Source organism: Arachis stenosperma, chromosome 6 (genome assembly GCF_014773155.1).
Source record: "Arachis stenosperma cultivar V10309 chromosome 6, arast.V10309.gnm1.PFL2, whole genome shotgun sequence".
NCBI classification, from domain to species: domain Eukaryota; kingdom Viridiplantae; phylum Streptophyta; class Magnoliopsida; order Fabales; family Fabaceae; genus Arachis; species Arachis stenosperma.
Window position 1 is genome coordinate 51663099 of NC_080382.1, and position 128019 is coordinate 51791117.

Here is a 128019-nt window from a genome sequence, read left to right on the forward strand (position 1 = left end):
CATCTCCTTGGTTTCTTGTGTTCCTTCCATTTTTGCAAGCTTCCTTTCCATTCTCTAAGCCATTCCAGCCCTATAAAGCCTGATAACACTTAACACACATATCATGGCATTGAATGGTATAAGGAAGAATTTAAAATATGCAATTTAAAGGCTTAGGAAGCAGGTTTTCAACCATAGAACTAAACTAGAAAGGAATTGTAAAATCATGCAAATCATATGAATAAGTGGGTAAGAATTTGATAAAAACCAGTCAATTAAACATGATATAAACCATAAAATAATGGTTTATCAGTGCGATCATACAAGCACTAATGTACTGGATCCCATCAGAACTCTGCAATTAAGCATGCTTGGACGAGAGTAGTACTAGGATGGGTGACCTCCTGGGAAGTCCTCGTGTTGCACCTCTTTTTTTTATGTCGTACTGACCCTCTTTCTTTAAACGATTCTATCCCGAGAAGGATACTTTAAAGCGATCCTCAATGGCCTTATCTTCCGCAGGCTCCTGCGGTCCCCGCAAGGCTTCGCGGCTCGAGTTACTATATGTCGCATGATGGGCTGAATTCACTACCCTTCCCCAATAATATTGATGAAACCGCTCATGGCAAGCGCACAAAAAATATCGTCAAGTATTAACCCACAGTGGAGTGGGACCGTATCCACAGAGATTGGTAGATTTGAGCAATTTTAATCAATTAGTGAATTAGTCAATCTCAACAGAATAAGTTGTGTTTGCAGAATTATAAATGGCAGAAACATAAATGGCAAAGGAAATAAAAGAAAGCAATAAAATATCGAAATGGAAATAACAAGAATGTAAAGAGGAATGGGATTTTGTAGAATGTAAGTAAAGCTATAAAAGAATGGGAAAGATAAGAATGGGGGAATTTATTGATATCAGGAGATATTGTCTCTTTGGATTAATTTCAGCTCATATCCTCTTCAATCATGCAACTCATTGACCTCTTGGCAATCATGATTGATTGAGCCCCAATCCCTTGGTGACTCAATCTCTCAGATCTTGATCAATAGCCAATTCCTTAGTCTAATTGCTCATGAAGAGAGATATGCTTAGTCCCTGATTATACCACACATCATCATAGGTCCAGGTAGAGGGAGGATTATATGTCACCATATCCAAACACCAAAACCTAGATTCTACTCCAGTGTGAGAAGGGATTTCTAGCATGGTTTCATGTTTCCTTTTCCAAGGTTCCCATGAAACCCATTTTGCATTCAATCTCTTTTCCAAGTTAATTGAACACTAAGCATTAAAATCGAAATTCCTTCTAGCAAATCAAAGAGAAGATGAAGAGAAGAAGAAATTCACTATCATCAATCCATCAAGTACAATAGAGCTCCCTCTCTCAATGAGAGGGAATTTAGCTACTCAAAGCTCAGAGAGAAAGTACAAAAGATGGAAGAGATGAAGTGTGAAAAGTAAAAAATAAAATCAAAACTAAACTCTGTGACTTGCTTACCCCTTTTCCAATACTTCCAAGGGTATTTATACTACTCCTAGATCTAGAAAATAAAAGAAAATTACAAAAGTGAAAAGAAAATTACATTTTGGAGGGAAAAGAAACTCAGCAAATGTGATCTTCTAGCTGGCGTGTGACTGGCGCTTCTCTGGCGTGTCACGCTCCTTCTGTTTCTGACTTGGCGTTCCACGCCTCTTCATTCAAGTGGCACGCCGTCCTCTGTTTCACCCCTGGCGTGCCACGCCTTCGAACCTAAGTGGCACCCCCATGACATTTTAAAGGGCAAGGTAGCCTGGCGTGCCACACCTTCGAACCAAAGTGGCATGCCCAAGGCATTTCGAAGGGCAAAGCAACTTGGCGTGCCACGCCTTCGAACCAAAGTGGCACGCCCAAGGTCACTTCCCTTATCTCTATGTTTCTGGAGATTTGTACCAGCGTGGCACACCTAGGGTCTGGCGTGCCACGCCCTTCTTAAAGTTTTGCCCCCTTTCCGGTGTGCCATGCCTCGTCATCCAAGTGGCACGCTTGAGTTCATTGGCTCCTCTTCTTCCTCTCTGGCATGCCACGCCATGAGATTGGCATGTCACACCCTTCATTTGCTTCATCTTCTTGCTGGCGTGCCACGCCTCATCTCCCAAGTGGCATGCCTGAGTTCACTGGCCCTTTAGCTCATCCTCTGCAAAACACTACCAGCGTGCCACGCCATGAGATTGGTGTGTCAGGCCCTTCATTTGCCATGGTCCCAGAGGTTGGCGTGCCACGCCTGGATGTTCAAGTGGCACGCCAAAGTGAGATAATTAAGCTGGCGTGCCACGCCTTCGACACCAAGTGGCACGCCTAGCTTTATTTGGCCTCCTTAGGTGCTGGTGTGCCACGCCTTGTTGCTCAAGTGGCACGCCTTAGTGGGACTTCTTGAGCTGGCATGCCACGCCTTCGATACCAAGTGGCACGCCCAGCTTTTGCATTCTCCCCTTGTTCACTGCATGCTACGCCTTGTTGCTCAAGTGGCATGCCCATTCAATTGTGGGTCTTATAGGCTCGACGTGCCACGCCTTGGTCCTCAAGTGGCACGCCCAAGTGAACTATGGGGCTGGCGTGCCACGCCTTTGACACAAAGTGGCACGCCATAGTGATGGCTCTTCTAGTAACGAGTTTGCATGCCGCGCCTTGCTCCTGGCGTGCCACGCCCCTTTGATGGTCTTCAATTTTGCTCTCTGGAATGTTGTACCAGCGTGCCACGCCTAGCTTCTGGCGTGCCACGGCAACACATTTTTGTGGCGTTTGTTCCAAGTGGCACGCCTGCTTCACACGCCCCACTTGTTCTGTTGTTTTTTTTCCCATTTTTTATGTCTTCTCCACCTGAAATCCAGCACAAACTCATTTCAAAGCAATGTACTATGATATTCATCAATTAAGGCATGAATTGCAATGATCAAATGAGATTATGCCTCTTTTATGGTCCTTTTTATGCAAGAAAAAGGGTAGATGATGTAAGTCATCACAACACCAAACTTAAGCTTTGCTTGTCCCAAGCAAATCAATGTGAGTGGTCCTTTTGGTGAATTGAGACTTGACCTTGAATGTATGCACTATAACTAGGAATTGGACTAAGTGCTCAACACATGCATGAGTGCTTTGAATATCACAAAGAGCTCCTAGATCCTTAAAGGTTTTTTTTTTCAAAGTATGTGTCTTAGGGGTCCTTTTCATTGATTGTCACCTTGAAGTAGTAAGGGTTAACTCTTTCTCGCTCTTTTGTGCTTCTTTTCTGTATATTAACCACAACTCTAAGTGTTTTGTCTCAAGCATCTACTAGGAGTTCTAACTCGTTTTGATTTTTTCAATATTTCTTTTCCCTCCTTAGTAGTTGATGCTCAGAGCCTTGGGTCTTTGTTGCTTACTACTTCTTGGTTCTATAGATATTCAAGGAACACACCTCAACTTCTACTTGTCATGCCTTCTAGGACTAGTTACTTCTCATGACTCATTTTTTCCTTTCACTTCATTCAAGGTTTTTCACTTCGTCTTTTGTTCCTTAGTTCTTTTGAATAAGCTTTCTTGGTCTTAGTCTCATTTACTCTTGTTCACACTCACAACAACTCTTATGGAAACAAACTCTACTTTATTGATGAAGATGAAGACTACTGTTATCATTGCATCTTCTTTCTTGCATATCAAAGGACTCACAAAAGACTTCAATAGAATAAAACATAAACTATCCTAACATTATTGATGAGCGGATAATTTATACGCTTTTTGGCATTGTTTTTAGGTAGTTTTTAGTAGGATCTAGCTACTTTTAGGGATTTTTTATTAGTTTTTATGCTAAATTCACATTTCTGGGCTTTACTATGAGTTTGTGTGTTTTTCTGTGATTTCAGGTACTTTCTGGCTGAAATTGAGGGACCTGAGCAAAACTCTGATAAAAGGCTGACAAAGGACTGCTGATGCTGTTAGATTCTGACCTCCTTGCACTCGAAATAGATTTTTTGGAGCTTCAGAAAACCAAATGGCGCGGTCTCAACAGCGTTGGAAAGTAGACATCTAGAGCTTTCCAGCAATATATAATAGTATATACTTTATTCGTGATTAGATGATGTAAACTGGCGCTCAACGCCAGTTCTATGCTGCATTCTGGAGTCAAACGCCAGAAACACGTCACGAACCAGAGTTGAACGCCAGAAACACGTTACAACTTGGCGTTCAACTCCAAAAGAAGCCTCTACACATGTAAAGCTCAAGCTCAGCCCAAGCACACACCAAGTGGGTCCCGGAAGTGGATTTCTACATCAATTACTTACTTCTGTAAACCCTAGAAGCTAGTCTAGTATAAATAGGACATTTTACTATTGTATTAGACATCTTTGGTCTCGGTTTTATTCTATTATTCATCTTAGGAGACTATTGATCATTCATGGGGGCTGGCCATTCGGCCATGCCTGGACCACCATCACTTATGTATTTTCAACGGTGGAGTTTCTACACACTATAGATTAAGGGTATGGAGCCCTGCTGTACCTCAAGTTTTAATGCAATTACTACTATTTTCTATTCAATTCAGTTTATTCCTGTTCTAAGATATTCGTTTCACTTCAACATGATGAATGTGATGATCCGTGACACTCATCATCATTCTCACCTATGAACGCGTGACTGACAACCACTTCCGTTCTACCTTAGACCGGGAGCATATCTCTTGGATTCCTTAATCAGAATCTTTGTGTTATAAGCTAGAATTGATGGTGGCATTCATGAGAATCCGAAAAGTCTAAACCTTGTCTATGGTATTCCGAGTAGGATTCAAGGATTGAATGACTGTGATGAGCTTCAAACTCGCGATTGTTGGGCGTGATGACAAACGCAAAAGAATCAATGGATTCTATTCCGGCATGATCGAGAACCGACAGATGATTAGCCGTGCTGTGACAGAGCATTTGGACCATTTTCACTGAGAGGATGGGATGTAGCCATTGACAACAGTGATGCCCTACATACAGCTTGCCATGGAAAGGAGTAGGAAGGATTGGATGAAGGTAGTAGGAAAGCAGAGATTCAGAAGGAACACAGCATCTTCATACGCCTATCTGAAATTCCCATCAATGATTTGCATAAGTATTTCTATCTTTATTTTCTGTTTATTTATTATTATTATTCAAATACTCCATAACCAATTATTATTCGCCTAACTGAGATTTCCAAGATGACCATAGCTTGCTTCATACCAACAATCTCCGTGGGATCGACCCTTACTCACGTAAGGTTTATTACTTGGACGACCCAGTACACTTGCTGGTTAGTTGTGCGAGGTTGTGAAGAAAGTGCTGAGTTATAAACGCGCATACCAAGTTGAATGCCATTATTAGAGATCACAATTTCGTGCACCAAGTTTTTAGCGTCGTTGCCAGGGATTGTTCGAGTTTGGACAACTGACTGTTCATCTTGTTGCTCAGATTAGGTAATTTTCTTTTTGTTTTATTTTCGAAAAATTTTTTTTTTCAAAAATATTTCAAAAATTTTACTTCTGTTTTTGAAAATCTTTCAAAATTTTTACGACTGGATTCTAGAGTTTCATGTAACATGTTGAAGTCTGGCTGGCTGTAAAGCCATATCCTAATCCTTTTGGAATGAGACTTCAATTAATCACCTCAATGCATGTAATGCCATCCTAAAGCTGGCTGGCTATTAAGCCATGTCCAACCCTTGGATTGGAGCTTTAGGCTAACATTGAAAGATTCCTGGAATTCTTCTTAAAAATTTTGAATTTCTTATTTTCTTTTTCCTATATGTTTTTCGAAAAATATAAAATAAAATCCAAAAAATTTATAAAATCATAAAAACAGAAAAATCAAAAATATTTTTTGTGTTCTTGTTTGAGTCCTTAGTCAAATTTTAAGTTTGGTGTCATTTGCATATTCATCTTGTTCTTGCATTTTTCAAAAATTCATGCATTCATAGTGTTCTTCATGATCTTCAAGTTGTTCTTGGTAAGTCTTCTTGTTTGATCTTGATGTTTTCTTGTTTTGTGTCTTTTATGGTTTTTCATGTGCATTTTTGCATTCATAGTGTCTAAGCATTAAAGATTTCTAAGTTTTGTGTCTTACATGTTTTCTTTGCATAAAATTTTTTTCAAAAATATGTTCTTGATGTTCATCATGATCTTCAAAGTGTTCTTGGTGTTCATCTTGACATTCATAGTGTTCTTGCATGCATAATGTGTTTTGATCCAAAATTTTCATGTTTTGGGTCATAATTGTGTTTTTCTCACTCATCATTAAAAATTTAAAAAAATCAAAAAATATCTTTTCCTTAATTTGCTCAAAAATTTCAAAATTTTGGGTTGACTTAGTCAAAAAAATTTTAAAATTAGTTATTTCTTGTTAGTCAAGTCAAAATTTCAATTTTAAAAATCTTATCTTTTCAAAAATCAAATATTTTTCATTTTTTTATTATTTTCGAAATTTTTTATTATTTATTTTCAAAATCTTTTTCCTATCTTTATCTCAAAATTAAAACTTTACTAACAATTAATGTGATTGATTCAAAAATTTGAAGTTTGTTACTTTCTTATTAAGAAAGGTTCAATCTTTAAATTCTAGAATCATATCTTTTAGTTTCTTGTTGGTCAAGTAATCAATTTTAATTTTAAAAATTAAATCCTTTTCAAAATATCTTTTTCTTAAAAATCATATCTTTTTATCATATCTTTTAAAATCATATCTTTTTCAAAAATTTGATTTCAAAATATCCTTTTCAAATCTTTTTCAACTATCCAATTAACTTTTGTTTTTCTTTTTATCTTTTTCAAAACCACCTAACTAATTTTAGCTCTTTAATTTTCGAAAATTATCTCCCTCTTTTTCAAAATTCTTTTAATTAACTAATTGTTTTAAATTTTAATTTTAATTTTAATTCTTCCTTTAATTTTTGAAAATCACTAACTCTTTTTCAAAATTTATTTTCGAAAACTTCTTTCTCTCATCTTATTCTATTTATTTATTCATTTACTAACACTTCTCTTCATCTCAAATCTCTGCTCATATCCTCACCCTTGTGTTTGGATTATTCATTCTCCTTCTTCTATTCCTTTCTTCTTCTACTAACAGAAAGGAATCTCTATACTGTGACATAGAGGATTCCTCTTCCTTTTCTGTTCTCTTCTTTCTCATATGAGCAGAAACAAGGAAAAAGGCATTCTTGTTGAAGCTGATCCTGAACCTGAAAGGACTCTGAAGAAAAAACTAAGAGAAGCTAAATTACAACAATCCAGAGACAACCTTACTGAAATTTTCGAACAAGAAAAGGATATGGCAGCCAAACCCAACAACAATAATGCAAGGAGGATGCTTGGTGATTATACTACACCTACTTTCAAGTTTGATGGAAGAAGCATCTCAATTCCTGCCATTGGAGCAAACAATTTTGAGCTGAAACCTTAACTAGTTGCTCTAAAGCAACAAAACTGCAAGTTTCATGGACTTCCATCAGAAGATCCCTACCAGTTTTTAACTGAGTTCTTACAGATCTGTGAGACTATTAAGACTAATGGAGTAGATCCTGAAGTCTATAGGCTCATACTTTTCCCTTTTGCTGTAAGAGACAGAGCTAGAACATGGTTGGACTCACAACCTAAGGATAGCCTGGACTCTTGGGATAAGCTGGTCACGGCCTTCTTGGTTAAATTCTTTCCTCCTCAAAAGCTGAGCAAGCTTAGAGTGGATATTCAGACCTTCAAGTAAAAAGATGGTGAATCCCTATATAAAGCTTGGGAAAGATACAAGAAAATGACCAAAAAGTGTTCTTCTAACATGTTTTCAGAGTGGACCATGATAGATATATTCTTTTATGGTCTATCTGAGTTCTCTAAGATGTCACTGGACCATTCTGTAGGTGGATCCATTCACCTAAAGAAAACGCCTGCAAAAGCTCAAGAACTTATTGACATGGTTGCAAATAACCAGTTCATGTACACTTCTGAGAGAAATTCTGTGAATAATGGGACACCTCAGAGAAAAGGAGTTCTTGAAATTGATACTCTGAATGCCATATTGGCTCAGAACAAAATGCTGACTCAGCAAGTCAACATGATTTCTCAAAGTCTGAATGGATGGCAAAATGCATCCAACAGTACTAGAGAGGCATCTTCTGAAGAAGAAGCTTATGATCCTGAGAACCCTGCAATAGCAGAGGTAAATTACATGGGTGAACCTTATGGAAACACCTATAATTCATCATGGAGAAATCATCGAAATTTCTCATGGAAGGATCAACAAAAGCCTCAATAAGGCTTTAATAATGGTGGAAGAAACAGGTTTAGCAATAGCAAATCTTTTCCATCATCTTCTCAACAACAGACAGAGACTTCTGAGCAGAGCACCTCTAATTTAGCAAACATAGTCTCTGATCTGTCTAAGGCCACTTTAAGTTTCATGAGTGAAACAAGGTCCTCCATCAGAAATTTGGAGGCACAAGTGGGCCAGTTGAGTAAGAAAGTCACTGAAACTCCTCCTAGTACTCTCCCAAGCAATACTGAAGAGAATCCAAAAAGAGAGTGCAAGGCCATTGACATAATCAACATGGCCGAACCTAGAGAGGAAGGAGAGGACGTGAATCCCAATGAGGAAGACCTCAGGGGACGTCTCTCAAGCAAGAAAGAGTTCCTTATTGAGGACTTAAAGGAATCTGAAGGTCATATAGAGACCATAGAGATCCCATTAAACCTCCTTCTGCCATTCATGAGCTCTGAAAACTATTCTTCCTCTGAAAATTATGAAGATGTAACTGGAGAGCAAGTTGCTCAATATCTAGGAGCTATCATGAAGCTGAATGCCAAATTGTTTGGTAATGAGACTTGGGAAGGTGAACCTCCCTTGCTCATTGGTAAACTAGATACATGGGTTCAGCAAACTTTACCTCAAAAGAAATGAGATCCTGGTAAATTCTTAATACCCTGTACCATAGGCACCATGACCTTTGAAAAGGCTTTATGTGACCTAGGGTTAGGCATAAATCTTATACCACTCTCTGTAATGGAGAAGCTGGGGATCATTGAGGTACAGCCTGCCATATTCTCATTGTAAATGGTAGACAAGTTAGTAAGACAAGCTTATGGATTGGTAGAGGATGTGTTGGTAAAGGTTGAAGGCCATTACATCCCTGCTGATTTCATAATCTTAGACACTAGGAAGGAGGAGGATGAATGCATCATCCTTGGAAGACCTTTTCTACAGAATGGTGTTCTTCTGTAACAATGGAGAGGAAGCATGAAAAACTTCTTTCAATATAGAGTCAAACAGAGCCCCCACAATCAAAATTTAAGTTTGCTGTTGGGAGGCCACAGCCAAACTCTAAGTTTGGTGTTGAATCCCTACATCCAAACTCTAAGTTTGGTGTTGGGAGTCTACAACATTGACCTGATCACCTGTGAGGCTCCATGAGAGCCTACTGTCAAGCTATTGACATTAAAGAAGCGCTTATTGGGAGGCAACCCAATTTTTATTTATCTAATTCTATTTTTATTTTTATTTTTCTTTTATGTTTTATTAGGTTCATGATCATGTGGAGTAACAAAATAAATACTAAAATTAATAACAGAATCAAAAACAGCAGAAGAAAAAGCACACCCTGGAGGAAGGTCTTACTGGCATTTAAACGCCAGTAAGGAGCATCTAGCTGGCGTTCAATGCCAGATAAGAGCATGGATCTAGCGTTGAACGCCAGAAACAAGCAACATCCTGGCGTTTAAACGCCAGGAGAACACCCTGAGGAGAGCTGGCGCTGAATGCCAGAAACAAGCATGGAACTGGCGTTCAACGCCAGAAACATGCTGCGAATGGGCGTTGAATGCCCAAAACAAGCATGAAGCTGGCGTTCAACACCAGAAACAAGCATCAATCTGGTGCTGAATGCCAGGATTGCATGAAAAGGGCATTTTACACGCCTCATTGGTGCAGGGATGTAAATCCTTGACACCTCAAGATCTGTGGACCCCACAGAATTATCTCAGGATCTGTGGACCCCACAGGATCCCCACTATCTCAACTCACCTTCTCTCCTCTTCACACAATCCAATAACACTCTTTCCCAAAACCCTTCACCAATCACCTCAATCTCTCTTCCCCATCACCTCTTCACCACTCACATCCTTCCACTCTTCCCCATAAACCCAACCTACCTTCAAAATTCAAAATCTCTTTCCCACCCAAACGCACCCTAAATAGCCGAACCTACTCCCTCTCCCTCCACTATATAAACCCCTCCATTCTCCTTCATTTTCACACAACACAACCCTCTCTTCTCCTCCTTGGCCTAACCACAACCCTCTCTCCCTCTCCTGCATATTTTCTTCTTCTTCTTCTATCCTTTCTTCTCTTGCTCGAGGACGAGCAATATTCTAAGTTTGGTGTGGTAAAAGCATAGCTTTTTTGTTTTTCCATAACCATTGATGGCACCTAAGGCCGGAGAAACCTCTAGAAAAGGGAAAGGGAAGACAAAAGCTTCCACCTCCGAGTCATGGGAGATGGAAAGATTCATCTCAAAAGCCCATTAAGACCACTTCTATGAAGTTGTGGCCAAGAAGAAGGTGATCCCTGAGGTCCCTTTCAAACTCAAGAAAAATGAGTATCCGGAGATCCAACATGAAATCCAAAGAAGAGGTTGGGAAATTCTTAATGGTTCAAGAGTTCTATGCCAATGCATGGATCACTAGGAACCATGATCAAAGTATGAACCTGAACCCAAAGAATTATCTTACAATGGTTCGGGGGAAATACTTAGATTTCAGTCCGGAAAATGTAAGGTTGACGTTTAACTTGCCCATGATGCAAGGAGATGCATGCCCTACACAAGAAGGGTCAACTTTGATCAAAGGTTGGACCAAGTCCTTATGGACATATGTATGGAAGGAGCTCAATGGAAAAGAGACTCCAAAGGCAAGCCGGTTCAATTAAGAAGACTGGACCTCAAGCCTGTGGCTAGAGGATGGTTGGAGTTCATCCAACGCTCTATCATCCCCACTAGTAACCAATCCGAAATTACTGTGGATCGGGCCATCATGATTCATAGCATCATGAATGGAGAGGAAGTAGAAGTTCATGAAGTCATCTCCCTTGAATTCTATAAAATAGCCGAAAAGTCCTCCACCATGGCAAGGCTAGCTTTTCCTTATCTTATTTGCCATCTATGTTACTCAACTGGAGTTATCATAGAAGGAGATATCCCCATTGAGGAGGATAAGCCCATCACTAAGAAGAGGATGGAGCAAACAAGAGAGCCCACTCATAGAGCCCAAGAGACGCATGAGGAAGATCATCACCAAGAAATCCCGGAGATGCCTCAAGGGATGCACTTTCCTCCCAACAATTATTGGGAACAACTCAACACTTCTCTAGAAGACTTGAGTTACAATATGGATCAATTAAGGGTGGAACATCAAGAGCACTCCATCATTCTCCATGAAATTAGAGAAGATCAAAGAGCAATGAGGGAGGAGCAACAAAGGCAAGGAAGAGACATAGAAGAGCTCAAGGACATCATTGGTTCTTCAAGAAGAAAGCGCCACCATCACTAAGGTGGACTCATTCCTTGTTCTTATTTCTCTGTTTTTCGATTTTTAAGCTTTATGTTATCTATGTTTGTGGCTTTATTACATGATCATTAGTATGTAGTAACTATGTCTTAAGGCTATGAATAATTCCATAAATCCTTCACCTTTCTTAAATGAAACATGTTTTTAATACAAAAGAACAAGAAGTACATGAGTTTCGAATTTATCCTTGAAATTAGTTTAATTATATTGATGTGGTGACAATACTTTGTTTTCTGAATGAATGCTTGAACAGTGCATATTTTTTATCTTGTTGTTTATGAATGTTAAAATTGTTGGCTCTTGAAAGAATGATGAACAAAGAGAAATGCTATTGATAATCTGAAAAATCATGAAATTGATTCTTGAAGTAAGAAAAAGCAGTGAATAGCAAAAGCTTGCGAAAAAAATAATAATAGAAAGAAAAAGAAAAAGCAAGCAGAAAAAGCCAATAGCCCTTAAAACCAAAAGGCAAGGGTAAAAAGGATCCAAGGCTTTGAGCATCAATGGATAGGAGGGCCCAAGGAAATAAAATCCAGGCCTAAGCGGCTAAATCAAGCTGTCCCTAACCATGTGCTTGTGGCATGCAGGTCCAAGTGAAAAGCTTGAGACTGAGTGGTTAAAGTCATGATCCAAAGCCAAAAGAGTGTGCTTAAGAGCTCTGGACACCTCTAACTGGGGACTTTAGCAAAGCTGAGTCTCAATCTAAAAAGGTTCACCCAGTCATGTGTCTGTGGCATTTATGTATTCGGTGGTAATACTGGAAAACAAAATGCTTAGGGCCACGGCCAAGACTCATAAAAGTAGCTGTGTTCAAGAATCAACATACTTAACTAGGAGAATCAATAACACTATCTGAAATTCTAAGTTCCTATAGATGCCAATCATTCTAAACTTCAAGGGATGAAGTGAAATGCCAAAACTGTTCAGAAGCAAAAAGCTACAAGTCCCGCTCATCTAATTAGAACTAATATTCATTAATATTTTGAGATTTATAGTATATTCTCTTCTTTTTATCCTATTTGATTTTCAGTTGCTTGGGGACAAGCAACAATTTAAGTTTGGTGTTGTGATGAGCGGATAATTTATACGCTTTTTGGCATTGTTTTTAGGTAGTTTTTAGTAGGATCTAGCTACTTTTAGGGATGTTTTTATTAGTTTTTATGCTAAATTCACATTTCTGGACTTTACTATAAGTTTGTGTGTTTTTCTATGATTTCAGGTACTTTCTGGCTGAAATTGAGGGACCTGAGCAAAACTCTGATAAAAGGCTGACAAAGGACTGCTGATGTTGTTGGATTCTAACCTCCCTGCACTCGAAATGGATTTTCTAGAGCTACCAAACTCCAAATGGCGCGCTCTCAACAGCGTTGGAAAGTAAACATCTAGATCTTTCCAACAATATATAATAGTTCATACTTTATTTGTGATTAGATGACGTAAACCGGTGCTCAACGCCAGTTCCATGCTACATTCTGGAGTCAAACGCCAGAAACACGTTACAACTTGGCGTTCAACTCCAAAAGAAGCCTCTACACGTGTAAAGCTCAAGCCCAGCCCAAGCACACACCAAGTGTGCCCCGGAAGTGGATTTCTACATCAATTACTTACTTCTGTAAACCCTAGTAGCTAGTCTAGTATAAATAGGACATTTTACTATTGTATTAAACATCTTTGGTCTCGGTTTTATTCTATTATTCATCTTAGGAGACTATTGATCATTCATGGGGGCTGGCCATTCGGCCATGCCTGGACCACCATCACTTATGTATTTTCAACGGTAGAGTTTCTACACACCATAGATTAAGGGTGTGGAGCTCTGCTGTAACTCAAGTTTTAATGCAATTACTACTATTTTCTATTCAATTCAGTTTATTCCTGTTCTAAGATATTCGTTGCACTTCAACATGATGAAGTGATGATCCGTGACACTCATCATCATTCGCACCTATGAACGCGTGACTGACAACCACTTCCGTTCTACCTTAGACTGGGAGCATATATCTTGGATTCCTTAATCAGAATCTTCGTGGTATAAGCTAGAATTGATGGCAGCATTCATGAGAATCCGAAAAGTCTAAACCTTGTCTGTGGTATTCCGAGTAGGATTCAAGGATTGAATGACTGTGACGAGCTTCAAACTCTCGATTGTTGGGCGTGATGACAAACACAAAAGAATCAATGGATTCTATTCCGGCATGATCGAGAACCGACAGATGATTAGCCGTGCTGTGACAGAGCATTTGGACCATTTTCACTGAGAGGATGGGATGTAGCCATTGACAACGGTGATTCCCTACATATAGCTTGCCATGAAAAGGAGCAAGAAGGATTGGATGAAGGTAATAGAAAAGCAGAGATTCAGAAGGAACACATCATCTTCATACGCCTATCTGAAATTCCCATCAATGATTTGCATAAGTATTTCTATCTTTATTTTCTGTTTATTTATTATTATTATTCGAAAACTCCATAACCAATTATTATTCGCCTAACTGAGATTTCCAAGATGACCATAGCTTGCTTCATACCAACAATCTCCGTGGGATCGACCCTTACTCACGTAAGGTTTATTACTTGGACGACCCAGTGCAATTACTGGTTAGTTGTGCGAGGTTGTGAAGAAAGTGCTGTTATAAACGCGCATACCAAGTTGAATGCCATTATTAGAGATCACAATTTCATGCACCAATTATCAATTATTCTCAAACATAAAGTAAATAGATAAAAAAACTTAAGCAGAATTCAAAAATTTGGGAAATGTCAACCATGGAACTCAACAACCTTATGCAACTTCTTCAGTTTATTGGCCCCTTGCCTTTGTCCTTCTTCTTGGAGGGGGAGGAGTCATCTTCACCCTTTTTGGAGGATCCTTCTTGTGCTTTCTTGTCCTTGGGCTTCCAGAAACCCAGCCTCACCATATAATTTCTTTCATCCTCCTTATGCTTAGCTAGGATCTCTTCTTGTCTAGCACTCAATTCTTCTAGCCCTTGCATGAAAGTTGGGTATCCGGGGTTGATGGCGGCCACATCATTACACAGGTGATTCAGCATCGCCTGTGTGTTGATATCATATTGTCTCCTTGAAATGGTCCGGTCATCATAGAGATGCCTGAACTCAGCAAGGTTCCTCTGTTGCCATTTGTTTTGCTCCACCACCTTGTTAAGTGCACTTCGCACCTCACCCCAATCAAACTTCTCTTGCTGCTCCTTTCTTACTTGCTCAAAACTTCCTTGGAGGTTATGTATTTTCTCATTCACTTGGTTCCATTGCTCCCTTTGGCTACTTTGAAATTGGTTGACATCTTCCCTCAATTGATGCAGGTCTCCCTTCATTTGGTGTAAGTCTCCTTGCAGCTGCTCCCAGTTCATTCCTTCAGGAAATTGTTGGTATTGTTGGTGTGGTGTTGGTTGAAGCGCCAGAAATTGTGGTTGCTCCTCTGCCTCCTCTTCCTCTTGTTGTTGTGGGTGTGGCACATGAACGTGAGCTCTATGCTCTCTAGCCCTTTGAAGTGGATTGACGGCCAACACCTTGGCCATCTTTTTGGTAGTTATAGACTTATCCTGCTTCACCAACACCTCATCAATCACCTTCTCAACTCCAGCGTCATCACAAAGCTCTTGTATGATGCTGAGGAATGCCAATCTTGTGCTCTCGTTAGTGCTTTTCAGTATCTTGTTTATGTTGTTGGTAATCAACTCCCCAACATTCACGTTCTCCCCCTTCATTATGCTGTATATAAGTACAGCCCTCTCCTTGGTCACCTCTGATGTGTTTGATGTAGGGATCAAAGACCTTCTCACAAAGTCTAACCACCCCCTAGCTTGGGGGCTCAAATCCCTTCCCCTCAGATGGTTGGGTTTTCCATCTTTATCATTGATCCACTACACATTTAGTACATAAATTTCATTCAGCATTTCATCAAATCCTGGGTCTGGTTGCTTCATCCTCTCCTCATAACTTCGAGTGGAGTTGACCCTTTTCACCATCAGCACCCTTTCTATGTTAGAGGGACTATAGTCAATGGTCATCCCCCTCACATAGCTGATATACCCATATGTTTGCCCTGGCTGTGGCACGACATTGGCATAAAACTCCCTTACCACACTTTTCACCACTTTCTTTGGTGGGTTACAGAAGAGTGCCCAGCCCTTGTTGTTGATCTCAATGTTGATCTCAAGGTGCTCATTCCTTCCTAGTTGAAAGTCGACCTCTGGGATGTTCTCCCTCTCACTCACCCAACCATAGAATTGGTTTTGGTTGAATACTGAGAGGAATTTGTACTCATTAAAGTTTGAGCTTGAGGAACCTGAGGTTGGTTCTTTGGTCTTTCTTTTCTTTGAGGTTGAGGATCTTGGTGGTGCCATTGGGTGGAGAGATAGTGTGTTTGAGGGTTCTGAGATATTAGTGGAGTGTTGCGAAGAAACACAAGCAAAATAAGGTTTTGCCCCAACACCAAACTTAGCACTTGATTGTCCCAATCAAGTAGAGAGATAAAGAAAAAGAAGAACGAGAGAAGAAAGAAAGGGCTCTGTAAGTTTTTTATGTGGAGGGAATGGGGGGGGTAGCGGATTTATAGGAGTGAAGGGTGTGGTTTGATGGTGGGAAAAGAAGGAAATTCAATGTTTTCCACTTGGGGAGTGGCACCCAGCATGGGAAGAGGCGCCAACCCTTATCCCACTGTGCTCTCTGAATATGTTGAGTTCCAAAGTGTAAGTACACTTTGACCTCCTTGTTATCTATCAAGTGGGCCCCATTCAATCTCCTGAAAAAAAGAAAATGAAAATCCCATTAGTAATGACAAAATGATCCTCCACATTCCTTTTCAATGCTAGTGAATGGAGTTGCAACTGATGGGTGTCCCTTGGGACACTAAACTTAATTCATTTGCATCTCAATAAATTGGGTTCATCATTGGGTTTTTAATGTGTTCATGGGGAAGAAATAATTCCAATCCTTTCACATTCTTTGCATCTAATCTCCCCTGAACACATTAAAATCCTCATTTAAGAACTCCACCAATGTATTAAATGCTTCCAAGTTGAGTGGTATTGGGCTTGCTGATTGATTCTCGTATGGTAGTGGCCACACCAAACTTAATCCCTGGGCTTACTCCTTAAAAATTTAATTTATCCAAATGTTTGTAAGCCTAGATCAAGTTGGTGGGTGGCCACACCAAACTTAGCTTTTTAGCTAGTCTTTAGCCCAATCACTCATCATCATTAGTAAATGCTTTCATCCAGCTGCACTTCCGAAAATAGCACACAATTTACTCACAATGCTATCTTAACTATCAAAACTGAAATTAACTTCCTAAGCTAATATTTACAATCTACTTCTAATAAAGCAATGAATCAAAAGTATATAAAGTGTTGAGTTGCCTCCCAACCAGCGCTTCTTTATCGTCACTAGCTTGACGTTCTTCCTTTTTCAATTGAGGTGGTAGCTCACTCTTCTTTTATCCAGTGAGTCCCCCAGGTAATGCTTGAGTATATGTCCATTTGCAGTGAAGGTTCTCTGTGTTTTGTCCTCCATGAGCTCCACTTGACCATAGGGGTACACTTTGATGATGGTGAAGGGTCCAGACCATCTAAACTTAAGCTTCCCAGGGAAGAACCTAAGTCTAGAATTGTTCAATAACACGTTTTGTCCTTCAGTGAACTCCCTCTTTGCTATCTTTTGATCATGCCATCTTTTTGTGTTCTCTTTGTAGATCTTTGCATTTTCATATGCTTGGTTCCTAAATTCTTCCAGCTCGTTGAGTTGCCTCAGCCTCTTTTCTCCAGCAGCTTGCTCATCAAAATTCCGTAGTTTTAGAGCCCAGAAGGCTCTATGCTCCAGTTCAACTGGCAAGTGGCAAGCCTTGCCAAATACTAGTTGGTATGGCGACATCCCAATGGGGGTCTTAAAGGCTATCCTGTAGGCCCATAAAGCATCATCTAGCTTCTTAGACCAGTCCTTCCTTGAGCTTCCAACAATTTTTTCGAGAATCCTTTTTAGCTCCCTGTTGGAAATCTCTGCTTGTTAGTTGGTCTGCGGATGATAAGGGGTTGCCACCTTGTGTTTGACTCCATATCTGAGAAGGAGTGCTTCTAGTTGTTTATTGCAGAAATGTGTCCCTCCATCAATAATGAGTGCTCTGGGAACTCCGAACCTGCTGAAAATGTTCTTTCTTAAGAAGCTCATTACAACCTTGTTGTCATTTGTGGTGGTGGCAATAGCCTCCACCCACTTTGACACATAATCTACAGCCACAAGTATATAACTATTTGAGTAGGAGGATGGGAAAGGCCCTATGAAGTCAATCCCCCATACATCGAATAGTTCTAGCTCCATTATAAATCTCTGTGGCATCTCATTATTCTTGGGTAAATTGCCAGCCCTCTGGCATTCATCACACCTTGACACCAAGTCCTTTGCATCCTTAAAAATGCTTGGCTAGTAGAATCCACATTGGAGCACCTTGGCTGCTGTTCTTTCTCCACTAAAGTGGCCTCCATATGCAGATCCATGAAATTGCCAAAGCACCTCTTGTCCTTCTCCATGGGATATACACCTCCTCAAGATCCCATCAGTATACTTTTTGAACAAGTATGGCTCATCTCAGATATAGTATTGATGAGCTTTCTCTTCATATGTTTGTTGATGTTGGTTGGTAGTTCCCCAATGGCCTTGAAATTGGCTATGTCAGCAAACCAAGGGGTTTATTGTATCATCATCAATTGTTCATCTGGGAAGCTTTCATTCACTGCAAGATGGTGTACTCCTTCTTCCTCTTGTAGGATCCTTGAGAGGTGGTTAGCAACTTTCTTCTCTGCTCCACTCATATCCTTAATTTCGATGTCAAACTCTTGGAGTAGCAGGATCCATTTTATTAGCCTTGGCTTGGACTCTTGTTTTGTAAGCAAGTATTTGAGTGCTGCATGATCAGTGAATACAATTACTTTAGAACCAATGAGATATGATCTAAATTTATCAAAAGCAAAGACAATGGCAAGTAATTCCTTCTCTGTAGTGGTGTAGTTCCTTTGATTTTCATTGAGGATCTTGTTGGCATAATAAATGACATGCACCAATTTATCCTTCCTCTGTCCTAAAACAGCACCTACAGTAAAATCTGATGCATCACACATCAACTCAAAGGGTAGATCCCAACATGGTGGTGCCATGATAGGTGCAGAGGAAAGTTTGTTCTTAAGCTCCTCAAAGGCTAACATGCATTCATTATCAAAAACAAAAGGCACATTAGAGACAAGTAGGTTGCTCAATGGCTTGGCAACCTTAGAGAAGTCTCTAATAAACCTCCTATAAAAACCAACGTGTCCCAAAAAGCTTCTGATTGCTTTGACATTGCTAGGTGGAGGTAACTTTTCAATCACCTCTACCTTTGCCCTGTCTACTTCTATGCCCTTCTTTGAGATTTTATGACCAAGGACCACTCCTTCTGTAACCATGAAATGGCATTTTTTCCAGTTTAAAACAAGGTTGGTCTTTTGGCATCTCTTTAGCACCAAGGCTAAGTGATGCAAGCAATCAGAATATGTGTTACCAAATACAGAGAAGTCATCCATAAACACCTCGATGAACCTCTCAATCATGTCGGAAAATATGGAGAGCATGCACCTTTGGAATGTTGCAGGTGGATTGCACAGTCCAAAGGGCATCCTCCTGTAAGCAAAAATAATATATAGACAAGTAAATGAAGTTTTCTCCTGGTCCTTTGGGTCTACAACTATTTGGTTGTAACCCGAATAACCGTCAAGAAAGCAGTAGTATTCATGTCCAGCCAGCCTCTCGAGCATTTGGTCCATGAATGGCAGGGGGAAGTGGTCCTTCCTGGTGGCTTCATTGAGCTTCCTGTAGTCGATGCACATGCGCCAACCGGTCACTGTTCTTGTTGGTATCAGCTCATTCTTCTCATTTGGTACAATAGTGATTCCTCCTTTCTTTGGAACTACTTGTACCGGGCTCACCCAAGGGCTGTCTGAGATGGGGTAGATTACCCCAGCTTGCCACAACTTCAACACTTTCTTCTAGACTACCTCATTCATAGTCGGATTCAACCTTCTTTGTTGTCGCCTTGAGGGCTTGGCACCCTCCTCAAGTAAGATCTTGTGCATACACATTGAAGGGCCGATCCTTTTTAAGTCTGTGAGTGTCCAGCCTATAGCATCCTTATGTTGTTTCAGCACTTGGATGAGCTCCTCTTCTTGCTCCTTGCTCAAGCTTGAGTTGATGATCACTGGGTAGGTGCTGTTGTCACCTAGATAGGCATATTTCAATCTTGGAGGTAAGGTTTGTAGCTCTAGTTTCGGTGCCTCTTCTTCATTGTTGTCTTTGTGGTTTGTCATGTGATGATTAGATTTTTGATGGTATAGAATTTCACAAATGAATTCTCGTTGCAAGTATAGTTTCTAAACCAATCAATAATCCTTTCATACAAAAAGTTGTTTGTCACTAGTACAAACCCCTAAAATTTATAAATCGAAGTATTGAACCTCGGGTCGTTCTCCCTAGGAATTATAATAAAGTGTCTTGTTATTGGTTATGAGTTATTTTGGGGTTTTTTGAGATTTTAGACAAGAAATAGAAATGGCAAAGAAAATAAACTAACAACTAACAAAGCTCTTGGCAAGATATGAGAACTAGAAGTCCTATCCTAGTTATCCTCCTCAATTGTGATAACAAATTGTCCATTAATCTCACTTAGTTAACCTCTAACCATGGAGGAAAGTCAAGTGGATGAATCAATTTGACTCCTCAAGTCCTAATCAACTCCTAAAGGAAAGACTAGCTTTAGAGGCATTCAAATCAATTAGCAACTTCTAATTATTAATCAACAAAGGAATTAGATAACTCAAGAGTTACTAATTACTCTACCTAGGCCAAGAGGAACAAAATCTATACTAAAATCCAACCAAGCATTTCATCAAACACTTGGAAGGCACAAAAGAAAAGCAAAGCAAATTGACAACAAGAATAGAATCTAACAACATTTATTGCAATGAATTAACAACAACAATTAAAAGAAACACATTTATTATAAATTACCTTTTATTGAATTGGAAGAAAGTAGAAGGAACAATACTAGATCTACAACAAAATATAAGAACAACATAAAGGAAATTACAATAAAAGAATAGAAGAAGATGAATGTAGCAACAAAGAATTGAGAGATAGAAGTGGAAGAAAGCAAAGATTAAAACCTAGATCTAAGAACTAAACCTAATCCTAATCCTAATCCTAGAGAGAAGTGAGAGCTTCTCTCTCTAGAAACTACTTCTAAACTAATCCTAATGAGTGGGAATGAACTAATGTCCTTTTGCTCTTCAATCCTTGGCTTTAAATAGCATCTTTGGTGCCAAAGTTGGTTAGGATTTGGCCCCACAACCCTTGAGAATTCGTTGGCCACGTTTTTATTAAAAAATCATAAACCAACACCGACGCGTACGTGCACATCACGCGTATGCGTCCATGGGGTAATTCGCAAGGTGCGCGCAAGCGCCAGGTGCGCGTGCGCGTCCATGGGCGAGTTCAACTTCTTTGACTTTTCATGATTTCTCCACTTTGCATGATTTTCTCTTCACTCCTTTGATCCATTTCTAGCCTTTTCAATCTGAAATCACTAAAAAACATATCAAGGCATCTAGTGGAATCAAAGGTGAATTGAATTTAGCTACTTTAAGGTCTAGAAAGCATGTTTTCACATCTAAGCACAAATAAGGAGACAATCACAAAACTATGCTAATTCATTGAATAAATGAGGGTAAAAGGTATTAAAATCTCTTAAAATCAATACAAGATAAACCGTCAAAACGGAGTTTATCAACCTCCCCACACTTAAACCAAGCATGTTGATGAGCGGATAATTTGTACGCTTTTTGGCATTATTTTTAGTATGTTTTTAGTATATTTGGTTTAGTTTTTAGTATATTTTTATTAGTTTTTAGTTAAAATTCACTTTTCTGGACTTTACTATGAGTTTGTGTGTTTTTCTGTGATTTCAGGTATTTTTTGGCTAAAATTGAGGGACCTGAGCAAAAATCTGATTCAGAGACGGAAAAGGACTGCAGATGCTGTTGGATTCTGACCTCCCTGCACTCGAAGTGGATTTTCTGGAGCTACAGAAGCCCAATTGGCGCGCTCTCAACGGCGTTGAAAAGTAGACATCCTGGGCTTTCCAACAATATATGATAATCCATACTTTGCCCAAGATTTGATGGCCCAAACCAGCGTTCAAAGTCACCTTCAGAATTTCCAGCGTTAAACGCCGGAACTGGCACCAAAATGGGAGTTAAACGCCCAAACTGGCACAAAAGCTAGCGTTTAACTCCAAGAAGAGTCTCTACACGAAAATGCTTCATTGCTCAGCCCAAGCACACACCAAGTGGGCCCGGAAGTGGATTTTTATGTCATTTACTCATCTCTGTAAACCTTAGGCTACTAGTTCTCTATAAGTAGGACCTTTTACTATTGTATTTGGAGATGGGGGTAGCTATCTTTGTTCTTAGGCTATCTTAGATCATTGAGAGGCTGGCCATTCGGCCATGCCTAGACCTTGTTCTTATGTATTTTCAACGGTGGAGTTTCTACACACCATAGATTAAGGTGTGGAGCTCTGCTGTACCTCGAGTATTAATGCAATTACTATTGTTCTTCTATTCAATTCTGCTTGTTCTTGTTCTAAGATATCACTTGTTCTTCAACTTGATGAATGTGATGATCCGTGACACTCATCATCATTCTCACCTATGAACGTGTGCCTGACAACCACCTCCGTTCTACCTTAGATTGGGTGAATATCTCTTGGATTCCTGATACACGATGCATGGTTGATCGCCTGACAATCGAGCGCTCGCCTGACAACCGAGCCAACCATTCCGTGAGATCAGAGTCTTCATCATATAGGCTAGAACTGATGGCGGCATTCAAGAGAATCCGGAAGGTCTAACCTTGTCTGTGGTATTCTGAGTAGGATTCAATGATTGAATGACTGTGATGTGCTTCAAACTCCTGAAGGCGGGGCGTTAGTGACAGACGCAAAAGAATCACTGGATTCTATTCCTGCCTAATTGAGAACCGACAGATGGATAGCCGTGCCGTGACAGGGTGCGTTGAACATTTCCACTGAGAGGATGGGAGGTAGCCACTGACAACGGTGAAACCCTTGCATAAGCTTGCCATGGAAAGGAGTAAGAAGGATTGGATGAAGACAGTAGGAAAGCAGAGAGACGGAAGGGACACAGCATCTTCATGCGCTTATCTGAAATTTCCACCAATGAATTACATAAGTATCTCTATCTTTATCTTTATGTTTTATTCGTATATCACCATATCCATTTGAGTTTGCCTGACTAAGATTTACAAGATGACCATAGCTTGCTTCATACCAACAATCTCCGTGGGATCGACCCTTACTCGCGTAAGGTTTATTACTTGGACGACCCAGTGCACTTGCTGGTTAGTTGTGTGAAGTTGTGTTTATGCCATGGTATTGAACACCAAGTTTTTGGGGTTCATTACCGGGGATTATGAGAGTTGTGAAAAGTATTGTTCACAATTTCGCGCACCAAGTTTTTGGCGCCGTTGCCGGGGATTGTTTCGTGTATGGACAACTGACGGTTCATCTTGTTGCTTAGATTAAGTATTTTTCAGAATTCTTAAGAATAAGTTCTAGAGTTTCATGATGATCTGTTGAAGTCTGGCTGGCTGTGAAGCCATGTCTAATCTTATTGGACCGAGGTTTCAACTGATCATCACAAGAGCTTGTTGATCTCTATCAATCTTGCTATTGGAGCAATGATCTGCTAAGGCTTGGCTGGCCATTGGCCATGTCTAGTGTTTTGGACCGAAGCTTTCTTTGAAAGCTTGGCTGGCTGTGAAGCCATGTCTAATTCCTGGACCGGAGTCTTAGACTAGCATTGCAATGATTCCTGGAATCCAAATTAAGAATTCTGAAACCTTTATTTTCTATTTCCATATAATTTTCGAAAAATCCAAAAAAAAATTTTCAAAATCATAAAAACCAAAAATATTTTATGTTTCTTGTTTGAGTCTAGTGTCTAATTTTATGTTTGGTGTCTTGCATGCATTGTTTATTTGATCTTGGTTCTATTTTCAAGTCAATAGTACAAGGAACTGAAGATTCAGAACATGCAGCAGAGGAATTACACAGAAAAAGCTGGGCGTTCAAAACGCCCAGTGAAGAAGGACAGACTGGCGTTTAAACGCCAACCAGGGTGCCTGGTTGGGCGTTTAACGCCCAAAAAGGTAGTGTATTGGGCGTTAAACGCCAGAATGTGCACCATTCTGGGCGTTTAACGCCAGGATGGCACAAGGGGGAGGATTTTGTTTTCAAATCAATTTTTTTTCAAGTTTTCAAAGTTTTTCAAAATCAAATCTTTTTCAAATCATATCTTTTCAATCAAATATTTTCAAAATCAATTTCTTTCCTTTTTCAAAGATACTTGCTAACAATTAATGATTTGATTGAACATTTCAAGTATGTTGCCTTTTTTGTTGAGAAAGGTTTAATGTTTGAATCATATCTTTTCTTGATAGCCAAGTTATTAATTTTTAAAATCAAATCTTTTTAAAATTGTTTTCAAATCATATCGTCTCAATCATATCTTTTTAATCACATCTTTTTCAAAACAGTTTTCAATCATATCTTTTTGATTTCTAATTTCAAAGTCTTTTTTAAAAAATTACTTGATTTCTTTCCCACTCTTGATTTTCGAAAATCAATTAAAGTTTTTCAAAAATTTTTTTTAAAAAAATCTTTTTAACTTAATTTTCGAAAAAGCTCTTCCCCTCTTCTCACATCCTTCTATTTATGGAGCACCACTCCTCCTTAATGCACAATTTGAACTCTATCTGACTAAGTTCGAATTCTTCTCCTTCTTCCTTCTATTTTTCTTCTTCTCTGACACCTCAAGGAATCTCTATACTGTGACATAGAGGATTCCACATTTTCTTGTTTTCTTCTTTTTCATATGAGCAGGAACAAAGACAAAAGCATTCTTGTTGAAGCTGACCCTGAACCTAAAAGGACCTTGAAGCGAAAGCTAAGAGAAGCTAAGGCACAACTCTCTGTAGAGGACCTAACAGAAATCTTTAAAGAAGAAGACATGGCAGCCGAAAACAACAACAATGCAAACAATGCAAGGAAGGTGCTGGGTGACTTTACCGCACCTACTCCCGACTTCTATGGGAGAAGCATCTCTATCCCTGCCATTGGAGCAAACAACTTTGAGCTTAAGCCTCAATTAGTTTCTCTAATGCAACAGAATTGCAAGTTCCATGGACTTCCATTGGAAGATCCTCATCAGTTCTTAGCTGAATTCTTGCAAATCTGTGACACTGTCAAGACTAATGGGGTTGACCCTGAGGTCTACAGACTTATGCTATTCCCTTTTGCTGTAAGAGACAGAGCTAGGACATGGTTGGACTCACAACCTAAAGAAAGCCTGAACTCTTGGGAAAAGCTAGTCAATGCCTTCTTGGCAAAGTTCTTTCCACCTCAAAAATTGAGTAAGCTTAGAGTGGAAGTCCAAACCTTCAGACAGAAGGATGGAGAATCCCTCTATGAAGCTTGGGAAAGATACAAACAATTGATCAGAAAATGTTCTTCTGACATGCTTTCTGAATGGAGCATCATAGGTATTTTCTATGATGGTCTCTCTGAACTATCCAAGATGTCTTTGGATAGCTCTGCTGGAGGATCTCTTCATCTGAAGAAGACGCCTACAGAAGCTCAAGAACTAATTGAAATGGTTGCAAATAACCAATTCATGTACACTTCTGAAAGGAATCCTGTGAACAATGGGACTAATCAGAAGAAAGGAGTTCTTGAGATTGATACTCTGAATGCCATTCTGGCTCAGAACAAGATATTGACTCAACAAGTCAATTTGATTTCTCAAAGTCTGTCTGGAATGCAAAATGCACCAAGCAGTACTAAGGATGCTTCATCTGAAGAAGAAGCTTATGATCCTGAGAACCCTTCAATGGAAGAGGTGAATTACATGGGAGAACCCTATGGAAACACCTATAATTCTTCATGGAGAAATCACCCAAATCTCTCATGGAAGGATCAACAGAGACCTCAACAAGGTTTCAACAACAATAATGGTGGAAGAAACAGGTTTAGCAATAGCAAGCCTTTTCCATCATCTTCTCAGCAACAGACAGAGAATTCTAAGCAGAACCACTCTGACTTAGCAACCATGGTCTCTGATCTAATCAAAACCACTCAAAGTTTCATGACTGAAACAAGGTCCTCCATTAGGAATTTGGAGGCACAAGTGGAACAGCTGAGCAAGAAAATTACTGAACTCCCTCCTAGTACTCTTCCAAGCAATACAGAAGAAAATCCAAAAGGAGAGTGCAAGGCCATCAACATGGCCGAATTTGGAGAGGAAGGAGAGGAAGTGAACGCCACTGAGGAAGACCTCAATGGGTGTGCACTAGCCTCCAATGAGTTCCCTAAGGAGGAACCATGGGAATCTGAGGCTCAAAATGAGACCATAGAGATTCCATTGGACTTACTTCTGCCTTTCATGAGCTCTGATGAGTATTCCTCCTCTGAAGAGGATGAGTATATCACTGAAGAGCAAGTTGCTAAATACCTTGGAGCAATCATGAAGCTAAATGACAAGTTATTTATGAGACTTGGGAGAACGAACCTCCTTTGCTCACCAAAGAATTGGATGACTTGTCTAGGCAGAAATTACCTCAAAAGAGGCAGGACCCTGGGAAGTTCTCCATACCTTGTACCATAGGCACATTGACCTTCAAGAAGGCTCTGTGTGACTTAGGGTCAAGTGTAAACCTCATGCCTCTCTCTGTAATGGAGAAGCTAGGGATCTTTGAGGTACAAGCTGCAAGAATCTCACTAGAGATGGCAGACAATTCAAGAAAACAAGCTTATGGACTTGTAGAGGATGTTCTGGTGAAAATTGAAGACCATTACATCCCTGCTGATTTCATAGTCCTAGAGACTGGGAAGTGCATGGATGAATCTATCATCCTTGGCAGACCCTTCCTAGCCACAGCAAAGGCTGTGATTGATGTTGATGGAGGTGAACTGATCATTCAAGTGAATGAAGAATCCTTTGTGTTTAAGGCTCAAGGATATCCCTCTGTCACCATGGAGAGGAAGCATGAAGAGCTTCTCTCAAATCAGAGTCAAACAGAGCCCCCACAGTCAAACTCTAAGTTTGGTGTTGGGAGGCCACAACCAACTTCTAAGTTTGGTGTTGAACCCCCACACTCAAGCTCTAAAGTTTGGTGTTGGGAGGTTCCAACATTGCTCTGAGCATCTGTGAGGCTCCATGAGAGCCCTCTGTCAAGCTACTGACATTAAAGAAGCGCTTGTTGGGAGGCAACCCAATATCATATTTTATCTATTTTTCTTTGTTATTTTATGTTTTCTGTAGGTTGATGATCATGAGAAGTCACAAAATCAATTGAAAAAGCAAAAACAGAATGAAAAACAGGAAGAAAAACAGCACACCCTGGAGGAAGAACCTACTGGCGTTTAAACGCCAGTAAGGCTAGCAGATGGGCGTTTAACGCCCAGTCTGGCACCATTCTAGGCGTTTAACGCCAGAAAGGGGCACCAGACTGGCGTTAAACGCCAGAAAAGGGCAAGAACTTGGCGTTAAACGCCAGAAATGGGCACCAGCCCGGCGTTTAACGCCAGAATTGGCTCAAAACGCATTTTTGCATGCCATTTGGTGCAGGGATGACTTTTCCTTGACACCTCAGGATTTGTGGACCCCACAGGATCCCCACCAACCCCACCACTCTCTCTCTTCTTCACCCATTCACCAATCACCTCAACACCTCTTCCCCAAAAACCCTTCACCTATCAAATCCCATCTTTCTCTTCACCACTCACATCCATCCTTCATAAAACCCCACCTACCTCACCCTTCAAATTCAAACCACTTTCCCTCCCAAACTCACCCTCCCATAGCCGAACCATAACCCTTCCCCCACTTCTATATATACCCATCTTCACTCCTTCATTTTTACACATCCTAAACACCACTTCTCCCCCTCTTTGGCCGAACACTAAGCCATTCCCTTCTTTCTCATTTCTTCTTCTTCTACTCTCTTCTTTCTTCTTTTGCTCGAGGACGAGCAAACCTTTTAAGTTTGGTGTGGTAAAAGCAGTGCTTTTTGTTTTTCCATAACCATTTATGGCATCCAAGGCCGGAGAAACCTCTAGAAAGAGGAAAGGGAAGGCAAAAGCTTCCACCTCCGAGTCATGGGAGATGGAGAGATTCATCTCAAGGGTGCATCAAGACCACTTCTATGAAGTTGTGGCCTTGAAGAAGGTGATCCCCGAGGTCCCTTTTTCACTCAAAAAGAGTGAATATCCGGAGATCTGACATGAGATCCGAAGAAGAGGTTGGGAAGTTCTTACCAACCCCATTCAACAAGTCAGAATCTTAATGGTTCAAGAGTTCTATGCCAATGCATGGATCACCAAGAACCATGATCAAAGTGTGAACCCGGATCCAAAGAATTGGCTTACTATGGTTCGGGGAAAATACTTGGATTTTAGTCCGAAAAATGTAAGGTTGGCATTCAACTTGCCTATGATGCAAGGAGATGAACATCCTTACACTAGAAGGGTCAACTTTGATCAAAGGTTGGACCAAGTCCTCACTGACATTTGTGAAGAGGGCGCCCAATGGAAGAGAGATTCAAGAGGGAAGCCGGTTCAACTAAGAAGGCATGACCTCAAGCCCGTGGCTAGAGGATGGTTGGAGTTTATCCAACGCTCAATCATTCCCACTAGCAACCGGTCCGAAGTTACTCTAGACCGGGCCATCATGATTCATAGCATCATGATTGGAAAAGAAGTGGAAGTTCATGAGGTTATAGCCCAAGAACTCTATAAGGTGGCGGACAAGTCCTCCACCTTGGCAAGGTTAGCCTTTCCTCACCTCATTTGTCACCTCTGTTATTCAGTTGGAGTTGACATAGAAGGAGACACCCCCATTGATGAGGATAAGCCCATCACTAAGAAAAGGATGGAGCAAACAAGAGACCCCTCTCATCATGAGATTCCTGAGATGCCTCAAGGGATGCACTTTCCTCCACAAGACTATTGGGAGCAACTGAACACCTCCCTAGGAGAATTGAGTTCCAACATGGGACAACTAAGGGTGGAGCACCAAGAACATTCCATCCTCCTCCATGAAATTAGAGAAGATCAAAGAATCATGAGAGAGGGGCAACAAAGACAAGGAAGAGACATTGAGGAGCTCAAGAACTCCATAAGATCTTCAAGAGGAAGAACAAGCCACCATCACTAAGGTGGACCCGTTCTTTAATCTCCTTGTTCTTTATTTTCTTGTTTTTCGAATTTTCATATGTTTATCCATGTTTGTGTCTTATGATCATTAGTGTCTTAAGTGTCTATGCCTTAAAGTTATGAATGTCCTATGAATCCATCACCTTTCTTGAATAAAAAATTGTTCTTAATTGAAAAAGAAAAAGAATTGCATGAATTTTGAATTTTATAACAGTTTAATTATTTTGATGTGGTGGCAACACTTTTGTTTTCTGAATGCATGCTTAAACAGTGCATATGTCTTTTGAATTTGTGATTCATGAATGTTGGCTCTTGAAAGAATGATGAAAAAGGAGACATGTTACTGAGGATCTAAAAAATCATCAAAATGATTCTTGAAGCAAGAAAAAGCAGTGAATACAAGAAAAAAAAAAGAGAAAAGAGACGAAAAAAAGAAAAAAAAAGAGAGAAAGAAAAAAAAAGAAAAAGAAAGAAATAAAGTTGTGATCCAAGGCAAAAAGAGTGTGCTTAAGAACCCTGGACACCTCTAATTGGGGACTTTAGCAAAGCTGAGTCACAATCTGAAAAGGTTCACCCAATTATGTGTCTGTGGCATGTATGTATCCGGTGGTAATACTGGAAGACAGAGTGCTTTGGGCCACAGCCAAGACTCAATAAGTAGCTGTGTTCAAGAATCATTATACTTAGCTAGGAGAATCAATAACACTATCTGGATTCTGAGTTCCTAAAGAAGCCAATCATTCTGAGTTTCAAAGAATAGAGTGAGATGCCAAAACTGTTCAGAGGCAAAAAGCTAAAAGCCCCGCTCATCTAATTAATACTGATCTTCATAGATGTTTTTGGAATTCATTGCATATTCTCTTCTTTTTATCCTATTTGATTTTCAGTTGCTTGAGGACAAGCAACAATTTAAGTTTGGTGTTGTGATGAGCGGATAATTTGTACGCTTTTTGGCATTGTTTTTAGTATGTTTTTAGTATATTTGGTTTAGTTTTTAGTATATTTTTATTAGTTTTTAGTTAAAATTCACTTTTCTGGACTTTACTATGAGTTTGTGTGTTTTTCTGTGATTTCAGGTATTTTCTGGCTGAAATTGAGGGACCTGAGCAAAAATCTGATTCAGAGACTGAAAAGGACTGCAGATGCTGTTGGATTCTGACCTCCCTGCACTCGAAGTGGATTTTCTGGAGCTACAGAAGCCCAATTGGCGCGCTCTCAACGGCGTTGAAAATTAGACATCCTGGGCTTTCCAGCAATATATGATAGTCCATACTTTGCCGAAGATTTGATGGCCCAAACCGGCGTTCATAGTCACCTTCAGAATTTCCAGCGTTAAACGCCGGAACTGGCACCAAAATGGGAGTTAAACGCCCAAACTGGCACAAAAGCTGGCGTTTAACTCCAAGAAGAGTCTGTACACGAAAATGCTTCATTGCTCAGCCCAAGCACACACCAAGTGGGCCTGGAAGTGGATTTTTATGTCATTTACTCATCTCTGTAAACCTTAGGCTACTAGTTCTCTATAAGTAGGACCTTTTACTATTGTATTTGGAGATGGGGGTAGCTATCTTTGTTCTTAGGCTATCTTAGATCATTGAGAGGCTGGCCATTCGGCCATGCCTAGACCTTGTTCTTTTGTATTTTCAACGGTGGAGTTTCTACACACCATAGATTAAGGTGTGGAGCTCTGCTGTACCTCGAGTATTAATGCAATTACTATTGTTCTTCTATTCAATTCCGCTTGTTCTTGTTCTAAGATATCACTTGTTCTTCAACTTGATGAATGTGATGATCCGTGACACTCATCATCATTCTCACCTATGAACGTGTGCCTGACAACCACCTCTGTTCTACCTTAGATTGGGTGAATATCTCTTGGATTCCTGATACACGATGCATGGTTGATCGCCTGACAACCGAGCCAGCCATTCCGTGAGATCAGAGTCTTCGTGGTATAGGCTAGAACTGATGGCGGCATTCAAGAGAATTCGGAAGGTCTAACCTTGTCTGTGGTATTCTGAGTAGGATTCAATGATTGAATGACTGTGATGTGCTTCAAACTCCTGAAGGCGGGGCATTAGTGACAGACGCAAAAGAATCACTGGATTCTATTCCGGCCTGATTGAGAACCGACAGATGGATAGCCGTGCCGTGACAGGGTGCGTTGAACATTTCCACTGAGAGGATGGGAGGTAGCCACTGACAATGGTGAAACCCTTGCATAAGCTTGCCTTGGAAAGGAGTAAGAAGGATTGGATGAAGACAGTAGGAAAGCAGAGAGACGGAAGGGACACAGCATCTTCATGCGCTTATCTGAAATTCCCACCAATGAATTACATAAGTATCTCTATCTTTATCTTTATGTTTTATTCGTATATCACCATATCCATTTGAGTTTGCCTGACTAAGATTTACAAGATGACCATAGCTTGCTTCATACCAACAATCTCCGTGGGATCGACCCTTACTCGCGTAAGGTTTATTACTTGGACGACCCAGTGCACTTGCTGGTTAGTTGTGCAAAGTTGTGTTTATGCCATGGTATTGAACACCAAGTTTTTGGGGTTCATTACCGGGGATTATGAGAGTTGTGAAAAGTATTGTTCACAATTTCGCGCACCACATGTCCTCATGCTTAAACCAAGAATGAAGTAAGGGTATGGCGTTTATTCAAATGGAAACTAACTAAATGCAATCTACCTATATGCAACTATCTAGATGAATGGAATTGCTTGGACAAAATAAATCATTTCCCAAGAAGCATATATGCACAAGGGCTAAGGACTAGCAAGTCTAATCCACAATTGAATTGAGCTATTAAATATTTTTACAAACTTGCATGAAAAGTGATGATTGTAGGTGGAAACATGTAGTCGAGCATCGAACCCTCACTGGATGTGTTTACACTCTATTCGCTCAAGTGTTTAGGGTTGATTCACTCAATTCTCTCCTAATCATGCTTTCTAAGATTTGTTTTTCTTCTAACAATCAACATATATTTCATGTATGCATACAAGTATCATGAGGTCTTTTCTTTGGTTGTAATGGGGCTAGGGTCAAGGTAGGATGCATATATGGTTACGTGAGCTTGAAATTTGAATCTTTGATAATCTTAAACTTCCCACCTAACCTATGATAACCTATACAATTAAGTTCTAACCTAACTACCCATTCCTCACTTTTTTTAACATACTCATGCATTTTCTTTTCATTTCACAACACTTATGCATTGATCCTTATTGAGCTTTGCTTTGGGGCATTTTGTCCCCTTTTTATTGCTTATCTTTTTTTCTTTCTTTCTTTTTCTATTTTTCTTTTATTTTGCATATTTATTTCTTTTTCCTTACTTTATTCTTTTTTTTTCTCATCATTTTTTTTGCTTTCAAGAATATCAATGCATATGGTTTTATATTTGATTAACACATGAGTATGTACCCAATTCCCAATTTTTACAACAAAAATACAAAAACACACCCTTTTTCCCAACCAATGTCCTAAGTTTTCCCACACTTGAATGATACTCACACATACTAGCCTAAGCTAATCAACAAAGAATATAAGAAGATGAATGTAGCAACAAAGAATTGAGAGATAAAAGTGGAAGAAAGCAAGGATTAAAACCTAGATCTAAGAACTAAACCTAATCCTAATCCTAATCCTAGAGATAAGTGAGAGCTTCTCTCTCTAGAAACTACTTCTAAACTAATCCTAATGAGTGGGAATAAACTAATGTCCCTTTGCTCTTCAATCCTTGGCTTTAAATAGCATCTTTGGTGCCAAAGTTGGTTGGTATTGGGCCCAACAACCCTTGAGAATTCGTTGGCCACATTTTTATTAAAAAATCATAAACCAACACCGACGCGTACGCGCACATCACGCGTACGCGTCCATGGGGTAATTCACAAGGTGCGCGCAAGCGCCAAGTGCGCGCGCGCGTCCATGGGCGAGTTCAACTTCTTTGACTTTTCATGATTTCTCCACTTTGCATGCTTTCCTCTTCACTCCTTTGATCCATTCCTAGCCTTTTCAATCTGAAATCACTAACAAACATATCAAGGCATCTAGTGGAATCAAAGGTGAATTGAATTTAGCTACTTTAAGGTCTAGAAAGCATGTTTTCACATCTAAGCACAAATAAGGAGACAATCACAAAACTATGATAATCCATTGAATAAATGAGGGTAAAAGGTATTAAAATCTCTTAAAATCAATACAAGATAAATCGTCAAAATGGGGTTTATCATCATGATTGAACTTTCCATGGTTCCTTGTGGTGGTTCTTCACGTGGTGCTTGTTGCTCCAATTCCATACTTCCTTCATATTCCTCTTCTTCCAAAACTCCTTGGACTATTTGTTCTATGGTGTCCACTGATGTGTGGAAAATGATCCAACACGAAACTCACTGGCAAGTGTACCGGGTCGCATCAAGTAATAATAACTCACATGAGTGAGGTCGATCCCACAGGGATTGAAGGATTGAGCAATTTTAGTTTAGTGGTTGATTTAGTCAAGCGAATTAAGTATTGGTTGAGTGATTTTTAGGAGACAGAAGGTAAATTGCATGAATTATAAAGGGGAAAGGGATGAATTGCAGAAATAAAAAAGAACTGAAAGTAAATGTACTGAATCTTAAAGAACAAGAAATTAAATGACTGAAACTTAAAGTGCAAGAAATGTAAATTGCGGTAACTTAGAGTGCAAGAAATATAAATTGCTTGAATGGTAAAGGGGATTGAGGGACTGGGACTATAGAATTTAAACAAGCAGAAGTAAATTGCATTAAACAGAAGAGTAGAAGATGAATTGAATTGAAACAGATCTCAAAAAGTAAGGATAAAATGCTTTGAAATATAAAACAGAAAATGACTTGTGCTTAATTGCAGAAAATTAAAAGATGGTTGAAGATCTCAGGAGTGGAAGAGACTAGAAAACAAGTCTAGATCTCAAATCCTTCCTCGATCCAACAAGAACAATTACAAAGGAGAATGGAAAAGTGAATTGCAGAAGAAAAGAAAAGATGAAGTAGTAAACAGAAATTGAAATTCAATTATGCAGAAAAAAGTAAACAAGAGATCTCAAGGTGAGATTAAAACAGAAGTTCTTCAATTCTCCACCCAAGATCCAAAGCCAGAAGTAAAGAGTGCTCAAGCAAGAACAAGGAAGAAGAGAGATCAATTCTCCTTCCCAATTCCCTAAGATCTCAAATCCAAAGTAAAAGCTCAAAAATGAAAAATCAAAGAAAAATTCTCAAGTAAAGTCTAGAGGTCTGTAAAAAGGTCCTCACTAAATCAAACTAACCTATATTTATACACTTTCTATTCTTGGATTTTAGAATTTGGATGGGCTTTTAAATTTGGTGAAGAAATGAATTAAGTTGGATTTTTAATTGAATTTCAGCCCAAGTTGCTCCCAGGAGGATGCTGTGCTCTTGTGGAGAGCAGAGCATTGAAGCCTTGTGTGGGGATCCTTGTTGCGTGCCAAGGTTGGTGAGACATCAGGATGCTGCTCCGCTCTTGTGGAGAGTGGAGCAGTGATGTCATGTGTGCATCCTGCCCGTGCGCCTAAGCTCCCTTCTGGCCGTGTCAAGCATGCCCATGTGCGTGCCAAGGAGTAGTGCTCTGCTCTCCTTGTGGGCAGCGCAATGGGGCTTCCAAAGGGGAGTCCCAAGTTCGAAACTTGATGGATGGCTCTTTGGAGCAAATTTCCTTGGTTTCCTTGGCACTAAAGTAGCGCCTAGTCTTTTACTTTCTTGGAGGCCTTGTTTTCCTTTCATTTGAGCGCTACTTCCTTCCCTCTTGAGCTTGGGTTCGAAACCCATGGGTGGCACTTGGAGTTAATTTTTCTTCAATTTTTCCATGAGGAGCCCGAAATTACTCTTGAGGAGAGCAGAGCAGAATTTTTGCTCTTCCTTGTTTCTTGGCTTGAATTTGTGCTCCGCTCTCAAGGGGGGCAGGGCAGTGAAGCCTTGCATGCTTGGTTCATTGTTGTGCTCCCTTGGAGAGCAGTGTGCTCTTGGGGAGAGCAGTGTAGCTTCCCTCCTTCATTTTGCCACACTATTTTCTTCCTTGGGCCACACTTCTTAGGCCACGCTTTCTTGTTTTCTTCTTTTCTTCACCTACAATTAATCAAAACAACCAATCAAAGTATCACCAAATTCACAAGGTTTATAAATCATTAAAAATCAATTAAATTTAGCTCAAACCTCATGATTTAGCATCAATTAAATGGTGGTTATTTGATTCAAAGAAACCATGCATTTCCATTCCAAATTACTTACTTAGAATGCAAGAAAATGCATAAAAACTAGTGAAACAAGTGAAATTAGCTTGAAAAATGGGCATATGATGACTCGTCATCACAACACCAAACTTAAATCTTGCTTGTCCCCAAGTAAGCACTAAACATAAGAGAAGATAGAATGAAATACAGAAGTATATATGTCCTTATTAGGTAGATTGTTGAATTTGGTTTGTGGGGTTTTATGCAGATCAATAGTAGTTCATTTATTACTTGCTGTCAAAACAAACAATGTCTCCTAAAGGGTTCACTAAGGTTGTTGCTACAATACCTTATTTTTTTGCTTATTTCCCTTGTTAGCTTTTTCTTCTTTCTTTTGCATTAGAGAGCTTATTGCTTATTGAAGGCTTGGTGGCAAATGTTGCAGTGGCCTTTGGCTTAATTTCACTCAACATTCCTTCACCACAAGACACATGGCTCACCTTTTTCTTCCTAGGATCATTGATGCCCAGCATCTCTTTGGATAACTAAATGTTTTGTAGCTAGGTTGCTCTTTATTGTGAATTTTCAGTTGGCAATCCCAAATCAGTTGATCTAAGTGGCCAAGTTTTGAAATACTCCTTAGAACTTACTTGTCCAAGCATATCCTAGTACAAAAACACCACAGGCATGTGCCCTAAGGTCCAAGCTGTTGGTGTCTAGCCTTATTATTTGTTTCCTTGCCAGCTTTTGGCTTTTCTTCTTCTTTTTCTTTTTGTTTTGATTTATTTGCAAGGGACTTTCATTGATTGAAGGATCATAGCAGCAAACTAGCTTAAGCTTCAAGTAACATGTCATTATGCAGCAATTATTCTATGAGCTAATAATTGAATCAAACACATACCACCACTAACTTTCATTCTAACTTTTGCAACATTGAACAATTACTTTTCTAAGTCAAACATCTCTCTTTTATTCAAACAGCAGGGGAAACAAAACAAAATTCAAAGCTAAGTGATGGATAACAAACATTATGCAGATCAGCATACTCAATCAAACAACTTCACTTGCAACTAGATGAACACTTTAGCAAGACATACAAGAATTCCTAAATTAAAACATTTCACATCAACAAGGATTAAGTGTAGATACAACTTTTTGGGTTGCAGCTTTTCATTCTTCCTCTTGTTGTATCCCTTTTGAGTCACAATGCAAATTGTCTTCAATTGTTGGCTAATTTCCTGCATAATTCTCAAAAGTTGCTTGCTTCTCAAGCCCTTAAATGAATGGTTAGTATGCATAAATTGAGTATGTCTTTTGGTTTTATTTTGGTGTGGGACCACCAAACTTAATTGCTTGCCACTGCCTCTGATGGAACAAGTTAACCATATGTGAAATCCTTGTGTCTTTGCTAGAGGTTATGGAATTAAATCTAGAAAGCTGCTAAATAGTTGAATAATTTTTCTGATTGCTTGGAGCTAGCATTATGCAGGAAGTGAGAATGTGCTTTTAAGTGAGATTTTGGTGGAACACCAAACTTAGAATCCTTCATTCTCCCTTAATTTGTTTTGGTGTGCAGCACCAAACTTAGCTCCTTGCAATGCATACCAATTATTCAACATTTTTATTGAAAAAGCTATGAAAAGAAAACTACCTCAGGTTGGGTTGCCTCCCAACAAGCGCTTCTTTATTGTCACTAGCTTGACATCCTTCATTCTGTTGATCATGTAAATTGAAGATCACAGTGCCTTAGCTTGTCTTTCTTTACCATGAACTTCCTTCCGGTTTCCTCTTTGATGACTTCTATGAGTTCCCATGGAAGGATCTTAGTCATAATATAATGATCAGACAGCTGTGGGAACACCTTCATGGTTTGAATGTCTAGTAGTACTTTATCCCCTAGTGAAAGTTTCTCAGTAGGGATTTTCTGATCTTCTTTAATTCTATCCTCTGTCTCTCCTTGTAACACTTCCTTGTTGTGTTTTTCTTGGCTGGTACTTTCTTTGTCCAAGGTTTTCTTACTTTCCTCTATGATCTTTTTCCATTCTTCCCTTTTTGCAACATTTTCATTGTTATTTGGTTTGTCTTCAGCGATGTTGAGAGGGATTTCCTCCTTCTTGGTTGTTTTTGAAAAATGCTGGGCCAATAGCAGTATTTGTTCTCCAAGCTTCTTATGTGCATCCATATGGTTTTTGGTCTCATGGGCTTGAACTTCCATGAGTTTCTCTATCATCATTTCCAAGTCCGAGATTCTCTGAAAAAGTTGTAAGTGTATAAGATGAACTGGTTGATTGGGAAACCTTGTGAAGGAATTGCATAGGTATTGTGCGGGTAAGATGTGGGTGTTGCAGAGGTATTCTGGTGATTTTGTGAGTTGTTATGAGGCCGAGAGTGCATGTTTTGTGAGTATTGGTTTTGATTGGCATTATTGGATGAGTGACGTTGGTTGTTTGTGGTCATGGATTTGCCCTGATTGAAACTTCTTTGTTCTTGATGTTGATACTCCCCCATTCTCAGATAAGAATGGGGCCTCCATGGTGGAAATTGTGCATTCACTATAGCAGGACGCAGGCAATCAACTTTTCTAGCTCTCAGCTCCATGTGTTGCTGGGTTTGATGGTGCATTTGTTTGTTCAGGTTCATGACTGCATCCACTCCTTCAAGATTCGTCACTTCTTTTTCTGAAATTGCATTTTATGGTTTCTCAGATGAGTGTTGGTTGCTGACTTCTTTGTCATTGAAATTTGCAGTTCCTTGGGCAGTTGTTGTCGCTTTGAGTAGGCCATCTGAGAAGTAATCCACCGCTTTTCTTGTTTCTGGGGTTAATCCTTCATAGAAAGCTTGGAAACCCACTTTGTCAATTGCTTTCTTGTATCTTTCCCATGCCTTGAAGAGTGGTTCTTCTTCTCCTTGTGTGAATGGATGTACCTCCTCTTTCAGCTTGATGATCTGTTGGGATTAGGAGAATTTGGCTAAAAACTTGGTAACCAAATCGTCCCAACTAGTGATACTTCCTTGGGGAAAGGTTTCAAGCCACTGTGCAGCTTCATCCCTTAGTGAGAAGGGGAATAACAAGAGCTTATAGGTGTCATGATCTATACCATCGGGTTTAACAGCACCACAGGTTTTCAGAAAAGTGGATATGTGCTATTTAGGGTCTTCCAATGGATTTCCGCCATAGGAACAATTATTCTTGATTACTTTAATGAGTTGTGGCTTCATGTCATGATATTCTTCTCCAATAATAGCCTTCCCTTTGACTTCTCTTCTCAACCTTCTGATAGTCTGTTCATCTTGACCTTCAGAATTTGGAACCTCTCTTCTTTCCTGCGACATGTAAACCAGTATAAGGAACACATAGTGGTATTTTTTTGAAAATTGAATGCAGTTAGTTGAAACAAAATTTCAAATAGTTAGTGTGTTAATAGAGGCAAATCTTCAAACAGTTAGTATGTTAGTGAAAGAATAATAAAGAAAATGCTTGATCTAAACTACCACCTCACTTAATCATTGTCAATCTATTTCAATCCCCGGCAACGGCACCAAAAACTTGATGTGTGGAAAACGATCCAACACGAAACTCACCGGCAAGTGTACCGGGTCGCATCAAGTAATAATAACTCACATAAGTGAGGTCGATCCCACAAGGATTGAAGGATTGAGCAATTTTAGTTTAGTGGTTGATTTAGTCAAGCGAATTAAGTATTGGTTGAGTGATTTGTAGCAGACTGAAGGTAAATTGCATGAATTATAAAGGGGAAAGGGATGAATTGCAGAAATAAAAAAGAATTGAAAGTAAAGGTACTGAATCTTAAAGAACAAGAAATTAAATGACTGAAACTTAAAGTGCAAGAAATATAAATTGTGGTAACTTAGAGTGCAAGAAATATAAATTGCTTGAATGGTAAAGGGGATTGAGGGACTGGGACTGCAGAATTTAAACAAGTAGAAGTAAATTGCATTAAACAGAAGAGTAGAAGATGAATTAAATTGAAACAGATCTCAAAAAGTAAGGATAGAATGCTTTGAAATATAAAATAGAAAATGACTTGTGCTTAATTGCAGAAAATTAAAAGATAGTTGAAGATCTCAGGAGTGGAAGAGACTAGAAAACAAGTCTAGATCTCAAATCCTTCCTCGATCCAACAAGAACAATTGCAAAGGAGAATGGAAAAGTGAATTGCAGAAGAAAAGAAAAGATGAAGTAGTAAACAGAAATTGAAATTCAATTATGCAGAAAAAAGTAAACAAGAGATCTCAAGGTGAGATTGAAACAGAAGTTCTTCAATTCTCCACCCAAGATCCAAAGCCAGAAGTAAAGAGTGCTCAAGCAAGAACAAGGAAGAAGAGAGATCAATTCTCCTTCCCAATTCCCTAAGATCTCAAATCCAAAGTAAAAGCTCAAAAATGAAAAATCAAAGAAAAATTCTCAAGTAAAGTCTAGAGGTCTGTAAAAAGGTCCTCACTAAATCAAACAAACCTATATTTATACACTTTCTATTCTTGGATTTTAGAGTTTGGATGGACTTTTAAATTTGGTGAAGAAATGAATTAAGTTAGATTTTTAATTGAATTTCAGCCCAAGTTGCTCCCAGGAGGATGCTGTGCTCTTGTGGAGAGCAGAGCATTGAAGCCTTGTGTGGGGATCCTTGTTGCGTGCCAAGGTTGGTGAGACATCAGGATGCTGCTCCGCTCTCATGTGTGCATCCTGTCCGTGCGCCCAAGCTCCTTTCTGGCCGTGTTAAGCATGCCCATGTGCGTGCCAAGGAGTAGCGCTCTGCTCTCCTTGTGGGCAGCGCAATGGGGCTTCCAAAGGGGAGTCCCAAGTTCGAAACTTGCTGGATGGCTCTTTGGAGCAAATTTCCTTGGTTTCCTTGGCACCAAAGTAGCGCCTAGACTTTTACTTTCTTGGAGGCCTTGTGTTCAAACCTTGGAGGTTGAAAACAAGACAATTTTAGCTTGTTTTCCTTTCATTTGAGCACTACTTCCTTCCCTCTTGAGCTTGGGTTCAAAACCCATGGGTGGCACTTGGAGTTAATTTTTCTTCAATTTTTCCATGAGGAGCCCGAAATTGCTCTTGAGGAGAGCAGAGCAGAATTTTTGCTCTTCCTTGTTTCTTGGCTTGAATTTGTGCTCCGCTCTCAAGGGGGGCAGGGCAGTGAAGCCTTGCATGCTTGGTTCATTGTTGTGCTCCCTTGGAGAGCAGTGTGCTCTTGGGGAGAGCAGTGTAGCTTCCCTCCTTCATTTTGCCACACTATTTTCTTCCTTGGGCCACACTTCTTAGGCCACGCTTTCTTATTTTCTTCTTTTCTTCACCTACAATTAATTAAAACAACCAATCAAAGTATCACCAAATTCACAAGGTTTATAAATCATTAAAAATCAATTAAATTTAGCTCAAACCTCATGATTTAGCATCAATTAAATGGTGGTTGTTTGATTCAAAGAAACCATGCATTTCCATTCCAAATTACTTACTTAGAATACAAGAAAGTGCATAAAAACTAGTGAAACAAGTGAAATTAGCTTGAAAATGGGCATATAATGACTTGTCATCATCCACCATCATGCATTCTCCTATTACTTCCTTGGGATAACTCATTGCCTTGGAGACATTAAAGACCATCTTTTTCTCATGTAATGTCAAGACTAGTTCTCCTTTTTGCACATCAATGATGGCTCCAGCAGTAGCTAGGAATGGCCTTCCTAGGATAATTGAAGTGTTTGCCTCTTCTTCTATATCCTGCACAACAAAGTCAGCTAGGAAGAAGAATTCCCCCACCTTCACCAATAAATCTTCCACCACTCCATGTGGAAACTTGAATGTTCTGTCAGCTAGTTGGAGTGCCATTTTTGTTGGTTTGGCTTCCTCAATTCTCATCCTTCTCATCATGTTCAAGGACATGAGATTGATGCTAGCTCCCATGTCACACAAGGCCTTTTCAATAGTGATATTCTCTATGATGCAGGGGATTTGGAAACTTCCTGGGTCCTTCATTTTCTGGGGGAGTTTCTTTTGTATGATGGCACTACATTCCTCAGTTAGGACTACAGTCTCATTTTCACCCCAGTTTCTTTTTCTTGTCATGAGCTCCTTCAGGAACTTTACGTAGAGTGGCATTTACTCCAATGCTTCAGCAAATGGTGTGTTGATTTGGAGCTTTTTTAAGATTTCCAAAAATCTGGAGAACTGGTTGTCCTTCCCATCCTTCCTTAGCCTTTATGGGTATGGTGCCTTTAGTACATAAGGCTTCAAGATTGGCTTTGGCGAAGACAGGCTAGGGGCCTTTTCTTTCTTCATGTTCTCAGGATTTTCTGCAGCTTCTTCGTTGTTTTCCTGGTTTTGGGTGGCTTCTTCTATCACTTTTCCACTTCTAAGTGTGATGGCCTTGCATTCCCCTCTTGGATTGACCATGGTGTCACTTGGAAATGTATGTGTAGGCATTGGGATTTGCTTGGATAAGAACCCCACTTGTGCTTCTAGTTTTGAGATTGTTGCACCTTGGTTCTTCAAATTCAACCTATATTCTTCTTGGTTGGCATCTATCTTCTTTTCAGCTTGTGCTTGCCTTTCAAAAAGGGTGGAAATGGCTTCTGTGAGCTGTGATGATAGCTGTGCTATGGCGGTCTCTACTCTCTCAAAGTTACCCTTGATTTCACATGGTTGTGAGGTTGGGGTTAGTGTATCTTGATGGTGGTGTGTTTGCTAGTTGGAAGGATATGATGTGTGAGGTGGATTTTGGTAAGGTCTGTTGTTATTTGACTGATGGTTGGAGTTGTGATTCTGGTATTGATTGGCTTGGTAGGGTTTGTTGTGCTCTTGGTTGTGATTTTGTTGGTTCCCCCACCCAAAATTTGGGTGATTCTTCCATCCTGGGTTATATGTCTTAGAGTTAGGGTCATATGGTGGTCGAGAGGGATTATGCACATAGTTTGCTTGCTCACATTTAACTTCTGGTTCATTTTTTTCTTGGGGTGGTGCTTAAGCTTGGACAACTGCAACTTGATTATTTTCCATTTTCTTGGTTAAGGCTGCCAATTGTGCTGCAATTGCCTTGTTTTGTGCCAACAGGGCATCCATAGAATTGAGATCCAGCACCCCCTTCTTTTGGCCTCTTTCTAAAGAATAGAAGTAGTCATTCTCAGCTACAGTTTCAATGACATCTATAGCTTCCTCGATGGTCTTCTTCTTATTGAGTGAACCTCCTGAAGAGTGGTCTACAGCCTTCTTCGATTCATAGGTTAATCCTTCATAGAAAATGCAGAGCTGCACCCACTCATTAGACATATCCGGTGGGCATTTCCTTGTTAGATCTTTGAACCTCTCCCAGGCCTCATAGAGTGTTTCACTATCTAGCTGTCTGAAGGTTTGCACCTCAGCTCTTAGCCTGTTGATCCTCTGTGGAGGGTAAAATCTCGCTAGAAACTTGTTCACAACATCCTCCCATGTGGTTAGGCTCTCCTTGGGGAATGATTCTAACCACTTTGTTGCCTTATCTCTGAGTGAGAAAGGGAACAGAAGTAGTTTGTAGGTGTCAGGGTGTACACCATTGGACTTTACAGTATCGCATATCCTCAAGAATGTGTTGAGATGTTGATTTGGATCTTCTTGAGCACCTCCTCCATATGAGCAGTTATTCTGGACTAGTGTGATGAGTTGAGGTTTCAACTCAAAGTTGTTGGCATGGATTGTTGGCTTGAGGATGCTGTTGCCACAGTTTCCTGGATTTGGGTTGATATAGGAGCCTAAGACTCTCCTCTCTTGCCCAGCTTGATTTCTAGCTCCTCCTCCAACATCTTCGTGCACTTTGTCTTCCATGGTGGTTGTTAGATTTTCTTCTACTGGTTTTTCTCCAACTATACCCTTGCCTCTAGCCTCCCTCCTCAATCTAAGGAAGGTTCTCTCAGGTTCATTATCAAGAGAGGATGAAGTCTCTCCTCTTCTACCTGTCATACAGCCAACACACAGCAAGAAAAAAGTAAGTGAAGAAATCTCCTTAGTTAAAATTAGTGATTAGCTTGAGTGATGCAATTAATCAAATAGTTAGAAGAGCGAAAGTATAAACAATGAATAATTAAAGAAATCTCAGAAAGACAAGAAAGAAAAAACAGAGATTAGAAAGGAATTTAAAGGTTACACTAGGAAATGAATAAAGAAAAATAAAAAGATGCTTAATCTAGCTCTCCAATTGGTTTAATCATTGTCAAATTCAAACCAATCCCCGGCAACGGCACCATAAAACTTGATGGTCGGAATTCACTACCCTTCCCTAATAATATTGATGAATTTGCTCTTGGCAAGCGCACCAAAATTATCATCAAGTATTAACCCACAGTGGAGAAGGATCGTATCCACAGAGATTGGTAGATTTGAGCAATTTTAATCAATTGGTGAATTAGTCAAGCTCAATAGAATAAGTTGTGTGTGCAGAATTATAAATGGTAGGAACATAAATGGAAAAAGAAATAAAAGAAAGCAATAAAATACAAAAATGGAAATAACAAGAATGTAAAGGGGAATGGGATTTTGCAGAATGTAACTAAAGCTATAAAAGAATGGGAGAGATAAGAATGGGGAAATTCATTGAGATCAGGAGGTATTGTCCCTTTGGATTAATTCTAGCTCATATCCTCTTCAATCATGCAACTCATTGACCTCTTGGCAATCATGATTGATTGAGCCCCAATCCCTTGGTGACTCAATCTTTCAGATCTTGATCAATAGCCAATTCCTTGGTCTAATTGCTCATGAAGAGAGATATGCTTGGTCCCTAATTATACCACACATCATCATAGGTCCAGGTAGATGGAGGATTGTATGTCACCATATCCAAACACCAAAACCCAGATTCTACTTAAGTGTGAGAAGGGATTTCTAGGATGGTTTCATGTTTCCTTTTCCAAGGTTCCTATGAAACCCATTTTGCATTCAATCCCTTTTCCAAGTTAATTGAACACTAAACATTAAAATCGAAATTCCTTCTAGTAAATCAAAGAGAAGAAGAAATTCACTATCATTAATCCATCAAGTACAATAGAGCTCCCTCTCTCAATGAGAGGGAATTTAGCTACTCATAGCTCAGAGAGAAAGTACAAAAGATGGAAGAGATGAAGTGTGAAAACTAAAAGTGAAATCCCCCAAAACTAAACTTTGTGACTTGCTAACCCCTTTTCCAATACTTCCAATGGTATTTATACTACTCACAGATCTAGAAAATAAAAGAAAATTACAAAAGTGAAAAGAAAATTACAATTTGGAGGGAAAAGATACTCAACAAATGTGATCTTCTAGCTGGCATGTGACTGGCGCTTCTCTGGCGTGTCACGCTCCTTCTGTTTCTGATTTGGCGTGCCACGCCTCTCCATTCAAGTGGCACGCCGTCCTCTATTTCACTCCTGGTGTGCCACGCCTTCGAGCCTAAGTGGCACGCCCAAGACATTTTAAAGGGCAAAGTGGCCTGGCGTGCCACGCCTTCGAACCAAAGTGGCACGCCCAAGGCATTTTAAAAGGGCAAAACATCCTGGCGTGCCACGCCTTTGAACCAAAGTGGCACGCCCAAGGTCACTTCCCTTATCTCTATGCTTCTGGAGATTTGTACCAGCATGGCACGCCCAGGGTCTGGCGTGCCACGCCCTTCTTAAAGCTTCACCCCCTTGCCGGCGTGCCACGCCTCGCCATCCATGTGGCACGCCTGAGTTCATTGGCTCCTCTTCTTCCCCTCTAGAAAATACTACCAGTGTGCCACGCCATGAGACTGGCATGTTACGCCCTTCATTTGCTTCATCTTCCTGCTGGCGTGCCATGCCTCATCTCTCAAGTGGCACACCTGAGTTCACTGGCCCTTTAACTCCTCCTCTGGAAAACACTACCAGCGTGCCACGCCATAAAACCGGTGTGTCACGCCTGTCATTTGCCATGGTCCCAGATGTTGGCATGCCACGCCTGGATGTTCAAGTGGCACGCCAAAGTGAGATAATTAAACTGGCGTGCCACGCCTTCGATACCAAGTGGCACGCCCAGCTTTATTTGGCCTCCTTAAGTGCTGGCATGCCATGCCTTGTTGCTCAAGTGGCACGCCTTAGTGGGACTTCTTGAGCTGGCATGCCACGCCTTCGATACCAAGTGGCACGCCCAGCTTTTGCATTGTCTCCTTGTTCACTAGCGTGCCACGCCTTGTTGCACAAGTGGTACGCCCACTCAATTGTGGGTCTTATAAGCTTGGCATGCCACGCCTTGGTCCTTAAGTGGCATGCCCAAGTGAACTATGGGCTGGCGTGCCACGCCTTTGACACAAAGTGGCACACCATAGTGATGGCTCTTCTAATAATGAGTTCGCGTGCCACGCCCTGCTCCTGGCGTGCCACGCCCCTTTGATGGCATTGAATTTCGCTCTCTGGAATGTTGTACCGACGTGCCACGCCCAGCTTCTGGCATGCCACATCAATACATTTTTGTGGCATTTGTTCCAAGTGGCACGCCTGCTTCACATGCCCCACTTGTTTTGTTGTTTTCCTTCCCATTTTTGATGTCTTCTCCACCTGAAATCTAGCACAAACTCATTTCAAAGCAATGTACTAAGATATTCATCAATTAAGGCATGAATTGCAATGCTGAAATGAGATTATGCCTCTTTTATGGTCCTTTTTATGCAAGAAAAAGGGTAGATGATGTAAGTCATCAGGTATTCTTACTGGCATTAAACGCCCAGAAGTGCCTCTTACTGGCATTTTCGTGCCAGTGAGCTTCTTTTCTCTGCTCTCTGCTCTGAACCTTCTATAACTCTGTGACCTCCTGTAAATGAGAATTAATTCTGATGATAATTTATTAAACTCCTATAATTATTATTTAAATGACAAATAAACTACAGTAATGGCTGGGTTGCCTCCCAGCAAGTGCTTCTTTATTGTCTTTAGCTGGACCTTTCTAAGCCTTAATCTAGTCTCAGTTCTAAGCATTCTTGCTCAAAATTGCTTTCCAGATAATGTTTGACTCTCTGTCTATTAACAATGAACTTTTTGTCAGAATTAATATCCTGAAGCTCTACATATCCATATGGTGACACACCTGTAATCACATATGGTCCTCTCCACCGAGATTTTAGTTTCCCAGGGAATAGCTTGAGCCTAGAGTTAAATAGCAGAACCTTTTGTCCTGGCTCAAAGACTCTGGATGACAGGTTCTTATCATGCCATCTTTTTCCTTTCTCCTTGTAAATTTTGGCATTTTCAAAAGCATTGAGTCTGAATTCCTCTAGCTCATTCAGCTGGAGCAATCTTTTCTCTCCAGCTAATTTGGCATCAAGGTTTAATAATCTGGTTGCCCAGTAGGCTTTATGCTCCAGTTCCACGGGCAGGTGACAGGCCTTCCAATACACAAGCTGGTACGGAGATGTTCTTATAGGAGTCTTGAATGCTGTTCTGTATGCCCATAGAGCATCATCCAAGCTCTTTGCCCAATCCTTTCTACGGGTAATTACAGTCCATTCTAGGATTCTTTTTAGTTCTCTATTAGAGACTTCAGCTTGCCCATTGGTCTATGGATGATATGGAGTTGCCACCTTGTGGCTAATTTCTTATCGAACCATGGCAGTATAAAGCTGTTTATTACAGAAATGAGTGCCTCCATCACTGATTAATGCTCTAGGGACACCAAATCTGCTAAAGATATATTTTTTGAGGAACTTCAGTACTGTCTTAGTATCGTTAGTGGGTGTTGCAATTGTCTCCACCAATTTAGATACATAGTCTACTGCCACCAGAATGTAAGTGTTTAAATATGATGGTGGAAAAGGCCTATGAAGTCAATACCCCATACATTAAAAAACTCAATCTCTAAGATCCCTTGTTAGGGCATGGTGTAACCATGAAGCAGATTACCAGCTTTCTGACAACTGTCACAGTTACGTACAAACTCTCGGGAGTCTCTATAGAGTGTAGGCCATTAGAAGCCACATTGGAGGACTTTGGTGGCTGTTCGCTCACCTCCAAAATGTCCTCTATATTATGATCCATGGCAATGCCATAGGATCTTCTGTGCCTCTTCTCTAGGCACGCACCTATGGATTATTCCGTCTACGTATCTCTTAAAGAGATATGGTTCATCCCACAAGTAGTACTTCGCATCAGAAAGTAATTTTTTCTTTTGCTGCCTGCTGTACTCCTTGGGATTGAATCTTGCAGCTTTATAGTTTGCAATGTCTGCAAACTATGGCACTTCCTGAATGACAAAGAGTTGCTCATCCGGAAAGGTTTTAGAGATCTCAGTTAGGGGGAGAGACATCTCTTCTACTAGTTCTATCCGGGACAGGTGATCTGCTACTTGATTCTCTATCCCTTTTCTGTCTCTTATTTCTATATCAAACTCTTGCAGAAGCAACACCCATCTTATGAGCCTGGGTTTTGAATCTTGCTTTGTGAGTAGATATTTAAGAGCAGCATGGTCAGTGTACACAATCACTTTTGATCCTAGTAGATAGGATCTAAACTTGTAAATGGCATAAATCACTGCAAGCAGCTTTTTTTCTGTGGTTGTGTAATTCTTCTGTGCGTCATTTAGAACACGGCTAGCATAGTAAATGACGTGCAGAAGCTTATTATGCCTCTGTCCTAATACTACACCAATAGCATGGCCATTGGCATCACACATTAATTCAAATGGTAATGTCCAGTCTGGTGCAGATATGACAGGTGTTGTGACCAACTTAGCCTTCAGAGTCTCAAAAGCTTGCAGACACTCTGTGTCAAAGCTAAATGGCGTGTCAGCAGCAAGCAAGTTGCTTAGGGGTTTTGCAAAATTTTGTGTCCAAGGACAATTCCTTCAGTCACCATAAAGTGACATTTCTCCCAGTTTAAAACCAGGTTGGTCTCTTGGCACCTTTTCAGAACAAGTGCTAGATGGTCAAGACAGGAGCTAAATGAATATCTGAATACTGAGAAGTCATCCATGAAGACTTCCAGAAATTTTTCCACCATATCAGAGAAAATAGAGAGCATGCATATCTGAAAGGTTGCCGGTGCATTACACAGACCAAATGGCATCCTTCTGTAGGTAAATACTCCAGATGGATATGTAAATGCTGTTTTCTCTTGATCCTGGGGATCTACTGCAATTTGGTTGTAGCCTAAGTAGCCATCCAGAAAGCAGTAATAGTCATGACCTGCTAGCCTTTCTAGCATTTGGTCTATAAATAGTAAAGGAAAATGATCCTTTCTTATGGCTGTATTGAGTCTTCTGTAGTCAATACACATACGCCACCCTGTAACTGTTCTTGTAGGAACCAGTTCATTTTTTTCATTATAAACCACTGTCATGCCTCCCTTTTTGGGTACAACTTGGACAGGGCTCACCCAGGGGCTATCAAAAATGAGATAAATAATCCCAGCCTCTAGTAATTTAGTGACCTCCTTCTGCACCACCTCATTCATGGCTGGATTCAGCCGCCTTTGTGGTTGAACCACTAGTTTGGCATTATCCTCCAGTAGGATCTTGTGCATGCATCTGGCTGGGCTAATGCCCTTGAGATCACTAATGGACCACCCAAGAGCTATCTTGTGTGTCCTCAGCACCTGAATTAGTGCTTTCTCTTCCTGTGGCTCTAAGGCAGAGCTTATGATTACAGGAAAATTTTCACCATCTCCCAAAAATACATATTTTAGGGATGGTGGTAGTGGTTTGAGCTCGGGTTTAGGAGGTTTCTCCTTTTCTTGAGGAATTTTCAGAGGTTCTTCTATTTCCTCTGGTTCTTCCAAATTAGGCTGAACATCTTTAAAGATATCCTCTAGCTCTGATTCGAGACTCTCAGCCATACTGATCTCCTGTACTAGGGAGTCAATAATATCAACACGCATGCAGTCTTTTGATGTGTCTGGGTGCTTCATTGCTTCAATAGCATTCAGCCTAAACTCATCCTCATTGACTCTCAAGGTTACTTCCCCTTTTTGGACGTCAATGAGAGTTCGTCCAGTTGCTAGGAAATGTCTTCCTAGAATGAGAGTTAAACTCTTATGCTCCTCCATTTCCAACACTACAAAGTCAGTGGAAAAGGTGAATGAAGACATATCCTGGTTGGTTTGACCTCTTCAGTCAAGCCAAGCTTTCTGATAGTGGATGTAGGAATTAGGTTGATACTTGCCCCAAGATCACATAAAGCTGTCTTGGTACAGGTACCCTCTAATGTGCATGGTATCATAAAGCTTCCAGGATCCTTAAGCTTCTCTAGTAAGCTCTTTAAAATGATTGCACTGCATTCTTCAGTGAGAAAAACTTTTTGAGTTTCTCTCCAATCCTTCTTATGACTTAAGATCTCTTTCATGAACTTAGCATAAGAGGGTATTTTCTCACGTGCTTTTACAAACAGAATCTTGATTTCAAGAGTCCTGAGATAGTCTGCAAAGCGGGCAAATTATTTATCCTATTCTGCTTGGCGAAGTTTTTGAGGATAAGGTATTTTGGCTTTGTATTCTTCAACCTTAGTTGCTGCAGGTTCATTTCCTATAGAGGCCTTCTTAAGAGAGCTATTATCAGCACTTGCAAGTGTCTAACCCCTCATAGGCATTTCAACGCCAGGATTGGGGGTTGGATTGGCGTTTAACGCCATATTCCCTCCCTTTTCTGGCGTTTGAACGCCAGAACTGAACATGGGTTGGGCATTTAATGCCAGTTTTTCACCCTTTTCTGGTGTTTGAACGCCAGAATCATTCCTCCCTGGGCTCTTATTGTCCTCAGAGGAATTTTGGGTAGCAGTCTGCTCATCCTCTATTATTTGTTCTTTTCTTGGCTTTCTGCTGTTTGAGTTGAGGTATTCAATGTTTTTCCACTCCTTAATTGAACTTCTGGCACTCTTCTGTTATCTGTTTTGATAACTGCTGTCTTGTCTGGTCAAGTTATGCTTTCATGTTCTTGTTAGCATCCTTAGTGTCTTGTAACATCTCTTTAAATTCTGCCAACTATTCTATCAGATAACATAATTGCTGATTGATTTCAACAACTTGTTCTAGATGGCTAAGTTAAGTGGATACTGCCTTAGCCTCTTCTTTTATGGAGGACTCACTACTTAAGTACAGATGCTGATTTCTAGCAACGGTATCAATGAGCTCTTGAGCCTCTTCAATTGTCTTTCTCACGTGTATAGATCCACCACCTGAGTGGTCTAGAGATATATGAGCTTTTGCTGTAAGCCCGTAGTAGAAGATGTCTAACTGCACCCATTCTGAAAACATTTCAGAGGGGCATTTCCTTAGCATCTCTCTGTACCTCTCCCAGGCATTGTAAAGGGATTCATTATCCTCTTGTTTAAAAAGCCTTTGGTGTCCAGCAGTAGCTGTGTCATCCTCTTAGGAGGGAAATATTGATTCAGGAATTTGTCTGACAACTGTTTCCATGTTCTTATGCTAGCTTTAGGTTGGTTATTTAACCACCTCTTAGCTTGGTCTTTTCCAGCAATTTGTAGACATCCTAATCTACTTCCTTATCATGTACTGTGTCAGCAATTTAAAAGAATTGTGCTAGAAACTCAGTAGGTTCTTCCTATGGAAGATCGGAATACTGGATTTTGCTGCAACATGATAATGAGCTGAGGATTCAACTCAAAACTACTGACTCCGATGGAGGGTATACAGATACTACTCCCATGTGAAGCAGTAGTGGGGTTAGCATATGACCCCAGAGTCCTTCTAGACTGTTCATTTCCACTTAGGTCCATGATGGAGAAAGGGAGATGATGTGGATTTATTTTATTTATTCTATTATATTTATTTATTAATTTTTTTCGAAATAATAAGAATAAGAAAATGGATATTAAAATAATAAAATAAAATAAAAAAATTTGAAAATATTTTATGATGATTTTTTTTTGAAAAAGAATGAGGAGAGAGAAAGTGGTTAGGAGTTTTTGAAAAAGATATGATTTTTAAAAATTTTGACTAAATCAACCTAATGAATTCGAAAATTATGAGCAATTAAAGGAAAAGATATTTTTTATTTTTGAATTTTATTATGAAAGAGAAAAACATACAAAAGACACAAGACTTAAAACTTTTAGATCCAATACTCCTTATTTTCGAAAATTTTGGAGGGAAAACACCAAGGCACACCAAACTTAAAAATTTTAAGATCAAAACACAAAGAAGACTCAAGAACACTTTGAAGACTCACAAGAACAACAAGAACAAAAGAAAGAATACCAAACTTAAAATTTTTAGAAAACCAAAATAAATATTTCGAAAACTAAAGAAAAATTTACAAAGAAAAATTATTTTTAAAAAGATTTTAGAAAAGAAGACTCAAAGGGGCAACTATTCCCAAGAACATAGACACATTCAACAAATGCAATGATTGAACAGAGAAAAACTATTTTTTTAGATGACAAAAACACAAAGGACACCAAATTTAAAACATGCAACTAAACTCAATGAGAAACTAACAATTAACAAAGAAAAATAATATTTTTGAAGAAATTTTTTTGAAAAGAAAGTAAAAGACTTTAAACCAAAAAGACAAAATTTTCCTAATCTAAGTAATAAAATAAACCATCAGTTGTTCAAACTCGAACAATCCCCGGTAATGGCGCCAAAAACTTGGTGCACGAAAATTACAATCACACTTTGTAATTCCGCACAACTAACCAGCAAGTGCACTTGGTCGTCCAAGTAATACGTTACGTGAGTAAGGGTCGATCCCACGGAGATTGCCAGCTTGAAGCAAGCTATGGTTATCTTATTATTCTTAGTCAGGATATCAATAATGGTTCTTAGTTTTAATTGCGAAGAGTAAAAGAGCATGAATTAAATGATACTTGTTATGCAGTAATAGAGACCAGGTGAGGTTTTGGAGATGCTCTGTCTTCTGAAGTTCTATTTTCCTACTGTCTTCTTCTTCACGCACGTAGGTCTCCTTCCATGGAAAGCTGTATGTTGGTGGATCACCATTGTCAATGGTTACCAGCCGTCCTCTCAGTGAAAAGGGTCCATGTACATGGCTAATCATCTGTTGGTTCTCACTAATGTTGGAATAGGATCCATTGATCCTTTTGCACACTGTCACTGTGCCCAGCATTCACGAGTTTGAAGCTCGTCACAGTCATCCCTTTCCGGATCCTACTCGGAATACCATAGACAAGGTTTAGACTTTTCAGATCTCAGGAATGCTGCCAATTGATTCTAGCTTATACCACGAAGACTCTGATCTCTCGGATTTGAATGCTCTGTTGTCAGGAGAGGCAGTCAAACTCATGAACCAGGAACCCAAGAGACATACATTCAATCTAAGGTAGAATGGAAGTGGTTGTCAGGCACGCATTCATAGGTTGAAAATGGTGATGAGTGTCACAGATCATCACATTCATCATGTTAAAGTGCGAATGAATATCTTAGAATAGAAACAAGCATTAATTCATCGAGACACAGTAGAGCTCCTCACCCCCAACCATGGGGTTTAAAGACTTATGCCATCAAAGATACAAATTCAGATGTAAAATGTCATGAGGTACAAAATAAATCTCTAAAAGTAGTTTTTATACTCAACTAGTAACCTAGGTTTTCAGAAAATGAGTAAACTAAGATAGATAGTGTAGAAATCCACTTCCGGGGCCCACTTAGTGTGTGTTGGGACTGAGCATTGAAGCTTTCACGTGTAGAGGCCTTCTTTGGAGTTGAACTCCAGTTTGTAACTTGTTTCTGGCGTTTGACTATAGCTTGCAACTTGTTTCTGACGTTTAACGCCAGAATAGGGCAGAAAGCTAGCGTTGAACGCCATTTTGCATCATCTAAACTCGGGCAAAGTATAGACTATTATATATTTCTGGAAAGCCCTAGATGTCTACTTTCCAACGCAAATGAGAGCGCGCCATTTGGGTTTCTGTAGCTCCAAAGATTTCATTTCGAGTGCAGGGAGATCAGAATCCAACAGCATCTGCAGTCCTTTTTCAGCCTCAAAATCAGATTTTTGCTCAGGTCCCTCAATTTCAGCCAGAAAATACCTGAAATCACAGAAAAACACACAAACTCATAGCAAAGTTCAGAAATGTGATTTTTGCATAAAACTAATAAAAATATACTAAAAAGTAGCTAGCCCCTACTAAAAATTATATGAATATACCCCCCAAAAAGCGTATAAAATATCCACTCATCATCGCGCCCCATGCTTATGATAAATGTCTGCGCACACTTTAATAGGTGCAATCATACCAGCACTAATGCACCGGATCCCATCAGAACTCCGCAGTTAAGCGTGCTTGGGTAAGAGTAGTACTAGGATTGGTGACCCACTTTCTTTAAACGATTCTATTCCAAGAAGGATACCTTAAAGCGATCCTCAATGGCCTGATCTTCTGCAGGTACCCGCGGTCCCCGCAAGGCTTCACAGCTTGAGTTACTCTATGTCGCGCCCCATGCTTATGATAATTGTTTGCAAACACTTTAATAAGTGTGATCATACCAGCATTAATGCCCCAGATCCGATCAGAACTCCGCAGTTGAGCGTTCTTGGACGAGAGTAGTACTAGGATGGGTGACCTCCTAGGAAGTCCTTACGTTGAACCTGTCCTTTTTTTTTTACATCGTACTGACCCTCTTTCTTTAAACGATTCTATCCTAAGAAGGATACCTTAAAGCGATGCTCAATGGCCTGATCTTCCGCAAGCTCCCGCGGTCCCCGTAAGGCTTCGCGGCCCGAGTTACTCTATATTGCGCCCCATGCCTATGATAATTGTGTGCGCACACTTTATTAGGTGCGATCATATCAGCACTAATGTACCGGATCCCATCAGAACACCGTAATTAAGTGTGCTTGGGCGAGAGTAGTACTAGGATGCGTGACATCCTGGGAAGTCCTTGTGTTGCAGCTCTTTTTTTTACGTCGTACTGACCCTCTTTCTTTAACCGATTCTACCCCGAGAAGGATACCTCAAAGCGATCCTCAATGGCCTGATCTTCCGTTGGCTCCCGTGGTCCCCACAAGGCTTCCTAGCTTGAGTTACTCTATTCGCGCCCCATGTTTATGATAATTCTGTGTGCACACTTTAACAGGTGCGATCATACCAGCACTAATGCACCGGATCCCATCAGAACTCCTCAGTTAAGCATGCCTGGGCGAGAGTAGTACTAGGATGGCTGACCTCCTTGGAAATCCTCGTGTTGCACCTCTGTTGTTTTATGTCGTACTAACCCTCTTTCCTTAAACGATTCTATCCTGAGAAGGATACCTTAAAGCGATCCTCAATGGCATGATCTTCCGCAGACTCCCATTGTCCCCGTAAGGCTTCGCGGCTCGAGTTATTCTATGTCGCGCCCCATGCTTATGATAAATGTGTGCGCACACTTTAATAGGTGCGATCATACAAGAACTAATGCACTGGATCCCATCAGAACTCCGCAGTTAAGCGTGCTTGGGTGAGAGTAGTACTAGGATTTGTGACCTCATAGCAAGTCCTCTTGTTGCACCTCTTTTTTTTTTACATCATACTGACCCTCTTTCTTTAAACGATTCTATCCCGAGAAGGATACCTTAAAGTGATCCTCAATGGCATGATCTTCTGCAGGCACCCGCGGTCCCCGCAAGGCTTCGCGGCTCGAGTTACTCTATGTCGCGCCCCATGCTTATGATAATTGTTTGCGCACACTTTAATAAGTGTGATCATACTAGCACTAATCCCCGGATCCGATCAGAACTCTGCAGTTAAGCATTCTTGGGCGAGAGTAGTACTAGGATGGGTGATCTCCTGGGAAGTCTTTGCGTTGCACCTCTTCTTTTTTTTTTTTACCTCATACTGACCCTCTTTCTTTAAACGATTCTATCCTGAGAAGGATACCTTAAAGCGGTCCTGAGTGGCCTAATCTTCCCCAGGCTCCTGCGGTCCCCGTAAAGCTTCGCAGCTCGAGTTACTCTATGTCGCGCCCCATGCTTATGATCATTGTGTGCGCACACTTTAATAGGTGCGATCATACCAGCACTAATGTACCGGATCCCATCGGAACTCCGCAATTAAGCGTACTCGGGCGAGAGTAGTACTAGGATGGGTAACCTCCACTTGAGCAAAGGGGTGTGGCATGCTAACTCACCATCTCAAGAAGAATGTCCACTATAGCGTGCCACTTGGTGTCGAAGGCGTGGCACGCCAGCTCCAAGAAGTCAGTTGGGCGTGCCACTTGAGCAGCATGGCGTGGTACGCTGGTACAATAATCCAGAGAAGGAGCTGAAGGCAACTAAAGACTGGGCGTGCCACTTGAGGTCGAAGGCATGGCACGCCAACCTCTCAATCTCACTTGGGCGTTGATGAGCGGATATTTTATACGCTTTTTGGGGGTAATTTCATGTAGATTTTAGTATGTTTTAGTTAGTTTTTAGTATAATTTTATTAGTTTTTAGGAAAAATTCATATTTCTGGACTTTACTATGAGTTTGTGTGTTTTCCTGTAATTTCAGGTATTTTCTGGCTGAAATTGAGGGAGCTGAGCAAAAATCTGATTTAGGCTGAAAAAGGACTGCTGATGCTGTTGGATCTGACCTCCCTGCACTCGGAATGGATTTTTTGGAGCTACAGAAGTCCAATTGGCACGCTCTTAAATGGGTTGGAAAGTAGACATCCAGGGCTTTCCAGCAATATATAATAGTTCATACTTTGTATGAAGATAGATGACGTAAACTGGAGTTCAACGCCAGTTCCATGTTGCAATCTGGCATTCAACGCCAGAAACAGGTTGCAAGTTAGAGTTCAACACCAGAAACAGGTTACAACCTGGCGTTCAACTCCAGAAACAGCCCAGGCACGTGAGAAGCTTAAGTCTCCGCCCCAGCACACACCAAGTGGGCCTCAGAAGTGGATTTCTGCACTATCCATCTTAGTTTACTCATTTTCTGTAAACCTAGGTTACTAGTTTAGTATTTAAACAACTTTTAGAGATTTATTTTGTATCTTATGACATTTTTAGATCTGAATTTTATACCTTTTGACGGCATGAGTCTCTAAACTCCATTGTTGGGGTGAGGAACTCTATAGCGTCTTGATGAATTAATGCAATTATTTCTGTTTCCCATTCAAACATGCTTGTTCCTATCTAAGATGTTCATTTGCGCTTCACTATGAAGAAGGTGATGATCCGTGACACTCATCACCTTCCTCAATCCATGAACGTGTTCCTGACAACCACCTCCATTCTACATTAGATTGAATGAGTATCTCTTAGATTCCTTAATCAAAATCTTCGTGGTATAAGCTAGAATTGTTGGCGGCATTCATGAGGATCCGGAAGGTCTAAACCTTGTCTGTGGTATTCCGAGTAGGATTCTGGGATTGGATGACTGTGACGAACTTCAAACTCATAAGTGTTGGGCGTAGTGATATACGCAAAAGGATCAATGGATCTTATTCCGACATGATCGAGAACCAACAGGTGATTAGTCGTGCTGTGACAGAGCATTTGGACCATTTTCACTGAGAGGATGGGAAGTAGCCATTGACAACGGTGACACCCTACATACAGCTTGCCATGGAAGGAGCCTTGCATTTATGAAAGTGAGGAAGCATTATCTTACAGAAATTCAGAAGACAAAGCATCTCCAAAACTCCAACATATTCTCCATTATTGAGTAAAAATTATTTATTTTATGCCCTTTCACTTTTTACAATTGAACTAAAAAAACACTGTTGTTGGTATCCTGACTAAGAATAATAAGATAACCATAGCTTGCTTCAAACCAACAATCTCCGTGGGATTCGACTCTTACTCACGTAAGGTATTACTTGGACGACCCAGTGCACATGCTGGTTAGTTGTGCGAAGTTGTTAAGAATTGTGATTTCCAATTTCGTGCACCAGGCGTGCCACTTGGTATCGAAGGCGTGGCACGCTAACCCAAGCATCTCACTATGGCGTGCCACTTGAAGCTGAGGCGTTGCATGCCAACCATTGGAATCAAGGCAAGATCATGGGCGCGGCACGCCAGCCTTTAGGCGTGGCACGCTAGTACAAGTTTCCAAAGAGGATGAAAGAGGCCAATTACATGGGGCGTGCCACTTAGTATCGAAGGCGTGGCACGCCATTCACTATTCTTCACTTAGGCGTGCCACTTGAGCAACCAGGCGTGGCACGCCAGTGTCATTCAGAGGGCAAAGAAGCATTGGGGCGTGCCATTTGAGTTCGTGGCATGGCACGCCAAACAGAAGAACCGCTCACTCACAAAGGGGCGTGGCACGCCAGACCCTGGGCGTGCCACGCTAGTGCAACTTTCCAGAGGAGCTTAGCCAAGCACACAACAAGGGCGTGGCACGCCAAACCCTGGGCGTGCCACGCTAGTTCAAGTTTCCATAGGCAAAGGAATGTGGAAAAAGCAAAGGGTGTGCCACTTGAGCTCGAAGGCGTGGCACGCCAACACAAGAATTCCACTATGGCGTGCCACTTGAGTTCGAAGGCGTGGCACGCCAAGGTTGACAAAGGGACGAACATGCCACTTGAAGGATTGAGCGTGGCATGCCAAGCTAGTTTGAAGGGTACGTGACACGCCGGTAAAGCGCCAGCCACACGCCAGCTAAGAAGTCACGCTTATTGAGTGTTTTCTTTTCCCTCCAAAATGTAATTTTCCCTTTTCACTTTTGTAATTCTTTTATTTTACTAGGAGTAGTGTAAATACCCCCAAGGAGTACTAGAGAGGGGTTAAAAAGTTAGTTTTAGATCCACTTTTACACTCCACTTTTGAGTACTTTTCAAGCTATGAGTAGCTAACTTCCCTCTCATTGAGAGAGGGAGCTCTGTTGTACTTGATGGATTGATAATAGTGAAATTCCTCTTCTCTTCATCTTCTCTTTGATTTGCTTGAAGGAATTTTGTTCTTAATGCTTAGTGTTCAATTATCTTGGGAAAGAGATTGAATGCAACTGGGTTTCATGGGAACCTTGGGAAAGGAAACATGAAATCATGCGTGAAATCCCTTCTCACACTTGAGTAGATTCTGGGTTTTGGTGATTGGATACGTGACATATAATCCTCCCTCTACCTGGACCTATGAGGGTGCATGGTATAATCAGGGACCAAGCATATCTCTCTTCATGAGCAATTAAACCAAGGAATTGGCTATTAATCAAGATCTGATAGATTGAGTCACCAAGGAATTGGGGCTCAATCAATCATGATTGCCAAGAGGTCAATGAGTTGCATGATTGAAGAAGATATAAGCTAGATTTGATCCAAAGAGACAACATCTCCCAATCTCAATGAATTTTCCCATTCTTATCTATCCATTTCTTTACAGCTTAATTTTTACATTCAGCAATTTCCCACTCCCATTTACATTCAAGTCATTTACGATTCAGCACTTTACATTCTGTAATTTCCATTTCTACACTTTATTGCTTTTCTTTATATTCTAGTCATTTACATTTATCTCATTTACAATTCTGCACTTCACAATCTTATTGATCCGCTTGACTAATTCATCAATCAATTAAAACTGCTTGAATTTGCCAATCTCTGTGGATACAATCCCACTCCACTGTGGGTTATTACTTGGCGATAATTTTGGTGCGCTGGCCAAAAGAACTAATTCACTAATTTTTGAATGGGAGTGTGAATTAGAAACTCATCAATCATACCAGCACTAATGCACTGGATCCCATCAGAATTCCGCAGTTAAGCGTGCTTGGGTGAGAGTAGTACTAGGATTGGTGACCTCCTTGGAAGTCCTCATGTTGCACCTTTTCTTTTTTTTTTTTACATCGTACTGACCCTCTTTCTTTAAACGATTCTATCCCGAGAAGGATACCTTAAAGCGATCCTCAATGGCCTGATCTTTCGCAGGCTCCCGCGGTCCCCGCAAGGCTTCGCGGCTCGAGTTACTCTATGTCATGCCACATGCTTATTATAATTGTGTGCGCACACTTTAATATGTATGATCAAACCAGCACTAATGCTCCGGATCCGATCAGAACTCCGCAGTTAAACGTGCTTGTGCGAGAGTAATACTAGGATGGGTGACCTCCTTGGGAAGTCCTCACGTTGCACCTCTTCTTTTTTTTTTTACGTCATACTGACCCTCTTTCTTTAAATGATTCTATCCCGAAAAGGATACCTTAAAGCGATCTTCAATGGCCTGATCTTCCGCAGGCTCCCGCGGTCCCCATAAGGCTTCGCGGCTTGAGTTACTCCATGTCGAACCCGATGCTTATGATAATTGTGTGCGCACACTTTTATAGGTGCGATCATACCAGCACTAATGTACCGGATCCCATCAGAACTCCGCACTTAAGCGTGCTTGGGAAAGAGTAGCACTAGAATGGGTGACCTCTTAGGAAGTCCTCGCATTGCACCTCTTCTTTCTTTTTTTATGTCATACTGACCCTCTTTCTTTAAACGATTCTATCCCGAGAAGGATACCTCAAAGCGATCCTCAATGGCCTGATCTTTCAGAGGCTCCCGCGGTCCCCGTAGGGCTTCTCGGCTCGAGTTACTCTATGTCGCGCCCCAAGCTTATGATAATTGTGTGCGCACACTTTAATAGGTGCGATCACACCAGCACTAATGCATCGGATCCCATCAGAACTCCGCAGTTAAGCATGCTTGGGCGAGAGTAGTACTAGGATGGGTAACCTCCTGGGATGTCCTCGTGTTGCACCTCCTCTTTTTTTTTTACGTCGTATTGACCCCCTTTCATTAAACGATTCTATCCTGAGAAGAATACATTAAAGCGATCCTCAATGGCCTGATCTTCTGCAGTCTCCCGCAGTCCCTGCAAGACTTCGCGGCTCGAGTTACTCTATGTCGCGCCCTATGCTTATGATAATTGTGTGCGCACACTTTAATATGTACGATCATACCAGCACTAATGTACCGGATCTGATCAGAACTCTGCAATTAAGCGTGCTTGGGCGTGAGTAGTAATAGGATGGGTGTCCTCTTGGGAAATGCTCGTGTTGCACCTCATTTTTTTCTTTTTTTTACATCGTACCCCTCTTTCTTTAAACGATTCTATCTCGAGAAAGATACCTTAAAGCGATCCTCAATGGCCTAAGCTTCCGCAGGCTCCCGCGGTCACCGCAAGGGCTCGCGGCTCGAGTTACTCTATGTCGCGCCCCATGCTTATGATAATGGTGTGCGCACACTTTAATAGGTGCAATCATACCAGCACTAATGCACCAGATCCCATCAGAACTCCACAGTTAAGCGTGCTTGGGCAATATTAGTACTAGGATGGGTGACCTCCTGGGAAGTCCTCGTGTTGCACCTCTTTTTTTTTGTACGTCGTACTGACCCTCTTTCTTTAAATGATTCTATCCCGAGAATGATACCTTAAAGCGATCCTCAATGGCCTGATCTTCCGCAGGCTCCCACGGTACCCACAAGGCTTCGCGGCTCGAGTTACTCTATGTCGCGCCCCATGCTTATGATAATTCTGTGCGCACACTTTATTAGGTGCGATCACACCAGCACTAATGCATCGGATCCCTTTCGAACTCCGCACTTAAGCGTACTTGGCCGAGAGTAGTACTACGATGGGTAACCTCCTAGGAAGTCCTCGTGTTGCACCTTTTATTTCTTTTATGTCGTACTGACCCTCTTTCTTTAAACGATTCTATCCCGAGAAGGATATCTTAAAGCGATCCTCAATGGCCTGATCTTCTGCAGCTTCCCGCGGTCCCCGTAAGGCTTCGCGGCTCGAGTTACTCTATGTCACGCCCCATGCTTATGATAATTGTGTTCGCACACTTTAATAGTTGCGATCATGCCAGCACTAATGCACCAGATCCCATTAGAACTCTACAGTTAAGCGTGCTTGGGCGTGAGTAGTACTAGGATGGGTAACCTCCTGGTAAGTCCTCATGTTGCACCTCTCTTTTTTTGTATGTCGTACTGACCCACTTTCTTTAAACGATTCTATCCCGAGAAGTATATCTTAAAGCGATCCTCAATGGCCTGATCTTCTGCAGGTTTTCACGGTCCCCAAAAGGCTTCGCGGGTCGAGTTACTCTATGTCGCGCCCCAGGCTTATGATAATTGTGTGTGCACACTTTAATAGTTGCGATCATACCAGCGCTAACGTACCGGATCCCATCAGAACTCTGCAAGTAAGCATGCTTGGGCGAGAGTAGTATTAGGACGGGTGACCTCTTGGGAAGTTCTCGTGTTGCACCTCTTTTTTTTTATGTCGTACTAACCCTCTTTCTTTAAACAATTCTATCCCAAGTAGGATATCTTAAAGCGGTCCTCAATGGCCTGATCTTCTGCAGGTTTCCGCGGTGCCTGTAAGGCTTCGCGTTTCGATTTACTCATGTCGCGCCCCATGCTTATGATAATTGTGTGCGCACACTTTAATAGTTGCGATCATACCAGCGCTAATGTACCGGATCCCATCAGAACTCTGCAAATAAGCGTGCTTGGGCGAGAGTAGTATTAGGACGGGTGACCTCCTGGGAAGTACTCGTGTTGCACCTCTTTTTTTTTACGTCGTACTAACCCTCTTTTTATAAACAATAATATCCCAAGTAGGATATCTTAAAGCGATCCATAATGGCCTGATCTTCTGCAGGTTTCTGCAGTCCCCGTAAGGCTTCGCGGGTCGAGTTACTCTATGTCGTGCCCCATGCTTATGATAATTGTGTGCGCACACTTTAATAGTTGCGATCATACCAGCGCTAATGTACCGGATCCCATCAGAACTCTGCAGTTAGGCATGCTTGGGTGAGAGTAGTATTAGGTCAGGTGACCTCCTGGGAAGTCCTCATGTTGCACCTCTTTTTTTTTAACGTCGTATTGACCCTCTTTCTTTAAACGATTTTATCCCGAGAAGGATACCTTAAAGCGATCCTCAATGTCCTGATCTTCCCCAGGCTCCGGCCCGCAAGGCTTCGCGGCTCGAGTTACTCTATGTCGCGCCCCATGCTTATGATAATTGTGTGCGCACACTTTAATAGGTGTGATCATAACAGCACTAATGCACAGGATCCCATTAGAACTCCGCAGTTAAGCATGCTTGGGCGAGAGTAGTACTAGGATGGGTGACCTCCAGGGAAGTCCTCGTGTTGCACCGCATTTTTTTTACGTCGTACTGACCCTCTTTCTTTAAACGATTCTATCCCAAGAAGGATACCTTAAAGCGATCCTCAATGGTCAGATCTTCCACAGGCTCCCACGGTCCCCGCAAGGCTTTGCGGCTCGAGTTACGCTATGTCGCGCCCAATGCTCATGATAATTGTGTGCGCACACTTTAATAGGTGCGGTCATACCAGCACTAATGCACCGGATCCCATCAGAACTCCACAGTTAAGAGTACTTGGGTGAGAGTAGTACTCGGATGGGTGACCTCTTGGGAAGTCCTCATGTTTCTCCTCTTTTTTTTGGTACGTCGTACTGACCCTCTTTCTTTAAACGATTCTATCCCGAGAAGGATACCTTAAGCGATCCTTAATGGCCTGATCTTCCGCAGGCTCCCACTATCCCCGCAAGGCTTCGCGGCTCGAGTTACTCTACGTTGTGCCCCATGCTTATGATAATTGTGTGCGCACACTTTAATAGGTGCGATCATACCAGCACTAATGCACCGGATCCCATTAGAACTCCGCAGTTAAGCGTGCTCGGGCGAGAGTAGTACGAGGATGGGTGACCTCATAGGAAGTCCTCGGGTTGCACCTCTCTTTTTTTTCTTTACGTCGTACTGACCCTCTTTCTTTAAACGATTCTATCTTGAGAAAGATACCTTAAAGCGATCCTCAATGGCTTGATCTTCCGCAAGCTCCTGCTGTCCCCCTAAGGCTTCACGTCTCCAGTTACTCTATGTCACGCCCCAGGCTTATAATAATTGTGTACGCACACTTTAATAGGTGCGATCATACCAGCACTAATGCATCGGATCCCATCAGAACTCCGCAGTTAAGCGTGCTTGGGCGAGAGTAGTACTAGGATGGGTGACCTCCTGGAAAGTCCTCATGTTGCACCTCTTTTTTTACGTCATACTGACCCTCTTTCTTTAAATGATTCTATCCCGAAAAGGATACCTTAAAGCAATCCTCAATGGCTTGAGCTTCCGCAGGCTCTCACAGTCCCCGCAAGGCCTCGCAGCTTGAGTTACTCTATGTCGCGCAACATGCTTATGATAATTGTGTGCGCAAACTTTAATAGGCACGATCATACCAGCACTAATGCACTGGATCCCATCAAAACTCCATAGTTAAGCGTGCTTGGGCGAGAGTAGTACTAGGATGGGTGAACTCAGATGACAAGTCATCTTATGCTAGCTTTTCAAGCATTTTTCACTTGTTTCATTAGGTTTTATGCATTTTCTTGCACCATAAATAAGTGGTTTGGGGTGGATTTGCATGGTTATGGTAAATCAACCAACCATCCTTTTTTTGACACAAAATCATGAGGTTTAAGCTAGAATTAGTTGGTTTTTGAATGACTTATAAACCTTGTGAATTTGGTGATGCTTTGATTGGTTGTTTTGATTACTTGTAGGTGAAAAAAATGATGAAAAAAAGTAAAAAATGTACCTTAGAGCACGCTTTGGACCTTAGGCCACACTTTGAAAAGTGTGACCCACAGCACAAAAGCATGGCACTCACCAAAGGAGTAAGAGTCACTCACTCAAGGAACCAAGTATAGCACTCCTCAATTTAGCGCAACGCTCTTTAATTTAGAGCCAACACCAAGCGCCCAGCACCAAAGCAACAAGGCCAAGGAAGCAAAGGCATGGCGCTACATTGAGTTACAAAGCGCAGCACTCAAGGGAGCCAAGGAAAACAAGGGTAGCGCTCAATTGGAGAGAGGGCTACGTTAAAAGTTTTCACTTTTTCCAGGCCTCCCCAAAGAAAATAAAGGTGCAACATTTGCTAGTGAAGGAGCTAGGAATCGAACCGTGCACATAAGGGAACCAAGAGTAGCGCTACTACAAAGGAATTGTTGGCACAAATGCAACCACCAGGGCTCGAAATGGGGAACGAGGCAAACAACAAAGAGGCGCTACATTAGAAGCACTAACAGAGCGCTACTCTTCACAAAGGAAACTGGCAAAATGAACTCACCAAGGCTCGAAAGAGGGAGCCTCACCTTGCGCACAAAGGGCACTACGTTCACTCACTTAACGTAGCACCATGAACAAGGCTGGTTTGAAGAAGGTTGACAAGGGCTTGACATAAGGAGGGGCGCTACGTTACATTACTTAACGTAGCGCCATGAACAATTGAGCTAAGCACGAGCCTGGGACCAAGCAAATTGAGCGCTGCGTTGTTGCATTTAACTGAGCGCTTCCCTAGGAGGTGTCCCTTGTTCCTTTTTCAAGCAAAGGCCAAATTGGATCCAATTCTTCATAAGTTGAAAAGCCCACTCCAAATTATGAAGATCAAAAAATAGAAAGTGTATAAATATGAATTAGTTTGATTTGAAGAGTACCTTTTTTTTAATTTTTACTTTACTCTTAGCTCATTTTTCATTTTTCATTTTTCTTAAAAATTAGTTTTCATTGAGAGCTCGAGAACTGAGATTGGATCTCAGTCTTGCTCTCTAGTTTTTATTTTACTCTTCCATCTTTTGTTTTGAATTTTGGATTGGGATTGAAGGAATTCTATTTCAATACTTGATTTGAAATTCATCTTGTTCTTTTTCTGCATAATTCAAAGAATTGAGGAATTGGATTTGAGTTTTATTTGCTGTTTCATTTACATTTCTTCTCCAATTTATTTTCTGTTTGATCAAGGAAGGAATTGATATCTAGATTTACTTTCTAGTCTCATTGATCCCCTGAGATCTTTAATTTCTCCTTTGGATTTAATAATTGAGTTAAGTTTACTTCTGTTTTGTTCCTTCAAGAAACTTTCCTTTTCTGTTTAAGATCTTCTGCACTTTACTTCATTTTCTACTTTTCTGCTTGATTGCTCTTTACATTTTCTTGCTTAATGTTGAATCCCAACTCCCCAAATCCCTTTAATCTTTCAGAAATTTAAGTTTCACAGCAATTTAGATTCAGTAGTTTACATTTCTTGCACTTTAAGCTTCAGCCATTTACATTTCTTGCAATCTAAGTTTCAGTCATTTACATTACTTACACTTTAAGATTTTGCTCGTTCACTTTTTTTGCTCTTTAATTTACTGTCAATTCTCCATCTCCCTTTTAGTTTCATGCAATTTAGCTTCTGTTTATCACAATTCACTCAACTCATCAACTGTTTACTTAACTAAATCAATCATCTAACTAAAATTGCTCAATCCTTCAATCCCTGTGAGATCGACCTCACTCATGTGAGTAATTACTACTTGATGCGACCTGGTACACTTGCCGGTGAGTTTTGGTATTGGATCGTTTTCCACCCATCAAGATTTTAGCGTCATTGCCAGGGATTGACTAGATTAACAATGATTAAGTATGGTGGTGCTCTAGATTAAGCAGTTTTTCTTTGTTTTCTTTATTTTTGACTAACACACTAACTGTTTGAATTTTTGCTTAAGCTAACCAAGACCTCACTCTAGCAGTAGAGTGCAGTGTTCCTGGTTTTTCTGGTCTTGTGTGTTTCTTGTGTTTTATTTGTATGACAGAGGCAAGAAGAGAGATTCCTAATTTGTGTGACCAAGAAAAAAGGACTCTCAGGAGATTAAGAAGAGAAGCAAGAGGAAAAAATGTCATTGGTGAAGAAACTTCTAAAGAAGAGTACTAAGAAATGGAGGAGAATCCAATAAATCCACCAGTGGGAGTAGCCAACAACAATGGTCAATCTCAGAGGAGAGTTTTGGCTTCTTACACATTTGCTAATCCAAGGCATTGTGGGAGTAGCATCCTTACCCCAAATGTTAATGCAAATAATTTGAATTAAAGCCACAACTCATCACTTTGGTACAAAATAATTGTTCCTCTAGAGGAGGCCCACTTGAAGATCTAAACCAACACTTATCCACTTTTCTTAGGATTTGTGACACTGTCAAAACCAATGGATACATCCTGACATTTACAAGCTGTTGTTATTTCCATTTTCCCTCAGAGACAAAGCAATTCAATGGTTGGAGTCATTTCCAAGAGATGGCATCAACAATTGGGAAGATCTAGTGAATAAGTTCTTAGCCAAGTTCTATCCTCCTCAAAGGATCATTAGACTCAAAATAGAGGTCCAAACATTCATTTAGATGGATGGAGAGTCATTCTATGAGGCTTGGGAGAGATACAAGACCTTGATCAGAAAGTGTCCCCTGAAATGTTCAATGAATGGGACATACTCCAGAATTTCTATGAAGGCTTGACCTTAAAAGCTCAAGAAGCACTAGATCACTCAGCAGGAGGTTCTTTGCAATTGATGAAGACAGTTGAGGAGGCCCAAAACCTCATTGATATAGTGGCAAATAATCAATATTTTTTTCTCATCAAAGGCAATGGCAACCAGCCCAAAGGAAAGGAGTCATGGAGTTGGAAGGTGTGGACACTATCCTAACCCAAAATAAGGTGATGCAGCAGCAAATCCAGCAACAATTTGAGCAAATGGCTTAGCGAATCGACAGTTTACAAGTTACATCAGTGAATGTCACCAATCAACCATCAACTGGGTGGGGATCAAATGAAGAAAATCAAGAGGATCAGCAGCAGGAACAAGTTCAATATGTGCACAACCAAGGTTCTGGATCAAATGAAGTTTATGGTGACACCTACAACCCCTCCTGGAAGAACCACCCAAATCTCAGATGGGGAGATAACCACAATCAAAACCAGCAACCATGGCAAAGAAATTCAAACAACAACAACTCAAGAAACACAAACAACAACCACCAGCAAAACACTAATCCTAATCCATATAGAAAACCCCAAAACAATCATCCCATTCTAACTATTATCCATCCAATCATCCAGCCACTAACCAAAACAATTATCATCCACCCTCAACATCTCATAATCAGCCACAGATACCATAAGATACTCAAAGGATCTCCAACTTGGAGATACTAATGGAAAAGATGATGAAACAGTAGGAACTAACAAGCAAGAATCATGAAGCTTTAATGAGAAACTTAGAGAGACAGATTGGACAACTGTCCAAACAAATAGTGATTGAAAGGCCAATAAGCTCACTTCCAAGTGATACCATTCCAAATCCTAAAGAAGAATGCAAAGTTATTCAATTAAGGAGTGGAAGGACCTTAGTAAATAACAAGAAAACTAACAAAAAACCCATGGATAATGACAAGAAGCCAGCTGAGAAAAATGAGGCTAACAACAAGGAAGAGATGATAGCAAGCAAGCAAGAGAAAGAGAAGCCTAAATAGAAAGATGAGCAGCCATAAGAATCAAGAAAAGGGAAGCAAGTAATGGAGGAACCATCTCAAAGACAGAAGCAGTTGGAGAAGACTTCCACACCTCCCTTACCATACCCTCAAAGGTTCAACAAGGAGACCAAGGATCAACACTTCCCCAAATTCCTTGAAGTCTTCAAGAAGTTGGAGATTAATATCCCCCTGGCTAAAGCATTAGAGCAGATGCCTTTATATGCAAAGTTCTTGAAAGAGCTTATCAATAAAAAGAGAAGTTGGCATGGGAAAGAAACCATTATGCTCACCGAAGAATGCAGTGCTGTGATTCAAAGGGTCATCCAACCAAAACTCAAGGATCCTGGGAGATTCTTCCTGCCTTGCACCGTTGGTAGTCTAACCATTGATAAGGCACTATATGACTTAGCAGCAAGCATCAATCTAATTCCCTATTCTATGATGAGAAGGCTGTGTATAGAGGAGGTAAAGCCCACACAAATGTCACTAGAGCTTGTGGGAAAATCATTGGTATTTCCCAGAGAAGTGATTGAAAATCTCCTAGTCCAAGTAGGGACATTCATATTCCCAGCAGACTTTGTGATCCTGGATCTAGGAGAAGAAGGGAGTGACTCTATTGTCTTGGGAAGACCCTTCTTGGCCACAGCAAGGGCCATCATAGATGTTGAACAATGAGACCTGACCCTAAGGGTACATGATGAAAGCATTACTCTGAATGTCTTTCCAGAAGCACAGCATAATGATGAAAAGGAAAAATGCATGGAGGTTGAGAAAGAAGACTTGAAGTGGAAGGAAGAAACCAACAAGACACTCATTAGTTCTCTTCCAGGGCAAGAAACAAGCAGCAAAGCAGGGCAAAAGGAGAATGAGACTCTAAAGAATGATAAGAGAAAGCAAAAAGAAAGTGAGAAGTTGACCACTAAGAAGACAAATTCCAAAACACAGCCTACTGTAAAAGGAGAAGAATCACCAAAAAAGGGGGAAGAAAAGCAAAAAAAAGGGTAAAAAAGGTTGGAAAAACAAAAAGATCCCAATTGAAGGATTTTCAAAGGGAGATAAAGTGCAGCTAATTTACCAGCAGTTGGGGACAAATCAACAATCTAATGATTACTACACTATCAACAGGATACTCTCACTGGAGCATGCAGAGATCGAACATCAAGGCACTGGAAGGAAGCTTACTATGAGAGGAGACAAACTGAGACATCACAATTATCAACCACCCTAATGAAGGATGTCAAGCTAGTGACAATAAAGAAGCGCTTGTTGGGAGGCAACCCAACCTGAGATAGTTTTCTTTTCATAGCTATTTCAATAAAAAAAGGGTTGAGTAGTTTTATCTGTAGTGCAAGGAACTAAGTTTGGTGTTGCAACCAAAACAATTTAAGGAAGAGTGAAGGATGCTAAGTTTGGTGTTCCACCAAAATCTCATTTAAAAACACATTCTCACCTTCTGCATAAAGGGTTGCTAGCTCCAAGCAATCAGATAAACCATTTAACCATTGTCTGTTTTCTTGTTTTTAGTTTTATAACCTTAAGCAAAGACAAAAGGGTTTCACATATGGTTGATTTGATGCATGAGAAATATTGGCAAGGGACTAAGTTTGGTGTTCACACACCAAAGTAAGTTCAAAAGCCCACAAACAATTTTTGCATACTAACCATGTGCCTAAGGGCTTGAGAGACAAGCAACTTCCAAGGATTATGCAGAAAAGCATTCAACCTGTGAAAGGGATCTGCATCATCATCCAAAAGAGGAGCAACAGAGAGAAATAATGATGACAGAAGGAAAAGTTGAGAGGCATTCCCAATAGGTTGTATTGACACTTAATCCTTGATTGCTGTGAAGTGTTTTAACTTAGAGATTCCTATATATCTTGCTAAAGTGTTTAACTAGGTGTAAGTGGAGATGTTTGCCAAAAATGCTAGCTTGCATTATGTTTTTTATTCCTCATTAGCTTGAATTTTGTTTTGTTTCCCTGTTGCATGAATAAAAGAAAAATGTTTGAAATAGAAAGTGAATGTTCAATGTTGTAGAAGTTAGAATGAAATTCAGTGGTGGTATTTATTTGATTTAATGGTTAGCTCAAATAACAAAAGATGCATAATAACATGTTCTTTGAAGTGTGAATTAGTTTGCTGCTATAAAGTCTGTTAATTAATGAAAATCCCTTAAGAATGAAGCAAAACAAAAAAGAAAAAGAAAGAAAAGCCAAGAATGGGCAAAGAAACAAACAATAAGGCTAGACACCAATAGCTTGGACCCTTGGACATATGCATGTGGTGTTTTTGTACTAGGATATGCTTGGACAAGTAGGTTCTGAGGAGTATTTTGAAACTTGGCCACTTAGATCAACTGATTTGGGATTGCCAACCAAAAGTCCACTATCAAGAACAACCTAGCTACAAAGTATTTAGTGATCCAAAGAGATGCTGGTGGCATCAATGTTCCTAGGAAGAAATTGTGAGACATGTGTCTGTGGTGAGAAAGTGTTGAGCAAAATTAAGCAAAAAGACTGCTGCAACACTTGCCACCAAGCTTTCACTAATAAACAAGCTAGCTAAGCAAAACAAAGAAAGAAAAAGCTAGCAAGGGATCAATCAAAAGCAAGACATTATAGCAGCAACTCTAGTGAACCTTTAAGGAAACATTTCTTATTTATCAGCAAGGAATAAATAAGCTACATTTGTCTGCATAAAACCCCATGAACCAAGTTCAACTATTTGCTAAATAAGGACATGCATACTTCTCTATTTCATTTCATTTTCTCTTATGTTTAGTGCTTGCTTGGGGACAAGCAAGGTTTAAGTTTGGTGTTGTGATGGCAAGTCATCTTATGCTAGCTTTTCAAGCATTTTTCACTTGTTTCATTAGGTTTTATGCACTTTCTTGCACCATAAGTAAGTGGTTTGGAGTGGATTTGCAAGGTTATGGTAAATCAATCAACCATCCTTTATTTGAAATAAAGTCATAAGGTTTAAGCTAGAATTAGTTGGTTTTTGAATGATTTATAAACCTTGTGAATTTGGTGATGCTTTGATTGGTTGTTTTGATTACTTGTAGGTGAAAAAATGATGAAAAAAAGGAATAAAATGAACCTTAGAGCACACTTTGGACCTTAGGCCACACTTTGAAAAGCGTGACCCAAGGCACAAAAGCGTGGCGCTCACCAAAGGAGTAAGAGTCACACACTCAAGGAACCAAGTATAGCGCTCCCCAATTTAGCGCAGCGCTCTTTAATTTAGCGCCAACTGTAACAACCCTGATTTTCGAGTACATGAGATCTTTTCTGAAAGTACAAATTTCTCCGGAAGATCAGTAAAGGGAACACCTCTGTTATATCATCAAGCATCTCAATCCTCATTATCATTATGTCATCCTTAAGCTAGAACCTCCTCTGAGGCAATCTCGATAATGCAATCGCGAAGAACCTAGTTTTTGAATCGTATCGGTTGGCAGTTTTGATTCTGATTTTCGTAAATAGTCTCTGTTTGATGAACCGGACTCGATTCATGAGAGGAGAGAGATAATAGTATAATATTATCATTATATTAGTATTAGAAAATTCTTGAATGATATTATAAGGTTACCTGGTCTATTTTTGTTAAAAACAGAAAATCAGTTTAACCGGGTTTACGGTTTACTGGTGCAGCTTAGCACCAGCACTCTCTGATGACTTTAGCAATGCTAAGGCCTCATTATACATGTTCTATTATCATAATAAATATGTTACTAGTGTCATTTATGCTAGTAGCTCAGAAAATAATTTTTAGAGATGTTTTTACAAGTGTTCCGATACACCTAGTTTTAGTAGTTATACACCAGAGATATTTTAATATTATTTTAACCCACCTCCAAGCCAACCAATCACAACTCACCCTACACCCCCAAAACCCCCAAGGCTGCCTCATTTGCTCATTGTGGCCGAAAATCACCAAGAGAAAAAGGAGAGAAAGTTCTTGGTTCATAAATCTTCAAAGCTTGATTTCTTCTGAACTAAAACTCAAATCAAAACTTCGATTTCACCAAATTGATCCTCTCTTCTTCCTCTACATAACCATATAACATATCAAGGCTAAAAATAAGGTGAGATGGCTGTCTCCCTCCCTCTTCAATTCGGTTTTCAAGGAAAACCATGTAAACATGTGTTTTCTTGATGTTTTTCCTTAGGAATCATGCTTAACTTGACTTGAGGGCCAAGAAACGTGAATTTCCAGCAACTCTAAGGTGATATATCTCTTCCTAACATGCTGAGTGAGATTTGGTCAGTTGAGAGTTTTTGGATTTAAAGTTGTTCTTGATGTGATTTAAGAGGAAAAAGTGCTAAAGGACCACCTGAAAGTCTAACTGAATTAGGAGCAGCAAAACCAGGTAGGGTGTCACAAAATTAATCTTGATTATTTGTGTTTGAGATGTGTGAATGTTGTATGATTTGGCTGTGCTAAAAAGTGGTTGCATATATGATTGATTCTTGGTGAAAATTTGGTGAAATTTTGATGAAATTTGATGAAATTCAAGCTATGAATGTGTGTTCTTGTGGCTGCTGGAAAAACGAACCCTAGGCCCTAAATTGAGGTTCAATTTGTGTTAAAATCATGTGGAAAAGATGGGGTTTTAGTGGCTGGGAATTTATTATGAATTTTGATAAAAATCGGTTGCTGAAAAGATTGAAAAACGAGTAAAAACAGAGAAAGAATCTGAAGAATTTATGAAGAACACGAAGAACACTTTGAGTGTGGTGAAGAACAATGAAGAACAGGCTTTAGATCTTAGAAAGGGCAAGGAAGTAAAATTTTTGGTGTTTAAGGGGTTATATGGTAATTTCTGAAAGTTAGGGTGGTAAAAGTAGAAATATTAAAAGTTACGGGTGGTAAAAAGTGAATTTTAAAGGTTAAAGGTTAAAGTAAAGTTAATTTTCGAAAATATATTAATAAAATAATAAATAATAATAAAATATTAAATAATAATATTTAATTAAAAATAATATTTTAATAAAAATAATAAAATAATACGAAAAAGGTAGTTTTCTGTAAAAGTTTTAGAAAGACAACTTTAAGTGCAGAATCTCATAATTACCTTCATAAAACACTTAGGGAGTGGTAAGAACATATTAGTGAGGCAAAGATAAATAAAAGATAAAAAGTTGAAGAAAAGATAAAAATCGAAGAAAAAGTCTGTAATGTTTTAATGACAGAAAAACAGACAGACATTAGTGAACGAACTAGGGCAACATAGTTAGTCCTTGAGTTGCGACTAGGGTTAGGTATAATATGAAAAGTTAAACTGTTTTAGTATAGACTTAATGAACCTATACTTGGGACAAGCTAACTATTCATACCGAAATTTACATAAGCTTTAAATACATACGTTAAGCAGAGAAGTCAGAGCAGAATAAAGTAACACAGAGAACATAGTAACCAGAACAGAGTAAAGAGATACGAAGGGAAAAGAGTAATATGATACAGAGAAATGGTTTGAGCCAAGCTTTTGTACAAGTGAAAGATGTAAAGTTTGTATAGTATGGTTGAACAAAGAAAGAGAGAGATATTGTATAAGAATATGTAACTGGAGATGAATAATGAGAATGATAACTTATGATGACAATTACACTGATTCTGTTGAGGAAAAGTATTCAGTTTATGAAATTGTTGACAAGGACGTGGGTATTGTCCCGCTTGCGTATTTATGATTATAAAAGATAATAAAAAGCAGAGGGCCTGTTGAAAGGTCATTTGTTGCTTAAAGCAACCCAAGAGCTTCTGTAGGGAAACTAGGATACCTACAGTAATTTTCCGTTCACAAGAGCTTCTGTAGGGAAACTAGGATGCCTACAGCAAGTTTCCGTTCCCAAGAGTATATTTCCTGCGAGTAGAACGCAGAGGCTGTCTCAATAGAGCTGCTAATAATTACATGCGCATTTATTTGAACGGAAAATCGTATCCGGGAAATCGGGAACTCGTGACCGGATAAATGTCGGGAATGCAGGTGCTAACCGACACATGAGCTCATGGCCTGTACTAGGACTAGACATGCATCATTCTTGTCTGCGCATCATTCTCTGTTGCATTCCTTTCTGTGTGTGATCTATTTCTTTGTGTTTGTCTGCTTGTATGCTATTTCTATGTTTTATTTTCTTGTATTCTTTTGTTTGTGTTCTGCTTTCTATTGCCTCTACTTTCTCTTTCTATCTTTACCTTTTGGTTACTGCTTCGCTATATTCTATTATTTGCCTGCTAATCGACCCCAAATAAATGAATATAACTAATAACCCCGACCCTACTAAGAACTCCCCAGTTCTTACCCCTTCTCTCTCCCTTCCCCTTCAGATGGAAGTAAGAGTACCTTACCGTAGTTCGTTGATGATGGTTCTGCGAAGAGGATCCTGCTCTAGATAGTCTTCTGAGTCTAGGGTGAATATCGTTCTCTGATTATACGTATATACCATAAGACCAGCCAACGTCTGCACCCCGTTCGTATGCGCACTTTAACCTAAATCCTGTGTACGAGACTCCTGTTGTGTGGCTACTTGATGAGGTACCAGAGGGACGTCCTATGGCAATGTCTGATCGTGCAGAGGAATAGCAGATGATGTCCTACCTTTGGTGACGTTCACCTGACTTGAGTTTTAAAGACTTAGAACGTACTTTCCCTCGCTTTAGTAGTTTAGAGGGACTAGGCGAGTATAGAGTCTAAGCTAGCCTGGGTGCCAGCTTAGGGACTTCTTGAACAGGTCAGGACCTGGGATGTTGTATATATATATATATATATATATATATATATGTATATAGATATTATTTAGCTATATCTAGGGGTGTTCTAACTAAAGGTCTATACTCTAACAAAGGCTGGATAAATGAATGTTGTCAACTACTTGTGATGTATTTTTGTATGGTTGTTTATAACTGTTTTATCTGTTATTACTTGTGAATTGATTATAAATGATTCTGTCTATTAATCCAAATGGTTTCAAAAAAAAAATATATACCCGGCAAATTAACTACGTTTTTAACAACGAATCAGGCTCATATGATAAATAATAGATAATAATTAGGAAGACAAATTGGTAGCGCTCAGTTTTCGGTATGATCTAGACATATTGAAAATTGGGACGTTACACCAACACCAAGCGCCCAGCACCAAAGCAACAAGGCCAAGGAAGCAAAGGCATGGCGCTACATTGAGTTACAAAGCGCAGCACTCAAGGGAGCCAAGGAAAACAAGGGTAGCACTCAATTGGATAGAGCGTTACGTTAAAAGTTTTCACTTTTTCGTGGCCTCCCCAAAGAAAATCAAGGCACAACATTTGCTAGTGAAGGAGCCAGGAATCGAACTGTGCACATAAGGGAACCAAGAAAAGCGCTACTACAAAGGAATTATTGGCACAAATGCAACCACCAGGGCTCGATATGGGGAACAAGGCAAACAACAAAGGGGCGCTACGTTAGAAGCACTAACTGAGCGCTACTCTTCACAAAGGAAATTGGCAAAATGAACTCACCAAGGCTCGAAAAAGGGAGCCTCACCTTGCGCACAAAGGGCGCAACATTCACTCATTTAACGTAGCGCCATGAACATGGCTGGTTTGAAGAAGGTTGACATGGGCTTGACACAAGGAGGGGCGCTACGTTACATTACTTAACGTAGCGCCATGAACAATTGAGCTATGCATGAGCTTGGGACCAAGCAAATTGAGCGTTGCGTTGTTGCATTTAACTGAGCGCTTCCCTGGGAGGTGTCCCTTGTTCCATTTTTCAAGCAAAGGCAAATTGGATCCAATTCTTCATAAGTTGAAAAGCCCACTCCAAATTCTGAAGATCAAGAAATAGAAAGTGTATAAATAGGAGTTAGTTTTATTTGTAGAGGACCTTTTTTTTAAATTTCTAGTTTACTCTTAGCTCATTTTTCATTTTTCTTAAAAATTAGTTTTCATTAAGAGCTCGAGAATTGAGATTGGATCTCAGTCTTCCTCTCTAGTTTTCATTTTACTCTTCCAGCTTCTGTTTTGAATTTTGGATTGAGATTGAAGGAATTCTGTTTCAATACTTGATCTGAAATTCATCTTGTTCTTCTTCTGCATAATTCTGAGAATTGAGGAATTGGATTTGAGTTTCATTTGCTGTTTCATTTACATTTCTTCTGCAATTTAGCTTCTATTTGATCAATGAAGGAATTGAAATCTGGATCTACTTTCTAGTCTCATTGATCCCCTGAGATCTTCAATTTCTCCTTTGGATTTAACAATTGAGCTAAGTTTACTTTCTGTTTTGTTCTTTCAAGAAATTTTTCTTTTCTGTTTAAGATCTTCTACACTTTACTTCATTTTCTACTTCTCTGCTTGATTGCTCTTTACATTTTCTTGCTTAATGTTGAATCCCAACTTCCCAAATCTCTTTAATCTTTCAGAAATTTAAGTTTCACAGCAATTTATATTCAGTAGTTTACATTTCTTGCACTTTAAGCTTCAGCCATTTACATTTCTTGCAATCTAAGTTTCAGTCATTTACATTACTTGCACTTTAAGATTCAGCTCGTTCACTTTTTCTGCTCTTTAATTTACTGTCAATTCTCCCTCTCCTTTTTAGTTTCTTTCAATTTAGCTTCTGTTTATCAAAATTCACTCAACTCATCAACTGTTTGCTTAACTAAATCAACCATATAACTAATATTGCTCAATCCTTCAATCCCTGTGGGATCGACCTCACTCATGTGAGTAATTACTACTTGGTGCGATCCGGTATATTTGCCCGTGAGTTTTGGTGTTGGATTGTTATCCACCAATCAACCTCCTGGGAAGTCCTCGTTTTGCACCTCTTTTTTTATTACTTCGTACTGACCCTCTTTCTTTAAACAATTCTATCCCGAGAAGGATACCTTCGCAGGCTCCCGCGGTCCCCGCATGGCTTCGCGGCACGAGTTACTTTATGTCGTGCCCCATGCTTATGATAATTTTGTGCGCACACTTTAATAGGTGCGATCATACCAGCACTAATGCACCGGATCCCATCAGAACTCCGCAGTTAAACGTGCTTGGACGAGAGTAGTACTAGGACGGGTGACCTCTTGGGAAGTCCTCGTGTTGCACCTTTTTTTTTTTACATCGTACTGACCATCTTTCTTGAAACGATTCTATCCCGAGAAGGATACCTTAAGGCAATCCTCAATGGCCTGATTTTTCGCAGGCTCCTGCGGTCCCCGCAAGGCTTCGCAGCTCGAGTTACTCTATGCCGCTCCCCATGCTTATCATAATTGTGTGCGCACACTTTAATAGATGCGATCATACTAGCACTAATGCACCGGATCCCATCAGAACTCCGCAGTTAAGCGTGCTTGGGCGAGGGTAGTACTAGGACGAGTGACCTCTTGGGAAGTCCTCGAGTTGCACCTCCTTTTTTTTTACGTCGTACTGATCCTCTTTCTTTAAAGGATTCTATCTCGAGAAGGATACCTTTAGGCGATCCTCAATGGCCTAACCTTTTGCAAGCTCCCGCGGTCCCTGCAAGGCATCACGGCTCGAGTTACTATATGTCGCACCCCATGCTTATGATAATTGTGTGCGCAGACTTTAATAGGTGCGATCATACCAGCACTAATGCACCGGATCCCATCAGAACTCCGCAGTTAAGCTTGCTTGGGCGAGAGTAGTATTAGGATGGGTGACCTCCAGGGAAGTGCCTGTGTTACACCTCTTTTTTTTTTACGTCGTACTGACCCTATTTTTTTAAATGATTCTATCCCAAGATGGATACCTTAAAGCGATCCTCAATGGCCTGATCTTCCGCAGGCTCTCGCGGTCCCCGCAATGCTTCGCGGCTCGAGTTACTCTATGTCGCACCCCATGCTTATGATAATTGTGTACGCACACATAAATAGGTGCGATCATACCAGCACTAATGCATCGTTCCATCAGAACTCTGCAGTTAAGCGTGCTTGTGTGAGAGATGTACTACGATGGGTGATCTCTTGGGAAGTCCTCGTGTTGCACCTTTTTTTTACGTCCTATTGACCATATTTCTTTAAACGATTCTATCTCGAGAAGGATACCTTAAAGTGATTCTCAATGGCCTGATCTTCTGCAGGATCCCACGGTCCCCGCCAGGCTTCGCGGCTCGAGTTACTCTATGCCGCTCCCCATGCTTGTGATTATTGTGTGCGCACACTTTAATAAGTGCGATCATACCAGCACTAATGCACTGGATCACATCAGAACTCCGTAGTTAAGCGTTCTTGGGCGAGAGTAGTACTAGGATGGGCGACCTCCAGGGAAGTCCTCGTGTTGCACCTCTCTCTTTTTTACGTCGTACTGACCCTCTTTCTTTTTCCGCAGGCTCCTGCGTTCCCCGCAAGGATTCGCGGCTCGAGTTACTTTATGTCGTGCCCCATTCTTATGATAATTGTGTGCGCACACTTTAATAGGTGTGATCATACCAGCACTAATGCACCGGATCCATCAGAATTCCGCAGTTAAGCGTGCTTGGGCGAGAGTAGTACTTGGATGGATGACCTCCTCGGAAGTCCTCGTTTTGTACGTCTTTTTTTTACGTCATACTAACACTCTTTCTTTAAACGATTCTATTCCGAGAAGAATACATAAAGCGATTCTCAATGGCCTAATCTTTCGTAGAATCCCACGGTACCCGCAAGGCTTCGTGGCTCAAGTTACTCTATGTCGCGCCCCAAGCTTATGATAATTATGTGCGCACACTTTAATAAGCGTGATCATACCAGCACTAATGCACCGGATCCCATCAGAACTCTGCAGTTAGGCATTTTTGGGTGAGAATAGTACTAGGATGGGTGACCTCTTAGGAAGTCCTCGTGTTGCAACTCTTTTTTTTTACGTCATACTAACCCTGTTTTTTTAAATGATTCTATCCTGAGAAGGATACCTTAAAGCGATTCTCGATGGCCTAATCTTGCGCAGGCTCCTGTGGTCCCTGCAAGGCTTCGCAGCTCGAGTTACTCTTTGTCGCGCCCTATGCTTATAATAATTGTGTGCGCACACTTAAATAGGTACGATCATACTAGCACTAATGCACCAAATCCCATCAGAACTCTGTAGTTAAGCGTGCTTGGACAAGAGTAGTACTCGGATGGGTCACCTCCTCGGAAGGCCTCGTGTTGCACGTCTTTTTTTTTTTTACGTGGTACTGACCCTCTTTTTTTAAACGATTCTATCCCGAGAAGGTACCTTAAAGTGATTCTCAATGGCCTGATCTTCCGCAGGATCCCACGGTACCCGCAAGGCTTCGCGGCTCAAGTTACTATATGTCGCGGCCCATGCTTATGATAATTGTCTGCGCACACTTTAATAGGTGCGATCATGCCAGCACTAACGCACCGGATCCCCTCAGAACTCCGCAGTTAAGCGTGCTTGGGTGAGAGTAGTAATAGGATGGGTGACCTGTTGAGAAGTCCTTGTGTTGCACCTCTTTTTTTTTACGTCGTACTGACCATCTTTCTTTAAACGATTCAATCCCGAGAAGGATACCTTAAGGCAATCCTCAATGGCCTGATCTTCCGCAGGCTCCCGGGGTCCCCGCAAGGCTTTGCGGCTCGAGTTACTCTATGCCGCTCCCCATGCTTATGATAATTGTGTGCGCACACTTTAATAGGTGCGATCATACCAGCCCTAATGTACCAGAACGCTGTAGTTAAGCGTGCTTGGGCGAGAGTAGTACTAGGATGGGTGACCTCCTGGGAAGTCCCGTGTTGCACCTCTCTTTTTTTTACGTCGTACTGACCCTCTTTCTTTAAACGATTCTATCGCGAGATAGATACCCTAAAGCGATCCTCAATGTCCTGATCTTGCACAGGCTCCCATGGTGCTAGCAAGGCTTCGCGGATCGAGTTACTCTATGACGTGCCCTATGCCTATCGTAATTATGTGTACACACTTTAATTGGTGCGATCATACCAGCACTAATGCACCGGATCCCATCAGAAATCTACAGTTAAGCGTTCTTGAGCGAGAGTAGTACTAGGATAGGTGACCACCTCGAAAGTCCTCGTGTTGCACCTCTCTTTTCTTTTACGTCGTACTGACCCTCTTTCTTTAAACGATTCTATCTCGAGAAGGAAACCTTAAAGCGATCCTCAATGGCCTAATCTTTCGCAGGATCCCACGGTACCCGCACGGCTTCGCGGCTCGAGTGACTCTATCTCGTGCGCTATGCTTTTGGTAATTGTGTGCATACATTTTAATAGGTGCGATCATACCAGCACTAATGCACCGGATCCCATCAAAACTCCGCAGTTAAGCGTGCTTGGGTGAGAGTAGTACTAGGATGGCTGACCTCGTGCGAAATCCTCGTGTTGCACCTCTTTTTTTTACGTCGTACTAACCCTCTTTCTTTAAACGATTCTATCCCGAGAAGGATACGTTAAAGCGATAATCATTGGCCTGATCTTGTACAGGCTCCCATGGTCCCCGCAAGGCTTCGCGACTCGAGTTACTCTATGTCGTGCCCTATGCTTATGATAATTGTGTGCGCACACTTTAATAGGTGCGATCATACTAGCACTAATGCACCGGATCCCATCAGAACTCTACAGTTAAGCGTGCTTGGGCGAGAGTAGTACTAGGATGGGTGACCTCCTCGGAAGTCTTCGTGTTGCACGTCATTTTTTTTTTACGTCGTACTGACCCTCTTTCTTTAAACGATTCTATCCCGAGAAGGATACCATAAAGTAATTCTCAATGGCCTGATCTTCCGCAGGATCCCATGGTACCCGCAAGGCTTCACGGCTCAAGTTACTCTATGTCGCGTCCCTTGCTTATGATAATTGTCTGCGCACACTTTAATAGGTGTGATCATACCAGCACTATTGCACCGGATCCCATCAGAACTCCATAGTTAAGCGTTCTTGGGTGAGAGTAATACTAGGATGGGTGACCTCTTGGGAAGTCCTCGTGTTGCACTTCTTTTTTTTACGACGTACTGACAATCTTTCTTTAAACGATTCTATCCCGAGAAGGATACCTTAAAGCAATCATCAACGGCCTGATCATCCGCAGGTTCCCGCGATCCCCGCAAGGCTTCGCGGCTCGAGTTACTCAATGCTACACCCTATGCTTATGATAATTGTGTGCGCACACTTTAATAGGTGCGATCATACCAGCACTAATATACCGGATCCCATCATAACTCCACAGTTAAGCGTGCTTAGGCGAGAGTATTACTAGGATGGTAGACCTCCTGGGAAGTCCTCGTGTTGCACCTCTCTTTTTTTTTTTACGTCGTACTGACCCTCTTTCCTTAAACGATTCAATCCCGAGAAGGATACCTTAAAGCGATCCTCAATGGACTGATCTTCCGCAGGCTCTCGTGGTCCCCGCAAGGCTTTGCGGATCGAGTTACTCTATGTCGTGCCCTATGCTTATGTTAATTGTATGCGCACACTTTAATAGATGCGATCATACTGGCACTAATGCACCAGATCCCATCAAAACTCTACAGTTAAGCGTGCTTGGGCGAAAGTAGTACTAAGATGGGTGACCTCCTGGGAAGTTCTCGTGTTGCACATCTTTTTTTTTTTTACGTCGTACTGACACTCTTTCTTTAAACGATTCTTTCCCGAGAAAGATACCTTAAAGCAATTCATAATGGCCTGATCTTTCGCAGGTTCCCACGGTACCCGCAAGGCTTCACGGCTAGAGTTACTCTATTTCGCGCCCCATGCTTATGATAATTGTGTTCGCACACTTTAATATCTGCGATCATACCAGTACTAATGCACCGGATCCCATCAGAAATCTGTAATTAAGCGTGCTTTTGCAAGAGTAGTACTAGGATGGGTGACCTCCTCGGAAGTCTTCGTGTTGCACGTCTTTTTTTTACGTTGTACTGGCCCTCTTTCTTTAAACGATTCTCTCCCGAGAAGGATACCTTAAAGTGATTCTCATTGGCCTGATCTTCCGCAGGTTCCCACGGTACCCGTAACGCTTTGCGGCTCGAGTTACTCTATGTCGCACCCCATGCTTATAATAATTGTCTGCACACACTTTAATAGGTGCGATCATACCAGTTTTAATGCACCGGATCCCATCAGAACTCCGTCTTGGGTGAGAGTACTACCAGGATGGGTGACCTCTAGGGAAGTCATCGTGTTGCACCTCTTTTTTTTTTTCCGCCGTACTGACCCTCTTTCTTTAAACGATTCTATCCCGAGAAGGATACCTTAAAGTGATCCTTAATGACCTGATCTTCCGCAGGTTCTCACGGTCCCCGCAAGGCTTCGCAGCTCAGGTTACACTATGCCGCGCCCCATGCTTATGATAATTGTGTGCGCACACTTTAATAGGTGCGATCATACCAGTACTAATACACCGGATCCCATCAGAACTCTGCAGTTAAGCGTGCTTTGGCGAGAGTAATATTAGGATGGGTGACCTCTTGGGAAGTCCTCGTGTTGCACCTCTCTTTTTTTGCGTCATACTGGCCCTCTTTCTTTAAACGATTCTCTCCCGAGAAGGAGACCTTAAATTGATTCTCAATGGCCTGATCTTCCGCAGGATCCCACAGTACCCCCATGGCTTCGCGGCTCGAGTTTCTCTATGTCGCGCCCCATTCTTATGATAACTGTGTGCGCACACTTTAACAGGTGCGATCATACCCGCACTAATGCACCGGATCCCATCAGAACTTTGCAGTTAAGCGTGCTTGGGTGAAAGTAGTACTAGAATGGGTGAACCACTTGAGAAGTTCTCGTGTTGCACCTCTTTTTTTTTACGTCGTACTGACACTCTTTCTCTAAATGATTCCATCCCGAGAAGGATACCTTAAAGCGATTCTCAATGGCCTGATCTTTCGCAGGTTCCCACAGTACCCGCAAGGCTTCACGGCTAGAGTTATTCTATTTCGCGCCCCATGCTTATGATAATTGTGTGCGCACACCTTAATAGGTGCGATCATACCAGCACTAATGCACCGGATCCCATCAGATATCTGCAATTAAGCGTGCTTGGGCAAGAGTAGTACTTGGATGGGTGACCTCCTCGGAAGTCCTCGTGTTTCACGTCTTTTTTTTTTTGTCGTACTAACCCTCTTTCTTTAAATGATTCTATCCCGAGAAGGATACCTTAAAGTGATTCTCAATGGCCTGATCTTCCGCAGGATCCCTCGGTACCCGTAAGGCTTTGCGGCTCGAGTTACTCTATGTCACGCCCCATGCTTATAATAATTGTCTGCACACACTTTAATAGGTGTGATCATACAAGCATTAATGCACCGGATCCCATCAGAACTCCGTAGTTAAGCGTGCTTGGGTGAGAGTACTACCAGGATGGGTGACCTCTTGAGAAGTCATCGTGTTGCACCTCTTCTTTTTTACGTCGTACTGACCGTCTTTCTTTATACGATTCTTTCCCGAGAAGGATACCTTAAAGCGACCCTCAATGGCCTGATCTTCCGCAGGTTCCCACGGTCCCCGCAAGGCTTCACGGCTCAGGTTACTCTATGCCGCACCCCATGCTTATGATAATTGTGCGCGCACACTTTAATAGGTGCTATCATACCAGCACTAATACACCGGATCCCATCAGAACTCCGCAGTTAAGCGTGCTTGGGCGAGAGTAATACTAGGATGGGTGACCTCTTTGGAAGTCCTCGTGTTGCACCTTTCTTTTTTTTTACATCGTACTGGCCCTCTTTCATTAAACGATTCTATCCCGAGAAGGATACCATAAAGCGATCCTCAATGGCCTGATCTTGCGCAGGCACCCGCGGTCCCCGCAGGGCTTCACGGCTCGAGTTACTCTATGTCGCGCCCTATGCATATGATAATTATGTGCGCATATTTTAATAGGTGCGATCATACCAGCACTAATGCACCGGATCCCATCAAAACTCTGCAGTTAAGCGTGCTTGGGCGAGAGTAGTACTAGGATGGGTGACCTCCTCAAAAGTCCTCGTGTTGCACCTCTCCTTTTGTTTACGTCGTACTGACCCTCTTTCTTTAAACGATTCTATCCCGAGAAGGATACCTTAAAGTGATTCTCAATGGCCTGATCTTCCGCAGGATCCCACGGTACCCGCAAGGCTTCGCGGCTCGAGTTACTCTATGTGGCGCCCCATGCTTATAATAATTGTGAGCGCACACTTTAATAGTTGCGATCATACCAGCACTAATGCACCAGATTCCATTAGAACTCCATAGTTAAGCGTGCTTGGGTGAGAGTAGTACTAGGATGGGTGACCTCTTGGGAAGTCCTCGTGTTGCAGCTCTTTTTTTTTACGTCGTACTAACCCTCTTTCTTTAAACGATTCTATCCCGAGAAGGATACCTTAAAGCGATCCTCAATGGCCTGATCTTTCGCAGGTTCCCGCAGTCCCCACAAGGGTACGCGGCTCGAGTTACTCTATGCCGCACCCCATGCTTATGATACTTGTGTGCGCCACTTTAATAGGTGCGATCATAGCAACACTAATGCACTAGATCCTATAAGAACTCTCATAATTGCCATAGTCATGGTTAGGACGATGATAGGATTCCTTAGATCTTCCCTCCCGAGTCAAGGCCCCTTTTATGCATCAATTACAATTTTGCTCATTACTTAGTTGTTTGATTTCTTGGTTCTTTTAATCTTTGATTTTTCGCTTGAAAACCTCTTTTTGGCCGTAACAACCAAGGAAGTAACACCTCAATTGCATTCCTAAGGAGAATGACCCGAAGTTGAACTACTCTCGATTATTTTGTATTGAACTAACATTTGATTGAGAGTATCCATTGCCGGTTCAGACTATACTTACAACGAAAAAAGTTCTATTTTATCTAAATTCCGAATTGGCATAAATCCTTTTCGTCAGCACCCTACCCACCTCCATTCCTTCTCTTCTCTTCTTCGTTTACCACAACCCCGTCCCAACCCCTAAATCACCATACTACCATCCAGCCACCTCTATCTGGCATCCACAATCAACGCCGTGGCAGCTGGCGACAACCGTCGGTCCCTCTCTCTCTCTCTCTTTCTCTCTCTCTCTCTCCTTTCTTTCTTCTTCTCCCCGTCTTCCAGCTCCTCTTCTCTGCCCCCAGTCAGCCACGTGTTCTAACTCCAGCGACGCAGCTCCGCTACGATCCCAGCAGTGGCAATCCCTGCACCGCCGCAGCTGCTCTCTATCCACCCCTCTCCCTCCATTTTACGTACATCATCAATGCAGGTTCCATTTTCTTGCCCTATTTCATGCTTATTTTGGTCACTTTTAATTGCGTTTTCATAATGATTTTAGTAACTAGGTTAGGTTAGATTAGTTAATTGTTGATTGTTATATTGATTGTAAGTGTGTTGCTGATATCTGGGTTACTGATTGCTTGAATTAGATTAAAATTCATAAGCATCTTAACTGCACACCAACTGTTTGACATAATGCCTCAATGAACTTTTTGTTTAATTCATGTGTTTTGGCCACCATATGTCTTAAATTTTATCCTTGTTAGGCATTCTAATTAAAAATTGTGCACTTTCGAATTGTTGTGATGATATTTGAAACTGAATTTCAATAATGCACTAGTTTATTACTTTGAGTTGCTAGCACCAAATTGGTTTGAAAATTTCAATTTGGTAACATATAGGGTGAAATGTTAATAAGTGCAAATTAAACCTAGCAAATTGAACTGAACAACTTGCTCATTATGGTTTTCAAATTAAAACCATTTAATCACATAACAAGTGCTTGTTCTTTAATGCTTTTCATTTGGTTGAGTGACTTCACTTTATTTTTATCAAGCTTGTCATTTTGTTTTGTAACAAGTACCTTGTTCCTGTGGTTATCTTGTTACTTTTGGGTAAATAAGTAGTTGATCACTGTTGAGTTGGATATTGTTGGTTATGTCAATTTCTCTGTAACCTTGTGCATTCCCAGACATAACTTCACTATCCACTCTTTTAAAAATTCAATTCACTCTTAATGTGAATGCCTAAGCTTGAGTGTACTTTAATTGTTGCTCATTCATTACTTGCAACCTTAGGCTACTTAATTGAGGAGCACATTCTTTTTCTTGATTAAACCACACTTTTATGATGTTCGCCTCAATTAAGTGTTTATTTACTGTTATTGGCTCCAAGTTGCATTGTAATTACTTCCTTTTTTCCTTCTTATACCATTTACTTTATGATTTTGAATTGTACTCCATTCATTCCATTTCAGGATACGCCGTAAGGGCAAGGAGCCAGCATCATCATCAGCTCCAACCGGCAGTCTCCCTTGTCCTTCTGACAAGCCGGATACCTTTGCCAATGAAACGGCCCAACGTCAGTTTCACCGCCTTGAGGGAAAGGCCTTACATCTATCTATTCTATTATATAAAAATCGGATATCTGCACTTAATGATGAAGCTGATGTGCCATGCTTCGGAGAGTGTTTCCCGATTTAATTATTTTAACTCATTTAATATCATTTATTGTACTAACTTAATTATATAAACTAATTGATTTGATTAGATATTTAAATATTAATATAATTAATATAATTTATTATAATTTATATTACTTAATTAATTATATTACATTAATTATAAATCGTTATATTAGTGAATTAGTCGTTTCATTTATAAAGTCTAAAATAAAATAAATAAATTGTTATTTATTCTAATTAAATTTATTTATATACTATATATGCATTAACGTTAATTTATAAAACATGGAACTTGTGGACTCTAAAAAATGCATATAATTATAGAAGAATTAAATCTATTCTCTTTATTTATTTTTAACCATCGTTTTAGATTTTAATTTTTTTTTAAAACCAGTGATAGTGAAATTTTATTAATGCTAGATAAAATTATAGAAGAATCTACGAAATAGTATAAATTATTGCTCTTTCAATCAAATCATACCACATACAAAAATAAATTAAATTAAATAAATTGAATTTGTATTTTTATATAATTCAATTCGATTTAGGCAAATATGTAGTAAATTGAATTCATAATGTTCAAATTATATGCAACTTCTGAATAATTATAATGATATGGGTATTTTATATAAAAATTAATACAAAAATAATTTAAATTTTCTACAATATTTTTTTGTATTTATGAGCTAATTCATTAATATATGTAATTTAAAACCCTAATCCCAAATTGCATGCGACTCATATATAATTAATTTTATCATACAATTGATCCTATTTTTAATACGTCTTTTCACATTTTTTTTATTTTGTCTAAATTTTGTATGTTTTTATTTGTCTTGTGTTGTAATAATTTTTTTGGAGTCAATAAAAATCAAAGTCTCAAATTTTAAATTATAGAAAATATGATACTATGTTATAAAATTATTTTTTCTAATAATTTAAGCTCATAAAAAAGGCATATGAATGAGATAAAAACTATCTTAAATTTGCTGCGTATGATGTCTGGTTTAGAAAACAATAATAAAAGGATGAGAAGACCACAGATTTGTTGAAATAGGAGTGGTTCACGAAGACAATGACACAAGTTTTAAACAATCATGAGATACATGAGACCGATATATATTATTCATATTCTAAATTCTTCAACCTGAAACTCAAAATCCGCAAATAAAAATTAGTATATGACTTTTTTGAAATAAAATAATAACAATAAAGAAAAGTGCTTTTAATTTATTATTAATTAGTCATTGAACGTTAAATTATCAAATAAAAAATATTATTAAATGAGAGTAGTTACTGAATGAGAGTAATTGTTAGGGTGTTGGTGTTGTATACTGTTGTGGCTCACTAAAGTAGGTTACATTATATTTATGACTCCGTAAATAGAAATTTTTTATTTCGTTCAAAAAAGAAAACTTTTGATTTGAAATAAAATAATTTTTTTGATTCTTTCCAACAAATTATAACATATACACATTAAAATTTTAGCCCAACCCAAAATACAGTAGCTCTATATAAGAACTCTATAATTACATATAATTATCATATTCAGTATTTGATTATTAGATATTTTTTGAAGGTGTTCCTGTTGCACATTGCACCACATCTTTTTGTAAGTTTTATTTTTTTTTTCATTTCAAATAAATTTTTTAAGTGTCGATTAGTTTTCTATTGATTAGTGTTTTCATTTTATTTTGTTTAACTTCTTTGCAATTTTATTTTTTTACGGTTTACATGTTATAAACTTATTAGCTTAGTAATTGAAAATAAATAATATTTATATAATTGTCAAATATTTGAAAAAAAAAATAAGACTATTATGCACTCTCTAAAAGTACTATTACTACACAATACACTATGTTTTATGTAAGTTTCATATATTTTATGTAAGTTTTATTTTCTTTTATGAGATAGATTAAAATTTGTGAATTTGGATACTAATTTTTATTATTCACTTAATCTAATTATTCAAAAAAATTATTTTATTATTTATAAAATAAATTTAAAAATTACATGTCACGGAGAACATACAGTACTACATTTTAAAAGTATATTATTATTATTATTATTATTATTATTATTATTATTATTATTATTATTATTATTATTACAAAGTTGTATTTAATTTTTAATACATAATCCAATTTTTAATATTTAAATTTTAAATGACTAAAATTATTCTATGTTAAATATTTTGTCCTTTAACTAATTTTTTTTTGTTATACGTTGATTAAAAAAATGTGATTTATTAATCACTTCTAAATTCAAATTTAAAATTGTTGTGCATGAGTGTATGTTTTTAATTAATTATTTAATAATATAATATAAAAATTAGTTTACTTAAGACAATTATATTTAAATTGGTTTAGCTTATATATATATATACCCCTTTTAATTAGATTATTAATTTGTGAATTAAAAGTCACTGTTAATATATTTTTACATATTTAAAAATTAAGTTTTTTACTTTTTAAGTAAAAAATGATACCTCATAAATTAATCAATAAATAATCAGTATTATAAATTAATAGATATTTAAAATTTAACTTCAAGATAAGTATTAAAATTTAAAAATTTGTATTCCTAGCTCATTGTTGCGGAAGAAGTACATTGTAGATAAGTGACTTAACAGAGATAATGTAACCCACTCCGATCACACAATCCAAGATTGCAAGGTTAAGATGAAGGATAGTTTTGGCAAAAAAACGAAAACAAAAAAGACTTGGTGATAATGAGTTTGCTTTTTTGTGCATCTAGTAAGTGTTCTTGTGAAACTTTTTTAATTTCAATTTTTTTATGAGAAATACAATTTAAACTATCATCATTGTTGAGAATATTAGCAAAGTAGTTTGTACAATACATAATTTTTTAAATATTTTAATTTAGTGATTGAAAAACTGTAAATAACTATTCATCTTTATAACTTTTTTTTAATTCATATTTAGTAAGTTATAAATTACATAAAAATTATGCAATCTTCAAATCTTCATGTACTATTTAGGTTAATTAATTATTTAATATTATTTAAAATATACTCTGTCATAATTTAAAATAATGTACTATTTAATCTAAATTAATATATAAAACTCTATACTAATTGGAAAAATATAAAATTTAATGCTTTTGTGTAGATCTATTTAACTTGATTTAAATAAATTGAAATTTTAAAATTATATTTAAATTTAGAGTTTTATTTATTATTTAAATTGAATAGTATTTATTTTTAAGTCATGACTGGGTATATTTAAATATTATGATATAGATACTCATTGATTTAGTTTAATAATTTAAAAAATAATTCAATAAAACTAAACCAATACAAAAAAAATTTTAACTACGAAAGTATACTACTAAAATTGTATAAAATCAAATACGAGATTAGTTAATTGAATAATTATTATTTGTGTTTTATTTATTTTTTCTTGACATAACAGTGTCGAAGAACAACAATAATACAAATTTTGACGTACATAAAAATGTGCATCATATTACTACAATTCAAAGAACAGTGTGTCGAGAAACTGATACCTATCTAATATTCTCAGTTTACAATCCAATGAAGATAAAGGTGACATTTTTTCACTGTAATTGACTCATGTTTATCTAAATTTAATTTATATCAGTTTAATGACTAAAATTTTCTATATATTTCTCATTACTAATTCATAGGGAAGCAACTATCTATGTATGGTATACATTGTGCCTCGCATGGAATTAGACAGAAAAATACTCCTCCTAATTATGTAAGACCTTCTACATCAGAGATAAGATCTAAATTTTTAACTCTACGGATGGATCCTTCATTGACAAGAACTCCACTATCCGTGTTAACAAATAGTACGTATAATTAATGATTGCCAAATGATTCATACACCAATATTTAACAAAAAGTATACTTCATCGGAAATCATTTATATAACATAGATTTATTACAATTCTAGCATACTCCAGTGCACAAGGACACACCAATAATCTAACGGAAGTCATTCCGCAAAATCAACTTCCATCACACTGCGGTTCCCACAGATCATACCTAACAGAAAGGTAATATAGAAAAGATGATCATCATTATTATATTCTTTTCTTTCATATAGTGTCTAATGTTTAATTGAATAAAATTAAACTTTTTGTAAAAAAGTTCTACTATAATTGGGGTGTAAAAAAGATAATCTTCCTCTGTTGATGCTTCGGTGGCTATTAATTTGGCACAACTTTATGAAGATGTAAATTTATCGACTGTTAAGACGCACCCACCAAGCAGTGACATACAAAGTGGCCAAAATGTTGACCCTTTTGTTGATGATGAAGGTAATTTCTCATTATACCAAGAATTTAAGTTTGTAGTTTGCATGAGATATGAATTATTAGTAATACATCAACATATATGTTTATATTTTTTATAATTTTTATTTATTGTAGTTTTGAATGGTTATGATGATTCAATGTTGGATGTAGATATGGAAGATAATTTTATACCATCCTCAGGAACCTTAGACGGTATGTAAAAATTTTATCTGTATGTTTATTTGCATCTTTGTGTACATCATGGACTAAATTGCATCGATATGACAACTGAGTATCTAAAGAGAGTTCATTTGGCAGATGTCTGGGATATAGGAAATCCTATTTATCAATGTCAACACTGTAAAGCATGGATGTGGTCTGGAGAAAGGCTTGCTAAATCCAAATAGTCGCCCCAACCAAAGTTTTCATTATGTTGTATGGAAGGAAAGATCGAGCTTCCTCTACTTTCTGTGCCTCCTGATGAGCTCATTCAGCTTCATACTGGAGGAGATCAAAAGAAGTATTCATTTCCTAAAAAATATAAGGACATTTAATTCAATGTTTTGTTTTACATCAATGGCCAAAAAAATTAACTGTGGGGTGAACAATGGGACTACTCCTCCAATTTTTAAGCTTGAGGGTACCATAGCATTGGTAGCTTACTTCCTCATGATAGTTTGCGACCAACATTTGCCCGGCTATATATCTATGACACAAAAAATGAGATTGATAATCGAATAGGCACACTTTGGTAATTTTCATGCAACCAGTCAAACTTTTTAGTTGTTTCTTATCTGTGAGAGAAAATAATATAAATTTTATTGATTTTTTCGCAGTTCCAATGAAGCTATAAATGAGCGGGATAGAAAAATTGTGACAATATTAAGAAACATGCTAGACAAATATAATAGTTTGACAAAGAGTTTTTGCTATGCAAGAGATAGGTACCAACAAAAAAATTGTACAAACATAAAGCTTAAGTTGATTAGTAAAAAGACTATAGATGGCAGGACATACAATTTGCCATTTGCATCTGAAGTGGCTGCATTGATTGATGGCGATGTCGAACAACTTAGCAAAGATAGAGATATTATTATAGAGAGTCAATCTAGAAAGCTCCATTGGATTGATATTTTTCATCCATCTTATTTAGCCTTGCAATATCCATTATTGTTTCCGTATGGGCAGGATGGATTTCGTTTGGGTATTACAACATCAGATTCTATCTCTGCTAGGCCTACAAAGAAAAACAAAACAATCACATGCGACAGTTCTTTGCTTTTTGACTACAGAAAAGGACAGGTGAATCTCCGTTAATTTTGAGATCAAAGAGATTATTCCAACAGTTTCTGGTAGATGCCTACACAATGGTGGAATCAGAGAGATTAACATTCTTTAGGTGTAAACAACCACAATTGATGGTTGATAAATATAAATGTCTACATGAAAGTCTTATAAACGGGGATGTAAATGTTGTAAGGCTTGTACTTTTACCGGTGGACCTAGGTATATGATGAATAATTGTAAAGACGCATTTGCAATTTACAGATATGCAGGATATCATAGCTATTTTATCACCATGGCCAGTAACCCTGAATGGGATGAGATAAAAAGAGAAGTGACTTCCATTGGATTGAAGGCAGAAGACCATCCTGATATATTGTGTCGAGTTTTCAAGATCAAACTTGATGGTTTGATTGATGACCTAAAAGAGGGAAAAATCTTTGGCAAAATTTTGGGATGTAAGTCTGTGTTTATGCAACGCTTTATTAAAATCTTATGTTGTAATGCTTTGCTCATTTGTCTTTTTCAATTTTCAGACGTTTGCACTGTAGAGTTTCAAAAGAGAGGGCTTCCGCATGCACATATCCTTTTATTCATGAGTAACGAGTTCAAGCCACAAACACTAGATGACATAGACAAACATATAACAGCTGAGATTCTTGATGAAAATAAAAGGTCAAATCTACATGGAGCTGTTCAAAATTACATGGTACATGGTCCAAGTGGTCCGTACAACAAAAATTCACCTTGCATGAAGAATGGATCCTGTTCAAAGTTCTATCCTAAAGAGTTTAGACAGCGAACACTCATTGATGAGGCCGGATTTCCCAAATATAGGTGTACTGATAACAATCGAACAGTGAAGAAAAGAGAATGTGTACTAAACAATAAGTTCATTGTTCCGTATAATCCAAAATTGCTTCTCAAGTTCGGGTGCCACATAAATGTGGAATACACATGCTAAACAAGTTCTATTAAGTATCTGTTTAAGTATGTACACAAGGAAAATAACCGCGTAACAGCTACTTTATACAATGCTGGTGATTCGTCAGAAGCCACACAAGTTGTTGACGAAATTAGAAATTACTACGATTGTAGGTACATTTCGGCATGTGAGGTAGTCTGGTGTCTATTTGGATACAAAATCCAAGAGAAAGAACCATTTGTGATTTGACTTCCACTCTATTTATAGGATGAGCAACATGTGGTTTATGGTGAAACTTCTAATGTGAATGATATCGTCGAAAGAGGAATATCTCATACGTCCATGTTTTTGGGATGGATGGCAGAGAACATGTCATATTCCTATGCTCGAAGTCTGACTTATGCTGAGTTTCCAACCAAGTTTGTTTGGAATGACGATTCTTCAAAGTGGTTTTCTCGAAAGAAAGGCTTCTGGTGCACGAAAATTACACTCACACTATGTAATTCCGCACAACTAACCAGCAAGTGCACTGGGTCATCCAAGTAATACCTTACGTGAGTAAGGGTCGATCCCACGGAGATTGTTGGCTTGAAGCAAGCTATGGTTATCTTGTAACTCTTAGTCGGGATACCAATTATAGTTATCAATTGACTTGCAAATGAACAAGAGAGCATGGATTAAATAATACTTATTATGCAGTAATGGAGAATGTGTTGGAGTTTTGGAGATGCTTTGTCTTCTGAATCTCTGCTTTCTCCCTGTCTTCTTCTTCACACACGCAAGGTTCCTCCTATGGCAAGCTTTATGTTGGTGGATCACCGTTGTCAATGGCTACCATCCGTTCTCTCAGCGAAAATGGTCCAAATACACTGTCACCGCACGGCTAATCATCTGTCGGTTCTCAATCATGTCAGAATAGGATCCATTGATCCGTTTACGTCTGTCACTATGCCCAACACTCGCGAGTTTGAAGCTCGTCACAGTCATCCAATCCCTGAATCCTACTCGAAATACCACAGACAAGGTTTAGACTTTCCGAATTCTCAGGGATGCTGCCAATGGATTCTAGCTTATACCACGAAGATTCTGATTAAGGAATCTAAGAGATATTCATTCAATCTAATGTAGAATAGAGGTGGTTGTCAGGCACACGTTCATGGGTTGAGAATGGTGATGAGTATCAGGGATCATCACATTCATCACGGTTAAGTACGAATCAGTATCTTAGATAGAAACAAGCATGTTTGGATGGAAACAGAAATAATTGCATTAATTCATCGAGACACATCAGAGCTCCTCACCCCCAACAATGGAGTTTAGAGACTCATGCCGTCAAAGAGTACAAAGTTCAGATCTAAAATGTCATGAGATACAAAATAAGTCTCTAAAAGTTGTTTAAATACTAAACTAGTAACCTAAGTTTATAGAAAATGAGTAAACTAAGATGGATAGTGCAGAAATCTACTTCTGGGGCCCACTTGGTGTGTGCTGGGGCTGAAACTTAAGCTTCTCACGTGCCTGGGCTGTTTCTGGAGTTAAACGTCAGGTTGTAACCTATTTCTGGCGTTTAACTCCAACTTGCAACCTTATTCTGGCGTTCAACGCCAGAATGCAACATGGAACTGGCGTTGAACGCCAGTTTACGTCATTTATCTTCACGCAAATTATAAACTATTGTATATTGCTGGAAAGCCCTGGATGTCTACTTTCCAACCCAATTGAGAGCGCACCAATTGAACCTCTGTAGCTCCAAAAAATCCATTCCGAGTGCAGGGAGGTCAGAATCCAATAGCATCAACAGTTCTTTTTCAGCCTGAATCAGATTTTTACTCAGCTCCCTCAATTTCAGCCAGAAAATACCTAAAATCACAGAAAAACACACAAACTCATAGTAAAGTCCAAAAATATAAATTTTTCCTAAAACTAATAAAAATATACTAAAAACTAACTAAAACACACTAAAATCTACATGAAATTACCCCTAAAAAGCGTATAAAATATCCGCTCATCACAACACCAAACTTAAACTGTTGCTTGTCCCCAAGCAACTAGACAAATAAAATAGGATAAAAAGAAATTAAGAAGCAATAATATCTCAGAGTTTCAAGTGAAGCTCATATTCCAATTAGATGAGCGGGGTTAGTAACTTTTTGCTTATGAACAGTTTTGGCATCTCACTTTATCCTTTGAAATTCAGAATGATTGGCATCCATAGGAACTCAGAATTCAGATAGTATTATTGATTCTCCTAGTTTAGTATGTTGATTCTTGAACACAGTTATTTTATAAGTCTTGGCCATGGCCCTAAGCACTTTGTTTTCCAGTATTACCATTGGATACATAAATGCCACAGACACACATAACTGTGTGAACCTTTTCAGATTGTGACTTAGCTTTGCTCAAGTCCCCAATTAGAGGTGTCCAGAGTTCTTAAGCACACTATTTTGCTTTGGATCACGATTTTAACCACTCAGTCTCAAGCTTTTCACTTTGACCTGCATGCCACAAGCACATGGTTAGGGACAGCTTGATTTAGCCGCTTAGGCCTGGATCTATTTCCTTGGGCCCTCCTATCCATTGATGCTCAAAGCCTTGGATCCTTTTTACCCTTTCCTTTTGGTTTTAAGGGCTATTGGCTTTTTTTTCTTACTACTTTTTCTTGCTTCAAGAATCACTTTCATGGTTTTTCAGATCAACAATAATATTTCTCTTGTTCATCATTCTTTCAGGAGCCAACAATTTTAACATTCATAAAATTCAATATCAAAATTATGCACTGTTTAGGCATTCATTCAAAAGACAAAAAGTATTGCCACCACATCTAAATAATTAAAATTTTCCTTATTAAAAACTCAAAAAAATTATTGCCTCTTTATTCTAAAAATATACTATTTTATTCATGTTTTAAAATTGATGATGATGAGAAAAATAAATTATAGCTTAATTGGAGATAAAATCAAAATATAGATACTAATTACTACTACTCATCTATAACTTCTAAGGAAAATTCCTAATAAGAACAACTATCACAGAGTTAAGGCTAAGATTAGGACTCAACAACCTTTATTTTGGGAGGTGAATGCTCCTTTAATCTGTGGGGTGCTTGGCCCTTCAAGAAACAGCTTCTGACGCTTCAGTTGCTTCAGCTCACGCCCTTGCTCTTCTTGTTCCTTAAGTAGTTTGCAAAGCATGCTATTTTGATTTTGTTGTTCTTCCTTTAGTTGCTCCATAACTTCTTGCAATTTGGTGACAGATGCTTCAAGACGCTCCCAGTATTCAATTTGAGGGATTTCCAGGAGGAACTCCTGTGCTTTCCTCTTGATGGGGTCATCCTGCACTTGTTGTCCTTCCATTGACATTTTGGTGATTGGTCGCTCAACTGAGATATACTCAGTTACTCCCATCTTCACCCCAGCATCTTTACATAGCATAAAGATTAAGCTTGGATAAGCCAATTTGGCATCTTTGGAGTTCTTGTTTGCAATTGTGTAAAGTTCACAAGAAATCAGCTGATGAACTTCCACTTCTTTTCCCAACATAATGCAATGGATCATTACTGCTCTTTTGATGGTGACTTTAGAGCGGTTGCTTGTGGGCAGTATAGAACGCCCAATGAAGTCCAGCCAGCCTCTGGCGACTGGTTTAAGATCTTCTCTCTTGAGTTAATTTGGGACACCCTTGGTGCTAGTTATCCACTTGGTTCTAGGGAGGCATATGTCCTCTAGAATTTCATCTAAGCCCTTATTTATTCTCATCATTCTCCTATTAAAGGAGTCTGGATCATCTTTCAGCTGAGGTAGCTTAAAGATTTCCCTGATTTTGTCAGGGTGAAGGTGAATAATCTTCCCTCTAACCAAGGTCCGATAATCATAGAAGGCGGCTCCAGCTATTCTCTGCCTGTCTGTTTGCCACAGATTAGAGTAGAATTCCTAAACCATGTTCCTTCCCACCTTTGTTTCAGGATTAGCTAGGATTTCCCAGCTCCTGTTTCGAATTTGCTCTTGGATCTCCGAATATTCGTCTTCTTTCAGATCGAATTTAACTTCCGGGATCACTGACCTTAGACCCATTATTTTGTAGTAATGGTCTGAATGTTCTTTGGTTAAGAACTTCCCTTGATTCCAAAGTGGTTTTGGAATATTCTCTTTCTTGCCTCTTGGAGTGGTTTGTTTTTTCTTAGGAGCCATGATCTTCGTGGGTATTGGTTTAGTGATCACGGATAAACACACCAAACTTAGAGGTTTGCTTGTACTCAAGCAAAAGAAAGGAAAGGAAAGGGATAGAAGGAGAGCCAATTTTTTGAATTGTGGATTTTTTTGAAAATTTTGAAGGAGATATGATAGAAGATATGATTTGTAAAAGATAAGTATGATAGGAAAAATATGCAATTTAAAATTGAAAAGATATGAAAGATATTTTAAAAAAAAAGATAAATATGAATTTTGAAAAGAGGATATGATGAATTTAAAAGAAAAGATTTGAGAAGAATTTAAAAAGATAACTGAGTTTTGAAAAAGATTTGAAAAGAAGTTGGAGAGGATTTGAAAAGGATTTATGTTTATGAATTAAGATACATTTGATATCTTTGAAAAAGAATTTGAAAAATTAGGATTAAAAATTTTTGGAATTGAAGTTTGGAATATGAGAGTTTGTAACATGTTTATGCAAGAAATCATGAATTGAAACATAAAAAATGGAAAAAGTTTGAATTGAAAACGAATTTACCTCCTCCCCATAATCCTGGCATTAAACGCCCAAACGCTGCATGTTTTTGGCGTTTAACGCCCATTTGTAGCTTCTCCTGGGCGTTTAACGCCCAGCAGTTGCTTCTGGCTGGCGTTAAACGCCGGAACTCCTTTGTCACTGGGCGTTTTTCTAAACACCCAAGACGTTGTAAATCTGGCGTTAAATGCCCAGAAGATGCTTCTTTCTGGCGTTTAATGCCCAGATGGCTATCTCTACTGGTGTTAAACACCCAGTAGATGCTTCTTTTAGGCATTTAACGCCCAAAACAGCTCTTACTGGCTTTTTCGCACCAGTGAGCTTCTTTTTGCTATTTTATCCTCTGAATCCTTCTGTAACTCTGTGAACTCATACAATTGCTATTTTACCTTGAAGATAATTAACATGAACCTGTAAAATTCAATTAATTAACAAATAAGCTTTGTTAATGGCTGGGTTGCCTCCCAGCAAGCGCTTCTTTATTGTCTTTAGCTGGACTATTACTGAGCTTTAATCAAGCCTCAGTTTTGAGCATTCTTGCTCAAAATTGCTTTCAAGATAATGTTTGACTCTCTGTCCATTAACAATGAACTTTTTTTCAGATTCATTATCATGAAGCTCTACGTATCCATATGGTGACACACTTGTAATCACATATGGACCTCTCCACTGGGATTTCAATTTCCCGAGGAATAATCTGAGCCTAGAATTAAATAGCAGAACTTTCTGCCCTAGCTCAAAGACTCTAGAGGACAGCTTCTTATCATGCCATCTTTTTGCTTTCTCTTTGTAAATTCTTTCATTTTCGAAAGCATTGAGTCTGAATTCCTCTAGCTCATTTAACTGGAGCAATCTTTTTTCTCCAGCTAACTTGGGATCAAGGTTTAGGAATCTGGTTGCCCAATAGGCCTTATGTTCCAGTTCCACTGGCAAGGGACAGGCTTTTCCATACACAAGCTGGTATGGAGAGGTCTGATGAGTGGATAATTTATACGCTTTTTGGCATTGTTTTTAGGTAGTTTTTAGTAGGATCTAGCTACTTTTAGGGATGTCTTCTTTAGTTTTTATGCTAAATTCACATTTCTGGACTTTACTATGATTTTGTGTGTTTTTCTGTGGTTTCAGGTAATTTCTGGCTGAAATTGAAGGACCTGAGCAAAACTCTGATAAAAGGCTGACAAAGGACTGCTGATGCTGTTTGATTCTGACCTCCCTACACTCGAAATAGATTTTCTGGAGCTACAGAACTTCAAATGGTGCGCTCTCAACGGCTTCGGAAAGTAGATATCCAGACCTTTCCAGCAATATATAATAGTCCATACTTTATTCGAGATTAGACGATGTAAACTGGCGCTCAACGCCAGTTCTACGCTGTATTCTGGAGTCAAACGCCAGAAACACGTCACGAACCAGAGTTGAACGCCAAAAACACGTTACAACTTGGCGTTCAACTCCAATAGAAGCCTTAGCTCGTGTAAAGTTCAAGCTCAGCCCAAGCACACACCAAGTGGGCCCTGAAAGTGGATTTCTGCATCAATTACTTACTTCTGTAAATCCTAGTAGCTAGTCTAGTATAAATAGGATTTTTTACTATTATATTTTCATCCTGGATTGTATTTTTGATCCTGTGATCACGTTTTGGGGGCTGGCCTCTCGGCCATGCCTAGACCTTCATCACTTATGTATTTTCAACGGTGGAGTTTCTACATACCATAGATTAAGGGTGTGGAGCTCTCCTATACCTCGAGTTTTAATGCAAGTACTTCTATTTTTTATTCAATTTGACTTATTCTTGTTCTAAGGTATTCGTTGCAATTCAACTTGATGAATGTGATGATCCGTGACACTCATCATCATTCTCACCTATGAACGAGCGTGACTGACAACCACTTCCGTTCTACCTTAGATCGGGCGCATATCTCTTGGATTCCTTAATCAGAATCTTCGTGGTATAAGCTAGAATTGATGGCGGCATTCATGGGAATCCAAAAAGTCTAACCTTGTCTGTGGTATTCCGAGTAGGATTCCGGGATTGAATGACGGTGACGAGCTTCAAACTCGCAATTGCTGGGCGTGATGACAAACGCAAAAGAATCAAGGGATTCTATTCCAACATGATCGAGAACCGACAGATGATTAGCCGTGCTGTGACAGAGCATTTGGACCATTTTCACTGAGAGGATGGGATGTAGCCATTGACAACAGTGATGCCCTACATACAGCTTGCCATGGAAAGGATTAAGAAGGATTGGATGAAAGCAGTAGGAAAGCAGAGATTCAACCGGGACAAGCACCTCCATACACTTGTCTGAAATTCTCACCAATGATTTACATAAGTATTTCTATCTTTATTTTCTGTTTATTTAATATTATTATTCGAAAACTCCATAACCTTTTATTATCCGCCTAACTGAGATTTACAAGATGACCATAGCTTGCTTCATACTAACAATTTCCGTGGGATCGACCCTTACTCACGTAAGGTATTACTTAGACAACCCAGTGCACTTGCTGGTTAGTTGTGCGGAGTTGTGACAAAGTGTGATTCACGTTTGAGAGCGCTACCAAGTTTTTGGCGCCATTGTTGATGATCACAATTTCGTGCACCAAGTTTTTGGCGCCATTGCCGGAGATTGTTCGAGTATGGACAACTGACAGCTCATCTTGTTGCTCAGATTGGGTAATTTTATTTTATTTTATTTTGTTTTATTGTTCTTAAATTTCGAAAAAAAAATTATATTACTTATCCTGTTCTTCAGAATTTTTAAGAATGAATTCTAGAGTTTCATGAAGCATGTTGAAGCCTGTCTGACTGTAAAGCCATGTCTAAATTCTTTTGGACTGAGGCTTCAAAACCATCTTCATAGAGGCAAGTTAATTGGAATATTAGCTGTATGCTAAAGCTTGGCTGGCTATTGGCCATGTCTAGTGTTTTGGACCGGAGCTTTCACATAAAGCTTGGCTGGCTATTAAGCCATGTCTAATTCCTGGACCGGAGCTTTAGACAAACATAGCATGATTCCTGGAATTCATATTAAAAATTTAGAATTTCTTATTTTATTTTTCCTATATGTTTTCGAAAAAATATAAAAATAAAATACCAAAAAAATTAGAAAATCATAAAAATCAAAAATATTTTGTGTTTCTTGTTAGAGTCTTGTGTCAAGTTTTAAGTTTGGTGTCAATAGCATATTCATCATGCATTTTTCGAAAATTGCATTCATGCATTGCATTCATCATGATCTTCAAGTTGTTCTTGATGAACTTTCTTGTTTGATCTTCATATTTTCTTGTTTTGTGTTGTATGGTATTTTTCATGTGCATTTTTGCATTCATAGTGTCTAAACATGAAAAATTTCTAAGTTTGGTGTCTTGCATGTTTTCTTTACATTGAAAATTTTTCAAAAATATGTTCTTGATGTTCATCATGATCTTCAAAGTGTTCTTGGTGTTCATCTTGACATTCATAGTGTTCTTGCATGCATCATGTGTTTTGATCCAAAATTTTTATGCATTGAGTATTTTTAGTGTTTTTCTCTCTCATCATAAAAAATTCAAAAATAAAAAATAAATAAATATCTTATCTTTTTAAATCTTATCTTTTTAAAATCTTTTTCAAAAATCATATCTTTTCCATTTTTTTATCATATTCGAAAATTTCAAAAATCTTTTTCAAAATATTTTCAAAATCTTTTTCTTATCTTTACATCATATTTTCGAAAATATCATCAACAATTAATGTTTTGATTCAAAAATTTCAAGTTTGTTACTTTCTTGTTAAGAAAGATATGGTTTTAAAAAGATATGATTGAAATTAGTTTTGAAAAAGATTTGAATTTTAAAATCACAATTAATGACTTGACTCACAAGAAATCACAAGATATGATTCTAGAACTTAAAGTTTGTTACTTTCTTGTTAAGAAAGATTCAAACTTTAAGTTCTAGAATCATATCTAGTGATTTCTTGTGAGTCAAGTCATTAATTGTGATTTTAAAATTCAAATCTTTTTCAAAACTAATTTCAATCATATCTTTTTAAAACCATATCTTTTAAAATCATATCTTTTTAAAATCATATCTTTTTAATCATATCTTTTCATATCATATCTTTTTCAAACTTTAATTTCAAAAATCTTTTCTAACTTCTTATCTTTTCAAAATTAATTTTCAAATCTTTTTCAACTAACTAATTGATTTATTTGTTTGTTTTATCTTTTATCTTTTTCAAAACCACCTAACTAATTTTCTCTCTCTAATTTTCGAAAATTACCTTCCTCTTTTTCAAAATTCTTCTAATTAACTAATTATTTCAAATTTTAATTTTAATTTTATTTCATTTTAATTTTCGAAAATTACTATCCCTTTTTCAAAAATTATTTTTCGAATTTCTATCCCTCTCACCTCTTTCTATTTATTTTATTTATTTACTAACACTTCTCTTCATCCTAAAATTCGAACCCCCTCTCTCTGAGTTCGAATTTTCCTCTTCTCTTTCCTATTCTTCTTCTTTTCTACTCACATAAAGGAACCTCTATACCTGGACAAAGAGGATCCCTATTATTATTTTCTGTTCCCTTCTTTTTCATATGAGCAAGAGCAAGGACAAGAACATTCTTATTGAAGCAGATCCTGAACCTGAAAGGACTCTGAAGAGGAAGTCAAGAGAAACTAAAATTCAACAATTTAGAGAAAACTTTACAGAAATTTTAGAAAAAAAAAGAGGAGATGGCAGCCGAAAATAATAACAATGCAAGGAGGATACTTGGTAATTATACTACACCTAAGGCCAGAGAAACCTCAAAAGAAAGAAAAAAGAAAAAAAAAGAGAAAAGGGAAGACAAAAATCTTCCACCTCCAAGTCATGGGAGATGGAGAGATTCATCTCAAGGGTCCATAGCTCAGTAGAAGAGCATTTGACTGCACATCAAGAAAACATGAGGAATTTCCTCATCAAGAAATCCCTGAGATACCTCAGGGGATACATTTTCCTCCACATAATTATTAGGAGCACCAAAATCACTAGGGAGGAGCAACAAAGACAAGGAAGAGACATAGAAGAGCTCAAGGACATCAATGGTCCTTCAAGAAGGCGCCACCCTCACTAAGGTGGACTCATTCCTTGTTCTTAAATTTTTTTCTGCTTTTCGTTTTTTTTATGTTATATGTTTATCTATGTTTGTGTCTTTATTACATGATCATTAGTATTTAGTAAATATGTCTTAAGGCTATGAATAATTCCATGAATCCTTCACCTCTCTTAAATGAAAAATGTTTCTAATTCAAAAGAACAAGAAGTACATGAGTTTTGAAATTATCCTTGAATTTAGTTTAATTATATTGATGTGGTGACAATACTTTTTGTTTTCTGAATGAATGCTTGAACAGTGCATATTTTTTATCTTGTTGTGTATGAATGTTAAAATTGTTGGCTCTTGAAAGAATGATGAACAAAGAGAAATGTTATTGACAATCTGAAAAATCATGAGATTGATTCTTGAAGCAAGAAAAAGCAGTGAAAAAGCAAAAGCTTGAAAAAAAATTAGAAAGGAAAAGAAAAGCAAGCAGAAAAAGCCAATAGCCCTTAAAACCAAAAGGCAAGGGTAAAAAGGATCCAAGGCTTTGAGCATCAATGGATAAGAGGGCCCAAGGAAATAAAATCCAGGCCTAAGCGGCTAATTCAAGCTGTCCCTAACCATGTGCTTGTGGCATGCAGGTCCAAGTGAAAAGCTTGAGACTGAGTGGTTAAAGTCGTGATCCAAATCAAAAAGAGTGTGCTTAAGAACTCTGGACACCTCTAACTGGGGACTTTAGCAAAGCTGAGTCACAATCTGAAAAGGTTCACCCAGTCATGTGTCTGTGGCATTTATGTATATGGTGGTAATACTAGAAAACAAAGTGCTTAGGACCACGGCCAAGACTCATAAAAGTAGCTGTGTTCAAGAATCAACAAAATTAACTAGGAGAATCAATAACACTATCTGAAATTCTAAGTTCCTATAGAAGCCAATCATTCTAAACTTCAAAGGATAAAGTGAGATGCCAAAACTGTTCAGAAGCAAAAAGCTACAAGTCCCGCTCATCTAATTAGAACTAATATTCATTGATATTCTGAAATTTATAGTATGTTCTCTTCTTTTTATCCTATTTGATTTTCAGTTGCTTGGGGACAAGCAACAATTTAAGTTTGGTGTTGTGATGAGCGGATAATTTATACGCTTTTTGGCATTGTTTTTAGGTAGTTTTTAGTAGGATCTAGCTACTTTTAGGGATGTCTTCTTTAGTTTTTATGCTAAATTCACATTTCTGGACTTTACTATGAGTTTGTATGTTTTTCTGTGGTTTCAGGTAATTTCTGGCTGAAATTGAGGGACTTGAGCAAAACTCTGATAAAAGGCTGACAAAGGACTGCTGATGCTGTTGGATTCTGACCTCCCTGCACTCGAAATGGATTTTCAGGAGCTACAAAACTCCAAATGGCGCTCTCTCAACGGCTTCGGAAAGTAGACATCCAGACCTTTCCAGAAATATATAATAGTTCATACTTTATTCGAGATTAGACAACGAAAACTGGCGCTCAACACTAGTTCTACGCTACATTCTGGAGTCAAACACTAGAAACACGTCACGAACCAGAGTTGAACGCCAAAAACACGTTACAACTTGGCGTTCAACTCCAATAGAAGCCTTAGCTCGTGTAAAGTTCAAGCTCAGCCCAAGCACACACCAAGTGGGCCTTGGAAGTGGATTTCTGCATCAATTACTTACTTCTGTAAACCCTAGTAGCTAGTCTAGTATAAATATGATTTTTTACTATTATATTTTCATCCTGGATTGTATTTTTGATCCTTTGATCATGTTTTGGGGGCTGGCCTCTCGGCCATGCCTGGACCTTCATCACTTATGTATTTTCAACGGTGGAGTTTCTACACACCATAGATTAAGGGTGTGGAGCTCTGCTGTACCTCGAGTTTTAATGCAAGTACTTCTATTTTTTATTCAATTCGACTTATTCTTGTTCTAAGATATTCATTGCACTTCAACTTGATGAATGTGATGATCCGTGACACTCATCATCATTCTCACCTATGAACGCGCGTGACTAACAACCACTTCCGTTCTACCTTAGATCGGGCGCATATCTCTTGGATTCCTTAATAAGAATCTTCGTGGTATAAGCTAGAATTGATGGCGGCATTCATGGGAATCCGGAAAGTCTAACCTTGTCTATGGTATTCCGAGTAGGATTTCGGGATTGAATGACTGTGACGAGCTTCAAACTCGCGATTGCTGGGCGTGATGACAAACGCAAAAGAATCAAGAGATTCTATTCCAACATGATCGAGAATCGACAGATGATTAGCCGTGCTGTGACAGAGCATTTGGACCATTTTCACTGAGAGGATGGGATGTAGCCATTGACAACAGTGATGCCCTACATACAGCTTGCCATGAAAAGGATTAAGAAGGATTGGATGAAAGCAGTAGGAAAGCAGAGATTCAACAGGGACAAGCACCTCCATACACTTGTCTGAAATTCTCACCAATGATTTACATAAGTATTTCTATCTTTATTTTCTGTTTATTTAATATTATTATTCGAAAACTCCATAACCTTTTATTATCCGCCTAACTGAGATTTACAAGATGACCATAGCTTGCTTCATACTAATAATCTCCGTTGGGTCGACCCTTACTCACGTAAGGTATTACTTGGACGACCCAGTGCACATGTTGGTTAGTTGTGCGGAGTTGTGACAAAGTGTGATTCACGTTTGAGAGCGCTACCAAGTTTTTGGCGCCATTGTTGATGATCACAATTTCGTGCACCAAGGTCCCTATAGGAGTTTTGAATGCTGTTCTGTATGCCCACAGAGCATCATCCAAGCTTTTTACCCAATCCTTTCTACAGTTAATAACAGTCCGTTCCAGGATTCTTTTAAGTTCTCTATTAGAGACTTCAGCTTGCCCATTTGTCTGTGGATGATATGGAGTTGCCACCCTGTGGCTAACTCCTTATTGGACCATAGCAGAGTAAAGCTGTTTATTACAAAAAAGAGTGCCCCCATCACTAATTAGTACTCTAGGGACACCAAATCTACTGAAGATGTGTTTCTGGAGGAATTTCAGCACTGTCTTAGTATCATTAGTGGGTGTTGCAATAGCTTCCACCCACTTGGATACATAATCCACTGCCACCAGAATATAAGTGTTTGAGTATGATGGTGGGAAAGGTCCCATGAAGTCAATACCCCATACATCAAACAACTCAATCTCCAAGATCCCTTGTTGAGGCATGGCATAACTGTGAGGCAGATTACCAGATCTTTGGCAACTGTCACAATTAAGTACAAATACTCGGGAGTCTTTATAGAGAGTAGGCCAGTAGAAGCCACTTTGGAGGACTCTTGTGGCTGTTCGCTCACTTCCAAAATGTCCTCCATATTGCGATCCATGGCAATGCCATAGGATCTTCTGTCCTTCTTCTTTAGGCACACATCTACGGATTACGCCGTCTGTACATCTCTTGAAGAGATATGGTTCATCCCAAAGATAGTACTTTACATCTGTGATTAATTTCTTTGATTGCTGCCTACTATACTCTTTGGATATGAATCTCACAGCCTTGTAGTTTGCAATGTCTGCAAACTATGATACTTCCTGGATGGCAAATAGTTGCTCATCCGGAAAGTTTTCAGAGATCTCAGTAAGAGGGAGGGACGCCCCTTCTACTGGTTCTATTCGGGACAGGTGATCTGCTACTTGGTTCTCTGTCCCTTTTTTGTCTCTTATTTCTATATCAAACTCTTGCAGAAGCAACACCCATCTGATGAGTCTGGGTTTTGAATCCTGCTTTGTGAGTAGATATTTAAGAGCAGCATGATCAGTATACACAATCACTTTTGATCCTACTAAATAAGATATGAACTTGTCAATGGCGTAAACTACTGCAAGTAACTCTTTTTCTGTGGTTGTATAGTTCTTCTGTGCGTCATTTAAAACACGACTGGCTTAGTAAATGACGTGCAGAAGCTTGTCATGCCTTTGTCCCAACACTGCACCAATGGCATGGTCATTGGCATCGCACATTAGTTCAAATGGTAATGTCCAGTCTGGTGCAGAGATGACTGGTACTGTGACCAGCTTAGCTTTCAGAGTCTCAAACGCCTGCAGACACTCCTTATCAAAGATAAATGGCGTGTTAGCAGCTACCAGACTACTCAGAGGTTTGGTGATTTTTGAAAAATCTTTTATAAACCTCCTATAGAATCATGCATGTCCCAAAAAGCTTCTGATTTCCTTAACATTGGCAGGTGGTGGTAATTTTTCAATTACCTCTACCTTAGCCTGATCCACCTCTATTCCCTTGTTCGAAATTTTGTGCCTAATGACAATTCCTTCAGTCACCATAAAGTGACATTTCTCCCAGTTTAAAACTAGGTTAGTCTCTTGGCACCTCTTTAAAACAAGTGCTAGATGGTTAAGACAGGAGCTAAATGAATCTCCAAATACTGAAAAGTCATCCATGAAGACTTCCAGAAGTTTTTCCACCATATCAAAGAAAATAGAAAGCATGCACCTTTGAAAGGTTGCAGGTGCATTGCACAGACCAAATGGCATCCTTCTGTATGCAAATACTCCAGATGGACATGTGAATGCTGTTTTCTCTTGATCCTGGGGATCTACTGAAATTTGATTATAACCTGAATATCCATCCAGGAAGTAGTAGTATTCGTGACTTGCTAGTCTTTCTAGTATCTGGTCTATGAATGGTAAAGGAAAATGATCCTTTCTGGTAGCAGTATTGAGCCTTCTGTAATCAATACACATACGCCACCCTGTAACTGTTCTTGTAGGAACCAGTTCATTTTTTTCATTGTGAACCACTGTCATGCCACCCTTCTTAGGGATGACTTGGACAGGGCTTACCCAGGGGCTATCAGAAATAGGATAAATAATCCCAGCCTCTAGTAATTTAGTGACCTCCTTCTGCACCACCTCCTTCATGGCTGGATTCAGCCACCTCTGTGGTTGAACCACTAGCTTAGCGTCATCCTCCAATAGGATCTTATGCATGCATCTGGCTGGGCTAATGCCCTTAAGATCACTGATGGACCACCCAAGAGCTGTCTTTTGTATCCTTAGCACTTGAATTAGTGCTTCCTCTTCCTGTGGCTCTAAGGTAGAGCTTATGATTACAGGAAAGGTATCATCTTCTCCCAGAAATGTATATTTTAGGGATGGTCGTAATGGTTTGAGCTCGGGTTTGGGAGGTTTCTCCTCTTCCTGAGGGATTTTCAGAGGTTCTATTATTCTCTCTGGTTCTTCCAGATCAGGCTGAGCATCTTTAAAGATATTCTCTAGCTCTGATTCGAGACTCTCAGTCATATTGACCTCTTTTACCAGAGAGTCAATAATATCAATGCTCATGCAGTCATTTGGGGTGTCTGGATGCTGCATAGCTTTGACAACATTCAACTTAAACTCGTCCTTATTGACTCTCAGGGTTACTTCCTCTTTTTGGACGTCAATGAGGGTTCGTCCAGTTGCTAGGAAAGGTCTTCCTAGAAAGAGAGTTGCACTCTTGTGCTCCTCCATTTCTAGCACCACAAAGTCAGTGGGAAAGGCAAATGGCCCAACATTGACAATTATGTCTTCAATCACGCCTGATGGGTGTTTAATGGAGCCATCAGCAAGTTGGAGACATATTCAGGTTGGTTTGACTTCTTTAGTCAAACCAAGCTTTCTGATAGTAGATGCAGGTATTAGGTTGATACTTGCCCCAAGATCACATAGAGCTTGCTTGGTACAAGTACCCTCTAATGTGCATGGTATCATAAAGCTTCCGGGATCTTTAAGCTTTTCTGGTAAGCTTTTTAGAATGACTGCACTGCATTCTTCAGTGAGGTAAACTTTTTCAGTTTCTCTCCAATCCTTCTTATGACTTAAGATCTCTTTCGTGAACTTAGCATAAGAAGGTATTTGCTCAAGTTCCTCTGCAAACAGAATCTTTATTTCAAGAGTCCTGAGATAGTCTGCAAAGTGGGCAAATTGCTTATCATGTTCTACTTGGCGGAGTTTCTGAGGATAAGACATTTTGGCTTTGTATTCCTCAACCTTAGTTGCTGCAGGTTTATTGCCTACAGATGTGGGTTGAGAAGCCTTTTTAGAGGGGTTGCTATCAGCACTTGTATGTGTCTGATCCCCCACTGGCGTTTGAATGCCAAGGGTGGAATCTGGAGTGACGTTAAACGCCAACTTCTTACCTGTTTCTGGCGTCTGAACGCCAGAACTGAGCTTCTTTTGGGCGTTCAACGCCAATTCCTTACTTGTTTCTGGCGTTTCAATGCCAGAACTAAGAATGGGTTGGGCGTTCAACGCCAGTTCTCCACCCTTTTCTGGCATTTGAGCGCCAAAATTATTCCTCTCTGGCTCTTACTGTCCTCAAAGGGATTTTGGGTAGCAGTTTGTTAATTTCTTGGCTTCCTGCTGCCTTGAAGTGAGGTATTTAATGTTTTTCCACTTCTTAATTGAACCGCTTGGCACTCTTCTGTTATTTGTTTTGATAACTGCTGTTCTGTTTGCTTCAACTGCACTTCCATATTCATATTAGCTATTCTTGTTTCTTGCAATATCTCCTTGAATTCGGCTAGCTGTTTTGTCAGAAAATCTAATTGCTGATTGAATTCAATAACTTGTTTTGCAGGACTGAGTTCAACAATTACTATTTTAGCCTCTTCTTTCATAGAAGATTCACTGCTTAGGTACAGATGCTAATTTCTGGCAACTGTATCAATGAGCTCTTGAGCTTCCTCAATTGTCTTTCTCATGTGTATAGATCCACCAGCTGAGTGGTCTAGAGAAATCTGAGCTTTCTCTGTAAGCCCATAATAGAAGATGTCTAACTGCACCCACTCTGAAAACATTTCAGAGGGACATTTTCTTAGCATCTCTCTGTATCTCTCCCAGGCATCATAAAAGGATTCATTATCTCCTTGTTTAAAGCCTTGGATGCTCAGCCTTAGTTGTGTCATCCTTTTTGGAGGGAAATATTGATTCAGGAATTTTTCTGACAGCTGTTTCCATGTCCTTATGCTAGCCTTAGGTTGGTTATTTAACCACATCTTAGCTTGGTCTTTTACAGCAAATGGAAACAGTAATAATCTATAGACATCCTGATCTACTTTCTTATCATGTACTGTGTCAGCAATTTGTAAAAACTGTGCCAGAAACTCTGTAGGTTCTTCTTGTGGAAGACCGGAATATTGGTAACTTTGCTGCACCATGATAATGAGCTGAAGATTCAACTCAAAACTACTGACTCCGATGGAGGGTATACAAATACTACTCCCATATGAAGCAGTAATGGGGTTAGCATATGACCCCAGAGTCCTTCTGGACTATTCATTTCCACTTATTTTATTTATTTTATTATATAAGAAAAATAATTTTTGAAATAATAAAATAAAATAAAAACTAAAATAAAAATTTAAAAAATGTTTTATGAAGATTTTTGAAAAAGTGGGGAGAGAGAAAGTAGTTAGGATATTTTTTAAAAAGATGTGATTTTTTTTAAAAAGGATAAGATTTGAAAAATTTTGAAATTGAAATCTAAATTTTTATAAAAAAATTCGAAATAATTGCTTAAAAATAGTTAGAAAAGATAATTTTTTTGATTTTTGAATTTTATTATGAAAGAGAAAAACACATAAAAGATACAAGACTTAAAATTTTTAAATCCAATGCTCCTTGTTTTCGAAAATTTTGGAGGAAAAACACCAAGGCACACCAAACTTAAAAATTTTAAGATCAAAACACGAAGAAGACTCAAGAACACCTTGAAGACTCACAAGAACAACAAGAACAAAAGAAAGAACATCAAACTTAAAATTTTTGGAAAACCAAAATAAATTTTCGAAAATTAAAGAAAATTAATAAGAGAACACCAAACTTAAAGTTTGGCACAAGATTTAATCAAAGAAAAATTATTTATGAAAAAGTTTTAAAAAGAAGATACCCAATTACCAAGAACATAAGCCAACGCTCTAGCCAACTGAGCTATAAATTTAAAATGTTTTAAAAAGGTATTTAATAAATAAAATAAATTTTGAAAACTAAAAATTTGAACAAGCACAAGAAAAACAAGAAAAGACACAAAACAAGACAAACCAAAGATCAAACAAGAAAAATTGACAAGAACAATTTGAAGATCAAGGAAAAACAAAGAACATGCAATTCGAAAATTGAAAGACAAAGAAAATCATGCAATTGACACCAAACTTAAAACATGACACTAAACTCAATGAAAAACTAACAATTAATAAAGAAAAAATAATATTTTTGAAAAAAAAATTTTAAAGGGATAATAAAGGATGCAATTCTAGTGACTCTAAACCAAAAAGACAAATTTTTCCTAATCTAAGCAACAAGATTCACCGTCAGTTGTTCAAACTCAAACAATCTCCGGCAACAGCGCCAAAAACTTGGTGCACGAAAATTACACTCACACTATGTAATTCCACACAACTAACCAACAAATGCACTGGGTCGTCCAAGTAATACCTTACGTGAGTAAGGGTCGATCCCACGGAGATTCTTGGCTTGAAGCAAGCTATGGTTATCTTGTAACTCTTAGTCAGGATACCAATTATAGTTATCAATTGACTTGCAAATGAACAAGAGAGCATGGATTAAATAATACTTATTATGCAGTAATGGAGAATGTGTTGGAGTTTTGGAGATGCTTTGTCTTCTGAATCTCTGCTTTCTCCCTGTCTTATTCTTCACGCACGCAAGGTTCCTCCTATGGCAAGCTGTATGTTGGTGGATCACCGTTGTCAATGGCTACCATCCGTCCTCTCAGTGAAAATGGTCCAAATGCGCTGTCACCGCACGGCTAATCATCTGTCGGTTCTCAATCATGTCGGAATAGGATCCACTGATCCTTTTACGTCTGTCACTATGCCCAACACTTGCGAGTTTGAAGCTCGTCACAGTCATCCAATCCCTGAATCCTACTCGAAATACCACAGACAAGGTTTAGACTTTCTGAATTCTCAGGGATGCTGCCAATGGATTCAAGCTTATACCACGAAGATTCTGATTAAGGAATCTAAGAGATATTCATTCAATCTAATGTAGAATGGAGGTGGTTGTCAGGCACACGTTCATGAGTTGAGAATGGTGATGAGTGTCATGGATCATCACATTCATCACGGTTAAGTACGAATCAGTATCTTAGATAGAAACAAGCGTGTTTGGATGGAAAACAGAAATAATTGCATTAATTCATCGAGACACATCAGAGCTCCTCACCCCCAACAATGGAGTTTAGAGACTCATGCCGTCAAAGAGTACAAAGTTCAGATCTAAAATTTCATGAGATACAAAATAAGTCTCTAAAAGTTGTTTAAATACTAAACTAGTAACCTAAGTTTATAGAAAATAAGTAAACTAAGATGGATAGTGCAGAAATCCACTTCTGGAGCCCACTTGGTGTGTGCTGGGGCTGAGACTTAAGCTTCTCACGTGCCTGGGCTGTTTCTGGAGTAAAACGTCAGGTTGTAACCTGTTTCTGGCATTTAACTCCAACTTGCAACCTGATTCTGGCGTTCAACGCCAGAATGCAAAATGGAACTGTCGTTGAACGCCGGTTTACGTCATTTATCTTCGCGCAAAATATGGACTATTATATATTGCTGGAAAGCCCTGGATGTCTACTTTCCAACCCAATTGAGAGCGCGCCAATTGGACCTCTGTAGCTCCAAAAAATTCATTCCGAGTGCAGGGAGGTCAGAATCCAACAGCATCAGCAGTCCTTTTTCAGCCTGAATTAGATTTTTGCTCAGCTCCCTCAATTTCAACCAGAAAATACCTAAAATCATAGAAAAATATACAAACTCATATTAAAGTCCAAAAATATGAATTTTGCCTAAAACTAATAAAAATATACTAAAAACTAACTAAAACACACTAAAATCTACATGAAATTACCCCCAAAAAGCATATAAAATATCCGCTCATCAACTTCGCAATTCTAAGGTTGACCCATGTACCTGCAGGTAATGCCAAGTTTATATTCAATTTTGATCTTACTTATTCAATGATTTAAATTTAAAATCTTAATAGCCTGTACCCCACGTCTATTTTATTCGATTTATCTACAGTAGAAAATAAATGTTCAAATAACTTTCAACAGTTATAATATGTAGATTATACAATTGTTTATTTTTCTATATTTTTTAGGAAAATTATTCTTATGCGGATGTGTAGCTACATAATAATTAAAATAGCATAGCTTAATCCATTTAACAACTTAAAAGTGGGATTTTAACCAAGTTTTTTGCAGCAAATACCGAAGAATATTACCAATGACTTCTCTTGAATACTCAAAGAGGATGTATAAGTTTTTGAGATTTAAGAACATTTGGAGGAATAATTTATGCTACGTATAGAGATGCATGCTTCGCCCTTAGACTCTTGCAAGATGACATAGAATTCATTGATGTAATTAAGGAAGCAAGCTCATAGGCCTCAGGATCATATGTTAGGAGGTTATTTGTCATTCTATTAACATCCAACAATATCTCAAGACCAGAACATGTCTGGGATAGATGTTGGCATGAACTCTCAGATGATATTTTGTATCGACAGAGAGCCGTGATGAACATGAGGGGTGAGTTTTTATTAATTACAATGATAAAAGTTCTTTCTTATTGATCATTTTTAGTTTGATTAAATTTTATAGTATCATATAATATGCATAGTTAACAATGTCAGATGATGAGATTAAGCAGCTGTGCTTAATGGATATAGACAAGATCTTACATTCCTATGGTAAAACCTTAAAAGACTATCCTCCTATGACTTTAGCAACTAAAGTTGATAGTTCTTTGTTAACCAAAAGGGTTATTAGGGAAGAGCTAAACTTTAACAGGGATGATTTAAAGAAAAATGCCTCAGACATGTTAGCCATCGCAACACCTGAGTAGAGATATGCATTTGATAAAATTGTTACAGGTGTGTATTGTGATGAAGGGGTTTTTTCTTTGTATATGGTCATGCAGATACTGGAAAAACATTTCTCTGAAATCTTATGTCTGCTGAGATTCGCTCAAGGAGTGATATAGTGTTAAACATTGCTTCGAGTGGTATTGCATCTTTACTTCTTCCCAATGGAAGAACGGCACACTCAAGGTTCAAAATACCGCTGAATATTGCTGAGGATTCTGTATGTAACATCAAACCTGGTTCCCCTCAAGCAATGTTGTTGTTGAAAGCTAAACTTATAATTTGGGATGAGGCTCCAATGGTTAGTAGGTACTGCTATGAAGCGCTTGATAAATGCTTGGGTGATATCATGAGGTGTTCTCCAACATATAGCAAAGATTTGCCCTTTGGAGGAAAAGTGGTTGTACTAGGTAGAGACTTTAGACAAGTTCTTCCTGTCATTTCACGAGGATCGAGACAAAATATCGTTCATTCAACCGTTAATTCGTCTTACCTTTGGAAGTTTTGTCAGGTGCTCAAACTAATAAAAAACATGAGACTCTTTGTAAGGACGATTGCTTCAGATCAAGATGAGACAGAGCAATTTGGTAAGTGGTTATTGAAAGTTGGTGATGGTCTAATAGGTGACAATATGGATGGTGAATCTGAGATATGTCTTCTTAGAGATATTGTTATTCCTTCTTCGGACCAGGCATTTGATGAGTTGGTTCATTTTTCTTATCCAAATATTTTGGAAAACATGTCCTCAAAGAATATTTTGAAAGCAAGAACCATACTGGCTCCCACACTAGACATCGTTGAAGAGGTCAACAACCATCTAATGGCTATCATTCCTGGAGGAAAAAAATTATATCTTAGTTCGGATTCTATTTGTATGGATGAAGGGAATATGGAGAGTCAACTAGATCTTTATGGTCCTGAATTACTGAATAGCATAAATTGCTCTGGTTTGCCTCCACATAAATTAATACTCAAGGTTGGTGTTCCGGTGATGTTACTGAGGAATATTGACCAATCCAGTGGTCTTTGTAATGGTACAAGGATACAAGTTAGGAAGCTTAGAAATCATGTCATAGAATGTGAAGTCTTAAAGAGTAACAATGTTGGTCATGTTGCTTTGATTCCAAGAAGAATATGGTACCAACAAATGAAACCGTCCCAGTTAGATTCCAACGAAGACAGCTTCCCATAATAGTATCGTTTGCCATGACAATTAATAAGCCTCAGGGACAAACTTTATCTCATGTTGGATTGTACTTGCCCAAACCAGTTTTTACACATGGCCAACTATATGTGGCACTTTCAAGAGTTAAGAGTAAGAGATGTTTAAAAATTTTACTTATGAATCAGGTAAGAATGTCTGCAAATTCAACCATCAATGTTGTTTATAGAGAAGTGTTTGAAAAAATAGTATTCTAATGTAAATATTTTAACTTTATTTTAAATTCTGTAACAGTGTATAATTATTTTACCTTAAAAAATATAAAATAATTGTTACTCACTTTTTTTAAGTTGAACTTTGATTTTGATAATAATTTTATAAATTTCTTAAAATAATAGTTATTTTGTACTTTTATTTTAAATATCGAAGCATACAATTTTTTTTTTTTACTTTTATAAATTTTTCCGTGCTGAGCACGGGTTCATACACTAGTTGGGAGCAAAAACTGAACATTCCGGAGAAGCTTGCGAGTGTCATCCATGACCGCATAGCTTACTACCAGTGGACCTTTATTGAGCAAGATCCAATGGAGATTAACGAGTCCATTGTGCAGGAATTTTATAGGAATCTTTTGACTGGAGACACACAGACAGTATTCCTTATAGAACAACAGTTAGATACCCCTACTCAGGCATTTAAGGCCCTCTTGCAACTTCCACACATACCACCTAGTCGAGATGCCTATCCGAAGATAAAGGCGGATGTGATCTAGGGCATGATCACATTGGATACTATCCTGAAGAAGATTGACCACCCTGAGGTCCGATGGGAGTACAGTTCAAGGGAGAAAGCTGCCCCCATTAGTATTGTATGCTTCAACCCCACTCCCAAGGCGAGGATATGACAGCAGATAGTCGCCGATTATCTGTTGCCTAGCAGCTACGCCACCTACATTAGAGTATGTATTGTGCTTCTTTGGGATATCTTGGAAGTAATGCGTGAGCATCTTATATACTTTTTCCCTCATTTTCTAGTTGTTTTTAGTTAGTTTTTATTAAGTTTTATTATATTTTAATGCCAAAAAAACTCTTTGGATGCTACTTTGAGTTTTTGTGGTGTTTTTATGATTTCAGGTGAATTTTGAGCGAATTTGGAAGAGTTTTGTGCAACAACGAAGAAAGGATAGTAGATGCTGTCAACCCTGACCTCCTTGCATTCCGACGAGCATAACTTGAGCTACACAAGTTCAATTGACGCGGTCTCAATGGCGTTAGATATATAATAGATTATACTTTTCTTATGAAATCACTGCTAAATCTGGTGCTAAATGCCGAGCCTGGCATTTAGCACCCAAGAAGGAGTCACTCCCGGTGTTGAACGCCCATTTTGGCACTAAACGCTAGCAGGAGGCCAGAATTAGCATGTTACACTCTCCTTTGGGCGTTTAATGCCCATTATTGAAGTAAAACTCCCCCAGCAGCACGAATTATTCCTCTTTGGGCCTCTCAAGTGGATTTAGCACATCTTAGCTTATTTTATTTTCTATATGAAATTTTTAATTACAAACTATATCTTTTAGGTTTAGAATTCAAGTTTCAAATCAGAAGATTTGATTTGATCTAGATTTGATTTTTGTTTTGATTTAGTTTGAATTTGAATTCTAGGTTTAGTCTTAGAAGTTTTTACTATAAATGGGGGACTTCCTTCCTCCCCAGAGACACTCAATCTTTCCACTAGGAGGGGAACTCCTTACTTTTGCATTTTCCTATAAAGTTATGAGCAACTAAACCTCATGATTATGGTTAGGAGCTCTGTTTATTTCTATGGATTAAGATTATTATTCTTCTATTTTAATTAATGTTTGATTCAATTCTAACGTGTTGTTTTCGTCCTAATCTTATGAATCTAGGTGGAACAAGAGTATGACCCTTTTTCTACATGAGCTTTTGTGATTCTCGAGAGAGCTATCTTGCTTGAGCTACAACTTGACACCACTCCTCCTAAACTACGAATTACCTGGACTAATTAGGATTTGTGACATAAAATTCTGTTAGCTTTGGGTAATTAAGATTTTTGTGGTGCTAAACTGGTTTTCTGAACTTCACTCTCTGATATGAACTAACTGACCTTGTCTGTGGCATTTTAGTAAGATTAGAGGAGATTAAATTGCTAAGAGATTAGGTTTTAATCACTTATGATTTTCCATAGAATGAATCACTCATTGTTAAAAAAGTTGGTAAGAAGTCTTAATCCAGAAAGATAAATATCTTCAAGACCTTAATTGTTTTCTCATCATTGTTTTACTCCAACCTGTTTATTTGCTTTCTTTATTTACTATTTTATTATTTATGCGTTTTACACCAACAACCATCTTTTACTGTTTGCTTCACTAACTCCAACAAGATAATTATTGCTTGCTCAATCCAACAATCCTCGTGGGATCAACCCTCATTCACTTGAGGTATTGCTTGGACAACCTGGTGCACTTGCCGGTGAAGTTGTGTGAGTTCTAATTTTATGCACCAAGAGGATAAGAAGATACTGATCTTACCTTTGATCAAAGAGTCGATGTGGAAGGTGAACCAGCAGCAGAAATTCAACATTCCCTTCCCATCACTCATTATGAGATTAGCCACGGTAGCTGGAGTGAAGAGGAGGCCAGATGACCGTATGTTTAGAGTCCCGAATGGCCATCGATTTTTGCCATTCGGGGAGTGGGAGGAGTCGGCAAAGAAGAGCACCAAGAAGAGGAAGACAATAGAGTCATCATCATCATCAACGCCACCACTACCATCAACTCCTACATCTTCCTCCCGACCTATTTATGAGTTGGTCCAGCAGATTTTGTAGGAGGTCTATCGCAACGAGCGCCGCAATGTGTAATGTTTTCAGTGGTTAGCGGAGAAGCTTGAGTGAGGAGACCCTAGCCCAACTCCTATGGATTCACCCGAGTCGGTGGCGGAGGAGGACGACGCTAAAGATGAGGATGTCGAGCCGATTTTAGATTTGATCGTGTACCAGCCACCGGAGCACCCGCAGCCACTAGAGCACCTATAGCCACTAGAGCACCCGTAGCCACCAGCTGGAAGTGGAGATTTCTAGAGCCGTCCGTCCCCCAGATTCTCATCTATGCACGGAGGACCGTGCAACCCTTAAGTGTGGGGGAGGATTCACGACTTTTGGTGTGTAAACTTTCTTTCTAAATACTTTGCAATCTTTTATGCTTTATGTTATTATGCTTTTGTGGATATTTACTAGTACTTTTGACTTTTGCACTGCACATTCTTATTTTGGTTGGTCGTATATATCCCAGTTTATCTTTAGTTTCATTTCTAGAAATTGCGTTTTTATGGGTATATAGTCTATAGATAGAAGTTGTGATTGGATGTTGTGAATAGTATAGCACCTAGTTCATCTTTGTCCTAATTGTTCATGATGAATTTTGGATAGTAGAAATTAGAAAAAGAACTAGGAATTTTTGAAATTGCATCCAACATAACATACATAGGAAATAATTTTGGCGAAAATATCAAAAATTTTCAAAACTTTCTTTTCGAGCATTCCATTGATTGATTTGGAAAAATAATTTCTTAAACTTTCTTGAATGATTTTTGTGGAACATAGAAGGGAGATAGAACAAATAACCATGTAAGTTGTTGAGCTTATGATGCGTTGTTGCATATTTTAACCACAATCTTTATTCTTGTGTGCTATGCTCCTTCTATGATTGTGATCTTATATTTGCTTGATTCTTTATTTTCGATGTTTGATGTTTTGAATGCATTTATCATGATTGAGGCCATTTTTGAATTAAAGCTCACTAAACCCATATGATCATACCCTTATATCTACCATTGTGAGCCACTTTTGAGCTTCTTAATCCCCTTTTGTTCTAATTATTACTGCATCACCAACCTTAAGTGAAAAACCATGAATAACGTTGAATTGCATCTTTGATTAGCTTAGGTTGAGGAGTGTATTTCATTTAAGTGTGGGGGGGATTTGTGGAAGGTAGTGAATCAAAAAGTTTGTTTTGGGTACTTCATTGAAAATTTTGAAAATTATGTACATTCATGTGTCAACTGCTTAAGTCATATGCATTTGATTTCCTGAAAAAAAAAAAGAAGAAAAAATTTGAAAAAAAATAATAACAAAAAGGGGATAAAGGTTACCGAAAAGAAGAAATATGAATAAGGAATACATATGTGGATTTAGATTATAAAGATGCATGAATGTGTGTAAAAAGAGAGGAATGGGAAGTTAGGTTGCAGTTTAGTGATTAGGTTGATATAGGTTGGGTGGGATACTTGAGCTAATCAAAGATCCAATTTATTAGTCCACTTGGCCATGTTCATCCTACCTTAACCTTAACCCCATTACAATCCTAAGAAGTCCTCATGATATTTGCTTACATGCATCAAATACTTGTTAATTGTTAGATGAATAGAAAATCTTAGAAATCATTATTAGAGGAGACTTGACTGATTAAACCCTAAACACTGAGCAATTAGAGTGTATACACATCCGGTGAGGGGTTCGATTACTCAATTCTATGTCTCCACCTCTGATTTTATATTTTCTTGCAAGTTACTTCATTTCATTTTAAAATTCGAATCAATTCTTTGGATTTTGATCGCATTGAAATATTTCTTTGTTTAGCCCTATATGTCTATTTGCTTGCTTGAAAATTTGATTGTTTATTTTGCCAATTCAATAGGAAACTATAATACAGATAGATATAGATAGCATTTAGTATAGTTGCATGCATATAGATAGTTTCATTTAATAAGTTGTTTGCCCTTTGATTCTTCTCCTTGTTTGTGATTAGCATGAGGACATGCAGTTGTTTAAGTGTGAAAGAATTGATAAGTCCATATTTGATGGTAAATTTTGACTTGAATTAAGTGAATTTCATCACGTAAACCCGTATATATTCACTTAAATAGCATACTTTTGTCATTTCTCTCTAAATTGTGCCTAAATGTGAAAACATGCTTTTTTATGCTTAAATTAATCAATTTTATTCCACTTTTATTCCATTCGATGTTTTGATATGTTTTGTTGAGTGATTTCAGGTCCAATAGGCAAGAATGGCTAGAAAGAAGTGGAAGGAAGCATGCGAAATGAGAGATTTCATGAAGAAAACAAAGGAAAAGCACACACTCCAGTGTGCGTACGCACACCTTCCTATTCATACGCACAATATGAATTTCAGCTAGTGTGCATACGCACACAACCCTATGTGTATGCACAAGTTCTGACGCATGACTTCATTAAAAATTCACGTGACTTGTGATTTTTGGGGCCTCTTGGCCCAATTTTTGGAGTTCCTGAAGTTGAAATATGAGTTATATCAAAGAGGCAAGATGGCATATGAAGAGGACCAATTTTACACAATTACATAGATTTTTAGGAGTACGAGTAGTTGAGAGTAGTTGAGAGTAGTGTTCTTTCAATTTTCTCTTAGGTTTTATTAGGGTTCATAATAGAATTAGCTCAATTACAATTTTCGATCTTGGATATTTTCTTATTTCATTGTAAGTAACCTTTGCTATTCTCTTTAATTACACTCAAGGTTCTGAAAATTGAACCGGTCATCGAACTGTTTTAACTGCTGGTTCACTGGTTTATAGGTTCAACCGGTTCGACCGTGGTTGAACCGAAAAAACTGTTTTGTAATAAAATAATAAATAAAATATAAATAAAGACATTAAAACATAATTATAATCTAATATAAACCTTAATCATTTAATAAAGAACTCTAACTAATGAAGAACTCTAACTAATACATCTGAATAAATCAAGGCTTATGTACAAAACATTATAGACCAGCATTGTTATGCTATTCCTTTGATAGCCATTTGGAATCAGCACTAAACAATCAATTTAAACAATTAATCACTTAATAGTTAATAATGCTTTAAGCAATCAGCACTAAAAAATTAATCAACAACTAGCACCAAAGAATTAATCAGCAACCAACACAAAAAATTAATCATTTAATGAAGAACTCTAACTAATGAAGAACTTTAACTAATGCATCTGAACAAATCAAGGCTTATGTAGAAATCAGACTAACACTGTTATGATATTCCTTAGATAGCCATTTGGAACTTGCGACCGCGGCGGTGGCTGGACGGAGGGTACGTCGGAAGCTCGAGATAGAGACTAGAGGCGTGGTAACTGAGAGCGAGAGGTGAGAGTGGAGGGCTGGAGGGTGGAGGCTCTCGTGTGTTGTCTGGTTGAAGAACTGAAGAGTGAAGACTGAAGGCTAGGGTTCTTCTGGGGAAAAACGCAGCATTTTGGGCAAAAATTAAAAAATCGGTCGGGTCACAGTTTAGTTCGACCAACCGGTTCCTGACCGGTTCACCAGTTTGATCACTGTTTTCAAAATCTGCGGTTTTGTTTATTATCCGAACTGCTTTTTCCCTCGGTTCATGGTTCGACCGGTTTGACCATCCGGTTCGAACTGATTTTCAAAACCTTGATTACACTACTCTTGTTACATTTTGCTCATAGTTAAAGTTACATTGTTAATATATCCAATTTTGGTTTCTTGAATCTTTTGTTGATGATTTTGATGATTGATGATTTATATATGCTTGATTGAATTTCTATTATTGATTTTGTGCATAGTTTAGTTATAGTTTTCATTATCTTTTGCAATTTACTATGTTTTGCTTTTATGCCCACCAAGTGTTTGTGAAAATGCCAATTATGAATTTTGAGTAGATTTTTCACTCCTTGGCTTGGGAAATGAGTAGTTAGGATACTAGAGTCATAATGTCCGACATTTAGTGGTAATTTTTTGGTTGTTAATTGCTCTTGTTTCCACTAATGCTAGTTTTTTACTAAGTTAATTAGTAAGTTAGCTAGGATTTGTATATTAAAGTTCAATTATACTTACTTGACTTATTCCTCAATGTTAGGGGTTGACGAAGTAAAATTAACTCATTGTAATTGCCATAGTTGTCGTTATGACAAGGTTAGGATTCCTTAATTCCCATTTCCAAGTCAAGGATCTTTTGTACATTGCACTCCATTTTCACTAGTTTTGATCTTGTTTCTTTCTAATTGGCATTAATTGTCTTTTAATCCTTTGTTAGTTCATTTATTCTTTAGTTCTTTTAAATTTCAATTCCATGCTTGAAAACACCTCCTTATTTCACAACCAAAAGTGTGTACACCAAATTGGTAGTCCGAGGGAATATGACCTGGGATTTAAAACTCCCGGTTTATATTTGTTTTGATTGTGACAATCTCTTTATTTAAACTTTGATTGTAGGCCGTAATTGTCGGTTGGGACTATACTCACAACGCAATTCTTATTAAGAAAATTCCTAACTGACGGTTCGGCACACATTAGCTGCGTACACATTTAAGTAAAATTGGACCATGGCGCATACGCATCCATGCACTGCGTACGTTGGAGTGCTTGGCAAAGGCTGTTACCCGTGTGGTGTGCGTGTGCCGCATATGCTTGCTGTATCAGACTTAGAAAAATTCAAAGCTGTAGAATTTCAGATTTTTGCACCGAACTTCAAACGCTCATAATTTCCTCTATAAAACTTCATTTTCCTCAAACTTTATATCATTTTAATGCTCTTGAAAAATTGAGCGAGGGGTTCGATCGCTCAATTCTATGTTTCCATTCCTTATCTTGTATCTTCTTACAAGTTATTAAACTTAATTTTTGAAAAATTTCAAATCAAATCTTTGGACATTGATCGTATTGCTATATCTGCTTTGTCTTGGCCCTAAGTTTCTACTTTGGATTGATTGAGATTCTCTTGTTTGTTTTTTTTTTACCAAACTCAATAGGAATCATAGTATAGATATAGGTAGATAACATTTAGTATAGTTGCATGCATATAAGTAGTTGCTTTGAATAAAATGTTTACCCTTTCATTCATCTCCTTTGGTTGTGCTTAGCATGAGGACATGTGGTGCATGAAATTGCAATCACACTTTTGCAATCTGCACAACTAACCAGCAAGTGCACTGGGTCGTCCAAGTAATACCTTACGTGAGTAAGAGTCGATCCCACGGAGATTGTTGGTTTAAAGCAAGCTATGTTTATTTTATTATTCTTAGTCAGGATATCAATTATAATTATCAGTTTGAATTATTAGAAAAAATAAAAGAGCGTGAAATAATTACTTGTTGTGCAGTAATGGAGAATATGTTGGGGTTTTGGAGATGCTTTGTCTTCTGAATTCCTGTAATGTAATATTCAACTCAATGCAAAAGTGCAAAGTTCCTTCCATGGCAAGCTCTATGTAGGGTGTCACCATTGTCAATGGCTACTTCCCATCCTCTCAGTGAAAATGGTCCAAATGCTCTGTCACAGCATGGCTAATCAGCTGTTGGTTCTCGATCATGTCGGAATAGAATCCATTGATTGTTTTGCGTTTGTCATCATGCCCAACACTCGCGAGTTTGAAGCTTGTCACAGTCATCCAATCCCAGAATCCTACTCGAAATACCACAGACAAGGTTTAGACTTTTCGGATTCTCATGAATGCCGCCATCAACTCTAGCTTATACCACGAAGATTCTGGTTAAGGAATCTAAGAGATACTCATTCAATCTGATGTAGAACGGAGGTGGTTGTCAGACACACGTTCATGGATTGAGGAACGTGATGAGTGTCACGGATCATCACCTTCTCCATAGTTAAATGCGAATGAACATCTTAGATAGGAACACGCATGTTTGAATGGAAAAACATAAATAATTGCATTAATTCATCGAGACGGTGCAAAGCTCCTTACCTCCAACAATGGAGTTTAGAGACTCATACCGTTAAAGAGTATAAAATGCAGATCTAAAAATGTCATGAGATACAAAAAAAATCTCTGAAAATTGTTTAAATACTAAACTAGTAACCTAGGTTTACAGAGAATGAGTAACCTAGGTTCACGTGCCTGGGCTGTTTCTGGAGTTGAACGCCAAGTTGTAACGTGTTTCTGACGTTCAACTCTGGTTCATGACGTGTTTCTGGCGCTGGACGCCAGACTGCAACATGAAACTGGCGTTAAACGCCAGTTTACGTCATCAATCTTCGCGCAAAAAATGGACTATTATATATTGCTGGAAATCCCTGGATGTCTACTTTCCAACCCAATTGAGAGCGCGCCAATTGGACTCCTATAGCTCCAAAAAATCCATTCCGAGTGCAGGGAGGTCAGAATCCAACAGCATCAGCAGTCCTTTTTCAGCCTAAATCAGATTTTTGCTCAACTCCCTCAATTTCAGCCAGAAAATACCTGAAATCATAGAAAAACACACAAACTCATAGTAAAGTCCAGAAATATGACTTTTGCTTAAAAAATAATAAAATTCTATTAAAAACTAATAAAAACATGCTAAAATCTACATGAAATTACCCCCAAAAAATGTATAAAATATCCGCTCATCACAACACCAAACTTAAACTGTTGCTTGTTCTCAAGCAACTAGATAAATAAAATAGGATGAAAAGAAATTAAGAAGCAATAATATTTTAGAGTTTTAAGTGGAGCTCATATTCTTATTCAGATGAGCGGGGCTAGTAGCTTTTTGACTTCTGAACAGTTTTGGCATCTCACTTTATCCTTTGAAATTCAGAATGATTGGCATCCATAGGAACTAAGAGTTCAGATAGTATTATTGATTCTCCTAGTGTAGTATGTTGATTCTTGAACACAGTTACTTTATGAGTCTTGGCCGTGGCCCTAAGCACTTTGTTTTCCAGTATTACCACCGGATACATAAATGCCACAGACACATAATTGGGTGAACCTTTTTCAGATTGTGACTTAGCGTTGCCAAAGTCCCCAATTAGAGGTGTCCAGAGTTCTTAAGCACACTCTTTTGCCTTGGATCACGACTTTAACCACTCAGTCTCAAACTTTTCACTTGGACCTGCATGCCACAAGCACATGGTTAGGGACAGCTTGATTTAGCCGCTTAGGCTTGGAATTACTTCCTTGGGCCCTCCTATCCACTGATGCTCAAAGTCTTTGATCCTTTTCACCCTTGCCTTTTGGTTTTAAGGGCTATTGGCTTTTTTTTCTTTTTCTTGATCCCATGATTCCTTGTAATTTTTCTCTCTTTTTTTTTTCACTGCTTTTTCTTGCTTCAAGAATCAAATTCATGATTTTTCAGATCATCAATAATATTTTTCGTGTTCCTCATTCTTTCAAGAGCCAACAATTTTAACATTCATGAAATTCAAGATAAAAAATATGCACTGTTCAAGCATTCATTCAAAAGACCAAAAAGTATTGCCACCACATATAATTAATTATAATTTTTCTTATTAAGAACTAGAAAAATATAAATTACCTCTTTATTCTACAAATCTACTATTTTATTCATGTTTGATGATGATGAGAAAAATAAATTATAACTTAATTGAAAATAAAATCAAAATAGATATACTAATTACCACTACTCCTATATATCTTCTAAGGTAAATTCCTATAACAACAACTATCTTAGAGTTAAAGCTAAAATTAGAACTTAACAACCTGTATTTTGGGAAGTGGATGTTCCTCTAGTCTGTGGGGTGCTTGGTCCTTCAAGAATTAATTTCTGACGCTTTAGTTCCCTTAAGTCATGCCCTTGCTCCTCTTGTTCACTAAGCAATTTGCAAAGCATGCTATTTTGATTATTCTGTTCTTCCTTTATTTGGTCCATAGCTTCTTGCAACTTGGAAACAAATGCCTCAAGATGCTCCCAGTATTCAAATTGAGGGATTTCTGGGAGGAATTCCTGTGCTCTCCTCTTGATGGGGTCATCCTGCAACTGTTGTTTTTCCATTGATATTTTAGTGATTGGCCGCTCAATTGAGATATACTCAATTATTCGCATACTTACTCTGGCATCTTTGCAGAGCATAGAATTAGACTTGGTTAAGCCAACTTGGCGTCTTTGGATTTCTTGTTTGCTATTATGTAGAGTTCACACGAAATTAACTGATGAACTTCTACTTCTTTTTCCAACATAATGCAGTGAATCATCACTGCTCTTTTAACAATGACTTCAGAACGGTTGCTAGTGGGCAGTATGGAATGCCCAATGAAGTCCAGCCAGCCTCTGGCTACTGGTTTGAGATCTTCTCTCTTGAGTTGATTTGGGACACCCGTGGTGCTGGTGGTCCACCTGGCTCCAGGGATGCATATATCCTTTAGAATCTTGTCCAGGCCCTTGTTTGTTCTCATCATTCTCCTATTAAAGGAGTCTGGGTCATCTTTCAGCTGAGGCAGCTTAAAGATCTCCCTGATTTTGTCAGGGTGGATGTGAACAATCTTTCCTCTGACCAAGGTCCGATAGTCATAGAGGGCAGTTCCAGATATTCTCTGCCTGTCTGTTTGCCGCAGATTAGCATAGAACTCCTGAACCATATTCCTTCCCACTTTTGTTTCAGGATTAGCTAGGATTTCCCAGTTCCTGTTTCGAATTTGCTCTTGGATCTCCGGATATTCATCTTCTTTCAGATCGAACTTGACTTCCGGGATCACTGACCTTAGACCCATTATTTTGTAGTAATGGTCTGAATGTTCTTTGGTTAAGAACCTCCCTTGATTCCAAAGTGATTTTGGAATATTCTCTTTCTTGCCTCTTGGAGTGGGTTGTTTTCTTTTAGGAGCCATGATCTTAGTGAGTATATTTTTGTGATCATGGATAAACACACCAAACTTAGAGGTTTGCTTGTCCTCAAGCAAAAGAAAAGAAAGGAGAGGGATAGAAGGAGAGCTAATGTCGAACGGTGGATGAGAAGAGGGAGGCCGAATGTGAATTTAAAAGGGAGGGGGTGGGTTTTCGAAAATTTTAAAAAGATAAGATAGAAGATATGATTTATAAAAGATAGATATGATAAGAAAAAGATATAATTTAAAATTAAAAAGTTGTGAATGATATTTGAAAAAGATAAATCTGAATTTTTAATTTGAAAAAGATTTTAAGAGATAATTGAGTTTTGAAAAATTTGAAAAAGAGTTGGATTGGATTGGAAAAAGATTTGTATTTATGTATTAAGATATATTTGATATTTTTGAAAAAGGGATTTTAGAAATTAGGGTTTTTAGAAAATAAAAATTTTTGAAATTGAAGGATGACATTTTGAACATGTTTATGCAAGAAATCATGAATTGAAACATAAAAAATTAGAAAATTTGTGAAGAAAAATGAATTTTACCTCCTCCCCACCATCCTGGCGTTAAACGCCCAAACGCTGCATGTTTTGGGCGTTTAACGCCCAATTGCTGCTTCTCCTGGGCGTTCAACGCCCAGCTGTTGCTTCTTTCTGGCGTTGAACGTCAGGAAGTCCTTTGTCACTGGGCATTTTTCTGAACGCCCAGGACGCTATAATTCTGGCGTTAAACGCCCAGAAGGAGCTTCTTTCTGGTGTTCAACGCCCAAAAGATGCTTCTTTCTGGCGTTTAACGCCCAGATGGCTATCCTTACTGGCGTTGAACGCCCAGTGGATGCTTCTTTTGGGCGTTCAATGCCCAAAATATTTCTTACTGGTTTTTTTCACGCTAGTGAGTTTTCAAATTCCCCTGTAACTCTGTGAACTCAAGCAATTGCTATTCTACCTTGAAGATAACTGAGATATACCTGTAAAAATTAATTAATTAATAAATAAACTTTGTAACTGACTGGGTTGCCTCCCAATAAGCGCTTCTTTATTGTCTTTAGCTGGACTATTAGTGAGCTTTAATCAAGCCTCAGTTTTGAGCATTCTAGCTCAAAATTGCTTTCAAGATAATGTTTAACTCTCTGTCCATTAACAATGAACTTTTTGTTAGAATCATTATCCTGAAGCTCTACGTATCCATATGGTGACACACTTATAATCACATATGGTCCTCTCCACCGGGATTTCAATTTCCCGGGGAATAATCTGAGCATAGAATTAAATAGCAGAACTTTCTGTCCAGGCTCAAAGACTCTAGATGACAGTTTCTTATCATGCCATCTTTTTGTTTTCTCTTTGTATATTTTTGCATTTTCGAAAGCATTGAGTCTAAATTCCTCTAGCTCATTTAACTGGAGCAAACACTTTTCTCTAGCTAACTTAGCATCAAGGTTTAGGAATCTGGTCGCCCAGTAGGCCTTATGTTCTAGTTCCACTGGCAAGTGACATGCCTTTCCATACACAAGCTGGTATGGGGAAGTCCCTATAGGGGTTTTGAATGCAGTTCTGTATGCCCACAGAGCATCATCCAAGCTTATTGCCCAATTCCTTCTACGGTTAATTACAGTCCGTTCCAGGATTCTTTTAAGTTCTCTGTTAGAGACTTCAGCTTGCCCATTTGTCTGTGGATGATATGGAGTGGCTACCCTATGGCTAACTCCATAACGAACCAAAGCAGAGTAAAGCTGTTTATTGCAGAAATGAGTGCCCCCATCACTGATTAGTACTCTAGGGGTGCCTAATCTGCTGAAGATGTGTTTCTGGAGGAATTTTAACACTGTCTTAGTGTCATTAGTGGGTGTTGCAATAGCTTCCACCCATTTGGATACATAATCCACTGCCACCAGAATATAAGTGTTTGAGTATGATAGTGGGAAAGGCCCCATGAAGTCAATACCCTATACATCAAACAACTCAATCTCCAAGATCCCTTGTTGAGGCATGGCATAACTGTGAGGCAGATTACCAGATCTTTGGCAACTGTCACAATTAAGTACAAACACTCGGGAATCTTTATAGAGAGTAGGCCAGTAGAAGCCACATTGGAGGACTCTTGTGGCTGTTCGCTCACTTTCAAAATGTCCTCCATATTGTGATCCATGGCAATGCCATAGGATCTTGTGCGCTTCTTCTTTAGGCACACATCTACGGATTACTCCGTCTGCACATCTCTTGAAGAGATACGGCTCATCCCAAAGATAATACTTTGCATCCGTGATCAGCTTCTTTGATTGTTGCCTACTGTATTCTTTGGGTATGAATCACAC

The 128019-nt window shown here is 39.0% G+C and overlaps 2 protein-coding genes, 29 non-coding genes and 18 pseudogenes across 31 annotated transcripts; 48 read left to right on the plus strand and 1 right to left on the minus strand.

The window, feature by feature from the left end:
- Window positions 1-289: 289 nt before the first annotated feature.
- On the plus strand, window positions 290-408 carry LOC130936883 (5S ribosomal RNA). Its single transcript, XR_009068198.1, has one exon. It is a non-coding gene; the product is annotated as a 5S ribosomal RNA (ribosomal RNA).
- Window positions 409-25097: 24689 nt separating this feature from the next.
- On the minus strand, window positions 25098-25205 carry LOC130938610 (small nucleolar RNA R71). The gene has a single exon (XR_009069769.1). It is a non-coding gene; the product is annotated as a small nucleolar RNA R71 (small nucleolar RNA).
- Window positions 25206-53530: 28325 nt separating this feature from the next.
- On the plus strand, window positions 53531-53649 carry LOC130936974 (5S ribosomal RNA; annotated as a pseudogene).
- Window positions 53650-53834: 185 nt separating this feature from the next.
- Window positions 53835-53953, plus strand: LOC130936924 (5S ribosomal RNA; annotated as a pseudogene).
- Window positions 53954-54132: 179 nt separating this feature from the next.
- On the plus strand, window positions 54133-54251 carry LOC130938916 (5S ribosomal RNA). The gene has a single exon (XR_009070055.1). It is a non-coding gene; the product is annotated as a 5S ribosomal RNA (ribosomal RNA).
- Window positions 54252-54432: 181 nt separating this feature from the next.
- LOC130936959 (5S ribosomal RNA) lies at window positions 54433-54551 on the plus strand (annotated as a pseudogene).
- Window positions 54552-54733: 182 nt separating this feature from the next.
- On the plus strand, window positions 54734-54851 carry LOC130936965 (5S ribosomal RNA; annotated as a pseudogene).
- Window positions 54852-55038: 187 nt separating this feature from the next.
- Window positions 55039-55159, plus strand: LOC130936985 (5S ribosomal RNA; annotated as a pseudogene).
- A 3524-nt stretch (window positions 55160-58683) lies between these two features.
- Window positions 58684-58791, plus strand: LOC130936950 (5S ribosomal RNA; annotated as a pseudogene).
- A 193-nt stretch (window positions 58792-58984) lies between these two features.
- LOC130936970 (5S ribosomal RNA) lies at window positions 58985-59104 on the plus strand (annotated as a pseudogene).
- A 186-nt stretch (window positions 59105-59290) lies between these two features.
- On the plus strand, window positions 59291-59409 carry LOC130936909 (5S ribosomal RNA). The gene has a single exon (XR_009068222.1). It is a non-coding gene; the product is annotated as a 5S ribosomal RNA (ribosomal RNA).
- A 186-nt stretch (window positions 59410-59595) lies between these two features.
- LOC130938919 (5S ribosomal RNA) lies at window positions 59596-59714 on the plus strand. Its single transcript, XR_009070058.1, has one exon. It is a non-coding gene; the product is annotated as a 5S ribosomal RNA (ribosomal RNA).
- Window positions 59715-59899: 185 nt separating this feature from the next.
- On the plus strand, window positions 59900-60018 carry LOC130936922 (5S ribosomal RNA; annotated as a pseudogene).
- Window positions 60019-60204: 186 nt separating this feature from the next.
- Window positions 60205-60323, plus strand: LOC130938907 (5S ribosomal RNA). Its single transcript, XR_009070047.1, has one exon. It is a non-coding gene; the product is annotated as a 5S ribosomal RNA (ribosomal RNA).
- Window positions 60324-60506: 183 nt separating this feature from the next.
- Window positions 60507-60625, plus strand: LOC130936916 (5S ribosomal RNA; annotated as a pseudogene).
- Window positions 60626-60808: 183 nt separating this feature from the next.
- On the plus strand, window positions 60809-60927 carry LOC130936871 (5S ribosomal RNA). The gene has a single exon (XR_009068188.1). It is a non-coding gene; the product is annotated as a 5S ribosomal RNA (ribosomal RNA).
- Window positions 60928-61110: 183 nt separating this feature from the next.
- Window positions 61111-61229, plus strand: LOC130939042 (5S ribosomal RNA). The gene has a single exon (XR_009070174.1). It is a non-coding gene; the product is annotated as a 5S ribosomal RNA (ribosomal RNA).
- A 180-nt stretch (window positions 61230-61409) lies between these two features.
- LOC130939000 (5S ribosomal RNA) lies at window positions 61410-61528 on the plus strand. Its single transcript, XR_009070135.1, has one exon. It is a non-coding gene; the product is annotated as a 5S ribosomal RNA (ribosomal RNA).
- A 181-nt stretch (window positions 61529-61709) lies between these two features.
- Window positions 61710-61828, plus strand: LOC130936934 (5S ribosomal RNA; annotated as a pseudogene).
- Window positions 61829-62005: 177 nt separating this feature from the next.
- On the plus strand, window positions 62006-62124 carry LOC130939024 (5S ribosomal RNA). Its single transcript, XR_009070157.1, has one exon. It is a non-coding gene; the product is annotated as a 5S ribosomal RNA (ribosomal RNA).
- Window positions 62125-62305: 181 nt separating this feature from the next.
- Window positions 62306-62424, plus strand: LOC130939002 (5S ribosomal RNA). The gene has a single exon (XR_009070137.1). It is a non-coding gene; the product is annotated as a 5S ribosomal RNA (ribosomal RNA).
- Window positions 62425-62606: 182 nt separating this feature from the next.
- Window positions 62607-62725, plus strand: LOC130938782 (5S ribosomal RNA). Its single transcript, XR_009069930.1, has one exon. It is a non-coding gene; the product is annotated as a 5S ribosomal RNA (ribosomal RNA).
- Window positions 62726-62911: 186 nt separating this feature from the next.
- LOC130938797 (5S ribosomal RNA) lies at window positions 62912-63030 on the plus strand. Its single transcript, XR_009069944.1, has one exon. It is a non-coding gene; the product is annotated as a 5S ribosomal RNA (ribosomal RNA).
- A 4342-nt stretch (window positions 63031-67372) lies between these two features.
- On the plus strand, window positions 67373-68005 carry LOC130934036 (uncharacterized). The gene has a single exon (XM_057863627.1). It carries the CDS (start codon window positions 67373-67375, stop codon window positions 68003-68005), a length of 633 nt encoding a protein of 210 aa, XP_057719610.1.
- An 8292-nt stretch (window positions 68006-76297) lies between these two features.
- LOC130938346 (5S ribosomal RNA) lies at window positions 76298-76416 on the plus strand. The gene has a single exon (XR_009069515.1). It is a non-coding gene; the product is annotated as a 5S ribosomal RNA (ribosomal RNA).
- A 181-nt stretch (window positions 76417-76597) lies between these two features.
- LOC130938910 (5S ribosomal RNA) lies at window positions 76598-76716 on the plus strand. Its single transcript, XR_009070050.1, has one exon. It is a non-coding gene; the product is annotated as a 5S ribosomal RNA (ribosomal RNA).
- A 182-nt stretch (window positions 76717-76898) lies between these two features.
- LOC130938959 (5S ribosomal RNA) lies at window positions 76899-77017 on the plus strand. The gene has a single exon (XR_009070096.1). It is a non-coding gene; the product is annotated as a 5S ribosomal RNA (ribosomal RNA).
- Window positions 77018-77199: 182 nt separating this feature from the next.
- On the plus strand, window positions 77200-77316 carry LOC130936963 (5S ribosomal RNA; annotated as a pseudogene).
- Window positions 77317-77494: 178 nt separating this feature from the next.
- On the plus strand, window positions 77495-77613 carry LOC130938903 (5S ribosomal RNA). The gene has a single exon (XR_009070043.1). It is a non-coding gene; the product is annotated as a 5S ribosomal RNA (ribosomal RNA).
- Window positions 77614-77742: 129 nt separating this feature from the next.
- On the plus strand, window positions 77743-77860 carry LOC130936915 (5S ribosomal RNA; annotated as a pseudogene).
- Window positions 77861-78039: 179 nt separating this feature from the next.
- On the plus strand, window positions 78040-78158 carry LOC130936956 (5S ribosomal RNA; annotated as a pseudogene).
- Window positions 78159-78339: 181 nt separating this feature from the next.
- LOC130936937 (5S ribosomal RNA) lies at window positions 78340-78458 on the plus strand (annotated as a pseudogene).
- Window positions 78459-78641: 183 nt separating this feature from the next.
- On the plus strand, window positions 78642-78760 carry LOC130939004 (5S ribosomal RNA). Its single transcript, XR_009070138.1, has one exon. It is a non-coding gene; the product is annotated as a 5S ribosomal RNA (ribosomal RNA).
- Window positions 78761-78941: 181 nt separating this feature from the next.
- LOC130936952 (5S ribosomal RNA) lies at window positions 78942-79049 on the plus strand (annotated as a pseudogene).
- A 182-nt stretch (window positions 79050-79231) lies between these two features.
- LOC130936944 (5S ribosomal RNA) lies at window positions 79232-79350 on the plus strand (annotated as a pseudogene).
- Window positions 79351-79533: 183 nt separating this feature from the next.
- Window positions 79534-79652, plus strand: LOC130938901 (5S ribosomal RNA). Its single transcript, XR_009070041.1, has one exon. It is a non-coding gene; the product is annotated as a 5S ribosomal RNA (ribosomal RNA).
- Window positions 79653-79832: 180 nt separating this feature from the next.
- On the plus strand, window positions 79833-79951 carry LOC130938929 (5S ribosomal RNA). The gene has a single exon (XR_009070067.1). It is a non-coding gene; the product is annotated as a 5S ribosomal RNA (ribosomal RNA).
- A 183-nt stretch (window positions 79952-80134) lies between these two features.
- LOC130938978 (5S ribosomal RNA) lies at window positions 80135-80253 on the plus strand. Its single transcript, XR_009070113.1, has one exon. It is a non-coding gene; the product is annotated as a 5S ribosomal RNA (ribosomal RNA).
- Window positions 80254-80433: 180 nt separating this feature from the next.
- Window positions 80434-80552, plus strand: LOC130936894 (5S ribosomal RNA). Its single transcript, XR_009068208.1, has one exon. It is a non-coding gene; the product is annotated as a 5S ribosomal RNA (ribosomal RNA).
- Window positions 80553-80737: 185 nt separating this feature from the next.
- On the plus strand, window positions 80738-80856 carry LOC130939036 (5S ribosomal RNA). Its single transcript, XR_009070168.1, has one exon. It is a non-coding gene; the product is annotated as a 5S ribosomal RNA (ribosomal RNA).
- Window positions 80857-81040: 184 nt separating this feature from the next.
- Window positions 81041-81159, plus strand: LOC130936960 (5S ribosomal RNA; annotated as a pseudogene).
- Window positions 81160-81630: 471 nt separating this feature from the next.
- On the plus strand, window positions 81631-81749 carry LOC130938958 (5S ribosomal RNA). Its single transcript, XR_009070095.1, has one exon. It is a non-coding gene; the product is annotated as a 5S ribosomal RNA (ribosomal RNA).
- Window positions 81750-81930: 181 nt separating this feature from the next.
- Window positions 81931-82050, plus strand: LOC130936895 (5S ribosomal RNA). Its single transcript, XR_009068209.1, has one exon. It is a non-coding gene; the product is annotated as a 5S ribosomal RNA (ribosomal RNA).
- A 181-nt stretch (window positions 82051-82231) lies between these two features.
- On the plus strand, window positions 82232-82350 carry LOC130936910 (5S ribosomal RNA; annotated as a pseudogene).
- A 181-nt stretch (window positions 82351-82531) lies between these two features.
- On the plus strand, window positions 82532-82650 carry LOC130936900 (5S ribosomal RNA). The gene has a single exon (XR_009068214.1). It is a non-coding gene; the product is annotated as a 5S ribosomal RNA (ribosomal RNA).
- Window positions 82651-82831: 181 nt separating this feature from the next.
- LOC130938775 (5S ribosomal RNA) lies at window positions 82832-82950 on the plus strand. Its single transcript, XR_009069923.1, has one exon. It is a non-coding gene; the product is annotated as a 5S ribosomal RNA (ribosomal RNA).
- Window positions 82951-83133: 183 nt separating this feature from the next.
- On the plus strand, window positions 83134-83252 carry LOC130938895 (5S ribosomal RNA). The gene has a single exon (XR_009070036.1). It is a non-coding gene; the product is annotated as a 5S ribosomal RNA (ribosomal RNA).
- Window positions 83253-83435: 183 nt separating this feature from the next.
- LOC130938873 (5S ribosomal RNA) lies at window positions 83436-83554 on the plus strand. Its single transcript, XR_009070015.1, has one exon. It is a non-coding gene; the product is annotated as a 5S ribosomal RNA (ribosomal RNA).
- Window positions 83555-112989: 29435 nt separating this feature from the next.
- On the plus strand, window positions 112990-114838 carry LOC130934037 (uncharacterized). Its single transcript, XM_057863628.1, has 2 exons — window positions 112990-114041; window positions 114559-114838. The coding sequence occupies exons 1-2, from the start codon at window positions 112990-112992 to the stop codon at window positions 114836-114838; spliced, it is 1332 nt and encodes a 443-aa protein (XP_057719611.1).
- Window positions 114839-128019: the final 13181 nt, after the last annotated feature.

Coding starts and splice junctions, on each gene's coding strand:
- LOC130934037 (XM_057863628.1), top strand. CDS start 112,990: ATGTCTGCTGAGATTCGCTCAAGGAGTGATATAGTGTTAAACATTGCT. Junction 114,042..114,558: donor TTGATTCCAAGAAGAATATG/GTACCAACAAAT, acceptor TTCATACACTAG/TTGGGAGCAAAAACTGAACA.
- LOC130934036 (XM_057863627.1), top strand. CDS start 67,373: ATGGAGGAACCATCTCAAAGACAGAAGCAGTTGGAGAAGACTTCCACA.